The 127,606-nt window shown below is 39.0% G+C and overlaps 5 protein-coding genes across 10 annotated transcripts; 3 read left to right on the top strand and 2 right to left on the bottom strand.

The window, feature by feature from the left end:
• The first annotated feature begins 16,136 nt into the window (after positions 1 to 16,136).
• notch1a (notch receptor 1a) lies at positions 16,137 to 41,748 on the top strand. 2 transcript variants are annotated; one of them, XM_044143983.1, is made up of 34 exons: positions 16,137 to 16,367; positions 17,417 to 17,498; positions 24,787 to 25,049; positions 25,130 to 25,468; positions 27,184 to 27,306; positions 27,415 to 27,648; positions 27,739 to 27,894; positions 27,992 to 28,177; positions 28,485 to 28,598; positions 29,181 to 29,294; positions 30,025 to 30,258; positions 30,351 to 30,461; positions 31,793 to 31,985; positions 32,075 to 32,220; positions 32,326 to 32,439; positions 33,019 to 33,138; positions 33,241 to 33,393; positions 33,481 to 33,709; positions 33,804 to 34,005; positions 34,318 to 34,471; positions 34,581 to 34,765; positions 34,882 to 35,014; positions 35,105 to 35,362; positions 35,457 to 35,569; positions 35,675 to 36,246; positions 36,333 to 36,773; positions 36,865 to 37,010; positions 37,121 to 37,334; positions 37,415 to 37,499; positions 37,613 to 37,775; positions 37,887 to 38,185; positions 38,290 to 38,437; positions 38,543 to 38,640; positions 39,258 to 41,748. In XM_044143983.1, exons 1-34 carry the CDS (start codon positions 16,310 to 16,312, stop codon positions 40,512 to 40,514), a joined length of 7,437 nt encoding a protein of 2,478 aa, XP_043999918.1. In that variant the 5' UTR covers positions 16,137 to 16,309; the 3' UTR covers positions 40,515 to 41,748. The 2 variants fall into 2 exon arrangements, with proteins under 2 accessions (XP_043999918.1, XP_043999919.1); XM_044143984.1 differs by lacking the exon at positions 32,326 to 32,439.
• A 1,722-nt stretch (positions 41,749 to 43,470) lies between these two features.
• On the top strand, positions 43,471 to 61,494 carry camsap1a (calmodulin regulated spectrin-associated protein 1a). 5 transcript variants are annotated; one of them, XM_044143978.1, is made up of 21 exons: positions 43,471 to 43,822; positions 44,020 to 44,121; positions 44,262 to 44,479; positions 49,975 to 50,237; positions 51,046 to 51,207; positions 51,300 to 51,380; positions 52,030 to 52,062; positions 53,024 to 53,165; positions 53,635 to 53,774; positions 54,397 to 54,493; positions 54,675 to 54,801; positions 55,201 to 55,283; positions 55,735 to 55,819; positions 55,964 to 58,133; positions 58,788 to 58,924; positions 59,038 to 59,246; positions 59,386 to 59,448; positions 59,711 to 59,798; positions 59,893 to 60,014; positions 60,584 to 60,702; positions 60,832 to 61,494. In XM_044143978.1, the coding sequence occupies exons 3-21, from the start codon at positions 44,263 to 44,265 to the stop codon at positions 61,120 to 61,122; spliced, it is 4,629 nt and encodes a 1,542-aa protein (XP_043999913.1). In that variant the 5' UTR covers positions 43,471 to 43,822; positions 44,020 to 44,121; position 44,262; the 3' UTR covers positions 61,123 to 61,494. The 5 variants fall into 5 exon arrangements, with proteins under 5 accessions (XP_043999913.1, XP_043999914.1, XP_043999915.1 ...); XM_044143979.1 differs by lacking the exon at positions 44,020 to 44,121; XM_044143980.1 differs by lacking the exon at positions 52,030 to 52,062.
• A 1,774-nt stretch (positions 61,495 to 63,268) lies between these two features.
• kcnt1a (potassium sodium-activated channel subfamily T member 1a) lies at positions 63,269 to 96,337 on the bottom strand. The gene is made up of 31 exons (XM_044143977.1): positions 95,955 to 96,337; positions 93,618 to 93,785; positions 86,520 to 86,599; positions 86,219 to 86,366; positions 85,583 to 85,630; positions 84,462 to 84,510; positions 84,291 to 84,350; positions 83,884 to 83,958; positions 83,113 to 83,196; positions 82,766 to 82,860; positions 80,943 to 81,123; positions 80,692 to 80,856; positions 80,478 to 80,614; positions 78,625 to 78,688; positions 78,394 to 78,502; positions 77,191 to 77,299; positions 76,109 to 76,258; positions 75,408 to 75,637; positions 75,089 to 75,305; positions 73,513 to 73,618; positions 73,207 to 73,379; positions 71,051 to 71,122; positions 70,774 to 70,908; positions 70,470 to 70,581; positions 70,284 to 70,385; positions 69,937 to 70,020; positions 68,972 to 69,100; positions 68,587 to 68,881; positions 68,197 to 68,259; positions 68,034 to 68,118; positions 63,269 to 65,122 (listed from the first exon to the last, which is right to left on the bottom strand). The coding sequence occupies exons 1-31, from the start codon at positions 96,116 to 96,118 to the stop codon at positions 65,005 to 65,007; spliced, it is 3,807 nt and encodes a 1,268-aa protein (XP_043999912.1). The 5' UTR covers positions 96,119 to 96,337; the 3' UTR covers positions 63,269 to 65,004.
• Positions 96,338 to 97,937: 1,600 nt separating this feature from the next.
• On the bottom strand, positions 97,938 to 102,397 carry psmd5 (proteasome 26S subunit, non-ATPase 5). The gene is made up of 10 exons (XM_044143976.1): positions 102,167 to 102,397; positions 101,248 to 101,392; positions 101,059 to 101,172; positions 100,833 to 100,961; positions 100,515 to 100,624; positions 100,256 to 100,398; positions 99,879 to 100,070; positions 99,340 to 99,449; positions 99,082 to 99,222; positions 97,938 to 98,952 (listed from the first exon to the last, which is right to left on the bottom strand). The coding sequence occupies exons 1-10, from the start codon at positions 102,337 to 102,339 to the stop codon at positions 98,695 to 98,697; spliced, it is 1,515 nt and encodes a 504-aa protein (XP_043999911.1). The 5' UTR covers positions 102,340 to 102,397; the 3' UTR covers positions 97,938 to 98,694.
• Positions 102,398 to 104,105: 1,708 nt separating this feature from the next.
• On the top strand, positions 104,106 to 105,334 carry LOC122846799 (beta-1,3-galactosyltransferase 9). The gene is made up of 2 exons (XM_044143975.1): positions 104,106 to 104,141; positions 104,240 to 105,334. The coding sequence occupies exons 1-2, from the start codon at positions 104,106 to 104,108 to the stop codon at positions 105,332 to 105,334; spliced, it is 1,131 nt and encodes a 376-aa protein (XP_043999910.1).
• The last annotated feature ends 22,272 nt before the right edge of the window (positions 105,335 to 127,606 follow it).

Below are 127,606 nucleotides of genomic sequence, written 5' to 3'. Positions count from 1 at the left end.
TGTTTGGTTAACCACTGTCTAAACTCACAATATGAGCCCAAGCAATGCGGTTTGCTAATGGCACAGAGTCTTGAGATAATGGAGAGAAAGAGTTCAACCATTCAGAGGCACATATGTTTGTTGTATAAGCTTTCCTGTTTGGCAGGTGTGTGATGACTGAGATAGAAACCCAGAAGAGAAAATAGTTTTCAATGATCAAAGAAGAGTAAAACATGTATTTACAGCAGAGAAATTGATTTTTGTCTTTATCTTCAAGTCTGTTTCATATTTAAAGATAAATATAATCCTCAACTATCTTTCCTGCCCTCAATCATTATGATGGGCAAAGATGAACCCAAAGTCGATCCATAACCGTGAAACTGAACTCTGAATCCAAACAGCCCATTGGAAGTGAATCTCAAACTGCTCCACCTTAAGATAACAATGTAAGCACGCACACATACTTACAAGCTGTAAGTAATAGAGCGATTGTAAGATTGCTTGGGCAGGTGTGTGCATGGTTTCACAATACAGGAGGCTTAGATTGGGATCATAGTAGAGCACTTACTATCAGGCAATCGCTCACTTCCCCTCATAATAAACCATTAGGACCTGCTTATGAGACCCCTCAAGTTGTTTTAAAACTGTCCAGCATGCTACCCAGTTATTGACATTATGCTATGGGCAAAATAATTCCTTCATTTATTGCAATCACCTAATCTCAAACAGAAATATTTACCACATATCCAATCGTGAGAGGGAGACAGAAGGGTAAAGGGATGAGGATAGAAGCCCTTACTTAAAAAGATTTATTTTTAACAATAGCCTAAATAAATAAATCACTGGTACAGCTATAAACACCCCAGAAGATAACTTATTTAATTCATACTTAAATTTTGCCACCCTCAAAACACATGTAAATCAATGGGTCCTTGAGGACACCAGTGTCTGGTGGATATCTTACAACTTTGTAATTGTTGATCCAGGATTTCCTGTTTCTTGGAAGTACACAGTGCATATGATGTGATACAGAGGCCCATTTGTCACACAATCTTCAAAATAGGAAATTCAAATCTGTTTCAATTTAAATGATTGATATAGCACAAATGAACAAGAAATATGCTTTCACAGTATTTCACAAAAACATGAATTCGGTCTTTCATTTTTTCTTTTGTCTTGGTATAGAAAAACATTCAGTCTGTACCAATGTTTCTCCATTCTGTTCCTAAGAAATCACTGCCCTACATATTTTAGGTGTGTCTGTTGCAGAACACCTGATTCAAATGATTGCATGACCTGTAAACCCACCAAGTGCTGCAGAAGCCTGTTAGTCAACCATTTGTTCAAGTCAGGTGCCAGACAGAAGGGAAACACCTAAAACATGTAGTGATCCCTGTGGCCCAGAGTTGAGAAACACTGGACTATTGTCAGCAAAAACTGAAAGAAAAAGAGAAATTTAGGGGTTTTTAAAATTTTGTTTTGTTTTGCCATGTTTAATAAATGGTTACATACAAGTCTCTTTGCTAGTAAAAGGTGCTGAATGGTTTGATAAAAAAGTCAAACAGTATGGTTTGTTTTAGGCAAACACTTTCTGTTGCTTCTAACATATTTTATGTTAAGAACTTGGGTCTTGGAACAACTTATAACAAAATTCGACCTTGTTCTGGTTCAAAACCCAAAAAAGCTGTGGGTTTTGCTAATTTAAATGCTCAATGAACGGACTAACTATCAATAACAATACAAGTTAGCAACAATCTTCTACATTTAACAAGTTCCATAAATCTATCAGCATGTTAATTAAAGCAGTTTGCATAATGCTGTATTTGAAACTGACTTAATACAAATTTTCAGAAATTATGATACTTTTAACTTCAACTATCACTAAGTTACTTATGTAAGGCAAATCTGTTGGATAAAATGTTAAAAGCAATTTTTCTAGCCTTGAAATCTGAGTTTACAAGACATTTCTGTAAAGTTTTATGTTTTTTTTAAAACACAGAAAAACATGCTGAAAAGTTCAACTCTTGGTTGCTCGATTGCATCTGGTACTTATATTTGTACTTCTCAATGTGGTGCTTGTTATAAAGAACTTGATAACCATTGGTGTTAAGTGTGTGATGGAAAAGAGGAGAAGACACAATGCATCAGCAAAAATACCTCACTGTGGGCCACCTGGAAACACCAGCAGATGGGGAATTTTTTTTTTGCTCTGGCCGGTGAGCATATGGCATAAGGTGAAGAAGGTTGAATGCCCAAGAACAAAGTTTATAAAGTCAAAGAGAAACTCAAAGTCAAGATTTAACCTAGATTTAAAATTCTCAAAGACTGAAATCTGACTCTGCAAAACATTGTACTTCAACTATTCCCGTTTGAGCATTTTTGAACAACCACGTCAAGCAAAAATGACAGCTTGCAGAGCACTTATTTGATTACAATAACGGTCCTGTATCAAGTTTAGCAATCAGCTAAGATTGGATGCAATTTTCGCAGCACACAATTAGGGATAATCTTGTTTTAGTGTGCATTAAAGTGAGAGTGATGTGAAAGAACAATTGGAGGGGAGAGCAATGTTTTTACAAGTGGAAGATAGATTATTTTACAAGCAACAGAGGGAGAGACTGAGAGTGGGGCAGAGCAGGATAGTGCAGACGTCACATCTGTTCCTGACAATCCCCAGGGGGTTTGGGAGCATGGGAACCTGCACCAGCTCCAATGGTTGCAACAGGCTTTAAAATGAATCTCTTCACTTCTCAATTTAAAAGGAAAATAAACCTAAATAGGGGGTTTTGCTGTTAGACTATAAAATTTTACCACAGTAGCTTAACCGAGGAGCCAGAATTGATATAAAAGAACTACCAGATGGTAGTTTTGGATGTGACAGGAAAAATAAAGACATCTGTATTTCATGCATGTTCTGGGATCTGTGTCTGTTATGCATCCAATAGAAATGTCTCCTGAATCTGGGCTTCCTGTCTGTGGCTTGTGGCCTACACCATGCTCAGTTTGCGTATAACGGTTTTGAGTTTCCCTTACTGTCATGTCTTGCACCGACCCCCCAGAATGGTGACCACCACACTTTAATAATCTATTTCACATGGGTCAATTCCCCTTTCTCCACGGCGTCAGCTGGGTCGCTCCATTTACCCTCTTCTCCCCTTCCTCGCCCAGGCTCCCCTGTTGGCATGTGTTCGGTCCAGCGTTGTTTACTGGACTGAGCATTTAGCGGGGTTAGCGTTTCACCATGGCAGCTGTTGGCACCATGTGCCTCCCTCTCGAGCGGCTGGCCGACAGCACGCAGGCCACAGCTTCACACACCCTCTGGCATCCCCCAGAGGACGCGGGCCTCTCTCCTGCTTGGCCTTGGTTGAAACCAGTAGCCTTGACCGGGTATCAGATGCCGGTTTAACAGGGGAGACCCAGTTTTAGCTTTAATTGATTGCTCCCTGATGGTACTCACAGTTTACAGACAAAGTATTTTGAACTTGGAAAGCAAATTCCATATGCCGCCTTTAAATATACTGAATTGGACATGTACAGACTGTTGTCTGTTTAAAAGCTAGTGTTATGTTTTTCATTGGGAGGATTAAGGCATCGTGTCAATGATTTGCCCAGAGAAATCAACGAAGGCAAAAGTCATATTTCACTTTATCAGCCTCTGTTTACTGTATCTTACAATTTAATGATTATATCTGCAGAGATACATTATGACTCACAAATAACTCAGTGTGACATATAATGTCTGACCAATTTGTCTGTACCTACTTTCATTTTTTGGCCAATAACTATTGGGGATTGGGCAGTTAGAGTTGTTTTGGTAGTTAGATAGATGAGAAATTATGTATATTATCATTAAAAGGCTACAATCCCACGCATCATTTAATTGGATCAATCTGAAATAACACTGAATGACCTCCTCCTTTAAGGTTTTTTTGGAGTCTTCTAAAATGTTTTTCTAACCAAGCCCAACAAGATGTCTTTATTAAAATGTTGTCAACATAGCAAGATATCACAAGAACTACTTTCTTTCAAGTGTCAAAATAAAAGTCTCAAACATAGAGACTTTTATGTTTGATATTCTGACACAAAAAAAATTGCTTACAATTACTTCATCAGAAAAAGAAGAGCGGTGGTTTTATTTTTTCATCAACTGAATTGTTAATGAAAAAATAATACCACCACTCTTCAATGTTTTTATTTTTGGTCATTTTCTTACTATAGGATGTTTCATGATCACATTTGTCAATTCCTACACACCAAGTGGACATTTTATACCCACTTTGACAACTTATAAATTAAACTATTTACCTATTCATTCTACTCATTGTTTATTATAGTGAAATGTGTTTATGACAGTAAATAATATTTACATGCTAGAATGAATTAAATTAATTTAATCAAGAATCACAATCTTTCCTAATTCAAGTATCGGCCAACCCAAAATAAATTTAAATACTGTATAATACAAAGATTTAGATAATAATTTACGAAAATATATATTCAAAAAATAAACACATTTACATACGGTATGAGAAATTTTGCAACAAATTAATTTTATAATTAATAAAAGTGCAGAAGCATAAATATAGTCTTATGCAATGCATACACGCAGATTTTTTTTCTGTGGGTATAAAAGGAGAGTAGGAAATAGCATGATTGGCATGCAAAGAGTAAATTGGCCCAGAGCTAACAACATCATGTTTATAGCAAATAGTGATTTGCTAGAAAGACTTTACTAAAATAAGAGTTATTGTGGTGTTCTGATATGTGGTAGCAGATCTCATGATTTTAAAATATTATGTAAAACATATTATGTATTTGAATCTGTAAAATGACACACACTTAAATGCAGACAAGCTGTGTTTTCAGGTCATCAGTACAGAGACAATCTCTCACTAAACAGTCTTGTCAAAACACCTAATATTATTTAGGAACCAGAAAGAAGATGGCAAAGATTAATGAAGAGAACAAGACATACCTTAAGACATAAATTAAGAAGGCATGTGACCTATCTCTCTGACATGTAGTAGCCAATCAGAATTAGAAAACCAATAGGCTAGTTAGTCAGGAGGAAATTTCAGCCCGACTTTGCCCTTTCAGCTTTAATTCAAGGTGATGTGCAATAGAGCCACCCTCTCATACAAATAAACACAGCACACTTAAGAATCATCTTACATATAAAACAGTTTGAGGAAAGATGCTGAAATCCTAAAATGCCAGTGAAGTCAGGCTATCAGCTACCTCGTCATCACTTCATATCTATGCCTGGCAGATGGCCGAACTTTCTAGACAGACAGCAGAGATTGTGAATGTTGGTAATCTCGTCACACCCTGCCTCAAAGTCCAGGGTCGCTCTGAAAGTGGCGTAGAGAAGCAAGGTCAGGGTGACAGTTGTCCGACATACATCCATACCGTTTGGATGGAAAGTGATACCGCAGACAGCTGAGGCTGCTTCTGACACTCTCAGGGTTAATTTGGAACGTCTTAACATTCACTTTGCAAAGACGGATTTATACGGTAATGAACGTGGAATTGGTGGGGGGCAAGTGGAAATCCCAGCATCTGAGTCCCCTTGTGTCTCCCCTGTTTGGCGTACACATGCACACTGATAACTATCTTAAGGCCACAGAACAAATTCCTGAGGTTGTCTGGTAACCACAATCATGCGGTGCCCATAACTCTTTCAATCATAATCACCGAGGCATGTCCTCTCATTTTGCTGCATACACCCATCCTCCCCACTCTCCCCTTGGGTATGGATCATAACCAGATCCCCAAGGTAAATATTTCTGTCTTTCACTACAGTCAAGTGGTGTATGAGGTGTAGTCCAAAAATAGAGGAACTGGTCATCTACAAATGATTTTACATATTATGATTGTCTCAGCGAACACATTGGCACAAGGGGCACTGTGCTAATTGGCAGTAAATGGTTAAAGTCAGCCTCTCAGGAAGATCTTCATCTTGGATTTTATTGTGGGTTTTTCTGTATGGAGTGTATGTGTTCTGTGTGAGCTTAGATGGTTTTTCCTCACTGACTCTTTGAAGAACAAAGCAGGCTTGTAAATTAGAAAGATTATAAATATTACTGTTGGGTCTGGTAATTCATTTATTGCTGCTTTAAGAAGTGTTTAAAGGTTTCTGTAATATTTTAACAAGTGGTTGAACTTCTGTGAGTATAATGGAAGCACTGAAAACTTTACATGTCCATTTCTTCCTCAATGACATCCTCTGACATTTCATAAAACTTGGATAGACGTTAAGGTGAGAACTCCCTGAAAATCAATAACAACTGTGTTGCAGTGATGAAAATAAATAAGAATAGTATTGGTAAGACTTAAAAATTAAATGTTAATCTTGCATCCATCTTTACATAAAGCTAGCTGATTTGAAATAAAATCTAAAGCAATTTAGTTTTAGTTCTATCAGTACTGACAGATCATTAATGTAAACATGATATGAGAGTAAATGACTCAATATATATCCATCTATTTTCTGTACACCCTTATCCCTAATGGGGTCAAGAGGGGTGCTGGTGCCTATGTTTCGGGTGAGACCTGGACAAGTTGCCAATTGACCTAACAGTCATGCTTTTAGAAGCCAGTGTACACGGAGAAAACCCACACATGCACAGGGAGACAAACTCCATGCAGAAAGACCCTGGGCTGGGAATCAAACCAAGGACCTTTTTGCTGCAAGGCAACAGTGCTACCTACTGCGCCACTGTTCAGCCCGCAATATATATATATGTTTTCTAATTAGTGTGATGGAGGGCTATTTAAATTGCAACTCCATGTAAATCAATTTCATGAACTTGGATCAAACCTCTAAACAATCAACAGGACATATATACTGTACACCACCAATGCCTGCTGATGCATTTGTTACACATATCAAGGATCACATTAGTAGCTCTTCACTGCCATCTAGTGGTTGCATTGATGAATAATTCAGATACTTTGCACACTCAACACCTAAATTCCTATTTTGCTTATGGTATTTACAAATTATAGATCTCTACATAGATCAGAATATTTGACAGCAAATTCACAACTTATCGTTTATGTACTGTAACGAATATTGGCAGTAAAGATTTAAGACTCAGGACTCAGGACTTGCATGTCTTATATATACGTGTATATATACCAATGGTTTTGACTTGGACTTCTTACTTTGTGAATTACAAAACAAAAACACGAGACGTCTTAACATTCACTTTGCAAAGACGGTTTTGTAATGAATGTGTAATTAGTCAAGACTTTGCTGTCTTGACCAATTAGACAGCATTGCTTTTTTTTAACATTAAGTAAAAAAAAAAAAATCATTTTTCTACTTAATGTTACAAGGTAAAACCAGATAGGCATAGGAATCTTTGCCCGTTCCTCTTTCAAATGAGTATTTGTATTTGATTATTACTGGATGAATTTTGGTAAGCAAAGCTTCTTGCAAAAATACTTTTCACCCTGATAAAACTAAAGTAAATTGAAGACCTGATTTTTCTTATATGTCTAATATTTTATAATCCTTTTGCAATACATTAGCTTATCCAGAGATATATAGAGTATTTATCAGGAATGAGAATGGATTGGATGGTACAATAAGTAACTGGTGTGAAGACCAGTCAACTTGATTTACTTCTTGTATATCCACAGGCTTTGTTTGTATCTTCCTGATTGTGCCACATATGTCTTTCTGTTTTCTCTCACATTAATCAGACAATCTATATCTCTTCTAAGCTAATCTTATAAGAAAATCATAAGATTAAAAGTGCCTGCAGCTCCATGTGCGAGAGTTCAATACTTCGTAGCCTACTGTCCCAGTCACCATTTGAATATCACTTTTTCTAGTGTTTATATTTAATTTCCACAAATTAAACAAAGCTCTCACCTCCAACTCTAGAACTAAATCTCATCTGAAAACCTCCCCACTGAACAAATACCTTGTTGAAATGTATTGATTGATGGCAGAGAAAATTAGACTGGGGGATATCTCTTTGTCAGTGATTCAGCGCATTGTTCCTAGAAGACGCACCCTAACAGAGTCACTAAGAGAGCATCGCAGTATAATTGGGAGATATGTTGGAGAGGCAGACGGATGATTATAAATATGAGATGTTCTGCCTTTTCTGGAAACCCCTCAGCCGAGTTTAGACTTCAAACTGTGCGACCTCAGTCTGTTTGGGCGGCAATTAAGCTTTGGATCAGTGGGCCTGTAAAGACCGACTGCCTGGCCTGCTGCATTGCTCCAGGCTTCTGCCAAAGCAATGCCCCTTATTAACAGTTATAAATGTCTGCTTAGTGGAGCAGTAAATCTAATGCACTTTTAGTTTGGGGATTTGTTGATACAGGTGATTTCTTTATTTAGGCTCATGCCACGCTGTGAGGAGCTGTTTAAGGTCAGAGCCTGGTGAAGATTGTTTGCCACTTCAGAAAAAAATAAGTTGCTTTAAAAGCTTTAATGTTTGATTTATTTTTAGTTTAACTGATTTTAAGTGATAGTTGTCATTTTGGTCACCCAGCTGTGAATTAGAGTCCCCTTCCTGCACTGTTCTCACTTTGGACTGTAAAGGACTGTAAAGGAGGGGTGAAGGACCCCAAAACAACAAAACAAGACCCACCTATGTATGTATGTATGTATGCCTTATCCGCATGGAGCCACCACACCGGCACCTTCCTGCCATTCATTTCCTTCAAGAGTTATGTAAATACAGTACCTTGCTAAAGTGTGAACTACTTCCCAATGAGTCACATGACATGACTGTGGCAATGAGTCATGCCACAGAGTGTATTTCACCAAAGTGAAATACACTAAAGTGCCGCAGTGAAATACTAAAGTGTATTTCACACTGGTTTTAGGGGCTAGGCCAACACAAAGCAATGTATAACTAGGAAGTGAAGGGAAGCTTGTGTTTTTACAAACAAAAATCTAGAAATAAAGACATGGATTTGTATTCAGTTCCACTGAGTGACAACTTTCTTCAAACATCTTAAGCTTCAATGACAGCAGAAGATGTTAAACACATATTTATGAGTGAGAGAGACTCGTTGTAGCTCTGCTTGTATTTTTAGGGTCGTTATCCTGCTGGAAGCTGGAGCTCCAAAAGGGGAGGGGGAGGGGGGTTACAAAAGTCTACCCCCCCTGCAGATTTTGTTCTCCAGAATTGCTGTGTGTTTAGATCCATCCATTGTCACCAAATTTTCTGGTGACAATGGATGAATAAGTGCATCCCTTCAGCATGATGCTGCCACCACTATGGTTCACAGTAGGGTTCATGTGTTGAGTGTGATGTGCAGTGTTTGTTTTCCCAAATACACCGACTTTTACATATAAAAAAAATCAAAAAAGTAAAATTTTGGTCTTATCTGGTATGAGCTCCTATTTTTGCACATGTGCAGTAAACATAGGATGACAGGTTTTCCTCTTAATAATTACTTTCTTTTTTCCTTTTACCTTTACATAGCAGATTTGTGGAGTGGGAAAGTTGTGCTATTAACACATTCTCCCACCTGAGCAATAGTTTACTGCAGCTCCTCTGACTTATGGACGACATATTGGATGACATGTTGAGCAATGCTCTACAACTCAGACAAACACATATGACTATGGAACTGCTGTATTTATACAGAAACGAATTTACACACAGGTGTTCTCTATTTCCGTTGGGTCCTAAATAGATATCTTCCTGGACCCGTTCACTCCAGCTCTGTAGCTGAATACTGAAGGCAATTATTTGCACTGCTTTCAAAGTAAAGTTGGTTGAAAACGAGTGCACTAAACAATGTTCTGATTCTGTTTTTCCCCAATAAGTTGGAAACTGTTTCATTTCCGCTTCAGTTTATATTCATGCAACACTTTTTGTTGCGCTACCGCCTAAAAACACAATGAAACACATTAATATTGTAAATTTGTTACAATTTCAATATTGTAACAAATGTGACCACATCTAGGAGGCATGAATACTTTTGCAAAACACTTGTAAATACAGATTCATCCTGCCATACAGTTTGGAAAACCGTGTGGCAGTTTTCAAAAATATTGTTAAACAATATTCATGTGAATATTTCAGATCTGGTAACGATGTGACAAGTGTATACACAATTAATTAGTATATTTTACAAGTGATAAGTGGGATCCAAATTTATTGTTCTAATGTGAACTGAATGATTCACGCATTTTCTCACCAAGCTGCCTCTGGGAGTCAGACATGTGCTTGATTTGTGCCTCTGCTCTCAGCTGTAAGAGTCTGGACATGTTTTACATTAGCACGGGTATCTACATATGAGGGGCTCGTCTGGAAACTGCTGTGAAGGTTGTTTTATGAAGGTGATAATTGAGACACCCGAGATCACACCAGAGTTTGGGAAAACAAAGAAACAAGAAGAGGCTCCGTAGCATGGGGCGCGTGTGTGTGTGTGTGTGTGTGTGTGTGTGTGTGTGGGTGTGTGTGTGTGTGTGTGTGTGTGTGTGGTATTACCAACATGTTTTTCTCAAAACAACAGACGTGTGCCTTCTGTAAATATTTGAATCAAACAGGGTTAGACACAAATTTCAGATGGCATAGAGTTTCTAAAAGCTGCAATTTTAGATAAAAGAAAAGTTTATTAAACTCTTAAATTAACCGTTCTAAAGAGAGAAAACGTACTTATAGGTCACCTAACTTTAAGAGTTACATGAAATAACATTTCAGTTTTAACCCCCTACTAATTGTAAAATAAATTATTTAAGCATTGCAGTTAAGAGATAATATCCAATAACTGTTTGTGTGTTTTTAACCAGATCTCAGCTAATTGCTGTGGACTTTCAATGAAACAATAATATTGTGCTACTTATTGTGTTAAAGTCGCTTGAATCATGCAAGCAACATAAAAAAATAAAAAAAAAGTCCTGGAGCTTTGGTAGTCTTGATTTAATAGCAGTCCTTATTTTTTGTGTAGTAAATGTTTAGTTACTGTTTTGTTCATATTTATTTACGGTAAAGGATCCGTTGTGGAAGTTAAACAGGAATACCTCAATAACTCCAAAACACAAGACAACAGTTTCAACATCCAAAATTGATGTCGAAGCAGCTTTTGTACCTAGTAAATTAAATTAATTCATTGCTCTATGAAATTGGATCAGAGTAGTGCAATTTTAAATTCCCATAACATTTATCCTTTTTTTTCTGTCCTGTATTTGTCAAGCTCAACTGCCCGACATTTGACACAGTCTGTTCTGAGAAATTGTTTAATCCAAGTTTGTGGGTGCATAGGGTGGGTGCCTAACTCCAACACTGAATGGAAGAGAGGCGGGTACAGCCCGAAAGGATTGCCCGGGCAACAGAGACACACAACCACACACACAAATCCACACCTAAGGGCACATTAACTCATAATGCTAATTTTTAAACAGTGGGAACTCTACCTGAAAAAATAAACCACATGCCTGCAGGGACAATATGCAACATTACTGGATTTGAACCTCCAACCTTCTTGCCTTAAGTCATATTCACACTGTGATACACTCAAACGCCACTTTTTAGGTAAACCTGCTCTGTTGCTTTTTTCTTTTCTTTTCTTTTCTTTTTTTTTTTTTACCAGATCAACAAATAGGTTTATCACATAGCAGAAAAATCTATGCATTCAGGCTTGCAGAGATGGTAATGCAGACTTCCCAACGTGCAAACAGAACATGAAACAATAAGAGAAATGTGAACTTAGCATGGTGGTGTCAGAGGTGTGGGTTTGAGTATTTTAAAAACTGTTGATCTGTTTGGATTACTTAGAGGATAGAAAGACAAAAGTAGTATAACCACCAAACTATTCACCATCTCCCAACATGTTGAACCTTACAGCGTTGGGCTACAGCAGCAGAAAACCACAATGGTTGCCACTCTGGTTAGCTAAGAACAAGTAACTGCAGCTACAATAGTCACAAGCTCCTTAAATTTGGAGACTAACAAATTAAAACCTGGTCCTAGAAATCTCGATTTTAGCCACAAGATTGTAGGGTCCAGATTTCATCCTATAAACTGATTTCTTGAACATGCAAGTTCCCTGCAATCCAAAGGCCATCAAAGTCACCAAATCCCAGTTAAGCAAAGCAGCTGTAGTATTTCCATTGAGGATGTGAAGCTGCATGATGCTATCATGTCAATGTGGATCAAAATTGCTGAGTAATGTGACTTAAACCTTATTGAATATAGATTCAGTTTTCATTCAGCTACAGAATGAAAGCTGATCTGAAGGCAAGAGGTAATCAAACTACTACTGTGCCTAATAAAAAGTCCAGAAGGTTTATTTTTAAGTAGGTACTGTATCAAATTCTGGGCCAAAGTGATAAACTGTAATATTATTAATTGGATTGAAAATTGACCATCATCAGTTGCTTCTGATTTCTATCTAATTCCCAAGAACGGTTTAAAAAAAGCTAGGCTTTTGGGTGAGACATTATCAGCAGAAATTTTTAGAATAATTCAAAGCTGTCATGCCTGAGTAAACTATCACTGTGCTTATTTGAGACAATGCCACAACTGTTTTGGTGGGAAGCAGGAATTCCACCACCCGGTCTGATATCAGAATGACATCATGTTGGGTTTGTCAAAGAAAGCAACTTTCTTCATCGTGACCTCTGGCCTCGCACCGTCCCAGCATCCAAAGAAGGAAGGAAGAGATTCTGAAGCGAAGGAACAACATTGTGCTCCAGGTCAGAAACTACAGTTCTGACCAGGCAGAGTTCAGGCTGCTGAGGTCAGATCCATTCAATTTAAAGCTCTAATAAATAACAGTTTATTTGCACCCTATGTCAACCTCTTAAACGGGTTTCTAAATTAAGCTTTGATAGAGTTTTAATTTTTTTATTTTTTTATCTTTGGCTATTCCCCTCTCCAACTGTGCAAATCAATTTTTAAGGGTTTTTTAAAACATATATTATATCATATGTTATATGTTATACAAAAGCCTCTCAAGCCAGACGAGGGCAAAATGAAGCAAAAAACAGAAGCTCAGACTTCACAGCAGATAAGAAAGTGTTCTGTTTTTCAAAAATCCACACTTTCTGACTCCGAGGACTGAACCACACCTTTGGATGTAGAGAGAAGGTGCAGCAGGGCAAGTGTTAACAGTTTGCCCTGAGCTGAGCTGAGCGTGTGCCTGTTAGATCTGACATTTCCCACGGTGGGTCAGGTGCTTTCCAGCATGCCCGTGCACATCTTTTTTTTTTTTTTTTTTCCATCCCCTTCAGCAAATTCCCTCAATAGTAGAATTTACTTTGCAGTTGTGCAATAGGCACGTTGTTAAGTGGGCTCTCTTTTTTTTCTTTTCCACGGTTTCCCACACCTTGTGCACCTCAAGAGTTTCGTCTGATTTGGTGCCGGTCCATGCGGCAGACACACCAACAGAGGGACAGACATATGCATGGACTTCAACAAAAAAATAATCTCTGCCTCGGGGTGGTGAAACTTGCAGTTTCTCCAAATGACAGTTTCACTTGCCCTCAGGGAAGGGAAAAAAAGAAGGAATAATAACAATCTCGCTCAGGCATGTATTCCTAACTGTCAGGAAAGTAATATATATTGCCGTGAGAACACTGAAACTACACTGAAACAGCATGCTGCGCAGAAAGACATATGCCCTAGAAGCCATATAAGTGATTGAATGCTTAGTTTAAAAAAATTGATAAAAAGATGTGTGTACACAATTATGTTGAAACTGAAACTCTGAAGCTGGAATGTGTAATTTCTTTTTTAATGCAAAGACATTTTCATGGTTTTGGACTTCAGGCTTTTACAAGCAAAAGACAAACAGAAGAAGAAATGCATATAAACTCTCCTTCAGAAAGCAACCTTCACTTTGTAGAAAAATAAAATAACTTATTGTAGAAGTTGTCAGAATTGTTCTATTTATTATTGCAATTTTGGATCAACTCTAGAAAGAACTCAAAAATAATCAGTGCATTCACCATATGTGGCAAAACTGTAGATATTTGCAAAGAAAAATAGGCAAAAATGAGTTAATGTGCAAAGCTGGTAAAGCTATAACAGAAACAAAGCAGGTGTAGTTACAGAAAAATATGCATTTAGAAAGTATTGACTCAAGAGACTGAATACAAATGTCTGACTTCTCATTAAAGCTTTTTGAAAACCTGTTGTATCCTTTTTCTTCCTCATCAAAGCCTTATACTGTATGTCGACATAAAGTCTCAATGGAGTTCATTGAAGATTGTGGTTATAATGAAAAAGTTTAATAAATCCTTTTTCAAGGTGATTTGTGACTTGAGAAGTGACTTGGTACTCAGTTCCTAAATAGGATTTTCACAATATAAGTTTCTAAATCATTGCAAGTTTTGAGGGTCTGTACATTATTTTGACCTGTCACAAATATTTTAGTCTTAAAGATGCTCATTCTCACTCAAAACACCATGATTTGACCATTTTCTGTATATTTTCTACTTTAACTTGTAAAGGATTAGATATGAGAAAAACACACCACATAGATAGTGCTACATATAGAAATATACAGTAAGAGTGAGGATTTAAAGCATATATAGCTCTGGTGACCAATACGTCACATGTACACTGTCTTAGGTCACAAAAGATGTTGCCACCGACAACGCATGAGAACACAGACATTTTTTTTTTTTATGATTTTTTATTTTATTTAAGAATGCAATTAAATTTATGAGTTAAATTTACTGTCCATTGAATGAATGAAAGCTGATGTTTGTCATTATGCAAGCAAACCAAATGCAAGACTGATTTGCTTGCTCCTATTAGGTGGATGCAGACATTGTTAACTCTAATGTGAAGTAATTAAGAACCACAAACATAATGTATTTAGCTTAATAAGCTAAAATAGATCTTCTATGTGTTGCATTTCTTGCTGTTTCACTTCCAGTTGGGAATTTTTTATCCTATAATCAATGGTACCAGGATGTTTTGATCTTCAAATGCATCAGATATTACAGCATCAAATCAGAAACAGGGGTAGTGGGGAAAGTCACTTCCTGTTTTTATCTTCTGCATTATGAAGCAGAGAAATGAAACCAGTCTGAGTCAGTGTGGGAATTTATAAACTGACGTAATGCATTTGATCTTTGCTTGAACTCTGACAACACTGATCTGAGTCAACTAAAGTTATTTTCTAGAGCAGTTACCTCCGCTGGTGATAAAAGCATGAGAAAATACATTTGAAATCTTGTTTTGCAGTTTTTGTTGCATATTATAGAATATATTTCATTTCCTGCCTTCATGTCTGAAAGTCTGATAAACACTATGGTTATCTGACTTTACCAAACAGCAGACTTGCCTTCAAGATGATCTGTATCATTTGTTAAAGAAAGCTGTTAAAAAGGTACATACGGCCAATTTTAACCAAACAAAGTCATTCAATTTCAAAATATACAAATTACTTAAGCAAAAGCAAGAATATTGTGAGAATGGATGTGGATATATTTTAGTTTGTTATGTAAAATGCACCGTTTACTTTTTCTGATTATAACATCCATAACAGTTTAAAATTTTGTCACTTTACAAACAGAAAACATCCATGCACTTTGCAGTCTGTTCTAAACCTTTTGTGCATCTAATGAGAGAAATTTGCCTATTCTTTGCAAATTAACTCTTGCTCGCAACACATTCCAAATGCCACCTTGCATCTTAGTTTGGACTTTGACTGGGCCATTTATAAAATGCTTTAAACTAAACATTGCATTGTGGCTCTGTTTGATTGCTTAGCACAAAAGCACGCTTCACTTTCTCAAATTGATTTTGCAAACAATTTTGAGAAAGACAATTGTATGTTTTTTTTCTTCCACATCCACAATTGCCTGAAAGTGGAAAAACAACTTTGTGCCCCTTGATTTGACCTTGTCTCAACAAATCCCAATAATGCAAATCGGGGTTGCAATATGATAGACAGTGTAATATATGACCAGATAAATATAAAGTCCTCTATGGAGGCCTCTAAGTGCTTCATAAACATAAAGTTATCTTTTTACACAACTTTCTATTATTAACAGTTTGTGTACACCGAGGGACGTTTCCTGGAGCATGTGGAGGGGAGGGGGCAACTCTGATTTGGCCACAGGACGACGAGTAGGAGGAGAATTTAGAAGGGGTGGAGGAGGAGGAGTAAGAGGAACTTGTGAAGTTGCTCGTAGATTTCATTGAGAACTCGGAGTGCAGCCGGTTAACACCTATGATCTGAGCTGTGGTGAAGACTTTCACTCTACCTGTTGGGATTAACCTTTCCGTGTCAAACTAAGGATATTCATTTTGAATCAACATCTGGAGCCCCATACTGCGGATCTATGCGAACCCAACGCGGGACTCCTGCACGTTTGTGAAGCTGAAGAGGAGGAATGTATCGTTTCTTAGTGAAACTGACATTTCTTATTCCAGCAGTCGTCTTTTCACAAGGTAAGTTTTTAAAATAAAAGTGGTATCCTGTTTAGATTCAGCAGAGAGACTCTGAGGAAGTTACAAAAATAATTAGTAACTTGGACTTTGTTACAAGTTGCCAAATATGGCTTTTCTGTTTATTATATTCAGGAAATGAGACTGTTAGATTATTGCTTGTCGAATAATGAGAATTATTACCTTGCTATAATAATTTTATTAAGCGTGGGAAGCGGTTCTGTGCAAGCTGCTGCAGACTGCGCGGCGGTCGCTGCTGACTTTCCCCGACTTCTTCAATGAATCTGAGCAATTAAGTTTGTGTGCACCGTAGAGATTGGTGCAGAATTAGTTTTATGATGTTTAATTCAGCCACATCATAACTTTTTTAAATATTTTAATTCGACTGTTCCAATAAAACTTAACACCTGCTTGACTTGGTTATAAACCACAAGAGAGAAGATAGAAGTTGGTGCGTGTGCTGGAGTTGGGGGCCAGGGGGGGCTGGGATAGACGCTAAAGGAGCTACGAGGCTGAGGGGGGCAGAAGGGGTGCACCTTTTGTCTGCAAGTGTGGGAGAGTGTTGTGAGTGCCGGGTGGTGGGGGTTGCTGAGAGAGAGTGGTGGGGGGGGGGGGGGGGCACTGTTATCCCGCCTGCTGGTAAACAATGCCGGGGGAGAGTGTTTTATGGCTCGTGCTGGACTCTGATTTCTTTTGTTGCGCATCTGAGCCCCGCAGCTGCCGCGCGCTCTTCCTCCTCCTCCCGCAAAAAAGCGTGCCCCCCCAAGTACCCCCAACCCCCCCTCACCCCAATCCTCCTCCTCGGCCCCTCCCAAAAGCCACGCACCACTCACCACGCGCTCCTCTGGCCTCACCGGTGTCCCCAGCAGGCTCCCCCGAAACATCCCCCAAGGACACTCTCGTGATAAATCAATTAATAGATAAGGGAACGCAAGTGTGACTTGGCATTTTAAGCAACTTTAGGTGTTTCTAAAGTTAAATTTTTATGGATTTTGTGCATTTAGAGTTTACTTTAAGTCTCAGATTTAATTTATTTTTTATGCAATTTACAGGTTTAAAATGCTCCCTGCCTACTGAGACGTGCCTAAATGGAGGAAGATGTGAAGCCACCTCAAATGGAGATGGAGAATGCAAGTAAGTGATGGGAAGACTCCTAGAGAGAGAGAGAGAGAAAAAAAGATGTTCCAGATGTTACACTCCAAAACATACCTACACGCAGCTATTATTGTTGAGTATGTATTTCTTTAAATTTGTGTGGTCTTTGAAAGGGCATTTCAGTTGGAAAGAAAAGGGGCCGCAGGTTCCCCCCTTTCCATTCCAGCCTTTGAGCGGATGCTGTGCCCAGCAACCGTAGAGGCCCTTCTTAGAAGTTTTGCTCTACTCCTGTATTCCTCATCCAGTTCTTTTTTTTTCTTTTTGCACTGCCCCTTACACACACTCATTCTCTCATAAAATGAGAAAAACTTTGGAAAAGTGAAGAAATCAAAAGAGCGTAGACCCACAATGTTCAGAATGAGAAGGACAAAAGCAGTCCACCACTCTCCTCCCCCCCTCCACAGCAGCCCATTAATGAATGCAAGACCCCCACAGCAGCAGAGTGAGAGGACGCGTCCAGCCCTAAATCTTGTTGTTCTGCTCTTTCACGGGCGACAGCTGGGGCTCGCCCGCCGCCCGTCACTCCATTGTCCCCACAGTCAGAATAATGCTGTGTGACTAATCTGAGTGGGGCTTCCCATCATGCCACAGCCACCCCAGACACCTCAACACACACCAAACTCCTGCTGCCCACTCCCCCAACCTTCCCAAAAAAGGCTTGCCTCCATCATTTTGCATCGAAAGCCCCCCCCCACCCCAGCTCACTGCTTGTGATCTCCATTTGAAAGCCAGATGGCTGTGAAATGTAATTGGATTGGATGTCAAGAGAGTGAGATTAATTGGAATAAAGTGCAGAAATTTAAGGGCAAACAAGTGGGAAGAGGAGCATAGTGGCAGATTGGGATCTGTTTGTTTACTGTGGACTGGTGTTATTAGTTTGCTGATGTGACACCTAACATGGCTACATTCTCCTTTTGCAGTCACTGAATCAGTCAAAGCTCAAAGTTTGAATCAGGGAGATTTTATGTGACAAACAAGTAAGGAAGTTTTTGTAGCCAGAACAGGTGCATTAAAAAAAAAAAAAAATTCCATTGTGATTCCCAGCAGTGGCATAGTTTGAAAAAAGCTCAGAGGTGGCCCTATTTGCCCTCTGGGCATGTGGTCACGGTGGGCACTTCTCTGCTCTGTGGGGACAACAGTGAGCTATTGAAGAGCCTGCACTGCTAGCCTGGGGCCACCAATTCACAACATCTAATCTGCACGCTCCACACACACACACATAGACCTCTGCACGTGTGCACTCCCTGGCACACCGAAACTCTCCCTCTATCCCTACAAAGCTCCTATTGTGGCCACCATCTCTGCTCGGTCTAATTAAAAACAGGCTGGATGAGGGCATCACTTCACCAACCAGCACTCTCTCTTTCCTGGCTGCTTTCAGTAATCATCCATCCCCAGGCAAAGCCGAGCAGCAATCAGTCCTGGGTTGCACTTAAAGAATCATGGGTGAGAACACGGACCAAAGGGGTTTCCAGTTGTCATTGTTTTCAAGTCACACTCTCAAACGCTGGTGCCTCATCAGCGATGGCAGATTCACCCAGGCACTGTGTGGAAGGCCTGGTTGGAAAGTCCACCTGTGGTTAGTGAAACTGAGATGTGTCCACACATTGAAATCAATCGTTACCGACAAAAGGGGTTAAATGGAGGAAAAAGTTTAAGAATGACTTTACACCTCATGCCACCTATTCCACCAGCAAAAGCACACGCACGCACACACACACATTGCACTTTGTGGTTTTTGCTGCTCCGTGTGAGCATTTGATGATACAGATTTGAGTGCTGAGATAGAGCTAAATCCTCCTTCAGCACAGTTCCCACGGTTGAAAGATTTGTGGTGGATAATAGAATGGAAATGGTCAGATATAATGTTTTTAAAATTGTTGAGCTAAATCTTTATTTAATCTTTCTCACATAATATTCACAAACTTCTTTGTATTCACTGAGGTTTTAAGTGATAGTCCAACAAAGATTATTTAATTTTACCTTTATTTTAACAGGTGTCCAATTGTAAAGGAGAAAGAAAAGAACACAAGGTTTCCAAACATATAGTGTGCATTTAAGTTTAGTCAGCTTAACATAAACTCCAGGTTGACTTAATTTTGTTACCCCTAAATAACATCTGGAGTAATTCATTTCCTTCAGAAGTTTCCTAACTCATAAATGGAGTGCCGCTGTGTGACTAGATCTAAATGGAGCTGTTCTGTGAATCCTTCTGAGAGCCACAAAAAACAAATGTTTTCCTCACATCCAAGTTGTAAAAATAGCATCTCTTTCTTTTTGTGGACATGTGTCATTCCTTAAACCAAACTGGGCTTAGTGCTTAGATGTATATTTATGTGTCTGATTCAGATCATGTTCAGCTTTTGTTTGTAAGTACTCTTGTTTCCTGCCTCTGTGCGACAAAAGATGCTGAAGTTTTCTAGGCATTTGGCAATGCCATAGTCACAAGTGGAAACCATAACGCTCTTTTGGCATGGCTGGGTCATATGATGCAAATAAACATGTGACTCAACCACAACAAATCATGAATTCCACCGCTGTCAGACTCTGCACTTTCTAACTGAAACTGGAAGTTCCTCCTATTTTTATTTTTTATGTTTTTGCAGAAATTATGATTGTCGCTAGACAAACAAGTTTATTGGGTTTTTAACTAAACAAAAACAAAATGTTCAGCTTTTGGTTAAAACCTAACAATGATTATCTATGTAGCTCAAAAACAAACAGCTTAGTGTGAGTTAACTGCGGTGATACAACTATAACATAAGCCTGTGAGGGGAAACACAAGGTTGTGACTCTGAGATTCAAGAGGTTATTTGAAGGCCTGGGGCTTCCTGTTTCTCATGGTGCTTGGTAGCTGACTGCCTCTGTAGGCTGTGTGAAAGCACAAGATGAAGGGCACAGCGTTCTGTGACTCAAATTTAGTTTCCATTTGTGGGACAGTAACAGTGGCATGGAGCGGCTGAAAGGGTTATGACCCCAAAACTCACCTTTGTGTAACTTATACTGCTTAGGAGGAAGAGACTGTTTTGGTGCTTTATACTCATTTGAACGCAGAAAATAACATCCAGACTGTGTGGGGTTAGTGTGATGAACTCAGGCAACTTTGGCTGGCACTGGGTATCAACGATAGCACATCTCACTTAAGAACACCTTGAATGAGTCCCTCACTGCTCAAGAAATTATATGCCCTTCCACCAGGAATGCTGCTCTTCATTTGTCCTCCTATAGGATTACCAAGCAGGTCTCTGTGAAGGCTCAGCTTTGGAGCATGGGAGTGCATGACGGGGTTAAATGTGGTGACTGATGTTGGGCTTTTATTGGGTTTAAGGCTTCAAGCCTGCCACTCCCTCAGTCAGTTCCATTCCCAGGATGTCAGGAACCTCTCGAATCCAGACCAAATGAAGGGTTTGGGGTACCCTGTGGAGAAAGAATCAGTCTCTGTTACGCTGAAATATTTAACACAAGAAATGTTTCTTATATATATTGTTTATGTGGCTTTTAAGTGGACTGCTCTGGATTTCCTCAGAGTAGGGCAATCAAAGCGGTGCTGTCAGAAGACATAGATAAGAAGCTATTTCATTCAAGTGGGCTCTGAAAGCTCACATTCGCCAGCTGAGGCTGTCAGAAGTAGAAATGACACCTCCAAAATACACTCAACCTTGAGCAAGTCCTTGGTTACTCCTTTATAGTTTTGCTTCAATTGAGTCAGAGATTATTTTACTTATTAATCAGTAGTTCTCTGTGTTTACTTGAAGATCTTTTAAAGATTTACTTTGAGTTGTCAATGACCCTTTTGAGATTAATATGTATTTGTTTAGTATTAATAGAAGTGTGCCTTCTTTAATTTAAGCTTATAAAGACTACTCACAAGTTGAAGCAGAGTTAAGTCAGCTTAGCAAAGAGACTTTTGTAAAAAGCTTTAAATTGCTTGTTCTCTACTGATTCTAGACATCCCACCTTATATATCTATTGTAAAAGGAGAACTCCTATGTAGATTGACCAAGAGTGAATTTCTTTGTTCCCCTTACATCAGAGCTGGGAAAATCTTATATGTAATTTGATTGGATCAGGGGACACCTTAAGTTAAACTTATTACCCAACACTACAGAATGAACAACTTTATTTTTAAATGATCCCTGCTTGATCACTTGCTCATTGTGCATTTAAATGTTATTATGTGCATTCACAGCTTATTTGTCAGGTGACATGCGATGCCTTACTGACTGACTTAGGTCATTAAGTAAGGGTTTTACTAAAGCAGTCATTTTTAAGTATTCTCATTTGAAATATGCTAATGAAATGTAGAATTTAATTTAAATAATCCAATGTTCAACTTGGATAAAACAAATTTTTTAAACTTGTTTTCAAGTACTCTAGCGGGCCCTCTGGTGGCCCGGCGGTCCTAAGCTGCAGCTTATCTTGTTTATGGCTGGGCCTGACTGTGCTGTACAGATATTTGATATATTAGCTAAAAGACGCAAAGTGATCATAAAGAAATGTTAAAACGGTTCTGCGCTGAGGATGTGGAGCCGACCTGTAATATACTTGCCTGATTGATCTTAATCAGAACAATGCTGTGTAGGTTAGAAGTCATCTGATAATAGTCAGGTGTTTTCACTGATTTCGCTGCGAGATCAGAGGTTGGTGACAGGGTACAGCCAAGTCCATAATGTGCTGTCAGAAAAACAAGGTTCACTGCACTTACACAACATTAGCTAAGTAACTAAATTGTGTAAGTATGTTTTTTTTATTTGCAGCGAAGAAATGCATTTTGAAAACAATCTGTTTGCCTACAACATATACGGTATCACTTCTCTAAATCAATGGGTCATTAAAAAAAAGGTAACTAAATAAAACAAGAAAATTGCTGTTGAAAGAAAGCCATAAAAATTTACCATTTGTAGTTTGCTGTCATTCCTGTAGCGGCTCTAAAAGCAAGCAGATAGCGTAGAGACACTCACTTTCTCAGCTCCTCTCACATGCACTTTAGTCTGTAATTTTGCAGCTGAAGCCCCATGCTAAGCTGCAATATGTCTGTACACTCTCGACCACAGCTGGGTAGAATGATATGAGCTGGCTGTTTGAGGATTTATGATGTCATTTTTGTCACATCTTTAATCTTAATGATGCAGCTTCCCATCCTTTGGTTTTAATATATTTGCAATAAATATTCCTGTTAAAAGAGTTCAAAGCTTTCCATAATCAGTTCATTTCTACATTTCTATAGCCAAACCACATTATGAATTTCTTGGTCTTATACAAATATGCACCCCAAGGGTCACATCTTGGCTAATGATTAGTTACGTAAATTTAAAAAAAAAGAAAACCCATCAGGGCCCCTTCAATACTAGAGAGAGGATATGAAGATATATTTTATAAGCAGCAGGAGAGAAAGTACAGGAAGTTCACACATGCACGCTTATTGTATGTTGCCCTCGACCTCCTCGTGCATTTTTTCCACAGCAGTGGCATTTTCCACTGCACAGTCAGGCTGGTTTTGTGTCGTATGATAAAGTCACCCCCAGAAGTGACAGATGGCAGATCAGGCCCAGTGGGACAAGAGCAGAGAGGGGAGAGAAGGCAAAGAGGCCGTCCCACACTCACAAAAGTGCTTAGGGTCAGAGGTCGGGGAAGCATCTGCTCCGGCCTGAGGAGACATTGCATCGCCGGGAGAGACCTGTTGCCGTGGTGTGTGCTGCTAGTCTGTTCAGCCTGTGGGTGGATCTTTATCTCTGAATGGGGTGACTTCACGACAAAGAGGATCTGTTACAGCTATTTGGTGTGTGCTGATGCAAAAACCGGAGTGCAAACATTCTGCTCTAAAGGAGGTCTGCTGCATTCTGCTGAGTGAGAATTCTTACACCAAAACAGTCAACTTCTCTCCTGAGTGTCCAGGATGTTTTGATAGTGAAACACAAAAAAAGAAGCAGGAAACCTCAAAGCAGCCTCAAATACCTTTACAGTGGTCTGACAATTGCAACTGTCTGGACTTTGTTTGTGCACGACGGACTGTTAAACCCTTTCGACTGGTCTCACCTCGCTAAGTCAACAATCAGAGTTTTAGCAGTCTTGTGTGACATAAGGAAAGGGTTGTAAAACCAAACTGCTGTGGCCTATAAAGGTATCTCTGCAGGAAAAAAGCAAAGATGCAAGTTGATGCTGAGGTAGTAACCAAACTAGAGGGAAAGAGGATGTTGGGTAAAATGAAAGGAGAACAGGTAGGCAAAAGAGGAATTAGGACTGGATTGCGTGGTTTAAGGGAGTTGAAGCGACAGAAGTTGCAACAGCTGACTTCACATGGGTTCTTTATGTCCCTGGGGGCGAGGTTGGCTTTTCAGTCCCCCCATCTGAGAGGAGGACAGAAGGAGGGGGGCATGGAGGGGGATAAGGGGACAGGAGGATGAGGAGGAGGAGAAAGGAAAATGGGAGGAGGAGGAACCCTGTCCAACAGCTGCCTTCATTAACATGCGCACCTGCTCCCTGTGGAGATACTCGGAGGCCAGCAGATGCCCTTTCTTACACATAAACACTCACGCTCGTGTGCACAACTGCACACTGTCGCACAAGCTCCAATTCAAACATAAACACGTTTTTTTTTCCGCTGACTTAAAATTTTCTTTCACGTGACAGTTGGGACCTTACGTTTACATAAGCAGCATGTAAAACATGTAAGGATTTTGTAAGTGTGAAATCAAAGTTAATAAATTGTTTGATGCCTCTTCATTTGTGGAATCCGTCTCTAGCAATCCGCTGAGAGGTGTGAATATTTTTCATTACTGGTGAGACCTCGGTGTCTTTATTTCAATGATCTCTTAGAGAGAGCCATGAGACTGATGGAGTAATTGTTCGTGACTAGATCGGATGGAAATATTAGAGAGCTTAGGGCCTGAATGCAGCGCTTCATGGGGGACATGCATAAGCGGCACAGTCGCCTTGATCTCTACAGTCATTCGAGATGAATTTGGACAGCGTGGGGGTAAAAGGTAGATGGGACCAAGCAGTTATGGCTAGACTATTTAGCAGTGTCTGTTGTACCAGTAGAATGTGTTTTCAAGGTTCTGAAAGGGCCTAATCCAGAGAGACACACTAGAACAACATGTCGTCCATGTTCAGTCTAGGTTGGGGAGAAAAAACTTTTAACTCCCCCCACTTCCACCCTTCTGAAAATCTCCTTTTGTTTGTTCTCCTGGATGTTTGTTCCTATGATTTTGTCAGAAAAAGATCCCAGTATTATAATCTTCACCGCCTCCTCCCCGTCTTCTCACAGGTGTCCCAGTGACTACGTAGGGGATCGGTGCCAATACCCAAGCCCCTGCAGCCCGTCCCCCTGCCGCAACGGCGGCGAATGCCATGCTGTCTCCCACGGCAACACGTTTGATTTCCACTGCGTATGCCGCCTGGGTTTCACCGATAGGCTGTGTCTGACTCCCAAGAACCATGCTTGCATGAGCTCCCCCTGTCGCAATGGAGGAACGTGTGACCTTATCAACCTCAGCAGCTTCCGCTGCCGCTGCCAACCAGGATGGTCAGGTATGTGGCTAACATCAGTTTCTATCCTATTTCACTTTAAACTCTCATGATTTACTCACCTCTTTTGTTTGTTCGACCAGGTAAAACCTGCCAGACTCCAAACCCGTGCGCTTCCAATCCATGTGCAAATGGCGGCCAGTGCTCTGCTTTAGATTCCAACTTCAAGTGCACCTGCCCTGCCAACTTCCAAGGTCAAACCTGCAAGCAGGACATTAACGAGTGTGCCATCAATCCATCGCCATGTCTCAATGGCGGCTTCTGTGTCAACGAAGTTGGCTCTTACCACTGCCGCTGTCCTCAGGAGTTTACTGGTCAACACTGTGAGACCCTTTACTCCCCTTGCAGCCCCTCACCATGCCAGAATGGAGGCACGTGTGTCCAGAAGGGAGAAACCACCTATGACTGTAGCTGTCTCCTAGGTAGGTATACTGAGGTCTCACAACATTAAAATGCCACATGTTTTTGTCAAAAGTGGAGGTTGTCTCATGAGCCATTATGCAGTTATTGCATGGATATAATTTCACTCAGAGTAAGTTAAAGCTACTCTTATGAGGAAGTAAGGAAGGAAATATTTCTTGGGTCATCTAATGATTGTGGTAACCAACATCTCTCTGTCAGAAAATCCATTAAAGAAGCCCCTATCACCTTTAAATCATGCAGCAGTTTGGATATAAAAAAATTGTTACTAGATGTAGATACACTGTGAAAATACCATGGCTAACCATTGTTGCTAATGAAAGAAGTGTCTCAGAATCTGTAGTTCTTAGACCCTGATACTCTCAGGCCATTTCTGATTCGAACAGTTTTTGTTTTCATGCCCCAACCCTTAACCTAATTGTAATTCTGACACCCAGCCTTATACACAAACTACTTAGTTGCTATATTATGTATATCTTAATATTCCATGTGTTGTTGGACAGGTTTAACCAACCATTGACAGTGCACTATCCAGAGATTCCCTAAAATTGGAGAATTATAAAGTATTTCTTTCTATTTGCAAAAACCATGAAATAAAATAACATTTCAATGTTTTTTTGACAGTAGCACCACCTTTGAATGGAATTGGGCAAGCTTAAAAACAAATGTACTAGTGAAACTTTCACTTATATATTCTGCAGTTATTATGGCTGCTATAAAATAAAGTTTAAAGTTCATGAAATGATTTCTCTGTTTGTGAAAACAAACAAATTCTGTTTAAATGTGATCTTATGGATGGCTTTGTTTCGTCCATTGTTCCACCATTAGCAGACATGTGTTTACAAGTGAGTCTATATGTCTTGTTAGAACTAATTGGGTTTGCATTTTAGTTTGAATGTTTGTTTTTCCTTTAAAAAAATATTTGACCTGAAAAGCAATGTGTTGTGATAAGATCTATTGGGAGGGGTGTGCAATCTTTGGGTTACCAGACTTTCTGCCAACCTCCACTGGCAGGATATAGTCATGCAGACGTTTCCTTCTGATAATGAGCAATGAGCCCACAAAGCAGTACATCTTACTACCTGTAGATATACACACCCCATTGATTAGGTCACATACGGAAAACAATGCCTTGTTTTTCACCCCATTCAAACCAATCTGTCTGCCATCTTTATTAGTTGGGTGCTCAAAGCTGTTACAACATTGTGGTTACGGTAGTTTTGTTACAGTTCGGTCCCTCTTTCTGCATTTACTTGATTTGTTCATTCCTTGAAACATTCAGCTATTTTTAATCTTCTTGTCTTCTGGTGATCAGCACAGGACACATTATTTAGATGACCAGATGAATGAGGGATATTGAGGGGTTGTTGTGTGTTAAAGTTTAATCTGTGCTGTGTGTGTCCCGTTGGGGGGCCTGCGCTGGAATGCGTTTAGATTGCGAAGCTGCACAAGCACCTGCAGAGCTGTGGGTTGATTGTTAATCAGACTGTAAAACACTCACTCGAGGCTTTGATGTTTGAAGAGGACACAGGCTGTATTGTCAACTCGAAGGCTTTAAAACAGTGTGCCACGAGGATATGGAGAGCTTATTGTTTTATGTTTGCTGTGATAAGGATAGGAAGGAAATGTGATTATTAACCACATCTAAATGGTCAAGTCTGTCTTCACCTTACTCCACTTTGTTTAAGCGCTTTTGGTCGTGTCTCTATCTTTTCAGGCTTTACAGGCCAGCACTGTGAGCACAACATTGATGACTGCCCGGGACACAGCTGTCAGAATGGTGGTGTGTGTGTGGATGGAGTCAACACCTACAACTGCCAGTGCCCACCTCATTACACAGGTTATCTCACTCTTTATATTATTTTTGAATGCCCACCTTTGTAGTTGAAATAGAATTCGCTACTGTAATATACAAAGTTCTTATACTCTGCTTTAATGACCCGATCAGGTCAGTATTGTACTGAAAACGTGGATGAGTGCGAACTGATGCCCAATGCATGCCAAAATGGAGGAACTTGCCACGACACGCACGGCAGCTACCACTGTGTGTGCGTCAACGGCTGGACGGGCGACGACTGCAGCGAGAACATTGATGACTGTGCCAGCGCAGCCTGCTACAACGGCGCCACCTGCCACGACCGCGTGGCCTCCTTCTTCTGCGAGTGTCCACATGGGCGCACAGGTAAGACTACTGCCAGTCCTGCTTTCAGCACTCACTCCGAAAACAAGCTTTAATAAAAAGAGATTAAATGTGGAGCTTTTGGTCATACAGGTTTGCTGTGCCACCTTGATGATGCCTGCATCAGCAATCCTTGTCAAAAGGGCTCTAATTGTGACACCAACCCGGTAAATGGCAAGGCGATATGCACCTGTCCTCCAGGTTACGCAGGATCAGCCTGCAACCTGGACATAGATGAATGCTCCCTTGGTAAGTTCTAAAGCTAGTTTCACAAATGTGAATTTTTCTCTGTTGTTGCATGGGGGTAGCACAGGGTAAATGAATTCCTGTGTGTTGCATGTTGTAGGTGCCAACCCTTGTGAGCATGGTGGTCGCTGCCTCAACACGTTAGGCTCTTTCCAGTGCAAGTGTCTTCAAGGATATGAGGGACCTCGATGTGAGATGGATATTAACGAGTGCATATCTAATCCCTGCCAAAACGATGCCACCTGTCTTGACCAGATTGGAGGTTTCCACTGCATCTGTATGCCAGGTGAGACAACATTTACAGTAGTTTTTTTTTTTTTCTTGTGTTGATCATTAAAATTGTTGAAAAGGGGACATAATTAAAATCAGGAAGGAGAATTCGACATACAAATGAAGCGTTTCAATAAGCGTCTAGAAAGTAGCACTTTCTGTTGTGGTTTGTTGATTATAATGTAAATGTTAAATCCAGTTTTATACTAGAAAGCAAAATTACTTATCCAAACTATATAATTGTCCTTTACATGTTTTTAGACATTGTCAAAGAATTAATACTTAATAATAAGGAAGTTTGATGGCTTATTTTATGTTTTCAGGATATGAGGGTGTGTTTTGCCACATTAACACGGATGAATGTGCCAGCCAGCCTTGTCTTAACAATGGAAAATGCCTAGACAAGATCAACTCATTCCACTGCGAGTGTCCCAAAGGTGAGATGACAGAAGAGAATCTGTGTAACATTGTCCAAAAAGGCTTTTAGAACTCTTGTGAAAACCGAACTGATTTAAACCCTTTAGAGAGAAAAATGAGTAATAAAAGACGGTATCATTAACCAATCTGTCAATGAGTACAGCACACATTGCTATACTGACTGAATGTCAATGATTTGCTTCTTCTAATGGTGCCTCTGAATACTTTGTGGGGAGACTGGACAATGTGGACCAAGCTGCATGAACATTAGCATATTTGGCGGGCAATGTTTAGCGCCAAAATTGGGGGGCAGGGATTGGTTTAGAGCTGGTGAGTTGGGGGCCATTGTACTGTGACTTAAACTAAAGATTTCCCTGCACAGTAAAAGCTGGGAAAAGGAGGGGGCAGAGTGGAGTTAGCATTGTGGAATGGCTTGTAAAGACTTTCAGCCTCCCGCAGTCCCACTTCAAATGCAAATTAACTTGTCTGTGAAACTTTTTTATTTTACATTTTTGCAAAATATATTTATCTTGATTTCACACACCTGTACTGAGTTTTGAAACCAAACACTGAATATTCTGTTTTTTTAAATACAATTACAGGATTTTCAGGAAATCTGTGTCAGGTGGATATTGACGAGTGTGCCAGCACACCCTGCAAGAATGGAGCCAAATGTACTGATGGACCCAATAAGTACACATGTGAATGTGCCGAAGGTACTTTCTTCAAACGCAAAATAGCACTTTGTGTCATGTTGTCATAAATGCAATACTTAATAATTACTTGGACAATTAATAAAATAACATCTCTACATGATGTTTGAAGTAAAAAATAATCCAATAAATAATTATTAATACAACATATTATTCCAAATTTTTGTGCTCTGTTGAAATAAATCAAGCACTTAAAATACTCCCCAAATTCTTATAATAGTCTGTACTTAAACTTGAAATAAACACATAAATTAATAGATAAATATGGTAAGCACTTGTTAAATTCTTTGAGTTTTATTTTAGAATTAAAATATTATGAAATATAATCTAAATGAATTAGATATAAGGCAAATTAAAATAAGTTGAAAATGTAATGTAATAAAAGGCAGACATAGACTATGTCACTGTTCAGCAGTTTTCTTTTATAGTAAATTCAGCATAAGTTTAATTATTTGTTACTTTTTTATAGTACATCATTTAGCATAGTCTCTGTGCAATTTGTAGTACAGTACTTCATGTGTTTTGTTGATAAATACATTTGTGTTCTTCAGAGGCAGCACTTGTTAAATAGTTAAATTCTTATGTTAGCATATTATTAAAAATATATATAATATAAAATAAAAATACAAAAAACATTTTATTTACAGAAATAAAAATATACAACATATTTTTAAATTATCATTTTTAACTTTTTTTTAAAAATTTGGTTAAATAATTCACTTTTCTCTTTCAGGTTACACAGGGCAGCACTGTGAGATCGACATCAACGAGTGCTACTCTGATCCCTGCCACTATGGCTCATGTGAAGATGGCCTGGCCTCCTTCACCTGCTATTGCCGCCCCGGCTACACTGGCCGCCTGTGCGAAACCAACATCAACGAGTGTCTCAGCCAGCCATGTAAGAATGGAGGCACTTGCCAGGACAGGGAAAACTCGTACTTCTGTTCCTGCCCCAAAGGCACTGCTGGTGAGAAAACCAGATTAATTTTCTCATATTATTTCAGAGAAAATTTCTGTAGGTTTTTCATATCTTTTCCAACTTGTTTCGTCACACCCCAGGGTCCAACTGCGAGGTGAACCTGGACGACTGCAAGAGTCAGCCCTGCGACTATGGGAGGTGCATTGACAAGATCAATGGCTACGAGTGTGCGTGTGAGCCGGGTTACACAGGTGAGTGGCTGGATGGAGTGTACAGGTGCAGGGGGCAGGGTCCCCTGAGCTTTGGGAGGAGCAGGTTCGACAGGTGGCTGCCGGGTCCGCTGCTGTGGAACAATGGTGTCAGGTTGCTTGTGTGGGACAGACAGCCAGAGAGAAAGGGAAGACTACCCCCCCGAACCTGATCCATACACACACAAAGCTCTAACTTTCTTTGCCCTCTGAAAAGACTGTGATGTTAAGCATGGAAAGAGTCTGTAAAGTGATCCCACAAAAACAAAAGAGACCGGCTTTAATCACATATCAGATGCTTTTAGTGTAAAAGTGCATTTCCAGTCATTTATCCATAAGGTTTCACCAAAGCAAGTAGGCGACTTGTCTTCATTCCTTTTGCTGCTCACCAGAGCTGGTTCTGGCTGGTAGCTGCTTTGTGATTATTTCACAAAAGAAGCAACAAGGAGGTAACAAGTGTGCGTGCGTGTGTATGTGTAGGCTGCTGTGCCTGCCTCCTCCCAATCCTCTCCACCATCTTTTGGTACTCACGGGGTGAGTGTGGAGGGAACAGCAGGACTGAGACGCAGAGGGACAGAGGTCTATTGTGACCAAATATCAGGCAGTTGGGCCCTCCCCTCCTGATTGATGAAGAGCAAAGGAGGAGGGGTGTGTAGGCCAGGAGTGGGAGATCAGAGGTGGTGGTGGGGAAGGGGGGTGGTTAATTGTTACTTGGCCATGTTTTAAATGGGTCTGGCCTTCTGTCCTCGTAAACAGTCCTGCTTGAGGTTATTTCTTCATGAAATGGGGGTGGGGGGCTTGGCGTGAGTGAGAATAGGGAGAGTGGCCTTGCCACATACACACACATGCATACTCCCACTCTCTTGGCAGCACCTCCCTCTTTCAGATCCAGCTTTTTTCTATTCAGCATGGCCCCATTTAATCAATGGGTAGAAGTAAAAAGGCCACGAGGTTGGGTACACACTGGAGCTGCTGTTGCTTCTGCTTTCTGAATGCCAAAAAGGAGACTTTATTTCACTGTCATCCTAAAGCTGTACTCACCACAGAGTATCATGGAGAGCATATTATGTAAGATTTAAAGGATACCACACCAGACAGCACCTGCTTGCCTTCTTTAATGATCCTTGAGAGTGCTTTGTTTGGGGATTTAGATATTTTGTCAAGTTACAACCAAAGATTTTGAACCTATTTTAGTTGGATTTTCGAGATGGATCCATACAAATTAGTGTATAATAATAAAGTGTTTTTTGAGAGAAAGTAAAAGGAAACATGTAAAACCCCACAAAAGCTAGACTTGTCATGCTATCTTCAAATCCTGCTGTATTGTTTTTCAGGCACAATGTGCAACATCAACATAGACGACTGTGCCATCAACCCCTGTCACAATGGTGGCACGTGCATCGATGGCGTCAACAGCTTCACATGCATCTGCCCTGAGGGCTACCATGACGCCACCTGTTTGTCAGAGGTGAATGAGTGCGCCAGTAACCCTTGCATCCACGGCCGATGTCAGGACCTCATTAATGGGTGAGTGGATGAGAAGTTTTAAGAAAAAAAATCAATAGCACCAAAGAGAAAGCAACAAATCCTTACTTTTCATTTAACGTCTTGTGAAGCTATAAATGTACCTGCGACTCGGGTTGGAGCGGCCACAACTGCAATATTAATAACAACGAGTGCGAGTCCAACCCCTGCATGAACGGAGGAATATGCAAGGACATGACCAGCGGGTACCACTGCACATGCAGAGTTGGCTTCACCGGTCAGTTTTAACCTTTCTTTCCACTGGCTTTTCGCTGTTGGCAAGGGCTTGCTAATCTGGTGAAAATCTAACCCAAATGTCTTTTTTATAATCCTGCCACTGTAGGACCTAACTGCCAAACTAACATCAATGAGTGTGCTTCCAATCCCTGCCTCAACCAGGGAACCTGCATTGATGATGTGGCTGGATACAAGTGCAACTGTTTACTGCCTTATACTGGTATGGCATAGAGGGGCTTATCTTTCACTCTGGGGTCAGACTATTTCCTGGATTCTTAACATCATGAATTGCTGTCTCAGCTTTGCATGCAGGTCTGAAAGCATAAAGATAGTCTTTCAGCTTCCTCACCGAGGTTTTGTTCTATCATATCCTGTGTTGTCTAAGAAAACACCAGCTAAAAAAAGGGAGGCCTGTTTTTTGGCGTCTGTGCGTGGAAAGATTGGCTTGTCTGTTTGGCAGGGATAACACAGAGAATGTGTTTTGGAAAAACAAAGCAGCTAGTTTCAGCAGCAGATGTGCACTTCAAGCTTTGGTCTCTCTTCTGCCACGTCCTGTTTCCTGTCTAAGATCAAACAATAGCAGGAAACAGGAAGGCCTTTCCTGTTTGGCTAAGTTGTCATGGAAATGGATAAGGAAGTGGAATGGAAAATGGTACTTAGAAACTAATGTTTTTAACTCTACAGATCATGGCAGATATGTAGAAAACATGGTATTTTTTACCATTTGGAAATAGACGGCGATGTATGGTTTCTGCATTTTGTTAACTATTGCTAATGGTGATGTTTGTTTTGTTTCCAGGTGAAAACTGTGAGACTCTGCAGGCCCCTTGTAGCCCCAGGCCATGTAAAAACGGAGGAATATGTAAGGAAGCTGAAGACTATCAGAGCTTTTCTTGCATGTGCCCTGAAGGATGGCAAGGTTTGCATCTCATAGAATTTGTGTGTATAGTATGTGGCTGTTAGTTTATCGTTTAGTTCATTGTTTTACTTATGCATACCCCACTGATGTCTCTAACAAAAGGTCAGACTTGTGAAATTGACATCAATGAATGCGTGAAGAGTCCTTGCCGCAACGGTGCTGTGTGCCTAAACACCATGGGTGGCTTTCAGTGCAAGTGCCAGCCAGGTTACACCGGTCAACGGTGTGAGACGGATATTGACGACTGCAAACCAAGTAAGCTACTGACCTGAAGCATAACAGGTTCTCTTCTATGATTTAAAATTCAAAACTTTGCCTAACATCCACTTTGCTGCGTTTCAGATCCATGCAGTAATGGAGGGCTTTGCCGCGATAGTGTCAACAGGTTTACTTGTACCTGCCTGCCCGGGTTTCGTGGCAGCCGGTGTGAGCACGACATAAACGAGTGCGAGAGCAACCCTTGTAAAAACGGGGCTAATTGCACTGACTGTGTTAACAGCTACACCTGCACCTGCCCACTGGGCTTCAGTGGCATCAATTGTGAGATCAACACGAATGACTGCACCGACAGGTAGTGTGCCTAATTTAGTAATTCTATCTAGCTTAATCTACTGAAATGTAGTTTTACTAATAATCTGATTGGGTTTTCCTCACTTGTTGTGCAGCTCTTGCTTCAATGGTGGAACTTGTGTGGATGGGATTAACACCTTCACCTGTCTGTGTCTAACTGGATTCACTGGAAGCTACTGCCAATATGACATCAATGAGTGTGACTCCAAACCATGCCTCAATGGAGGCACCTGTCTTGATGGTTATGGGACTTACAAGTGCACCTGTCCTCATGGCTACACAGGAGTCAATTGTCAGGTAGGATAAAATGGCACAAAGATGGTGTGATGCTTACTAGAAATGGCAAGTTGAGTCTTAGATCTGGACTCAAATTGCAAGTTAGCACAATGAACATTCAGCTCATAAGTTCTTTGTAAATTTAAATAAATCTTCTGATAATTACAACAATTATGTATTCAGGCATTAAATTAGGCTTAAGTATAAAATAATACACAATTGAAAAACGGAAGCATGTCAGTGTTATAGAAATTAACTTCTGAATATTCCTGATACTTGCAGTCTATATTTAAATAGTTTTTAAAGGCATTTCAAAAACATTTCATTTTTCAGAGTCTTGTGCGCTGGTGCGACTCCTCCCCTTGTAAAAATGGAGGTTCTTGCTGGCAGCAGGGAGCCTCATATACCTGCCAGTGTCAGACTGAATTTACTGGGCTCTACTGTGACATCCCAAGTGTGTCATGTGAAGTTGCTGCCAAACGGCAAGGTATGATAATTCATATCATGTGCCATTCTTTAATCTTCTACTTGATTAAGTATAAAGCCAGGAGTAATTGACAAGTTCCTTAAGTCATTTCTACTTTTCTTGGTTCCAGGTGTGGAGGTGTCTCAACTGTGTAGGAACTCGGGCCAGTGTCTGGATGCTGGAAACACACATTACTGCCGCTGCCAGGCTGGCTACACTGGGAGTTACTGCCAGGAACAGGTGGACGAATGTTCACCTAATCCTTGCCAGAATGGAGCAACCTGCAATGATTATCTTGGGGGTTACAGTTGTGAGGTAAAGGAAATACCTTTAAAGAATACAACAGTATAAACTGTTGGCAATCTTACAAGGGTTCATTGCGCTGTGCTTGATGATTTAAATAACCAAATGTACTCCTGTTTTTTGATCAGTGTGTCCCTGGTTACCATGGTGTGAACTGTTCAAAAGAAATCAATGAATGTCAGTCTCAACCCTGCCAGAATGGAGGGACCTGCATTGATCTCATTAACACCTACAAATGCTCCTGTCCTAGAGGGACACAAGGTACACATCGGCAATTAAAATCAAATGTTGTTCAGATATGCTTAACAGGTGCAATAGATATATTTTCTAAAACAATGGATCTATTTGCAGGTGTCCACTGTGAGATTAATTTGGATGACTGCAACCCTCTCAGTGACCCACTGACGAATGAGCCCAAATGCTTCAACAACGGAAAGTGCGTAGATCGCATTGGAGGCTACCAGTGCTTGTGTCCGCCAGGTTATGTAGGGGAACGCTGTGAGGGGGACGTTAATGAATGCCTGTCTAACCCTTGTGACCCCCGAGGGTCGTACAACTGCATCCAGCTTCCCAACAGCTACCGCTGTGAATGTAGAACCGGATATACAGGTACGGATGAGCATCGATTTTTGTGCCCTTGGAAACCGATTGTGTAGATGTCCAATAGAACAGCTGACAAACTTCTACTGTTTCTGCTTTACAGGACAACGTTGTGACAAGGTGTTTGATGGCTGCAAGGGAAAACCCTGCAGGAATGGAGGAACATGTGCTGTAGCCAGTAACACGCCTCATGGATTTATCTGTAAATGTCCCCCTGTAAGTGCTGCTAGAAATTCTAGTTACAGTTGCTTCTTATACAAATCCTTACCAGTGATAATGATACAAATGATGAACTCTTCATATTATAATATTTTCTTATAGGGCTTCACTGGATCTTCCTGCGAGTATGATTCTCGATCCTGTGGCAGTCTGAGTTGCAGGAATGGTGGTACATGTGTGTCCGGCCACCTGGGTCCACGTTGCTTGTGTCCCTCAACCTTCACCGGGCCTGAGTGTCTGACTCCCACTGACAGCCTCTGCATCTCAAATCCCTGCTACAATGGAGGCACCTGTCAGATCACCCCTGATGCTCCCTTTTTCCAGTGCAGTTGTCCCAGTAACTTCAATGGCCTACTTTGCCACATACTGGACTACTCCTTCGTCGGGGGGTTTGGCCGGGACATCACACCGCCTCCAGAAGTGGAGGTGAGCTGTGAGATTCCTCAGTGTGATGAGTGGGCTGGTAACCACATCTGTGACTCGCTGTGTAACAACCATGCCTGTGGCTGGGACGGAGGTGACTGCTCGCTCAATTTTGATGATCCCTGGCAAAACTGCTCGGCTGCTCTGCAGTGCTGGCGATACTTCAACAATGGCAAGTGTGATGGCCAATGTAACAGCCCAGGGTGTCTCTATGATGGCTTTGATTGTCAAGGACAGGAAGGGCAATGCAAGTAAGTCTGAAAATTAAAACTGTTTTTGAGAATGAGTCACAGAAAATGGCTGCAAAAAATCTAAAAAAATTTTCTGTGTTTTTCAGCCCTCTTTATGATCAGTATTGTAAGGATCACTATGCTGATGGTCATTGCGACCAAGGTTGCAACAATGCAGAATGTGAGTGGGATGGCCTGGACTGTGCTAACAACATGCCAGAGAAGCTAGCAGATGGACATTTAGTTCTGGTCGTCCAAATTCCCCCAGAGCTGCTTAAGAACCGTTCTTCATCCTTCCTCAGAGAGCTGAGCAACGTTCTCCACACTAATGTAGTGTTCCGCCGTGATGCAAAAGGAGAACCAATGGTCTTTCCTTACTATGGCAATGAACAAGACCTGGTGAAACACAATGTGCTAAAACGCTCTGCAGAAGGCTGGCCTGAGTGGACTTCAGTGCCATCCAATGTTTTGGGTCAGGTGAAAGAAAGTGTGTCCTCCATGGTCAATCAGCGGAAACGGAGAGAGTTGGATCCAGTGCAAGTCAAAGGGTAGGAAGACAACTGTTTTAACAAAAACTAGAATGATTTAGGATTTTGAAAAGTAGTCAGTGCTAATTTTCCAATCCACTTCTGCTCACAGATCGATTGTATATCTGGAGATAGACAATCGTCAGTGCTACCAGCAGTCTACTGAATGCTTCCAGAGCGCAACAGATGTGGCTGCCTTTCTCGGCGCATTGGCCACCAGTGGGAACCTCAATGTTCCCTATATTGAAGCAGTAACAAGTATGTCTTAATATTTACAGATTCAAAATTTTTTCGGAATAATGTATGTAATTATATACAAAATTAGTACTAAATCAAAGTTCAACATGTTGAATTATTTCTCTCTCTAGGCGTGAAACCTACTCCTACCCCTACAGAGTTGTTCCCCATGTATTTGGTATTCATGGTGTTGGCTGTTTCGGGTTTCATATGCCTCGGTGTGATAGTGGTTCAGAAGCGGCGTCGAGAGCATGGCCAGCTCTGGATGCCGGAGGGATTTAAAGTGTCGGAGCCCAGCAAAAAGAAACGCAGGGAGCCGTTGGGAGAGGACTCTGTTGGACTGAAGTAAAAGGATTTCATATTTTGCTGCATCTCAACACAATATTGATTTACAGGTGATCTAATCTCTTTTTTTCATTTTGAAGACCTATGAAGAATTCAGACAGCAACCTTATAGATGACAATCAAACTGAATGGGGAGATGATGATCCAGACTGCAGGCACTTCAGGGTAAGATGAACAGTTAGTTTATGTTTGCAGTTTTCTGTTTATTTAACAAACTTTCTTCGTCTAATCACTTGCGGTACTGATATTAATACTACAATGATCTTTACATTTCTCAGTATGAGGAGCAGGCAATGTTGGATTTAAGTGATCATACAGACCAGAGGAAATGGACCCAGCAACACCTGGATGCAGCTGACCTCCGGATAACATCCATTGCACCCACACCTCCTCAGGGAGAAATTGAGAATGACTGCATGGATGTCAATGTTAGAGGACCAGGTATGTTTGCAAAAGGGAAAATACATAGTCTGATCAACTTGAGTAAATATACTACAATTTCAGGGTATTGCATCGTTTTATTCAAATGTCGAATCCTACATTCGTTTTCAGATGGCTTCACTCCTCTGATGATCGCCTCCTGCAGCGGTGGAGGACTGGACACCGGCAACAGTGAAGAAGAAGAGGATCCGTCAGCAGAAATAATCACAGACTTCATTTACCATGGTGCCAACCTCCATAACCAGACTGATCGCACGGGTGAGACTGCCCTCCACCTAGCCGCCCGTTATGCCCGCTCAGATGCCGCCAAGCGCCTCCTGGAATCCAGCGCAGACGCCAATGTACAAGACAACATGGGCCGCACCCCGCTGCACGCTGCCGTGGCTGCAGATGCGCAGGGAGTTTTTCAGGTAGCTTGCTCATTCGTTCAGAGCCCCACATAGCTTTGGGCTTTCACTTAATTGACAGTCTAGCAGCTGAAATTCCTTTACTAAAGAAATTTGTCTCTGCGCAGATTTTAATTCGAAATCGAGCCACCGATCTTGATGCCCGGATGCATGACGGAACAACACCTCTGATTCTGGCTGCGCGATTGGCTGTTGAGGGCATGGTCGAAGAACTTATCAACTGTCATGCTGATGCTAACGCCACTGATGATTCTGGTAGCTAAAGTTTTATCATCTTGTAATCTGCACAAATCTTTATACATGCCCCATTATGTTTTGGGAGTTATTATAATAAACTATTGTAATGTAAAATCTTTGCAGGAAAATCTGCTTTGCACTGGGCTGCCGCTGTAAACAACGTGGAGGCTGCTGTGGTGCTGCTGAAAAATGGTGCCAACAAAGACATGCAGGACAACAAGGTATGGGCAAACTAGGGAATCTATTTACATCCCTTTAACTTTAGTACAAGTAGCACATCATAGTGAAGTGGAAGGAAATTTGTATATGGTCTTCAAATTTTTTTCTCGCAGATAAAAACATGAAAAGGGTTACACTGATTTGTATTCAGCTCCCTTTACTCTGATTGCCTTAAATAAAATTAATGCAACTAACTCCCTTCATGTAACCAGATTTCACTTGTGCGCAAGAGTCTAAAAAAAGTGATAATTGAAAGAAGAGAAAAAAGGAAAGTGTCTGATTTGCAAGGGAAATGCTATGTGTAGCAGAAAACCTGTGCCACACAGCCTTTGCACACTAGTCCCTTGGTGTGAAATTTAGTGGCTGGTTTGTTCATCAGAGAAAGGAAAGGTCGTCATAGTTGATGGCAAGATGTTTGAAACTAAATACAGGGGCAATTACTTGGCAATTAGGCACTACTTATCCATCCCCTTAATATTCCAATAAAACACAAATTATTTTATTCGTACAGTACAACAAAATGTAAAAAAAAAGAATTTTAGGGGTATGCACACTGTACTATCTGTTTATATTATTAATTGCTTCTCACTGAAGTTTCTGGTGCTTTGGTTGTTTTCAGGAGGAGACGCCGCTGTTTCTCGCAGCCCGTGAAGGCAGTTATGAGACAACTAAAGTTCTTCTGGAGCACTTTGCCAACCGCGAAATCACTGACCATCTCGACCAACTGCCTCGAGATATCGCCCAAGAGCGCATGCATCACGACATAGTCCGCCTGCTAGATGAGTACAACGTGGTTCGGAGTCCTGGGCTGCACAGTGCCACCTTGAGTACCTCTACCCTCTCCCCTCCTCTCTGCTCCCCCAATGACTATCTCAGCAACCTGAAGCCAACCCCTTCTGGGAAAAAAGTTCGAAAGCCGAGCTCTGGTGGGAAAGGAGGGAAGGATGGAGGGAAGGACATAAGGTTGAAGAAGAAGAAGTCAATGGATGGGAAGAGTAACTTGTTAGACACAACAGCTGTTCTGTCTCCTGTTGAGTCACTTGAGTCACCCCATGGGTACCTGTCCGATGTGGCCTCTCCTCCTATGCCATCACCTTTCCAGCAGTCACCGCCTGTGTCCTTAAATCACCTACAAGGCAATGGGGACTCCCACACAGGCCAGATTAGCATAGGTAAGGATATGAGTTGCATGTCGTTTGATCCCCCCCGCCTCACCCACTTGCCTGTGTCCAGCCCCAGTAGCCAGGGCACAACATCTGTGGGTGTCAGCAGAGGAGGCCAGTGCGACTGGCTGACCAGGATGCACCCGGGTGTGAGCCAGCAGGGAAGCTTCACCCAGGGGCCGCCGATTACACACAACATGATGGGTGCACTGCATGGCGTCAGTACTGCCACTTTGTCCCAGATCATGGGTTACCAGAATTTGCCAACCAGCCACCTGGGCTCAACCGTGCACATGATGCAGCAGCCTCGCTCCAGGCAGCTGCAGCACCAGAACTCCAACTCCACCACTGTCAGTCAAAGCCTGAGCCAGAGCTTCCAGAACGTTGAGCTGAATGGTGCTGACATGCAGCCAAACGGTGGCTCGGGCCGCTCGATTCCCATCCACACTGTGTTGCCACAGGAAACGCAGATGCTCGGCACCCAGTTTCCAACTCCTCCCTCCCAACATAGCTATACAGGACGTATGGACAACACGCCTAACCACCAGCTACAGGTGCCTGACCACCCATTTCTAACCCCTTCCCCCGGATCCCCTGACCAGTGGTCCAGCTCGTCCCCACATTCCAACTTGTCCGACTGGTCAGAGGGCATCTCTAGCCCGCCAACAAGTATTCACTCACAAATGAACCTAATTCCAGATCAATTTAAATAGAGACTTTCATGCACAGCAAATAGAAAAAGAAACACAGATTCTGCCAGAAAGACAATGAGAAACATTTCACAAGACTGAAAACTCCTTTTTTTTCATCAGTTTTTGAACTAATAGGACAAGTTTTAGTTATTTTTGTATTTATTTATGTGCTTTTTGACTTAAAAGAAAAGATTTTATATTTATGTTTTTTTTTCTAAGTATGAGAAAATTAAAAACTGTCAGAAAGGAGTGTATATCAGAGAGAAAGCCTCCTTGATATGTACACTGGTTATTTATTTGTTTTATGTAGATATATTCACTGGATTTATTTTTATGCCTTTCAGCAGTTTTAAACAAACAAATTTTATTTGTGGGTAACGGTATGTTTTATGTTTGTACAGGCCTTTCTCCCCAATTTTTATAGAATTTTGTTAAATGTTCAGTGTTAATTATATGTATTTTAACCTTCTTTTGCCTTTTTTGGGTTACTTGTTTTGCTACTGAACTACATTTTGATAAGTCTTATCACTGAGTCTGTGTTAGACATCAATTTAATATATTTATATAAAGTGTCACCTTCCCTTAAAAGTTTGTTACACTGTCTTATCTGAAGTGGAAAGCAAGAAGCAGAGTAATAGACCTAAGAAGATTTTGAGATTTCTTTGGACCTTTTTAAGCAAAAAAGCTAATGCTTCTTAGTGGTTGAAAGACTCTTGAGCTTACTTTTTATTCAATATTGGTCTGGGCTGGTGCTGAGTTATTGATTTGTGATCATGTATGTTGCAAGGATTGCCCCTTTGTCTCATATTGCTTTATGAATCATTGATTATGGTTACCGTGTTTAACCTGTCAAGTGTTAAAATTGCAGACCTAATGTAGAATGTCAAAATGTTACATTTGCCACTATTTTAAAAAGTGCCAGTGTGATTTTTTTTATTCGTTTTTCTTACGAAAAGCAAAGTACTTTTTGAGATTTCTTGTAAAATTGTCTTTAAGGAGGAAAAAATTGTTTGTAAAACTAAATGGGACCTTTGTGTGTTTAATGACATCACCTGCTCTTTAGTAAGGAGTGTGTTTTATGGTGTCTACATGTCACGTTTTATAAACTAATCCAGAGGGAAAGATGTTTTTAAGATGAATAAGCGTAACTGAATCTTCATGCACAGTTGTAGTTTGATAAGAAGAAATATTGCCAGATCAAAAATGTTGTAAATTTGTCATGATTGAATAAAAAGATATGATTTAAACTAAAAAAGTATTGTTTTTTCTTTTTAATATGTGTGATATTGTATTAAAAGTAAGTAGACAGTTGCATGCCCAACATAGAACTACCTGGGTCACTTGTTTAGACCTTTTTTTCTGATTTACCGTTTAAAACCCCTTAGCACTCACCCCCTGGAAAATACAATAGAAAAAATGTGTCATTGCATGTTAATTACAAAAACAATTAGCTAAAATTCAGCAAACAGCAGTAATCAGATAAAAACAGCACATAACACCCAAAAGAATTGTAGATTACACAGTGAGAATATCCTGAGCTGTGAATATACAGTATATTACACCCCAGTTCAAAGCATCTGAAGTAAAGATAAAGAAAAAATAAAGAGTATGACAAAACTGAAAAGAAATGGCTGTCCTCTTACATGGGCATGGTGGGCACTTGTTCACTCTACAAATCTGGTCCTTATGTGAGAATGGCAAGAAAAACGTAAAATGTAAAAAGAGCCTTAGTCTGTTAATTACAGTCATGAAAATTAAATCCTGTGAAATTTGTTTTTACTCTTTTTTTGGATTACTTTCTAAATTATCATTCGAAGTTATAGCCCTCAGTCTCACTTCATGAGGAACATCACAGTTCACTATTTTTTTTTTTTAGAATTCCATCTAATTTTAATAAATAACATCACAGGTGTAAAAACCAGAATTACCAACTAAATTGTTGGAGACGTTTAATCCAGCTATGAAATCAAAACCCAGATTTATCTATAAATGCAGAAATGTCTCCCCCTTCTGGTTGTCTCTCTTAAACACAAAGATTTCACTTCAACATAACAATCATGTCTGTAACTCTTCCATTTCTTGCAAAAATAACTTTAGTTCCACACTAGCCATGCTGAAATTATCCAAACATATGCATCTTTTCCTCAAAACATAAATTTATAAAGGTAATGATTGTCTTTGATTCAAAGAAATATTTTTGCTTTATCGTTTATCTACAAGTTTCAAACTGGAATAATAAAAATTTCAAACTGGAATAAGCTTATAGCTTGTGTCACAATGTTGATGATTTAAAGCAGCCAAATATGTCTGCATTTGGCTCATGTAAAGTCTTAAACAAAGCAATAAGCCAAGTCAGTTTGATAGAAGAATATTCAAACTGATCCGACAGTAATTTCATAAATCTGTTATTGTACATTATTAAATTGTGAGTGCAAAATTGACAAAATTGACAATTGGCAAGTGTCTTTCTAAGACATGCCAAGTTGCAACGTGAACTTTGTGCAGTTCACGGTGCAACTGCACAAAGTTCTGTAAGAGGAAGGACAAAGGAATCATGGTTTTTCATTTTATTAGAAATGTAAAACATAAAACTATGTGCAATTAGTCCTTCTTTTGTCAGAAACCTCTCAATAAGAAAGATAACTTATTTGTTTACATTTTTTGTGTGAAAGCCTGCTGGAGTCTGAAAAAGACCTGAAAGATAAGAAGAGCACCTACATTAAGGACAACTGGGTGGTTTGGACGAAAGCGGAAGTATTTAATGGAATGGTTTAGTCAAAATCCGACCTAAATCCTGTTCATAATCTGGAACCAGTCTTTAAAGTAGCAGACGTGGTAGGGACATTTCCCAAACAACACCTGCAGTTAGTTGATTTGCCGCTAATTGAGGTGCGACTGACTTTATGAGCGGTCATTGTACGTAAGACAAGATCGCCCCCAGCTGGTGAGTCGGTATATTGCAGGCAGCCTGACGGTAACACCCGTCCCCATAGAGACAGGCTCCTACAAACAGGGCTGCCCGTGCACCGGTAGACCCGTTACTCCTCTGTCCGGAGCGATGACAGCTCCAAAATGAAGCCGCCAGTGTTTACGCTTTCAATTTTCCTCGAAGACGGACGCCCGAATGGTTCCCACTCAGATTTTTTATTATTGGATTAACGACCATCCACTGCCAGCGACAGGCCGGAGATTTGTATCGCTGAACAGGGAGGAGTCTCCCGTTATTTCACCGTTAAACTGGAGGAACCAGGCCCAGCATGACAACGTTTTAACATCACACCTGCCCGAAAAGCTGAGGCTGTGAACAGGACGCAAATGTGCTCGTAGAAGTGAGTCTTTCTTTATATAAATGCTGCTTAAAATGACTGTGATCGCAGGTTAGCCATCCGACACACTGTCAACTCGAGCTTATTATTGTTCGGATAGTCATCTGTTACTGTTTCTAGCGTTTAAACTGTTGTTTTTTCTAAGGCTGTATTTTTTCAAAAGTAATCGGTTATAAACGAAAACTGTCACTCATTTGTAGACGTTCCAACCAGACACATCACCATCCGATATTCATAGAAACCGCTTTAGAGTCGGAATTAAAAAGGCTCAGGGGAATAAAGTGACTTGACAGCGAGACAAGGTGAGGCAAGGTGAACCGGTGTGTTTTATTTTGTTCCATCGCCTAAAGCAGGTGAACCACGGGCCTGCTTGTTTTGTTCTTCGATGATGTAATGCTCTTTGCCTCCACTAGCAGGGATATCTTTGTGTCTCTTCCTGCAGGATGGATGTGAATGCTGGCAGGGACAGCACCTGGAGGAGAACAACAGCAGTAGTAGCAGCAGCGGCGGCTGATGATGATGAGGATGATGGAGGCGGAGGAGGAGAAGAAGTAGGAGAGAGCATGGAGGCTCAGGTTGTACAGCTCAAGCTCTATGACTGCGCCAGGGCCAAAATAGAAGCAAATCTCCGCTGGGTGTTTGCCAAAGCCTATGGCCACGGTAAGGTTCTCTCTTCTTCTCTCCTTACTGAGAGGTGCTTATTAAATCAGCCATATGTCTGTTTAAGAGAGTAGGTAATTTTTCGTTCAGAAATGTATGTAAAAAGTCTGGTTTTGCAGCCTGTGGGAATACTTTTTTCCACACATGGTTGGAGAGACTGGCTACAGATTGACAGGAAGATGGTTGGAGCTAAGTTCAGGGAAATAGTGGCTGCAAAATCTTAACCCTTCAGCAAAAGAATGACCCTTGACATGTATGTAGAACAACAAATGAATAGATTTGATCAAAGCATGTACAGTATGTATGCTTGAATTCCCAAGTTATAGTCAAGACTTAAATCCAATTGAAACTTTCAAAGTAATGTTTTCACAAGCTCCTTATTTGCTCTGATTGAAATTAAATGGGTTTTATTGTAAAAAAAAAAAAAAAAAAAAAAAGGGGCAAACATGTGAAAAACTGTTAAAGAAGTATCTCAAAAGATGTGCTGGTGTAAGTGCAGCAAGAAGTGGTTGTACTAATGCATGCCACACTTTTCAGATTGATATAAAAAAAGGGAAATCTTAATTTAACTTCAAATTTATAAAGTGCCTTTTGTACATTTATCAAACACAGATGTCCGATAAAGTACACTGTAATTTGTGGTTATAAGTTACGTGACAAAATATAAAAAGGTTTAAGTGAACTATTAAAAGAACAAAATAAACCTCTCCAGCAACTGATTGCTGTTGTTTGTAAGCCTGGCAAATAAAGTCCATCACATTTTTCATTGACTATTATTACGATACACTGCAGTTTGCTATCAACAAAAAATTATGCTTCAGGCTATTTGAAAACTTTGTTCAATCTATGCAGTAGTTTATTGTTTGTAGATACTTTAAAATGAAAAGAAACAACCATAAGGGATGAAAAATTAAATAAACATACTTAAACTAAAATTAAATACTAATACTTATACTAAAATTAAATACTTCCTCTGCTGTTACGCTTTTCTATAAAAACCTTTTTGCCATTTTGATGGGTTATTTATTGTTTTGGGTTTTTTTGACAAAAATCACAAACTTGACATTGTAGAAACTTCTTAAATCAAGGACAAGCTACAATACTAATTAGTAAATAAAAACAGGAAAAGAAATGATAGTTAAGCAGACTTTAAATCAGATCTTACCTAAGGATTTGTTTTATTAGCTAGTGGCTAACTTTAGCCACTACCTAAAGAGTATTACTCAACTCTAACTATGTGCTGTTTCTATGTGGAGATTTTTAAATCTTGAAAATATATTTTTGTTTTCCAACATATGAATCTGCTGGTGAGACTGGTACTGATTTTGCAGCGTCTGTACGCCCACTGTGTGCTCAGGTTTCCTGCCATGGCTAAATTGCCTCATAGGTTCATCTGTGAATCGATGTCTTCTCTTACTGTGAATGTAGACACTTGTCTCTCTGTGTTTTTGCCCCGTGAAGGACTGCTGACCTATCCGAACTGTACCCCTGTGTCAGCTGATTCCAGGCCCCCTTTTATTTTTAATGATAAAGGTCCTCAAAAACAGAAAGGGTCATGTTGCAATTTTTAAGGCTTCTAAGGCTTGCTTTTTAAATAAAGTAAAGTGTTAAAGTGTTAATGCATAAAGTAAAGTGTTACACCCACCCATAGCTGGTTATAATTTAATTTTGTTTTTGTTTTTCCATCAAATGAGGAGCCAGTTTTTCAAACAATAGACTTTAATATCAAGAATGCAGCTCCAATGGGGACTGAAAACTCAGACTGCATCTTTTCTGCAGAGATCATTAACATTGCTGGCTCAGATTAAGGTCTATTAAGACATTAAAAATGACCACATGGCCACACTGGTTAGTAAATGTCAGGAAATGACTCCTTCAATGTGGGTTTCTGTGCCACTCGCTGTCTGCTCTCTGTGGTGTTTGAGCATAAAGTGAGTGGTGCTGTTCACGGACCCCAGCAAGACAATGATGGATTTGGAAGCAGCTACTGGGGCAGACCTCAAGTTGCAGAATAGTTGTTGTTATGACATTGAGTTTGTGACTCAGCAATATTAGAAGAGGGGCTTTCCTCCTGGAGATCTGCCTTGCACAGCTCAGCAACTTGAAACAGAGAAGGAGACAAGCCCTAAATATACAGCTTGTTAGTGAGGACTGAAGCTTTATGTACTCATGTAGACTGTGAAAAGATAGAACTTTTTTTTTCTATTTTGCTGAAATTAAATCAGAATACAGGTTATCATTTTTAGTCCAGTTAGGTTTGTCAAAAACGTTTTATTTCCTTAAAAAAAAACAAAAAAACACAGAATAACGAGTGACATTTTTTAATTACTTTCTTTGCAGTCAAGTTTACATATGTTTCCTTGATAACTGGTAGAACTTCCTTCCTCCCACACACCCCTTCAGATCTGCTTGTAAACACTCCATAAGACTAAGATCAGCCTTTTGTGATGGCTACTCTATTTAGCATTTAGCACCTTTTAGCAACGTTTTAACTAATTTGGCAAGATGGATAGGGACGTTGTGTATTTTGAAAGCTATGGAACAACACGATACTGCCACGTTTTTACTTTGGTTTTCTTATTTATCACTGTCAAATACTTCAGCTGTTGTTGCGCCACACCATGGGTTGAGTCTCCAGGAGCTAATTACTTTGTTCCTGAATGCATTTGCAGTGTTTGCGGTGTTCTGGCTTTTTATGTGGTTTTTAGAATAATTTCTCACCAAGGGGGCATTCACAGATATAAGCTGTTTTCTGAATCTCATAACAGAGAAATATTTTTGTATTTCATAACTTATCTCTTCTTGGCTGGAAAAGTAACAGTGTAGTGCCAATTATATAACAAATATCAATAAAATAAACCACAGTGATTTTGATTAATTTGAACAGGACAGAAGACCAAAACCACTTTGATCAGCTTTAAACACAGTGGTGCTGGGAGGACTGTGTTGTCTTTAAGCTGGTGTGAAAGTCAGAGTCAGACAGTCACATGCTTAAGTGTTAAATAGGATTGGACCTGAAGGCTTGTGTTCTGCTCAACAAAGCCTTCTTGTTTAGACTCATAACGTACTAATTCCTGACCAATGGAGACTTATTTTACTAGATTTTGCCCAAGAATGTAAAATAAATTATTTTTTTTATTCTGATTTTGATTCTATTGTTTTTTTATTAATAGTTTTTGAATGAGACTTTTACTGTATGTCCAGCAGCCAGATCATGCTGATTTTAAGAAGGAGTACAATGACCGTGTTAAATTCAGATCCAGATTTATTTATTTTTAACAAAATAGAAGTAGAAAATCAGACACAGTGTACCAGAGCTACTAAATTAATACTTTTGGAAATCAAAAACACATTTGTCCTGAGCTACACTGAAAGCTTGATCCAAACTGAAAAAGCTGCCAGCCTGACTTTACACCTTCCACTGTTTTCTGTTAGGTAAGACTCCCAGGTGTATCCATGCGTGCATCGTAAAGATTTTGTTTTCTCAGCTTGTGCTCTTCAGGTAGTATCTCCATTATAGTGTTCTTACTGGAATCGAAGAGCTGCACCTTTCTGCTGCATTGCCCAGAGTCTGAAAACCCTGCATCGTCTGTCAGCAAGATCCCTGCATCCTGTCCGGCAGAGCACCTGAATAGGAACAAAGCCTTTCCCTGTATAAACCCACACACAGACAACCTTTCTTAATTCCCCTCACACTCTCACACAGGCTCACCAGGGTGGGCTGTGATACTTAGATCAGGTGGATAATATTGACGGAGTATTAGCAGCAAGGATTACAGAGGAGCTCCTCCCTCAACCCTTATAGTTCCTCTTGTCACACACACACACACACACCCCCACACACGCACACACACACACATATACCATAACATGATCAAATGAGCAGGAGATGGGACAGCATCCCAGCCCCCACAATTAGCCATGCTGGCATTTCCCGTCTCATCACCCATCACCACGGCAACCAGGAAAGACAAGGGGACATTCAAGGCAACTGAGGCCAAGGGAGAGTCAGGACAGAGAGGGTGCAGGTTTAGGAGGAGCGGGAGCAAAACTAGACAGATTTAATCCGACCTGATGTAGTGTGCAAAGAGCAGTTTCATACATGATCTCGGATGCTCACGCACACATAGTGACTTCAGCACTGAGTGAGAAAGAAATTGTGGTGTAGACCATGTCAAGCATGCAGCAGGCTGTGAAATGCACAGCTGAGTCTTCACAGAGTTCTGATGTTCAGATCCAATCTTGCTGTTTATTTACATTTTTAAAAAGGCTCTGCTCTCTTTTGGTTATTTAGTTTGTGTAGAGGCAGGTGTTGAGTATTACCAAATATTATCCATTTTCTTCATACAGAGCCGAAGGTTATATGCCATGCTTGTTCACAGTTAGGATTTTGGTTAAACAAAACAACAGGAATTTTACAAAAGGGTTTAAATAAAAAAAAAAGTAAATAAACATAATGCCAGTCAAAAGAAAAAAAAATAATTCATGTGCAACCACTGTGGCAAACCTACAAAGAAATTTGTACATATCAAATGCCTTAAAATAGAGTTTGTATGTCTTTCTAATTCTCAAAGTACACTTTTGTGCCAATATGCTACTAATATCAACTGGGAGCACTTGTCAAAGCTTCATGCAAAAACAACTAAAGATATCCAACAAAGACGGGACGAATCTCTGCAAAATGCTTTTATCTGGTGGATTTTATGGGAGCGATTGCATCACCATGTATTTAGTGCAATCATTGTGAATGTGTTGCACAAAATGAGAATTACATCACTTTGTGAACCCCCTTTCTACCCTGTTTTCCAGTGTTAGTAACAATTATTGTCCGCTTTAAGCTTTTTCATTTACTTTATTCATTGTTTTAATTTTTGAAATTACAGTTTTTTGCTAGTTTTCCATTAACAATTACTGAAACTTTAAATTTAACATTGAATGAGAGTCCTATTGGTCATCTCATTTGAACCACTGAGTAAATCAAATGTATCTTTAATAATAGTAGCGGGTTTGTTTCTATTTCTTTGCAATGTAAATAGACAAAAACAAAAACAACCCTGCTCTTGCCACCCCCTGTCTGCATCAGCACCAAATGTGCTGAAAGCTAAAAGTAGAGAGTCCTGCAGGCTTTAAATCTGGATTAATGAGTTGGAGGCATATAAAAATAACTGCCACCATGTCTGTGACCACAAGCAGGAAAACAGCAGCTTAAACATCACCTCTAAGTCCGTTAACTCATTGACTTAAAGCCTCTGGTTCACAGCATGCCTGGCTGACATGTTGTTCAGCGTCTGAGTTTGTCCTAGGGTTGTGTTTTTTTTTTCTTTCAGACAGTCTAATACCTCGATAGTCCGTGCACTGAAAGTGTTGTGGTTATGTAACATGAGCAACTAGTAAACACATGTCAAGAGATAAAATAGCTGCATGACTGATGGTGATAAGGGAGGCAATAAAAACATGAGAAATTCAAGTGCCATGTCATTGTGACTGCTTTCCAGATGACATCCCTTCAGATCTTCGAGATCCATTCTATACCGACCAGTATGAGCAGGAGCACATCAAGCCCCACATCATCCACCTGCTGCTGTCCGGAGAGCTCTACAACCGTGTGTGTGGACTCATCCTTCCCGCTGAACAGGCCGCCTACCTCCAAAGCCACCAGTCTGTCATCCAGGCCCTGTCCAGAAAAGGGATCTATGTCCTGGAGACCAACGGCACACCAGTGTCTGACATAGATCTCTGCTCGTCTCCCATTAAAATGGTCAGTGCCTCCTCCTGAAAGCTGCAATAACAAAACGCTGTGACATCTACAACAAGCCTAAGAAAATGCCCTGACGTGTCTGAATACAAAATGATTTGTTTGTGTGCGTGTGTGTGTGGGTGTGCGTGCGTGTGTGTGTGTGTGTGTAATGTTAGGCAACACTTGAACATATATTTTCTCACGAGGTTTTTTAGTACCTGGCCTAATGCGTGAATCATGTCTGGAAAGGTGAGGTTATGAAGCGTCGCTCGTTTCCACGCTGTGAAATGCTGAAAACCTTTAACCCACTTGAAGGTGGGTTTAAGTGGGCATGTTAGAATTCGTTTTATAAACTTAACTTGTCCAGACTTGTTTTAATCCATGACAGAGAGAAGCTCAGCACAAAAGTAGGAGGCCTGGAGAGAATCTGGATGTTAAAATTTCACATTTGGCTTTTAGCTGCTTTCATCATACAAATACAGGCTTGGAATGTTGCAGTAAATAATTTAATATCTGATATGATATTTGTTGGATTTAGAATCTGCACAAGAACAATGTGCAACATGTTTATTTAATGGGAATCCTTTCCATAGAGATGTTAGTTATATCCCCCACAGTTGTGAAAACACATAGTCATCTAAGCTGGTTGAGAAACAAACACAGAGAATAACGTCTGCTTAGTAAATGGATGTTTTTCTTCTCCAATAGTGGCGCTTAAGAGTCTGAGGCAGCAATTAGAAGTTGAAACAAATGAAATTCTTTGTCATTCTACTTCATATTCTGAATAATTATTAAGTAAAACAAAATCCAAATCTCTTTCTTTTCCCAGAGTGCCCACATCCACCTCATTGATGCTCTGATGATGGCCTACACAGTGGAAATGATCAGCATAGAGAAGGTGGTGTCGTGTGTCAAACGCTTTTCAAACATCAGTGCCTCCAAAGAGCTTCCTTGCAACCTGGAGGAGGCTATGATCCTTTGGATTAACAAGGTTTTAATCAGTCAGATTTGTTCTGTTTTTATTTTTGAATGCTTTGAATAATTTCAATTTACCGGTTTTATTTTATTTTTTTTTCACATTAGATTACCATAAAAATGAGGGAGCTAACAGATAAAGAGTGTAAAATGAAGCAGCACCTACTGGAGTCACCCAGCCACCACAAGGTACACGAATCTCTGTGCTTTCATCTCACTGAAGCGATTAAAAGGCTTGGTGTGTTAAATAGTATTTTTTCTTGGAAATGTAGTTAAGCTTGTTGAATATATTAGTCTTGTTGACCTTGTGAACTGTCAAGGCTGGTTTGTGGACACTTGTGTCAGTGTGTGATCCCCCTGTTGTGCCTTTATTCTCCGTTTTTCTTGTGTGTTCCTTTATGATAAAATCCCACATGCCACACTTAGCCATTTTCTATAAAATACTTTATAGAAAGCTTACAGCTTACAGGCAGGCACATACAAGTGAAGCTGAATTTGAGATTAGCTGCTGGTGATAATTGCCAGAAATAAACACTTGAAATCTGTCATGAACCTGAACTATTACAGAGTTTTGAATTACATAAATTAATTAAGTTATGCATTTTTTCTAGATTGTTGAGAATTTCTGCAATATTTGTTGTTAACTGTGCTTAAAATGACGTTGTTTGTGATATGTTTCAGTCTAACCCTTTTCCATATCCATTCCTATCAGACCTATCTCCTGTCTAACAGGAGGTAATTCTGATTCGGTGTCCCTGTATCTAACCCTTTACTTGTCTGCTGCTCTCCCTGTTTGTGTCCCATTAACCTTCCTCCCTGTGTGCCTCTTGGAAACTAGTCTCCCTCCAAATGGTACTGGAAGCTTGTACCTGTAAGTGTAAATGTTTGCTATCCTTGTGTTTGTATGTGTGTCTGAGTTGAATGCTGTTGTGTACGTATGTTTCACACCTGGAAAGTTACATTAAAATAAACTTTGAAGAGAGTCGAGAAGAAGAAAGCATAATGACTAAAACACCTTGTCATAGAAACACTTTAGTATCCACAGGGAAAAATTTCTAGTGCCACCTAGTGGCAAAACAAGAAACAACCAATGCATGAAACTGCTTTCACTGTTGGTTAGCTTTCGAAACTCTGTAGCTATTTCTTCGACAGTCACTTGCCCCCTGTTAAAATGTTCTCACAGAGAGGAACTTCAGTTCACTTCAAACACATCAATACTGTCAAGCACCATGCCTAAAGCACACTTTCAGATGGCTCCACATTTCCACTCACTGCATGTTTCATTCCATTGTTAACGTCCACCAAATCATTTCTGTCTTCCCTCGCCAGCCTGATTTATGGCATGCTCTGGCTCATTGTTTATTGGAGCCTGTGGAGTTCTCTCGTGTGGTAACGTACTCGTCACTGACCCCTATGTTTTTCACTTTAACCTTAAATGTCTCTCCCTTTTATCTCCGTTAACCCCTAAATGTTGTTTTCAGTAATTCGTCATTATAACTAAATACTGCTGACGTCATGCCAGCTCCTATAGGTGAAGGCAGACGCTAAAATAACAGACACACAGCGCGCCTACCAAAATGACAAATCTCCAGCTGATTTGATATAAATTAAATTATATGATAAATAAAAAACCTAAATTATATGAATTAAATTAAGTAGTAAGAATCACTTTTGGACATCTGCTGCACAGTATGCATGTTAAAGTGAGGCAGAGGAGTATTCACAAAGTGAGGTGTATTGTGTCTGTGTGTGACAAATGTGTATGTGGTTTTCTGTTTGATCATTTAAGCTTGTGTTCATTTTGTAAACTTGGATGCTGTCCTGCTCGGTAGGTGCGGTATCGCAGGGATCATCTTTCAGGTCGCACTCTTCAGCACTTCCCCTTGGTGGAAGACATATTGAAGGATGTGAGCGACGGCACAGCCCTGCTTGCTGTGATCCACTTCTATTGCCCAGAAGTTGTTAAACTTGAAGGTTAGAGGGGTTGTCTTATTTATTTATTTATTTTTAGCTTTTCTTTTCTTGATTAGAAATAAGATTTAACATCTTCCCTTTAGAATAAAGTAGACCCATCTATCAGAGATTTATAGCTGACGTTCTGATAGAGCTGATTACAGTTTCTCTTTTAAAACTGTAATATGATTTTTTTTTTTTATTTTAGTTCTTTTGCTGTGAGCAGAGATAAACTAATTTGTTCATTAACAGAGGCGTCATCACGCCATGTGAGATAAGATAAAACATGCCATCATTAATTTTAAATAAAAACAAAATGATTAAGACTTGATGGAAAATCAGACACAGAAGTGCAAAATTAGGGCTGAAACCCACAGAATATGATGTAAGAGCATCTTCCAAAATGCAAACGTCTGAAATAAAAAAATAGAAACGTTGTCCTAATAAATAGGCCACTTGATATTAACAATTATTGTTGTGTTGGGTGCAGATATCTGCTTAAAGGAAGTTCCCTCCATAGCAGACAGCATGTACAACATCCAGCTGCTGAAGGAGTTTTCTAATGAGTATCTGAACAAGTGCTTCTTCCTGAAGCCGGAGGATCTGCTGTACTCGCCACCTGTGTTGAAGGTAACCGGACAAACAGATGTTGGCACTGTTGAGTCCTAACTGAGTCTTCCAGTCTACAGTTTCTACATTTTCCATGTGCATGTGAGGACTCATTAGATTGACTGGCCACTTTACGTTAGCTTTAGGTTTGTGTATGTGCACATTGTTGTATGTGCTTTACATCTCTGTGTTGCACTTTGACAGGTTGACAAAAAAACAGGATTTTTCCCACTTTTAATTTCTTTTCTTCTGGAAATAGTCGCCTTCCTCTCTATGGTCAGATAGAAAATGGATGGATGCAGTCATTTTCAGCTGTGTAATGTAAAAAGTATGCGAATCGTAGCTGTAATTATATAAGTTTTCAGATATAAAATATGTCTTCTTAAGACTTTGCTGTTCTCCTTATAAGCCGTCTATCACCAGAGAACATGTTTTGCAGTTATTTCTTTGCTTATTACAATGTTTCACCTGCTTTTGGTTCACTGATCTGATATTGATGAAAATCTTAAGCAATGAGCACAAGATCATTTTGTCACTGTCTTCAACAAAATTTGATCAGCTTCATTTAAAGGTAGAGAGTCTGAGACTCCTAGCCATGTGTATCTCTTAACATTAATCACATTGTATGTTTTTTGTCATTCAGAACAATGTTATGGTTTTCATTGCTGAGCTTTTCTGGTGGTTTGAAAATGTGAAGCCTGACTTTGTATGTCCCAGAGACCTTCAGGATGTCAAAGATGGTAAGATATTCTTTTTACATAACTGATTTTTTTGGCTTATGTAACTAAATTTATTTATCTTAAAGCAAGATAAAACATTATCTTTTATTTTTGTTGTTAATCCTGACTCAAACAGGTGTTTTTTGTGTTTTGTTTGGGTGTGTGTTTGTTTGTTTCTTTCCCCTGTTGTGTTATTTTTTAGTGAGAGTGCAGCTGCAGCCCAAAAATTCTCGGTCCTATGTACCCGTCTCAAATGTCACTAAACGAAGCTTCATGCCTTCATCAAACTCTCTGGACATCTTGAACACAACCTCCACAAATGACCAAAGGTATTAAGCCAAAAATGTTTCAATAACAAATATTATTTAGTACCATTGTGTGGATTTTTTTTTGTATAGAAAATTCAACTAGAACTGGACCATTTGGATGTTTGCATGCTCATGTCTAAATTGTGACATCTTTAATTTATTGCTACAAATAGGCTTTCAAATTTATAGTGTATACATAATATACATATTCAGTAGTTGCTTTTTAGCCACACACTACATAACTAAGCAACTTTCCTGCTATTCAGGACAGTAATACACCAATAAAAACAATTGGACCAAAAGTCTGTTTGTAAACAGATGTTGCATTAGTAGGATTATGGCTACAGAAATTTGTTTAAGACAACTTGTATTTAAAATAATTTTTATCTAATACTGATTTTCCTTGTTTTTCTTTCTCAGCGCCACATCAACCTCTAGTCCATCTCATTCATTACTGCCACTGAGACAGGGACAACAAAATTTGGTTGAGAAGAGCACTTCAGGTAGTACAAATCATATTGGTGCACTTTCTGCTCCCCCATATTCTAATACTTTTAGACTCTTGGGGACAAGAACTGTATCTTTCTTTTCTACTTTGCAGTTGTTCGCTACTTAGCATTGATCCTTCTCATACAACCCTATTAAAGTATATAACATTTTTCAGTTGCACGGTGATAAACTCGGAAAAAAATTCTTGCGGTCATAATATTTCATGAAGGAACTGCATCTTGGTTTTGCTCCTGAGTGAGAACAAAAAGGGTCATTAGACCCCAATCGTCTTCAACGTATCTTTCTTCAGATCCTTTGTGTTTACTGCTAACTAGTTACTAGTTGTATGAATAGTGACGTGAGTTTGTTTGAAGATTCCAGACTTGAAATTTAAAATTATTCGCTATCAGTTTTTCAGATTTGTCAAATAGTTCCTTGAATATGATTAATATTTGCTCCTCACAGATTTGAGAAAAAGGTCAAACTCAATGGCGCGAACAGATGGACAATGCCAGGACTCAATAGTTGCGTGGCCAGAAAGAAGGACAAGGTCAGGCTATGATTACTTCTCTTTATATCTGATAAAAGCAGTTCTCAGTTTGTGGCAGCAGTAGAAGTGGGCGTACAAATGAAATTGCTCAACAATTGCCTTGTTTTAGTCTTTTAACCTCATGGTGTCCCTTTTCTCTATTAGACCTTTGTCCCAACCAGTGCCGTATGCTGTGCATTTTGCCAAGGAGGATGATGCAGACAGCAACGGCCTCGCTCGCACCATAAGCAAGGACAGCTTGGCCTCTAACATCATGAGCATAACCCCAAAACACATGCTGGGGTCCCGTCTGCCTCAGTACCGACTCAGTGGCCAAAGTCTGCTCAGTCACATGCGCATAGAAGATGAAGAGGAGGAAATCGAGGAGGAGGAACTGGTTTCTGTTATTCACCCCTCTGGTTTTTCTCGACACCGAATCGGCAGTGACATGGAGCAGGATGAGCTGGAAGCGCAGAAACTAACATTGTCCGCCAGGGCTTCTGATAGCTCTCGTGCTTTCTGTCTCGATGCAAGCCCCTTTGCTCTCGACAGTCAGACAGACTGCTACTATCTGGAGCCATTGATGCCAACTATCCCTAAGCCAGCCAAGGAGAAGGGTATATCACTGAACAAGCAGGAGGAAAGTGGGGAGAGTTGCAGCAGGGCAGTAGCTGTCAAAACAAGAACTGCAAATATCCCTTTCTCCTCAAAAAAGAAACTCTGCGCAGAGTCTCCAGGCTTTTTTCTTCACCTGGATGTCAAACCAGAGAAGACTCCACACACCAGAATGATAGAGGCAGGGCATGACTCTGATTCAGATATTGCAGACCTTGAGGAAGATGATGAGGATGATCAGAGAGAGCTGGAGAAGACGCTGAGGGGGAACCGTTTATCCGAGGCCTACATGGCAGAATTCGGAGACGGAGAAGTTGAGTCAGCAAAGCTTCGAGAAGACTTGAAGGTAAGTGAGCATGAGGATAAAGAAGATGCAAGCGGATGTTCAAGTCCTTGTCCCAGCACTGTGTCGTGGGCAAGCAGCTGTAGTGCTTCGGGCAGTGCGGGAATCAAGATGACCAGCTTTGCAGAGAGAAAGCTGCTTAAACTTGGCCTTCGTGATGGATACTCAAGTACGAGCAGCTCCCAAAAGACTACGCCGGATGGTTCTGAGATTCTCTCTCAGTGGCAGGCAAAGGAGCCTAGCACCATGCTGGGGAAGAATATAATGGCCGGTCCGGTTGTGCCTTCAGAGCTGCTACAACTTCACATGCAGCTGGAAGAGCAGAGGCGCGCAATAGAATATCAGAAGAAGAAGATGGAAGCCCTGAATGCTAAGCAGAGACTAAAGCTTGGGAAAGCTGCATTTTTAAACATTGTTAAAAAGGGTGGAGGGAGGAGCGACACACTTCCTTTACCTATGAAACACTCCCTTGAATCTCCTGCATCAACAGCTGCAGAGAGGAGGAAAGCAAAGACCCAAGCTTGTAAAGACGATTCCTGTCTCGATTCTCTGAAAAGTCTAACAGACAGGTGGACGACAAGAGACGACAGCTGGAACACCCTTACCCAGTATAATAGCTCTGTACCGGATTTCAACGAATGTTCAAACTCCATAGACCTGCTCAATCAAGCTATTAGCTCCATCCAGCAACAGATGCTGCAGCTTTCCCTTCAGCAAGATCTTCTAATGAAGCAGAGTGTTGTCTCACCACCAGACGAGGCACAAACAGAGAAAAGCACAGACTCTGGGATAGATCCCAACACACCCCAAACAGCCTCCTCTACCTCAGACTCACGATCCTTTGCAGTTCACTTTGTAGATATTGGCGGCAGCACTTCGATGCCTTTCCGCCGTCCCCCCAAACTCAGTTCCAGCCAGCGCAGCAAAGCGGCAGAACGCAAACAAAATAAAGCAAATAACAAGTCTGCCCTAACCAAATCCACCAAACCATTGCCAGGTAGTGACACTTCTTCAAGAGAATGCAATGATGGAGAACTGGAGACAGCTGGAGTTCAGAGGGTTCAGAGGAACTCTTCCTTCAGAGTCCATGAAAGCAACGGGGACGGAAATATGGACTCATCAGACAAACTGAATTCGCAAGACCCACCAGTTATTACCAAGACGTCTGGATCTGCATCACAGGATGCAGAGCAAGTGGAAGAACAAACCCCCAACTACAACAAACAGAATGTGGACGACGATGAGAGCGGCAGGATCAGGAGTCAGCTGATCGAGATCGACCTGTCACTCAAGGATCTAGTGGAGGATGGTGGTGTAGACATCTCAGACGGCACAGCAGACGGAGAGCAAAAAGGAGTGCTGGGCTTCTTCTTTAAGGTAAATCCAAAATGTTGTTGCTTTTGTTTGGCTGGTGCATTGACATGTAAAGAACCTCATCTTCACAGCCATTTACATCTCCCTTTTTACTATTTGTTAATTTGTAACTACAAACATGCATTGCATTAGGAGTTTTGTGATAAACCATCATGTAATGCATGTGATGTAGAAAGAAAGAATAGGAAATGAGGATTTCTAAAATAAACTTTGAGTGAGTTGTGTGCATTTAGACATGAAGCATGTGTGTACACTCTACACATCTAGAGAGAAGAGACTTAATTTTTCTTCTTTGCATTCTTAATTTAGGCCATGGCCTTTGACTAGGCCAAAAGACAGATGATTTTATGCTAAAAATAAGTTACACTAAGCAAATGCCTTATTAGCTCACATCTGCAGTCTGTTAGTTGCACTAAATTTTAAGCACAGTGGATGTATGGACAGAAGGGCATTGAATACAAATGCACATCACACTTTTACAATTTTTATACTTAAACAATTGCTAAAACTGTGTCATTTTCCTTCCACTTCCAGAGCTCTTTTGTATTGTTCTATTACATGAATCATTTGTCTTTGTAACATGATAAAATGGGGAAAGGTTCAAGGGAAAAAACAGATAATTTCTCAAGGCACGGTGATCTATTTACAATTTAACAGGACGATGAGAAGGCAGAGGATGAAATGGCAAAACGCCGTGCTGCCTTCCTCCTCAAACAGCAGCGCAAAGCTGAGGAGGCGAGACTCCGGAAACAGCAGCAAGAAGCAGAGAGCGAGATCAAACGTGACGAGGCACGGTACGTTCTGGCCAAGACTCCTGCACAAAAAATAACATAGCTTGTCCTTGGACTGCTGTCATGAAAAAAAAAATAAAAATAGGAAGCCTTAACTGTTATGATGTTTATTCAAGGCGTAAGGCGGAGGAGGAGCGTATTCGCAAGGAGGAGGAGAAGGCCCGGCGAGAGCTTATTAAACAGGAGTATCTGCGGCGGAAACAGGAAGCCCTTATGGAAGAGCAGGGTCTGGTCAAGCCCCGCACCAAGACCAAACCCCGCGGGAACAGACCCAAATCAATGCACCGGGGATATTCCAGCAGCCTTCCTAAAGGATCCACCACACGTAAGACCATCGTTGAGGTTTACACAGTGTTGTATGTTGTTTTGATTTGTTTACAAGTTTGTTTAATTGTGACTTGGTTGGCTTTAGTGTCCTGTGTGCTTGCTGTGACCTCTTGTAAACGTGCATGTGTGTCACACAGGTGATTCTCTGAAGGTGTCTATGTTAATGAAAAACCAGAGTTCAGGAGCAGCCAGCAGGGGAGGTGAATGTCTCTAACCTGCTCTGCATAATGTCAAACAAGCATGTGCAACTTATTAAGCAGAAATGAACAAAACAAAAAAACAAACTATATAAGCTATATATCCATATATGTATATATATGTATTTGTTCAATGAATATTTGGTGTAGCTTATCGATCAAAGTGACTACTTGTTCTAACTGTTCCGTAGTTCAGGATCAGAATGGGGGCAATCAAATGTGAACTGTAAAATACACTGATGCTACTTTCTCTCACTCTTTTTAGCTGATTTAAGCTTCAGCCATCGTGGATCAACACTTTCCCTAGCAATGGATGCAGACAGTGTTATCTCTGGCGGGGCAGACTCAAACAGGTAAGAACTTGTGCTTGAAAATTCACTAATCAGATTCCAAATCTTGCGTATCCTTGTGCTTATCCGATTGACTTGTGTTTAACGTGTCAACAAGGGCTCCATCTGTGTGCTCTGTGGATTCGCTCCCCATGTTGAGCAGAGCTTCCAGCAGGAACATGGATCGGGACTGGGAGAACGGCTCCATAGCCTCATCCATCACTTCAGTGGAGTACAATGGTGAGCAGAAATGCAGAAATTCAGAAGGATTATACCGATAAGTAAAAGAAAAGACGCATAAGATTCCTGGAACGTAATTATTCATTACCAGTGATTCTACTGGCGAGAGATGGTTGCTATGAGCACCATCCAATATCCCTCTTACATTTTGAGTTGACATTAGGTGGTACATAAGGTCACAGTGAATTGAAGATTTAAATGTACGCTCAGTGAAGCTTTTTGTCCCAATGATGAGTTGATGGAACAAAATGAGAAAGAAGAGGAATTTTCAGAAGACTTCTTGCTGTAGAGGTTATGTCACACTGCTGTTAGAGAGAAGTCACTGGAAAATTGGACTCATCTAATATTTTAAAACTACAAAAATAATTACACGTGTTGTAATTTGACTTCAGGATTTTTACTTAGCAATTTGCCCAAATAGCACAGCTAGCGTTACAAAAAGAACAGTCACTGTTTCTCAAAAACAAAAAATTTATATCAAATGTCTGATCCAAATTATTGAGGACATTTAGAAGTGCAAACTTAAAAAAAAACATAAAATAAATTAATAATATTTTGTTTCCTTAAAGGTCCTAAGCTCTTCAAGGAGCCTAGCTCAAAATCCAACAAGCCAATCATCATCAATGCCATCGCCCATTGCTGCCTGGCTGGAAAAGTTAATGAGGTCCAGAAAAATATCACCCTTGAGGTCAGTGAAATCTCCTGGAATCAATCCAAACTGTGCACATAAAACTTTTGTGACCTTCATGCATTTCATTACGTTCCCGACAATTTCTTGTTATACGCCCAGACTGAAACTCTTGTGTGTGTTTCTCAGGAGTTGGAAAAGTGTGACTCCAACCACCTGTTCATCCTCTTCCGCGACGGCGGGTGTCAGTTCCGCGCCATTTACATGTACTCACCAGACACCGAGGTGATCCTCAAGTACACGGGCATTGGGCCGCGTGCCATCACTCCAAAGATGATCGACAAACTGTACAAGTACAACTCAGACCGCAAGCAGTTCACCGTGATCCCTGCCAAGACTGTGTCCGTTAGCGTGGACGCTCTGACCATCCACAATCACCTGTGGCAGATCAAGAGACCAGGGAGCGCTCGCAGAAAATGAGCGGGACTTTCATACTTTACTGTCTGTGTTTAATAAGCTACAGTTGGGCAAGACCCAAACATCTTGGAGAAGACTGACGAGATTAGAGAGAGAGCTGGATGGTCTGTGGCAGTGTGAATACCAACTCACCAACTCACCGTACTCGCTGTTTTCATTTTATTACCTGGTTCTTATGCATGTCACACTTCGATAATTTAATTTCATCATAACCTGAAGTCACCAAGTCTTATCCCGCTGAATCTCCTCCCAGAAGCAAACTTGCCACCGACACAAAGTGCAGCTTACAGCAGGCTGTGATGAACCGAGGCAAGTCATCAAAGGTTGCTGGCTCAGCTTCGCATAAAAAAAGCAAAATAAAAAAATCTACGGAGATTCCGCGAGACTGTATCTGCTTTTATAATGAAGGAACTTTGAAGATACTTTGAGTGTATGTAGGAGATAAATGGTGGTAGTATTCGTCCAGTTTAGTGTGTTTGCAGGTCTGAATGATTGGTGGGATAGGGTTCATCGTTCTGATGATTATGCTTTAAATCTTAACTATTAATTTATTTCTTTTTATTTTTTCTTATAATTTTGGACCTGTTGTCAGATAAGAGAACAGAACCAGAAATATTGGTTCCACAGTAAGGGAAACATTCTACTATTCATCCTACACATATAGTATTTTTTGGACTACATTAAGCTATACCATTTGTGTGTGATAATTCATTAACTAAACAATCCATTAATCAAAACAACTAAGTTATGTCGCAAAGCTGTTTGCTGCTTATATTTGGTTATTACATGTTATTACATGGCACAGCTATTACCTGCTAATGACCAGTTGTCAGTATTGGTATACTGTTTGGAAAAAACCCTGCACTATACTTGATATATTTGTTTGCTGCACTTTGTACATTTTTTAACAGTATTTTCTGTACATTACATACAAGTTCTGTTTGCTAAAAAAAAAAAAAAAAAAAGTAGGCACTATTTTAAAGTTTATTATGTTAAAGAGATGTTATGTCTGATTTTAGTTATATATTTTGTGTTTATTTATTTTGAGGATATATAATAAAGTGCAACTAGGTACATTTTTCTTGCCAAAATGGGACCCGATTGTATCAGTTCCTTATAAAAACAGAAACATTATTTCTATTCTTCCGATACACATCTCTCAGTCTGAGTCTAATAACACCTATTCAATTTTAACTACATGTAATGGTAGAAATGGTTGTATTTATGAGGGATATATCGCTTCGATAACGTACAAGTGACACCATCAAAACAGCAGATAGAAGGGAGAAGTCAAATCAAGATAAAGAACAAACAAACTTTTGGTTGTTTTTAAAGTGCCTTGACAAACTGTTCATAACCCTTTAAATCTGTCCCTGTGTTGTCATAATACATCCATTATGTAAGACCAACATGCAGTAGTGCATAATATGAGGTGGAAGGAAAATTATTAATTTTTTTTTCTTTTACAAATAAAAATCAGAACAAATTGTTGAGCATTTTTATTTAGCCACACTGAGTCAATACCTTTTTCTGCAATGACCTTTCTGAGTCTTATGAGCCTTACATATCCATAGACTGAAATTGCTGATAATTTGATCAAAGCACCTTCTGCCACATGTTTGCTCTGTGGCTTGTATCAAACCATGGCAAACAACGCATCACATAGTTTTCTTCCAACAATTTATTTCTTGTTGCTGCCATTTCATAAAACCAGAATTTTAGAGCTCGTTTCCTCAAGTGCCCATTTTAGATAAAAGTTGAAGTGATGTTTAAGCAATTTCCATTAAATAAAGAGAATCCCTGAAGGGTAAAATAACTAGTCACTAAACTTAACTATAGTTCACAGTTTATCTATGCAAATCTCAAAAGTAAATAAGTACATGTGAACCTGAAATGTAAAGAATTCAAGAATTAAGGCAGATGTTACCTTTAAAAACAATGCTTGCATGCAGACATGTCTGTGTAATAACAATTGTAATTGTAGGAAATTTTACTTTTTATACTAAAGTAACCAAATACCCTTCACAAATCATTTATAATAGTGTTTGCACCTTGATTGGGTCCAAAATCTACGTAGAAAGAAAGGATCACACAACTCAAAGGGATTTTATGTATTTTTTAGCACTTTAATGTGCACATAAAACTGTGATCAAGTACAAATATTGTAAACACTGAAATTGGTACAAAGTCAGACCTAAATGCAAAAAGACAGAAGAGGTACACACTTTGCTCAACAGTCAAACAATTAATAAGCGATGCCTTCATAGAGCAACACGACGTTCTCTAATTCCTGATGTGGTACAAATAGGCATGGACCGGTATGAGATTCTCACTGTGTGCTAACCTGTGTCACTGATGTGACTAAAACAACATACCATGTAAGTTGTTTTATATTTTTATATTTTATATAAATTTTATATATGTACAAAGGTATCAGGAAAGTTTTGATAGAAACCCACTTAGGTTATGAAAGTTTTTAAATGCTAATGGTGCTGAATATTACACCTTTTTTTCCCCCCAGCTTTGCTCAACAATTTCAAATTAGGTGATTAATCAGTCAGCCAGCTGCTTAACCTGTTATTTGTAGGACTTCTAGGTGGATGTTTCTCTCTTGAAACGTGGGGGGGGAAGTAGGAAGCTTCATTCAGCTAGCTGACTGGCACTGCATTGTACAGAGATAGATGGACAACCTGAGCGTCTTGCCACAATCGTTAAACCATGCGTTCTGTTGTCTACCATCAACTCCAGAAGGATACAATTATTAGTTTCTGACTTTTTTAAAACAGTCAGAAACTATTTAAAACTAATTAAAATAATTCTGCAAAGAAGAGTGGGATGAAATTCCTCAACAGCGATGAAAAAAAACTCATTGTCAGTTGTCAAAAAGTTTGATATCACGTGTTGTTGCCAGTCATTAGGTTTACAGGGCAATTAGTTTTTTCACATAGGGCCAGATTGACTTGGACAGCTTTTTAAAATAAATTAAATCTAACCTTAAAATAATTTTCCAACACGGCACACTCCATACTTCTGAACAAATTTCTAGTCTTTCTGGCACTATAGGAACTGTAACTTTCTAAACTTTGGCATACTTCGACACCAACAACCAGTCCATACCTAAGCATAGCCAAAAAAATTTAACAAACCTGTATGGTAGGATGCTGAATGTTAACACAGCCAGTTTATAGAGCTGAATTGAGTCATTTTTGAGTTTTAAGTTTCTTTTAGTGAAAACTTAACAAATCAATTATTTGCTCTGGCAAACATATGAATAACCATCAATATTTGTATATTAACCACTGACTTAGGTCTTAGTGGCACTAATGAATACCTCAAAAATTTATCTATAAAATATCAGTCTGAAAGCTTTAATGCACACATTTAGCTTAAATCACTTGGGGCTTTTCAATTGTAGCTGCACAATTTTAGTAGAGTTGTAAATGTTCAGATGTGTTAAACCTGAAAATTAATCATCCGTCTGATGTACTCCTTGTTTCCAATAATGGAAAAGAGACTTAAAAAGTGGGATAAAGCCTCTAACTTCATTACCAAGTATATGACAATCAAATTTAAGTTGAATCAACTTAGAAGTGTTAGGTAAAGTGAAGATACAAACCTAAGAAGTTCATTTTAATTCTAACCAAACACAACAGCAAATAGGAAAAGCCTCCCTGAAATCCCTGCATATTCAACCAGCTGAAAAGAGGGTGACGCAGTATTCATATGTACAGCATTTGCAGCAAGATGATGAAAATTGCAACCATGATATCCAGTGTGATCAGACAGGCAGTAGGCACTCACATTATACATTTGTGGGCTTCAGCACTCGGAGAGCTAAATCCCAACTGAGAGGGGGGGCCGATCCAGTTAAAGGCCAGCGCTGCGTCAGAGTGGGGTGTCCTCTTTGGTGTCTATGCTGGACTCGTGTCTCTCTTTCAGGCTGCTGCTGTGGACAGGAGGGTCTTCAGGAACGTGAGCCAGAGGGTCAGAACGAATCAAATATCTGTGAGGGAACAAAAATATCCGTGCTACAAACGTTTCCCTAAGGTGCTTCAATCTCGTAATTGTTACTGAAAAAGCACAGAGAGCTGAAAATCTCTGTGGAAATCCATAAAATATTTACTTGAACTGCTGTTAAATCCAATGTTTTCTGGTATGATTAAATATGCTGTTCTGACAATGATGAGCTACAGCAAATATTACAAGGATGCTTACGAGGCACAAAAAAAGTTGGTAGCTGAGAGTGGATTTATTGTTACGACGTCTGTGAACTCGCTTGCATTCATATTTACAACATATAAAGAAACAAAACCTAATCTGTTAATCTATAAAACATTAATTCAAAGACATGCATAGGCTAAATGTTTCACAATATGCACAAGCTTTCTTCTATGTTGCTCTAATAATTACCACTGGCACGTTTCTTGCTTCTTTAGTTCCTACATGTGGTTTTATTTTTACACATTTTACACAAGACACTAGGAGGAGCCAAAGGAAAATTTTTTTACTGTATATTCACTACTCTACTGCGTATTTATACCAGGGCTTGCAAAAGTAATCATACCAGTTGAACCTTTTTCACATTCTGTCATGTTGCAACCACAAATCAGTGGATTTTCTTTGGATTTTGTGTGATAAATCAATACAATGTGGCGCATGATTGAGAAATGAAAAAAAGACAGGATTTTCACATAAATAAAATTCAAAAAAGGTAAAGTCATAATTTATGGGGGGATGGTAAGGTAAATATGGGCCAATCTCAGAAAAAAAATAAATAAAATGTTATTTGAGGCTGTAGAAAACTTAAGACTGAGGCTTAAGGTAAATCTTCCAGCAGGATAACGGGCCTAAACATACAGGAAGAGGCACAGAGGAATAGTTTAGATCAAAGCATGTTCACGTGTTAGAATTGCCCAGTCAAAGTACGGACCTCAACCAACTGAGAACCAGAGATTACAAACTGATGATAACTGATGCTCTCGAGAATAATACGCAACAATTTCCATCTACTGATGGGCAAAACTGGTAGAGAAATATCCTAAAAGATGCTCAGATGTAACTGCAGTAAAAGGTAAAAGAGCAAGATGGTATATAAAATCACTCACCAACATTTACAGATGTTTTCTTGCAAAGAAAATTAAAACCATGTATAACTAACTCCTTCACATCATGATGTGCTAATTTATGTTAGTTGGTCACATAAAATACCAATAGTATACATAACATTTTGTGGTTGCGATGTGATGAAATCGGAAAAAGTTCAATAAGGTTGAATACTTTTTTAACTTATTGTAGCGAGAACGAATCTGCATATTGGTCCCATCAAAAATTTGACATGTTGTTCATTAAACAAAGAAAATGGTCACGTGGATCATGAAGTCGTTTTACTTACACCAGGGGTTTTCAAAGTATGAAAGGGTGAGCCCCCGTCCAAGGAGCACAATGCCTGCTGCGCCCCCCCCCCCACCCCCGTGGAGGGGGGCGGAGTTGTAAAAACTCCACCTTCAGCCCCGCTCTGGCCAAAACCAGTGATGGCATAGTTACTTTGAAAAAGTAACTTTAATCGGACTACTGATTACTCCTTGAAAAAGTAACTTAGTTATATTACTGACTACTTGACTTGGAAAGTAACTAAGTTACACTAAAAGTAACTTTTTAGTTACTTTCAGCAGCTGCTAACAACAACGCTCTGCCTCCTGTGAAAATCACATTGATCTTTGCTAATACTTAATTGTAAGCTATTTTATAATGGTAACATCAACAATGTGTCTCCACTGATAAGGTTGAACTGAAGAGGAGATTGTACAAAAAACAGTACAAAAAATAAAAAACATGAGTAATTTGTGTGGTCCACTGTTGTCTGGAAAACTCTAAGAAGGATTTTAAAGCCCCCCTCCCCCCAGCCTCCAGATTCTGTGTTACGCCCCTGAGTTTGATGTCGCAGCGCACAGAGCTCCTCCTGCAGCTCCACAGCTCACATGGCTGCACAGATTTGTGACACTTACCATAATATTAATAATTATAACGATGCTAACTTGCCATTATAACTATTGCCAACTACGGACACGTTTATTCGTGGCTGTTTTAACGTTTATTGCGCTGTTCATATTGGTCTCGATGTTTGCAGTTTTCTGGAGCGCAACGCGAAGCTAATTAAGTTGACATTAACAAAGACACAGCGGGACGGATCATCCGGGAAATGATGAAGACGGAGAGACTGACTAAAACTACCTTAATGACGGACAAATTCTGGGATTTATTATGAGTCTCTGCTTATTTCCAAGCCCAAATGAGCAACTTCACGTTCAAAAACGAGCCCAAAAAGGCGCAACCCGCCACTCATTTAATTTGCAAGCGACTTTTCAAAGATGAAGCCCAAAGCCGCTTATAATAATCGGACTTGGCGACAGAAACTCAAAATAGTTCCAGTTTTTCCACCAACAAAATGCGCATCTCCCCCCATTTTTAACATTTCTGTTGCATAGAGACGTCGGTCACTCGACAAGACGAGTAGAGGAAATACGATTAAATAACAAAAGAAGATAGTAACGCAGTAACGCAAAAATGATTTTGATAAGTAACTGTAGTCTGACTACTGGATTTGAAATAGCAACGCGTTAGATTGGAAAAAAGTGGTCCGACGTCAGTAACGTTACTGACATCACTGGCCAAAACATCCTCTAAGGTGGGAAACATTTCCACTGATCCCCACTCCACACGCGCACCCCACAGTACCAACTTTTTCCTAAATCCACAGAGTTGATCATGTGCGTAAAAGACGTTTCTCTCACATCAGTAGACAGCAAGCAGATAGCTTTTCCGGTTTACTTTTTCCCTCGCACCGCGCCTCCCCTAAAGTGCTCTGGCGCCCCCCAGGGGAGGCGCGCCTCACACTTTGAAAACCGCCGACTTACACAATGTCGTTGATCTCCAGCCTGGTATCATGTGAAGGGTTAATGAGGACATAGGACAAAGTGTTCTGGTGATCATTCTGTTCATCTGAAACAAACAAACACAATCAGTTTAAAACCTGGCCGATGCGCTTAACTGTACCTAAAAAAGTTTAAAATGGTTTACCTTGTAAGTATCCCAAATTGACTCTGTTCATGACATCACTGGCTGTCAGATTCGTCAGATCATCTTTGTTTTAAGTAGGGAGGAGACATGATTCAAATTATAGTTATGCATTAAAGTTACAGCAGTGCCTCTCAATTCCAGTCCTCAGGCCCCCCTGCCCTGCACGTTTTCGGTGTTTCCATGCTGCCACACACCTGGATTGAATCTATGAGTGATTAACAGGCTTCTGCAGTACTTGATGCCTGCAAAACAGGTAATGCAATCATTTGGATCAGCCGTTCTGAAATAGGGACACATCTAAAACATGCGGAGCAGGGGGGCCTGAGCGCTGGAATTGAGAAGCACTGAGTTACAGCAACGTTGTCAGAGAGAGGGAATGTCCATAGTTACCGTATCCTGAGGTGGGGAGGCCCAGATGCCTCATGCGGTTCCGGACCAGCTCGGACAGCTCTTCCCTCTCGGAGCGTCTGTAGAGGTTGAGACGCTGCTGGGCAATGCGCTGGGCGTGGTCTTTACTCGAGTCCCGGCTTCCCCCCTGCCACCTCACGCTTTTCTTACTGAGACGCCGCGCCCACTGCATGCTCTTCTTCCTCAGCAGGGGGTGATCCGACTGCTCGTTACTGCGAGGCTCGTCCCCTCTGTCTTTTGTGTCTTCGCAGTTGTCAACACTCATGGACACCTGGGACTTAATTAGGACGGAAGTGTTTGTGTTTTACTTGTGATCCCGGACTGTGATTATATGTTAGTTTCAATGCATTAATGTTCACAATCTCACCTCTGAAGTGGTGAAAATGTGAGACTCTGTGCGATAGATGCCAATGGGAATTTCAGCACTGGAGGAGCAAAGTTTTTGGAACAGTCTCCCGTAGGTGCCGATCCATAGATCTTCCTCTTTTATCTTCATCTAAATAAGAGAAAAGGACATCGATCTGAAAAGTGGCTTGGTCAGTTTAAGCATTTTCTCTTCCACAAATGTTTCTTCAAAATTATTCTAACTCAGAGACCTTCCACTTTTAATGGAAGTTCAATGACCATGTCCCAATCACAAAATTCTGTATGTTAAAATTGTATATGTATAAATTATAAGATATTAATGCTAAACAAAGTGCTGCATATGTGTGAAATGGAAGAAAAAGGAACCGATGAATTAAATATTATCCTACTATAAATAATTTATGGAAGAGGTTCAAGAAGAAAGCCATTGAGGAAAGAAAACCAAAAGTCCCATTTGTAGTTTGCCACAAGCCTGTAAGGAACACAGCAAGGACGAACGCACCATACAGGGGAATTGTAAAAAAATAAAAATAAAAAAGACTTTCCAGAGAGAAAAGACTTGAAAACTGTACATCGCTTCACCTTTCAGCAGGATAAAGTTCATGTGTTCAAATCAGAAGCTGTAGTAATATTTCAAAATTGAGATCCACAAACACGCTCCACCCGATTGGATTTAGCTTGAACTATTCTGCAAAGAAAATCTGGCAACTTCTCTAGTCTCCTGACATGAAAATCTGAAAGAAAAAAATACCACACAAATCCTGTATGTGTAATAGCAGCAGAGGGTGACTCTCCAAGTATTAAGTAATGAGGACTAATTACAAATACAAGCCACCTTTCCAGACTTTTATCTTTGTAAAATAAAATTGTAAAAACAAACAAACAAAAAAGGCATGTGTCATTTTCCTTCCACTTCACAATTATGCCCAACTTTGTGCAGTACTTTTGGCAATGCATGTCACTCACAGCACAGAGGAATCCCGATCCAGGGGTGGTGTCCAGTCCCAAGAGCAGTCTGGCAATAAGAATCATGTAGTCCTTTACGAAAGACTGAAAAAGTAGCAAATGTAAAACACTTCAAATCACTTTACAACCTTGATTACATCTAACAAAATAAAAAGCTTACAACAAAGAAAAGAGAGAAAGAGAACGAGCGATGCTTTAGTAACTGAGCACAAGAGGGCAGCTCTGCCTTCTGAAGCCAGCGCTGTGGAAGAGGCAACTGTTTCTCTGCTGATGTGAGACACACTCACTTACCTGATGCTGAATAAAGTCACCTGAGGCTGCAAGGTTTGCTGTGGATGCCTACCAACCTGATAGAGGAGGGTGTCCAACATGCTGATGCTGAACACTCTGCCTGCAGCGAAGGGCAGGCGGAACATGAAGGGCAAGTTGGAGCCTTTGTCTCTCTCTTTCTGCGCAACATGAAATGGTCAGAAAATCATTTAACCATAGTTCAGCATGTGGTTCCCCACTCTGGTCCCCGGGTATAGACTGACCTTCTCCAGCTTGGACAGAGCCAGCGAATAGCAGTCCTTCGCTCTAAACTGCATGAACCTCATGTTGGATGGATGTGTGAGCTCGGTGATAATACTGAGACTTGGAAACAACCTGCGTTGTTTTTTGGAAAGCGGGGAAAATTGGAAATAAAAAAAAACAACAAAAAACAAGTTAAGTGGACAAGATCAATCGTCCAAACAGAGGATCACACACTCAATTAAAAAATCTTTTATTGATCCCAAAGGGAAATTAACCGTCATAAAGTTATTAATTTAACAGAGTCAACTAAAACGTTTAATTTACCTGAACATTGTTTGTACATTGACAATAGTTTTGGCATCCGCCATGTAGTCTTCCTCTGCGCTCATCGTACTCTCTTTATCCACCACAACTAAGTTATCAGCATAGATAATACCACACTGGAGCAGGCTGTCCAGACTGCAACACACACACAAAAAAATATCATTTGACAACAAAACCACCCAACATATGAAAAAATAAAAGTAGGCATGTTCTTTAAATAATTTAAAACGTAAAACAATTTGAATTAAAAAAAACAACGATTTTGCGATGGCCTTACTTGTCTATCGACCCACCCATGTAGTACACCATTGGGAAACAACAAATGGCCTCCAGGAAGTGATTATCAGGACTGCGGGGAGAAAATCCTAATGAAACTCAATGCCGTTTTGTTTGCTCTTTCACATTTTTCAAACAAAAGACTTGTATGCCAAACTTTGAGTTTGGTATACAATTAGTGAAACGTTCAGTATGTTAATAAGTCAGAAAAAGCCTCAGAGAAGACAATAAAGCAGTTTCTCACAAAAGGATTTGTTCTTTGTTTCCTCTGTTTGTCCCTGCTACTGTTCAGTGCAGTTTGTGTCTCCATCAGTCATTTGTTTTGTTTTCAGCTTTCAGAAAGAAAATCTTACCAAATCTGCTGCAGTAAAAAGCAAAACTCACATTTTTGTTGGCGATGTACTGTCTATTTTGTCCATTGACTAAAAAGCTCTTTGGCTAGGACTTTGTGTACGATTGTATTTTCAAAAGAACCTTTGAAAAAAGAGTTGTATACTTAAATAATATTTTAACCATCAAATCAAGTCAGTTTTTATTTTTATAGTGCCAAATTACATCAATCTGAAAAGAGGTTTGATATTTAATTTTAAGAAGCACTCATCAAATGCAGAGACAGTTATCAATTAATATTTTAACAATTTGTTAATGGATTTTATCAATACATTCATACGCAAGTGGCTCTTTGAGGACATTCATGATTTCGATGTGGCCCAAAATGAAAATGAGCTTGACATTTGTGGTTTAAGGGGTTTGCGTTTGTTCCCTGATGGAACCACAACCAAAATAGGCATTGAATTAAATAAATGCAATTTAAAGTTAGAGGTGAATACCCAACAGTGGCTAATACTTATAAATGCAGGTAAAACAACGGTGCAGTAATGAGCAACATTTTTCAGAAATCCTTTGGCATGATTAACTTAGATTTTTGCTAATTCCAGTGGACTAACTTGCCAAAGCAAGATATAGAAGCTTGTTTTTAGTAAATAACTGATTAATAATAATTTTTTTTAAAGTACTAGCTTGATTTGATGGGCACATTTTTAAACTAATTACAAGGGAAAAATATCTTGGTGTAAGTGAAAAAAACTGTCAAGGGAACTTATACTTTTTATGATCACTAATTAAGGAATTATTGACGTAAAACAAGCTGCTACATCTTGCTGAACAGTTACTGGCAAGTTAGTTTGGTCTTATTTCAAGTGTCCCAATATATTTGCACAAGAAACCAGGCAAAAATACTTCTTGCAATGCATTGAAGTTCATGTAATGTAATCTCATCAAATAAGAAATGTTTCATGAATAATTCTTCCAGGCACTATGCACTTAAAATACAGATTAATCAAACGTTTTGGGGGCTGATATGCACCAAATGAATCTATCCTTTCAAGGCTGCTTCAGAAATGAGTCTATTTCTATTTCCAGCAGCCTGCACCAGACTCTTGGGAACCTCTGTGTAGTAGTTATCTCATTGGTCAGAGTGTCTTCAGGCAGAGGGACGAGTCCATCTGGTACCGAGCGCACTCAGAGCGAGATTCAGACACTTTATTAGTGTCTGCCTTCCTCCACCTCCTTTGACATTGCATTACTTTTTACATGTTCCCAATCCCGCTGACACGAGACCCAAGGGTGTTGTAAGTGATTGAATTCCAAATGCGTGGGTGTTTGCATTTGTGTGTGCAACACTGATGGAGAGAGGGGGGTGGGGAGGGTGGCACCGAAACCAGCAGCACGCAGGGAGCATTTATTGTTATGTGTGTGCGCTTCTATGAGAGATCTTTCAGTCGGCATGTGGGGGCTGAAAAGGCGACACATCAGGGCTCTTGATGGAAGTTAGAGCTCTCAAAAGAAATCATTTTCTCCCCTTGTGGCAATATATATCACCCAAGTTCAAGGTAGAGCAAGTTTCCATGGTTACTGTCTGGAAGTACAGGGGATTTTTATTTTTTTTTTTACTTTGTCACTAAAAACACAGAGTAACACCGGTAATCTAACATCAGAATTAACAATGGAGCCCCACCTCCACAGCCTTGTCCTAAGTGCTTGCTGACGTGCGCCTTTCAGCGGTCATAATCTTTCCCAGCATGACACGGAGGAAGTCTGAGTGAAGGGAAAAGCGGAGGAACAATGTACTGCAGTACGCGTGTGTTAAGAACTCACGGGTTATCTAGCAGCAAGACAATGGGGTTCAGCTCTTTCCTGGGTCTGTAATAAGCTCTGAGAGGCACGATGAAGTTATAGAGACCATTCCCCGCAGTCTCAGCCGACACAATGATGAGCTTGTTCTTGAAGCCGTAAGCCTTTGCGTCCTCAAAGCTGTTGTGCATGCAGCCCTGCAAAAGGAGTGGAACACAGAGCGGCATTTTAAGTATGCTTTTATGATGTGAAGGACAGAGAGAGACGAGAGGGAATGATTGAGGCTGCCTGTAATTGAGTGACTAAGTTGAAGGAAAAGCGACTGCCCACCTGGTCTAATCGTAGGCAGCAAAATGGTGCTTTTTCAGCCAACAGATGGCATAAGGTGGGCGAGCTCCCAATGTACGGCGAGTTGGGAGGATAACCTTTAACATACCTGAAAACAGATCCAGAAGGAATGAATGATGCTCTTTGTCAAATAAAAAATCTACTGTAATGTACTTCATTTTCAAAAAAACTCAGCCTATGACTGCAGAAGACTAAGAAAAACATGTGTTATGTAAAAAAATGCATTTAGTTAAATTGCTATATTAGCTATAACATAATGCTAAAGATGCTAGCCCTTTTTCCTGTTCAAAAGGATCAGCATCCATTAGACTTGCATAGTCAGTAATCCTGAAATAATAAACAATAATAATATGAATCAAGTATCCCACCCTGTTTATATGTTTTATTTCATTGCAAAAAAAAAATCCAATGTACATTATTTCCTTTATAATTATACCCTTTAAAAGGAGAGATGGATGGTTTCAGGTTATAGCAAAAACAAAAAAATGCTAATTTCCACCAGCAGTTCCTGGACAAATTTATGTAATCAAGTATGCCAATATTACACCAATGTTCCCCCACCAATGCTACTAATAGTGCATGTAATGAAATAAAGTGTGAAAAATATTAAGTCAGAAAGAAGACACTGGCTTAATATAAGCCAGCTGATATAGGCTGCAGGAGACAGAGTAGGGCAGAGTTTCACCTGCTACCAGAACAACAACCCTACAGCCTAAGCAGCAATTAAACGTCTTAAATCAAAACCTTAGTCTCTGAGAATGACCCAGAAAAACTCCAGATCCAATCAATAATCTGTGTCAAGACTTGAAAATTGCAGTTCAAGCTCTTTCCATCCAGTCTGATTGAGCTATGTTAGAAAGACGAATCATTGACTGGATGTACAAAACTGGCAGAGGCACACCACAAATGACTTGTGGTTGTAACTATGGCAAAAGTGATGTGATAACTTACTGACAGGAAATCTGAAAAAAAAAAAAAATCCTGCCACACGTTACAGACTTTTATTTGTAAGAGGTTTTAAAACTTTATCACTTCACTTGAAAAAGAAGTATGTTACCTATTTTTGACCAGAAATGTACTTAAGCTGTCAGTAAAATGTAGCAAAAGCACAACAAAACAATTTCCTGCTGTCGCAGACAAATGACTGGAAGTTGCTTGCTTGCAACAATTTCTTGTCGCAGACAAACATCACATGGACCAAAGTGTCTTTCAGAATGTGAACTCTCTAAATTTCTGCTCTAAGTTGCTGTCTTATAATATAACTCTAAATGTTTCACAATAATTATCGTCTAAAGAAAATATTGCAAAGCAGAAAAAGTACTAATTACAATCTTAAACAAAAATGTAAAGTACACAATGTATCCTAGCGTAGCATATTTTTGGTCTGAACCCTTAAGTTCATCCAGTTCGCCCATTTGATAATAATAAAAAATAAATAAATAAACTTGAAGAGCTCTTTAACAATTTCTATATTCACTTCTACATCACTTTTTTGTAAAACTGATTTTGTTTATTATATGTAAGGTTCAGGAGTAACTGGGAAAAACGAAATCCTTACTCAGTAGACGAGCTTCTCTTTTCATCTGTAAAAACAGTGTCGTCTTCTGACTGATCACTCAGGAGGTCACACGGCAGGATTGCGGCAGAGTCGGCAATTTCTTGGACTGGTGCGATACTGGGTCGGCGGCTGCCTGTCCCATTCACAGTGGGCGGGACCAGTTTGCCCCCTGGAATGTTGGGTGGACTTGTATTCTGAAGATCTATGGCAACAGTTCCTGCAAACACAAGCATTGTGCCTCAGACCTCACTGCATGGATTAGCTTCACTTATCCAAATGTTTGCATTTTAATGACCTAAAACATGCAAGTATCACTCACCCATGCTTGCAATGATGCTGTGCACAGGAAGCTGTGAGGGCCCGTCATAGATTCCTGCAGCAGGACGGCCCTTCCGCTCCTCCTGGTTGAAGATGAAGGCGGAGTTCTCCTCTTTGGTGATGTTGATGTAGTAGCAGGTGTCTGTGACAGCCATGATGTGGTGTGGACCAGGGTTCAGCAGGATGCTCTTGTTCTCCTCCCTTTTTATCCCGATGAGACACACCCCGTACCTGAAGAATCCACCATTTGTGAAGAAGAGAATGCATTTATTACAATAACACCTGCAAAGCCTGAATATATAATGGCAACAAGCGAGCAGATATATGTGGAAAGTAGGAGGATGATCTAGACTGGTTGCAAAATCAGCCCGAAGGAAAGTGATGCTCGGGGTGCCTGCTTAGAAATCTTGATTCACATCACTCTGGTGAATAAAAGCTTGACTAGAGCCACCTACATAGATGCTGACAAGTTTTCATCCCTGCAATATTCCCTGATCTTCCTGCGGGCAGATTTAGATTTCCTATCATTCATTTAAAGAGAAAACTGTTCCTCATTTTCAGCCACTAAGTCTCAGTCTAATTGGTTGTCCCTGTCATGTTTCATGAGAGTAAAATAAAGAAACAATTAACCCAAACAAAATCTGCCAAACCTCAACCTGCCAGCCTGTTGAGGGAGACATTATAGCTTACACGTCAACTCACTTCTTGTGAGCATGAAACGAGGCATAAGTGAAGCTTTTGCCATTGTATTCTCCAAAGAACTTGCTGTCACACAGTCGGATGTGGTAGACCTCGTTGCCAGAGCAACATCCATACATCCTCTGCCACTGCTCCGGAGATTGCTGTCCTTCTCTGCAATTAATTCAGAGAAAATAGGGATGGATGCATAAGCCAAACGTCTTTTCCATCAAATACACTGACACAGAAGACATGGTTTAAACCCCTGCGATAAAAAGAAAAGATCAACAGCAAAAACACGTCTTTATTAAAGCAGTTTGGTTGATCTATCTTTGTCAGTCAGCACATTTGCCTTTCTTTTTTAACTCGACCACTACTAATAATGTAATGAGGTTAAAAGTGGTGGGTCAAGGTTAAGGTGACTTTTAAACTGAGTTTCCTTCCCTGACTTCATCCATCCTATTGTAGAAAGCAGAGTTACATACCTAACTAAGAATACTCGGATTGATCCAGCAGCCAATTATTTGAGCAGACTGTCATTTTTTTTTCTTTTAAATTGGCATCAGCCACACATGAGTGTGCACTGAAACATTCAAACTGAAAACTATCCACTAATGTAAAATTTCAATTAGAAAATGTTATCTATAGGGTTAGGATTAAGGTTAACTGTTTTTGCTGTGGAGGTGAGTATCTTGTTTCTGCTGTACATGCGTATGTCTGTAGAGACTCACTGTATCAGCCAGTGTAAGTCTACGTGCTGTGAAAAATCATTTGCCTCTGCATTTGAGAGAATGCAAAGATTTGCAATCTTTTGCAGGTTTTGAAACAGCCTTTCAAAGAACTCTAGGCAAAAAAAAAAAAAAAATTCAACAAAGAACTGAAAAGAAAAGAAACAGAGACATAGCGTGCTGCTGTTCTCTCTTGTGCTGAATTTTTTTTTCATGTCCTGCTGTGTTGCACAGTGCCAAAGGTTTTTCTTCTGTGCTCTGGTTTTTCCTTGGCTGCTTGGAGATTTTATCAAGCATCAGTGGACGTGAACATGCGAAGAAGTTGAACTTTTCAGTCATACGGGGGAGAAATAAAATGGCTTATCGGAGATAACCTACCGTCCGCGGGAGGTGTGAACTAGGAGCGTGACCAAGGTGGAAGTGGCAGGACACACACAGTTGAGAGCCAACATGGCGTACTTGAATTCCTCCTCACACACAACTTGATCTAGAATTGGACGACATGTTACAGGTGTGTAACAATAATAAACTAGTATGGCCGTGGAATGAAAAATATACAATGGTATGCAAAAAAATATTCATGCCCTTTCAACTTTTCCACACATTATGTCAATTTAATTATGATCAGAGTAATGTTCACTTTTGTGAGACAATAATTGACATAGTCTGACACATCAATTATGGGCAATTATTTCTGACTTTTAGAAATCAAAATTTTTTTTTTAACCAATAGTAGGTTCATGCACCACAAGCCTCTGGAGGATCCTCCACCTTGTGGTTCCAGAGGCACCAGCAGCTTCAAATAACTGTTTGCTGCTTTGTACAGGCATTTTTAACAGCTGCTCTCTTAATCCGATCAATTTGTCTAACAGAAACCTTCCTCATTATAATGAGGAAGGTTTATAGATAATAATCTATAACCTCATTATAATGAGGAAGGTTTCTGTTATCTTTACAAACCCATCTTTGTTCGGAATTAGCCACAAATCTCTTCACAGTACGATAACGCTTCAGTTTTCGTTAAAGTACTAATGTTTTCATACCTTGTCATACGGCACTACACACTATATGATGATTTTCGTCAGCAGAGAGATTCTTTCTCTTTCCCATATTGTTTGAAACCTGTGGCCTGCTTAATAATGTGGAACATCCTTCTTAAGTAGATTTTCTTTAATTGAGCTCACCAGACAAACTAATCAACCCCGTTCTCTGAAATTAATTATAGTGATTTAAAGAGCCCTGACACACAATACCATCTATAAATTTAATAGCACAACAAAAAATTTAATCTTTATGGCGCCTTAATCCAATTTGCATAATAATTTGGAACAGTTCTTAGCTGAACAGAACTGTATTTAGGATCATCAAAGTAATGGGGTTGAGTTCAAATACATGCCTGTCTTTTGAGATTTTTATTTGTTAGGTGTAATTTTTCTTTACTTCCACTTTGAGTTTACAAACTGAAAAAAGGGGCATAATAACCTTTTCAAGAGACTATACGTTAATTTGTACTTTTAAGAGTCTAATTTTTAGCTTTTTATACAAGTGATGGTCAGAAAGTTTTTTTAGAAAAAGTCTCACCTGCAAATTTAACATGAAACTTGTTTTCAGGTTTGAGTATCTGGACATAAAGAGGACAGTTCGGAGCAAAGTCTTTCACTGCCCAAGCTCTCAGGATGGTCTGGTGGTCCTAAAAGAAAATATTGCACTTTTTTTTTACTAGACTGTTTTCATAAAATATAACTTTTAAATGTAAAAAAAAAAAATAAAAAAAAAGTGAGAGCAGGGTACAATAACTACAATGTATCCTACCGCAGCCATGCGATCAACCTCGTTGCGACTGCTCAGAATGAAACAAGCCTCTGCGTCGTCCATTCTGCAGCATTTTGATAAAGACATGAAAAGGTCTTTATAGAAATAAGTCAGTCAGCAAAAAAAATAGTAAGACTTTTGCTACACAGTATTCACATAAAATTTTACTGATTCGATATTCCATTTTGCATTGGCTGTGTATAAGCAGACACACAAACAAGCTGACGGTTTGTATATTGAATGTCCAGCGGCTGCAGAACTGTTTTTGCATACGATTAACACAGCCAGAGGAGTGCAGAATGCAAAACAAGTGTGGGAGGATTTGAAAAACTGCCAGATGAGGGATGTAAGCACGACACACACCCAGTCCTTTGCTTCTAATTGCCCTGACAAATGTATACAGTGGAGCTATGTAATACACTCTAGTCAAAGCAGTCATTTTGAATGATGTACCTGGTGAAGTGCTGTAAATAACTCTGCTACGATAAATCTTGACAAACAAACGGTAACGTTACGGAGCCACATTAAGCCACATAAGTCTGTAGCTACCATTATCGCAGAAAAGACCCAAACTGAGTTTAATGGTCTGCAAAATCAGGTTGTTTATGGTCGGCTGAAGCTCTGCAAAGAAAATCCGAAAGCGGTTTGCAATCTTGTGCTTACTTGAACTGGATTCCACAGATGAAGTTTGATGCTGCAGAAAGAAATTTGGCTAGATGTGCTTTTATTCCTCTTTATTCATTCTTTTCTCCAAGTGTTATTTATTAAACCTCCAGGATAAAAATATGACAAAGATGACGTAAATCTTTTTGAGAAGGAGTCATTTTACCAGTCAAGTCATAAAGCTATAAAGAACAATTACAGTGTTGGCACTGTATTAAGCCACACAATCACTCTGAGAAGCTTTTATCTGAAAAATGGAATGATAGAATAAGCTAGGTGATACCTAAAATGATTTACCATGTAGTAAAACAATGGTTTTTATGTACTTTAGCCGTCCTTTTGAATATTTCAAGCTAATTTAATCTATAACCTATGAGATAAAACAACCTTTTCGATTTGTTTGAACAAAAACACTGCAGCAGACCAACAGGCTTAGTAATAGATGAACTTTGACCTCTCTCTCCTCCCCTTTGGTACGTGAGAAACTAAGACACATCAGACTCTATACCTGAGGCGAAGTGTGGAGAAGGCAAAACAGGCAGGAACCTGAACGAAAATAAAATGACAAACTAGTAAATAAGAGCAATGTTTAACCGTTTCAACTTTTGATAATCCCACAGACAGAGTACCAGCTCAGAGCAGAGATGTCCTGATCTTTTGATTCCTTGGATTGGATGGTGGTGCCACTTAGGATTTTTTTTCGGAACGATTGGTATCAGAGTCGCTGACAAAACTCAGTTTTTAATAGTTGTTGGTCCAATCTTTCCATATTTAAAACATTTTCATTTTCATGGCTAGCAAAACTATTAAGGGCCATAAACGTTATTTTATTGAACTCCACCTCCCTTTGCTTGCACTCGGGTTCTCCATTCAGATCATTTTTATCCCACATTTGATCAAAAAGGGTAGCAAATCCAAAATTTAGAAAATGTATAGATATAACTGGAAGGTTACCCAAATTCCAAAAATCAGCAACATATACGTGGTGCAAAAAAAAAAAAAAAGAGCTGGGAGTCGTAATATTTTAAAGTTAGCACAGCCAGGGAATTTATTGGCCAACCAAAATGTTCGCCCACCTACATAACATATCTTCTGATATTTGTTTGTGTCTTTTCTGTGTTTTCATGACAAAGCGTTATTACGTTGCAGCTGTTAGAATCCGTCCACACTTTTCAGAAGGTGCCACTTACTTCGCACGGAGCAGATCCTGGTCTTTGAGGACCGACCCTTGCAGGTAAATGACCCTCTGAGACCACAGGGGAATCTGCAACACTCTTCGCACCTGAAGGTCCATTTCACTCGGGCACAGGATCACCACATAGTAGTCCTTAAAGATTTTTGAAAGAATCGTGAGTTTGCCTGCATGGCAGCGCTTTAGGTACGTACATGGATGCTAGTGGGCACCTGCAGTCTGGGGTGTGCGTAGAATTCGTTGAGAAAGTCCATTAGCAGGTCGATTTTAAGCGTGCTGACACATAAAACTACATGCTTCTCTGTCTGAGCTCTGTGGCGGCTGTAGTTCCCTCCAGACTTCTGTCGCTCCATCCACAGGTAGATCAGCTCCTCAAACTGGCAAAACAACATGTAGATTTCTGTGTAAAAAAAAAATTTAAAACGCACTCCCATAAAGCATAAAAAGTTCAAAACCCGCTTACCTGGAGAGGAAGCACCACAAGAGCCACACAAATCATGATGACGACCAGCAGCTGAGAAGGCCAGATGCGTGGAGTCACGTCTCCAAAGCCGACGGTGGAGAAGGTGACAATGCAGAAGTAGAAGGAATTGAAGAGGGAGAGGTTCTGACCCGCTCGCTCCAGGTGCTGAATCCCACATGTGCTGTGACAAACAGGTGACAGCAGGTGAGAAAGTTAACTCAAATACTCAAGGAAGGATTTACAAAGTTGTATAGTGCACTCTGCACACGTTTTGCACTCACTACTCACAGATTCACAAGGAAAATTATATTATGACTGCAGAAAGATAAAATCTTACCAAGTATTTTTGGTTCAATTTCAAGAGCAAGTATCTACACTTCAAATAAGACTAAACTAACTTATAAGTAACCTTTCACCAAGATGCAAGAGCATGATTAAAAAGTATGAGTAATATTACAGATTATTTCACTTATAACATGGGAAATATCTGTTGTTTTAAGTAAAATAATCTGCCAGTGAGACTAGTACTTTCTCTATCAATTTACTTAAACCAAGCTCCCATATTTTACTGAAAAGTTACTTGTAAGTTAGTTTGGTCTTATTTCGAATAAAGATGCTTGCCCTTGAAACTAGACCAAAAATACTTGGTAAGTAAGACAAAAGTTAACATGGAGATTCAGAAGTTATTAAAAAAAACAGAGAAAAAAAGAATCTCTTCATAGAGATCTCCAGGTGCTGCTCTTACAAATATTCCTCAACAGAATCAGGAACATGTGATTTTATTTTAAATTAACAAATCAAGTGAATGTTTTCAATGCAACTGATTTTTAAAGAACATGAAGTGTTTTCACTCTGGTTCAATGAAAACACAGATACATCTGAGGTGAAAATACATTACAACAACCAAAAAGAAGAGATATTCATGTGTGCTAACCTCAAAGACAAGTTTTCATTCCAGAGTTATTTTTTTTAAATCTAGGTTGACTAACTTCTGTTTGTGAAACAATCACCTGAAAAGTTTCACAGTTATAAGCTTTAGTACAGCGAGTCACTTTATCCCTTTCTTCTGCTGCATTAAAATAACCACAAGCTTCACAATAAATTACTGTAAAAAAAGTTACTTTATCTAAATAATTTTTGCAGAAACTAATTAGCCTAAACAACAAATTCATTTAGTATTGGCTAAAAAGAAATGGTTGAGTGTTTTCCATAGAGTGTACTTCAGTGATCTTTGACCTTTACATGCAAAGTAATGCTTTTAGATCTCCTGTTTGACAAAGAAGTAGTTAGATAAAGTTAGACTTTGTAAGTGCAGCTCTTTACTGAAAGTAGTTTTCTCAGACTATACAGCTAACCACCAGCATGTTAGTGAATATAAGGGTTGTTGACAGCTTTATTTAATGTTTATAGAACATCACAGTAGCTCTCTAACTGCTCTACTCATTACACAGCTTCTTAATAGCGGCTTGAAAATTAATCACATCACGCTGCAAAGAGAAAACGCATTATGGGTTTAGTAGTGCTTTCCCGGGAAATCTGAAGGAAAAGAGCTGCACCACGTAAACATATTCAATTTGTTCGGTAATAATGTAACATTAGAATATTGCTTGAGAAAACTTTCTTTCTCCCCAACTGACCCACAGTCAGTCAGTAAAATCACACAAGCTCATAAACTTGAATTAAAAAGAGGCGCAGCAACTTTTTACCCAATTGTTTTTTTTCTCTCTCTCATTAGTTTCTTTGATGCATCATTCATTTTTGTTGTTTACTTCATTTTCTGGATCCTATTTCTATATTTCCAACAGCGCGCTAACAAGCGTTACCCAGTGAAGACGAGGCACAGCAGGGTGCAGATGAGAACGATGACCTGGTTGAACATGGCCGAGTTTGTCCTCTGGATCGCTCTGTGGACATCATTCTGCAACACAATGAACAACGTCCGATGAAGAACTGGTATTGTATCTGACTATTTTATGTACGTAATCCACGATACAGGGAAAAATCCCCGTGTGTCATTTCTGACTGTAGACACAAGTCAGGAGGAGTAAGAGAAAGGATCTGTTACTTGTGAATTAGCGTGAGCATGAAGTGAAAACATTGCAGTAAAACGGCAATCCTCTTAGCTAAACAGTCATTATCCAACACATTTAAGAATATGGATTCCACTCACAATCATGTTCTCTAATGCACACTTAGCCAGCCAGCAGTTGAGAAACACAGGAATGAAGATGTCCTTTATTGAAGGCCAGAAGATCTAAAAAGACAGTTTAACAGTTTAACAAGACCGATTTCTTGTGCAATAAAAACAACACATTTGAGAGAAATTCAGAATAATTTCCTATTTTTCTACTTTGATTACAACACTTTTCCTTTTCCACATTGCTCAGGCTAATATACGTACATAATTTTCTGACTGCAATTAGACTTCTACTTGAACAAAGAAGTATAAATTTTTGTTTTACATGCTTGTATAATTTATTATTGGTGATAAGTATTGAAAGTTGGAAGGACTCTTTGCCATCACCCTAATGTTTAATCGCTTCCTTAGGTTCTCCATCAGATTCAAGTCAAGACATTAATATTTCTCCTAGTCATAGAAAGATGTTGGCAAAATTTAAATATTACAGCTAAACTTTAATCTTTCAAGATAAGGTTGGGCTTAATTATGACCTATTTCCCTTACCAATGTTAAAATTAATGTCTTGTGTTCAAATTTAGGACATGCAAATATTTTTTTTATGTTGAATATTAGGGTGGAGTCATAAATGATTGTCTGTAGGCAAGACGCAGCAGGCCTTACTAATCCTACACATTTTTTCTTGTTCATTCATAGTGATAAATATCAATACGGACAATGACTCATTAAAGCAGACACCTAACAGCAGTGATACCCTCTGACAGGACAGATATTGAGTATTTTAGGAATAGCAAAACTTCTTACTGTAATAATGAAAGGAACTGTGTTGATCATCTCCAGAAGAAAGGAAACCTGAAATATCTGCTCCCAAATGTTCCCCTAGATAAAAGAAAAATAAATAAATAAAACATGCACACGCAATTTCAGTTTTTCATCTGCAACCACACAAAGGACTGTGAGTCACAGCACAGACTCAGAATTTTTTTTTTTCCTCATCACTGTCTGTCATCCTTATCAACCACTTACTTCCTCACCTCAACCAGATCCTGTAATTAGCACAAATCCTTAGTGTTGCTGTGACAAATGACTGGGGCTAATTGCACCACTTACGGATTGTCAGTCTTATGCTGTGAAAGCGATTAATTGTACAGAATGCCTTAATCATGCAGAACCGCAGAGTGTGTTTTTATTCAGTTGCGTCTCTAGCTCACCTTGTAGCTCAGATACATAAGCAGCATGGTCTCCAGGAAACTGATGATGGCCACGATCACCTAAACAAAGAATAAATATAACTGGTAAATTCATGACGACAGCGACAACATGTTAGATACAAGCACTGATCAGGTAGAACGCTCTTTGCTCTCGATTTTGTTGTGACTCACTTGAATGGCCCAGACTGGAGCTTTCCTCTCCACCCAGAAGATCAAGTCCCTAACAAAGAGAGAGAGTTCAACATCCTCCATGTTTACATTCAGAACTCTACATAACAAGATCTGAGTTGAATAAAAGATTAAACTTTTATTTTAAAAGTTTAAAATAGACATTTTATTGTTGAATAAAAGATTAAACTTTTATTCAACCCCCTACACTCTTTGGCATCCCTTTCCAAAGATGTGCGAAAACAGCTCCAATGTTTAGAATGTCCTCACATTTCAGCATCTCAGAAGATTCCCAATGACTTCGCAACCCTAAAGCATGACATGTCCTCCACCAAAGCTACCAATAGGAATGCTTTTCTACATATCAATTACACAAGAACTCACCTGTAGAGTCTATTGCTGAAAGGCTCAATCTGTGACACATCAAATCAAACCAACTGATTTCAGTAAATGTAGTATATAGCAAAACCTGTTTATGACAGCAGAACAGAAACTTTTTTTTTTTTTTTTTGCAATGCCTCCCAAACTTCATTGCCATGTAGATATACTCGAATGGTTGTTATGGAGACTTGCTGACCACAAGATCCCACTTATTGCTGTAATATTCTAGCAGAAAACTTTGAAGTTATTTTTCTTTTTTACTTCCATACCCTGCTGCTATGTGTGCTTGGTGGCAAAATAATCAGGGTTCTCATCCGATCTCTTTTGCTACAGTTCTAGTTGTGTTAAACTAGGATTTTTCTAATGGGGGCAAGTTTAGGTCATTAGTTATTTCTCTCTGGTTATTTCTAGACATGTGAATATTGTCACACGTAATTTGCATGAATGTTCCTTATTCCTTCCAGTTTTAAAGAGTGGTTATGAAAAACAGTGTCATATTATATGAAGTGAAAGGAAACAGAAAAGTAAAATGGGTGAAGTACTGCTTCCTATGTTACAAAATATAGTTTTCTTAATGTGGGATTTGTTTTGTACTTCAAAATAAGTGCTCTATCCGTTTTTACAGACCTTTGGCAGAGCTGCCAAAAAGGATAGCTGACACTTATCAGAAATTAAAAAAAAACATTGTACCAAATTAACCAGTAAAACGACTGCTAAAAATTAGTTAGTAGATGCAATCTCACCAATTAATTTCTCTGTCCTGCACGGATCCATTCCACTGGCAGTCGACGCTGCAACGCAACAACGACGGTCATGAAGAGAAATTAAAACAAAATGGAAACAGAAGCTGAGAAGGGTATGTAAGATCTGTACTTTGGTACTTCAGTGAGGCAAATGGACCAGTTTCATAAATGTCACCTAAAGTAAAATTCTTCAACATTCTTTAGTTAAAATGTCATTTTTGTAGCAATTCTGCGTACAGGATTTCAACGACTTTCAAAATTGTTTGAATAGCTCCTTGCTTATATTTTTGAAAGAGGCTTGCCTCTGCATGTGCTTCCTCCAGGTGAAATAATTACTATTATTGAAAACATCAATGAATTTAGCAAAGGTAACTTAAGTTCCAGTATCACCAAAACAATGCTAGTTTACAGGCTTCCCTGTGACATGAAAGCAAATCATTATTTAACAATAATGTGACCTTTCATTCATTTTATTGACCACTTAGTTCAGTCACATCTTTGCACTTCATTATCATCTAAATCACATTATTCTCCTTTTGCTGGCTCTCAATTTCATAAAGTGTGCAAATAGAGAGAAATGTGTGTGTTATTACTGCGTTTAACCCAACTAAGACCCATCTCTTGGTGTGAACTAACCATTTGTTGTTGCCATTTGGAGCGTTTTGTTGCACTGAGCTGTGGCTGCCGCCTGTGCCCTGACCGGGTCTGTCCGTCATCACTCTGATGATGTACAGCAGACATGTTAGCAGCTTCAGGCAGAAGTTGAACACACGAATCCTGAGGCCTGAAGACGAGAGAGAAATCAGAGCAGTTTCTCCTCACTGCGGCTTCTACAAATACTCGGAGTTGAACAGTTCTAGCCCAAGATGGTCCATTTTAACGCACTAAGAAACATTTCAGGCACATTAAAAGACGCCCCGCTGTACGGACCACTTACTTGATCTTTGGTTTTTGATGAAAAAAAGCTTCAGACGCTCCTTGAAGGTGTTTTCGTTCACATAAAACTCCACCTGCACCCTAACAGGAAACAACAGACAACTGTCAGATGAGAATCGACTAAAAACGAGGAAAAAAATGCATGGCACACAGATGATTTTACAAAACAGAGATGGGAAAACAGCTTGAATATTCATCCTGCTGCTTTTCTAATCATCTTGCCTAAGGAGAGTTAAGTTATTATCCGTGTCTTGTTTTCTTCCCAATTAAAAGGCGAGGTAACTGCAGATCATGCAATTTGAATTAAGCCATCAAAGAGCAGCTGTTGCAGCTCAGAGGAAGGATTTAGCCTGAAGGAAATAAAAAAAAAAAAAAGACTAATTGTTTTATTATGCAACCACTTAATTTGTCAAGATTTCTTGTGTCAAGAGAACATTATTCGTTTTGCTTAAATCAGAAACTATGACCCGTTTTGCTTAGATAGTTATTCAAAACAAAATAAACATCTACACATGTAAGAAAATTGAAATTTCTTTACACCGGTATTTAATTATATACTTACAATATATAGTTGGCAAAAACAGTGCTTTTTAGAAGTATTGGGATTTTATGTGAAAGGCAAATAAAAATAATGTGCTTATATGGACAAGAAGGAAATTACAGGTTGCAGCTATTGGCTCACAGTGGTAATGAAGTACAATACAATAAGGTACAAATATTCATTTGCCCCCATCTTCACTAATAATCTCACCTGATAAGCCCAAGTAGAGATGGAATTAGTTTAAATTTGCATTATTATTATGAATGCTATTTTTGTACATTTCACTTATATTTTTACATTTCTTTGCATTTGTTATTTTCCGGCTGTAAAACAAAATTACCCCTGTGAACGACAAAGTTTATTTTTATCTTTAAAGCATGTATGGTTTTGAAGCTATTTTGAAAATAAATGTCTGCAAATTGTAGCAAGCATTTACATGGTGGATCCCTCTACCCACATCCAGTGGCTGCAATTGCACCTGCAATTTTTTGTGCATATTTTTTTTTCCAAATTTTTCTTTGCAATATGGAGACAGTTACTGAAAATAAATGTTAAAGTTCTGCCACAAATTTTGAATTGAACAGAGGTCTGAACTAGGACGACTAAGCTATTAAAAAAATTAGATGATTTAATATAGACCATTCCATTGTATATACGACTGTACACTTATGGTCTAAATCTAATGCTAAATTTCCTAAAAAGTGAGATGTCAAATCCCTAAAAATGTACTTTTTTGCCAACGACATAAAGACTAAATTAATGTATGCTTCTGTGTCATTATGCCTTCCTTTTCGCAATTATGTGCCACTCTGCGTTGCCATGTCATATGTCGTAAGAGCCACACGGCCATGCATTCAGAAACAAAAGATTAATTCTAACAGAATTAATAAATAATCTTCAAAACTTTTCTCTTAGGAGAGAATTTGTGTGAGGGGAAAAGGCAAAGTGCAAACCTAAGAGATTAGAAGTGATTTAGAAGTGTGTGTGTGGGCGTGGGTGGGTGTGTGCATGTGTGTCTATGCAGATTCTGCTACTAATCTAAAGTTTGAGCTTAAAATGACTGTCATGGAGAGGGAGAATAGAGCTGCGGTATTGACTTGAAGGTTAAACTCTACTTAAGAGTGCAGAAAAAGTGCAACAAAGAGTGAAGGAGCGGATGAACGTGTGAAAAGAGCAAAACCATCTCGACTGAAATGAGCAGAAACCCAGGGAGACAGAGAGCTGCTGAGAGTCCTACAGACTGATCTCTGTCTGTCTCATTACTCTGCCCACACATGTGCACATGTACGGAATGCCCCTTTATTAGCTCCCATTCCAATTACGAAGCTGAAGTAGCCCTGACATCAATCACACTGTGGAATCACTTTGGTGTTTCAGGGGAAAAGCACTAAAACAAACAAGCTTGCACAGAGATATGCATTAATGAACCAAGATGTACTTCATGTTTAGCTTGTCAATTAACCAGCCAGTCTAACGAAACAAAACAAATGAATAATATTAAATGATTATTTTTCCTTTTTTTTTAAAAAGGCCGGATATCAAAAGAAATACAAGGACAGCTTGAATAAAAGTATTCTGGGATCATCCAGGAAACTGAAAATGAACAAATAAGTGAATAATAATGGGAACATGTGACCAGAACAGTAAATATGGATTAATTAAAAATCTGCCTTTTTTCCTTTTTACATAGCCAGTAGAGAATCCAGACCTGTTTATTAAAGTTTATTAAACTTGTGAAGTAAGTTGAAGTAACTCTGGAAAAGGTCAGTGATCCATCTTGCAGTTTTTTTCCAACCTTGTAAAATGTTACAGGAAAAGTAACATTTTAAATGTTGTGCAGAATATTGACAGCAGGGGCATCAATAGTAATGCTATTAGTGAAAAGATGGTTTCTCAACATGAAGTTTCCCTCCTCTCAATAAAAATCTTCTAATTACGGCTGGATTTTTCTTAAATTGTCAAGGTGGGGATGTTGGTTCGCAATAAAAGATTAATTTATTTTGAGCATTTTTATAGCTCAGAGTTGCCAATACACTAAATATGGCTGGCACGGTGTATTTCAGTTTATGGGATAGAGTTGATATAATTATCCTGCAGCAACAATTACACCAGTACCGAGCTGCAGCACTAATTGCACTGGGCATGTTAACGAACAAGAAAAATAGATTCACTTGAGGCTATGATTCATAACAACACATAAGCATCTGGAAAGTTAAACTCATCCTAATGGATTTTGAGCATAAACTTGTTAATCACACTCTTTTGTTTTCATCATTCCTTAACGACCAAACCCATAAGCAGCTGTGGGTTATGGGTTTGGTCTATCTATCTCACCTGAGCAGTGAAAAGCAACATGGACACCCCACGGTGTCAGTCCACAGAGCTCACCTCCACTATTTTTTATGACATCAAACATCCTACCTCTGGCCAGCGTCACTACCAAAAACATCCGACCTCCAAATTCCCACAGAAGGACTGATCCAGGTGTGGACGACGGTTTCTGAGTCCATCGCGTAGGGACACCTGCTGCTGCGTCGTGCAGAAAGTCTGAACTCCTGCACTAAGCCTTGTTGACTAATGCACTCCCATGCAGATCTGTAGTAACATAGCTCCTCTCTGCTGGAAAATGATCACTGTTGAGCTTTTTGAGGAAAAAACAGCAAACACACACACACACACACACACACACACGAACCGATTAAAGCTACAGGGAGAGAATTTCATCTGTGCTGCGTTTGATCATTTTTATTTTGCGGAATGGGAATATTTTTAGAGTTGTATACAGTCTTTTCCCGCCCAGCTTGTGTGCGAACCTGTTGCCACAGCAACACTGCCACGATAGGAATAACCGTATGTGATGGTGCTGCAGCATGGACCTCTCCAACGACACTGCAGCACCTGGAGAAACTGTAAACATTAGCAGTGAAACACTGAAGGATAAAGAGAGACGCTTGTGCATGCTTGATCGGATTGTGTGCAAACTGTGATGGCATGTTGATTATTCCAACTTGGCCAATAAAATTCAGAAACACATTTTTTATCATTTCATTTTATGTGTTTTTTATTATTTATCTTGCTAATGATACTAAAATGAAAGTCAATATCATCCTTATTATTATTATTATATATGTTGTTGTAAATCTATATTTCCTCATTTCCTTTCTTTTTGGGTATTTGTTCTGCCAATAACAAGGAACCAAAGTGCTTGGCTGAGCTGTTGATTTGGGGCTCTTCAAGCTCTAATGATGTGAATGGTTTGGTGAGAAATGACACCTGCAGACCCTGAAAAAGATCAAAGAATCAACGAACAAGACGGCTTCTGTCTAATTTCTCCCCGTATTTTTCTTTCCGTCTCCACCAAATAGGGGAAGGTGGGAAGTCTGAAGCGCTAATTTATAGATGACCTCCTGCATGAGTCAGTGCTTTTGAAAACACCGGATGAGGCCACTCCACTCGAACCTCCTCTCGCCCACACAGGTACAGCCATTTAACGTGGCTTTTCAAGTTACATGTGGGCACTTCGCGCCTTCCTGTGACTTGTGCCGGCAAAATATGTGACATTTTCCGTCGCTATATTTAGATCCGAGAGGCTTCCCCTTAGTAACAGGATAATGAAAGCACTTAAGATGGGGGAAAAAAACTGCGGCTCTGCAATTAAGAATGGCGTTTTAATGTTTATCTTTGTATTGGTTTGACGTGTTTTTCTGTAGCACGCCTTCACCTTTAAGAAAGGAACATTTAAATGATAGACGATCCCTGTTAAGATGTGACCAGTGACATTTGTTTACTGATGACCATTGCAAATATAACCTGAAGCCTCATTCAGCTCTTACAACATTATCGACTGGGGGCGGGAGACAGGTTCCTTGTAAGGGCCAGAGCTGAAAAACGATAATGAGACCTTGCAATGTGGTCTTCTTTAAAAAGAAAAAAGAAAACAATTATTCCTGAAAGAACAGCCAGGTTAAAGGTCACCTGGGACTAAAAGCTCATCTCAGAGGTGGTTTTCACTTAACACTGACAGCAATTTACTCTGAAGGGTTTTTTTTTTTTGTTTGTTTTTTAATCACCACATGTAAAATCACATTTAGTTGTTGCTATACCCCTAAAAATGTGTGTCACAAAAGGAAAAAAGATTTTCATTTTCAAAATACTGGACTTTGGCTTCACTGGAAAAGCTATTCTCAAAAATATTTTGACTGTCAGAGAAAAAAGGGAATAATATACCAGGAGCAGAAGTATAAAACCTGATGAAAAGAAAGGAATCCCTGATCTTAGATGATAATAAGTCAGGGTTTTTTGTTATTTTATTTTTCTGAACCCATAACAATAGTAGAAAAAAACTATTTCTTAGCAGCTGAATATTCAAGCTTTCTAAAGACACCTCAGACAGGTATAGCATTTTCACCGCTGCACTCTTCACCTTTTTCAGATGTAAAATATGTAACAAAGCCAGAACTGAAAGGAGCGTTTTATTCATCTCTTTTTCTGTTTTTATGGCTTGGGTTATTTGCTGAAGCCTATCTAAAACATTTAGCATCTCAGGCAGTTCAGCCAGCTGGATGGTGTCATGGGAGATAGCTACCAGTGAACCATCAACAATAAAAAGAAAGTAAAATACACTCATCAGTGGGACTGAGAGCTCATCTGCTGTATTGATTCAACAATCATCCATTCATTTAGCCAGTGACTCATGTTAAGCAGATTCATAACCAGGTGACTGATGATGGAGCTTTGTCATTGTCTCTATCATAAATATCTGGAAAAAATACAGCCTTAGTCTTTTTGTTGAGCTGAAATCAATTTTCATCCCCAACAATTACTTCATCATCACCAAACCTGCTTTCAGTTGATAGTATTGCAAAAAGGTTTTTTCCAAATATCAAGTGATTCTTTATTGCAGAGCATATGAACATTGACCCGCTCTGCTCCTTTTCCTGACATCCAGCCCGATGTCATTATCAATGAGGATAAACAGTGGGTTTGTTTGACCCTGAATGCTTTTCCTCAAGCCCCTTATATTGTGTTTTGGTATTAGCAATGGTTTACTAATAGTTTTTTAGTAAAAAAATATTAGTAAGTAGTAAACTATTAGGAAGTTTCTATCTTAACTCCACTAGAAGTGGAGTTAAGATAGAAACATTGACTCCTGTTTCTGCTATTTTGTAAATATCCTTTCTTGTGTATTTTTTATTTTAAACTTAACTTGTTTTACATTTCAAATCTGATGCTATCATTGGTCATCCAACATTATTTTCTTCCACAATGTTCCTAATTTAGTCAGTTAACTTAAAAAAAAATCCACATTCTTGAATGAAACTTTGTAACCCTCACTATTGCAACAACTCTCTTGTTGGTGCCCAGATATCCTGTCAGTCAATAAAATGTCATAATTCTTACTTTTTTTTTTAGAAGTTCAAGTGACAAAGTGACGCTATAACTTTTCTCTAAAGATTAATGACGTGTTATTCCTCCATTTTAGCAGGAAAAAGCGATCTGTCACTGATTATTACAATGCCAATTATTTTTTCCATAAAATAACAGAATTAAAATACAAAGTTTTGATTCTATCATTTTTGAAAGGATTATAGATTGCCTGATCAGAAACAACAAGGCAGATATGTGGGGAAAAATATGACAAAAAGACAACTACATATAATGTATTTGCAATATGAAATGCCATCGCTTCTAGCTTTAAATACAAGAAAAAGGAAAAAACCTTCAGTCAAATACAGGAGTTTAGGTACATCAATCTCATTGTAATCTGTTGATGACAATGACAAATAAATCTTATCTTATCTCTTATCTCTTATCTTATTCTTCAATTTCAGCACCATGGTCAGCACATGAAGCATCGCCCAAAGCTCAGTTCTACATCCAAATTACCTCAAATATGGATTGAATGAAATACACAACTGTTTAAGACTGCAAGAAATAGACCGGTCGAAAGAGCACAACTAAAGTAAAGAAGTTAATGTGCAGTCTTAAATGTCACCACCATGGACATCAGAGGCACCACCCAAAATGTAAGGCACTAACACGTGAATGCAGTACAATTCAAAATCTACTTTTGATTGCTAAACGACTGAGAAGTGCTCCAACTAAAATAAACACAATCACCGTAGTAAACTGTATGTAAATCTCACAATTTACGATGAGATTTCAGCATGATGGAGAACACAATCACCAGCAGGATCCAGTGGGTTTGAAGGCCAACTAGTGGTTGAACAAAATAAATAAGATCAACAACCACAAAAACTGACGCTGTAAGTGAATTTAAAAGTATTGGTTTCAAACCCTACTTTGAAAATACCTAAAGGAAATACTGCTGCTTCTGCTGCATTGTACACTCTGGTAAACTATTTAATCAGGAGTTTAAGTTTAATTAATGTAAAAAAATGGATTATTTTCAATTTATAAACAAAAGTGTGAGATTTTCTAGCTATTTGCTTCAAAAAACAGATTTTTCCAAAAACACTCCCAGCTGACATCGCCAGCTGTGACAGTTGCATTAGTAATATTTGGTCAGACTGCTCTGGAGTCTCTGTCTCTGCCTACCTGTCGTCGTTCTGGAAGTTCTGGTCCCCCAGCAGCAGGTCTCTAAAGCGGAAGCGGGGCGGCAGCGGAGGCACTTCGCTCTCCAACTGCTCCATCTTCAGCGAGGAGATGTCTAGGATAACTCCACTGCTGCGGCTGGTGTTAGTCGGAAGTGGAGCAGGGGAAGAGCTACAGGAGCGAGAGGAGACAAGTAAAGAGGCAGAAGGGAAATAAAGTGCAGGGAGGAAAAAAGGGCTTTGAACAAATGGAGGGAGCTGGAATGGATGGAGAGGGGATGATGAAAGAAGCGCAGAAACAAGAAGAGAAAGCACAGAAAGGGAGTGGACAAGTGGAAAAAGGTAAAGTTTTACAGGAATGCACACAAGTATGATTTACAGAAGATCAGAAAACAAGCAATTAACAAATGTCTCTTCAAGCTATTATGCATACAAACTACTTGACACAAATGGGGCACATGCAACTTAACACGGATCATTTAGCATAAGAAGCAGAATATGAATGTGTTCTGGGAGTCCCAAACAAGGTTTTCTGCTTGATTTTAACAGATGTAAAAACAATATTTCAGACAAGTACAACATCTCTATCAATGAGCTGTTAGACACAGTGTACAGCATTTTAGTTGATTGATTCCTAACAGGCTTTAGGACTGAACTCTGACTATAACATTAAACTACAAGGTAGCACTTTATTTGACGGTGAATAAGACTGTCATGACACCGTCATAAACATGACATAACACCTGTCATGAACATGAGTAAGTCTTTATGAATATTTATGACTGTTGTCATAAATATTTGACATTAACCAAGAAATCATGATCTTACATAAATTTGTTGTAAAAACATTGCCTATTAAACTTTAGCTTTTATAACATAAAGCTACATACTTTTTAAAGTTTAATCAGTAATACTTTAATAACAAATGTGTCAGATCATGATTTCTTGGTTAATGTCCAGTTATCATAATGACAACATTTTGAATAATGTCAACTTTGTATTAAAAGTGTCATGATTTACCGAATGAAACTTTATGACAGCAGTCAGAAATATTCATGAAGACTCACTCATGTTCATGACAGGTGTTATGTGATGTTTATGACGGTGTCATGACAGTCATATTCACAACCCGTCAAATAAAGTGTTACCAAATACATATATGCGTTTTGATCTAAACCATTGTGGCCCTTTGTGGTTAGAGGTGTTGTCCTGCTGGAAAAGATTTAGAAATAAAAAATGATGTCTATTAATTCAAGAAGCAGATTAAAGTGGATTTTTTTTTTTATTTATTTGCCTTTGCCAGCACAAATGGGAGTCTCTTACAGATGAATGGGTTACTCTTCATACTTGTTAAATAGCCAGCGGCTGCAAAAAAAAAAATAATAATAATAATAATTTTTTTTAAATTGGCCTAACGAGAGAAGTGCTGATGGTCGGTGTGAAAATTGGTGCTGCATTCAGTCTCCTAGAAACGCAGACTGCATCATTCACAAAACAGACTGGATAGAGATTTCTCTCTATCCAGTCTGATAGAGACTGGATAGTCTCTATCTGATGTGTTTTTCTCTCACATCAGAGAGAGAGAAAAACACCTTGAAACTCACATCGTGTCTCCATCGAGGGCTGTAATTCTGTATTTAGCTTGTCAGAGGTGTTTCATAATTGATGAGTGGTTTGTGTTTTCGCTGCGGTTTGTTAAAATACACTTTGCTAAACAAATCATCAGGAAACACTCTGGTCTCTCAAAGCACACTAGTTGATTCAAGCATCAAAGTGAGGACTGAATTGTATTTATATGTGTGTAAGAATCAGAATAAGAATACTTTATTAATCTCAGAAAATAACCAGTATTGGCTAAATAGTTTAGAATACAGAAAATATAGAATTAAAAAAGAGAAAGAAAAGAAAAAAGCAATTTGTGAAAAAAATAAGTTAAAAGTTCTCCAAGCATATTAACAATAACACCATGTTAAACAAATGTTTCTGATGTATTTTCTCTGAATTTATTGCTGAAATATAACAAATATTATAAACAGATACATCATGATGACGCTCTTCAGTTTTAAACGTACAATTGTTGGAGCAGTAATGTAAAGTGTAATAGCTGTAGGCTGATGCATTGAGCAGCTGAACAAACAACAGCGGGGACAGGTGAGTGCATGTGTGTGGATGGATGAACAAACAAACAGCGCACATATCACATAGTCACTTTTCATATTCTTAAAAATAAATCTTCTAAAAATCACACAGCTTTTTAATCTGAGTGTAACTTTTAATTGTTAATTGAAAAAAAAAAAAAAAAGTCACAGGAAGCCTGAACTTCTGTTAGTGTCTCCCTTACCGTTGCTTGTGGGCGCTCACGGTCCCATCGTCGTTCACAAATGACTGATTCACGTAGCACTCGCTGCACATTTTGGCCGGAGATCCGGCGCTTCTGTCCGACTGGAGGGCTGCGGTGGTCGGCGTGGGGTCATGCACAAACTCGTCTTCCTGGGTTAATTGCATCGGAGGGCGACTTGCCAGGTAGGAGCGTACCCACGGACTAAAAATAAATAAATAAATAAAAGACGCTCTTGTACAACAAAAGTTATCCCTCCTTGTACTTGCGCCTCTCACCTATGCAGGTGCATTTTGGAGGAGAGTGTTTTGCTTTCTCCACCTACGCACCTAAGAGGCTGCAAGCCAAAGTGAGGTCTGTGTAATGAGGTTATAAAACTGACAAACTGAAGGATGTAGGTGGGACTATTGAACGGGAGGCAGAAACCGAGGCTGGCAGCGTCACGGGGGACTGGGGGGAGGGGGGGAACAGGTCTGCAGCGGCGAACATGACAGGGTCCTCCTGCTTCAGCACAGGTGAAAGGGAGAGCAGCACCATCTGGTGGACTTTATGTATATTATTGCATAAAACATTCAGGTAAAATACAATAATTCTGAATGAATAATTGCAAATTTTTTCACGTATAAAAACTTAGATTATTATTGATTTTTAATCTTGAATTTGCGTCACATACCTCCACGTGTCTAGTTAGTAAAATGTGTTTTGATTTAAGTCTGGGTTACCTACCGTGTCATTGAATCCCCACCTAAACTTACAGAGAAATTAGAGCAAATTACACATGGTAACTTTGGAAGAGCTGCAGAGATCCACTACTCAGGTGATTTGCCCAGATTTAGGTGAAAGCATATTCATTAGCCAGAAGGGCACAGACAAAATTCAGAACAAATCATAATGAGATTATGTGGCAAAATGTGAAAATGTATATTATGTAGACAATTTTCATCCAATCAGACTGAAGTTCAGCTAACTTGTGCTTTGCATAAATTGATGTAACAAAAAAAAGCTGAATTGATCAAGTACAAAAGCACAATTCCCTTTTTAGGTTTTTTACTAATAACTTTTTTCTCTTCACAATTATACACTGCTTTTTGCTGGTTCATCACATTGAATTATAATAAAATATATAGAATACGTGCCAAAATTTTGCAAGGCATTTATCTATAGCCAAAAAATTGATCTGTTCTGCAAGTGCTCCGAAACAGACGCCACTGAAATAGACTGTAGTGATGGGTACTTTGCTCAGCTGTATTACTGCAAAGTGGTTTTGAAATCACATTAAACCAAGCCCTTACGAAATGTGTGGAAATGGGTTTAGGCATTAGACAGCAATAAAGTCTACAAAATGATGGTCCAAGAGCCTAATAAGAGCTGAAAAATGCCGACATTACAGCAACACAAACCTGTTGTTGAACCCATGTGATTGACACAACCTAATTGATGATGGAGGGCTGATTCACCATTGAAGCAATTTCACATTTCCTCCTACTTTCTGGATCTTGTCAATCTCAGATCCTCCAACCTTAAGAAAATCTGAAGCCAGTATAAGAACTGTCCATCGTAAAAAGTCAACTGGTAGAAACAGTTGACTTTCTGTCAACTGTGATGCTGAGTCTTGTTAATCTCAGCATCACAGAGTTTAACGACACACTCTAAAGTAAGAAAAATTCCTAAGGTTTTGCTTTTACATTATGAGAACAGATTTAATGACAGGGAGGACACTGTGACCTTGGTGAAAAAGCACAAAGAAAAGCATCCTGCACGGTTTGTTCTTTATCCTTTCGTCCCTGTTCTGCCTTTTTATGAAGCGAATGTCAGAAATCAAATATCAAGTAAAAAGACTGACGGGATATTTCTTCCGATGATCTGATGGCACACGGAGGAGAAGACGTGGGTGAACTGATGAGTCACAGGGGACACGGTGACGTGAGGGTGCTCATGAGTTTCAAGCTTATTATGGATGCTTGAGGTTGAGTCAGAGCTCACAGGAGAAAAGTGTTTTTGTTGTTGTTTTAATGCTGTGGCAATGGAAGGATGCGATACTCCACCTGCAGGCCCGTTTTAATGCGACCAGTGGATGTTGAAGCCATTTTGCACTTAGAATGACTCAATAGAATACACTAATTGCATTTTAAAATGATCTAGAATGTGAAACACTTAGAAATATTATCTGTGACAGAAAAGACTACATTAAAGTACTTGGAAGGTTTAGATATTTAGATATACAGCTCTGGAAAAAAATAAGAGACCACTTTAAATGATCAGTTTCTCTGATTTTACTTTCCTTAGGTGCATTTTTTGAGTAAAATTAATTTGTTCTTGGTTTGTTTTTTATTTACAGGAAAGGTAAAGATATTTATATTTTTAAACATTTATTTAAAAAAAAAAGATAAAAGCACTGACACAAAAAGAAACACAACTTTGGAAAGCCGTGTTGTCATAAGTTCAAAGTTTAAAGCGTAGAAAAAAACTGAAGAATGTGTCTGGATGAAAAACTTGTAATATCTGACATATTATAGAGTTTATTGCTTAACTATGTGGTTAAAAACATGAAAACTTGCCTTTTGCTTCCCTGCTATTACCATTTTAAATTTATAAAGTCATTCAAGTACTTTTACCCCAATTATTTGTCTAAAAGTATCTAAACAGCTTCAATGGCTAATGGTCTTTTATTTGTAATATGTTATGTTTTCAGGATTCATGGTATGTCTGCCAATTTATGTGTGTATGTATATATGCCGAGGAATTAGTCTGCTCCTTCTGTGCTGACAGAGGCCACAGCTGATATGTAGTAGGGTCCTTCACTCAGATACGTCTTCAGGCGGATGTAGTTTTGACTGCCCAGTATTTCTGATGCTGTAGATGAGCCCAGAAGAGATCCCACCAGTTCAAATTTGGCATCTTTCGCCTCCTTTGATTGGCCAGTTGAGCGATCCAAAATGAACTCCATGAAACCAGGAGTGTTAACCATCATCTTCTGACCCCACAGCTGGCTTGCAATGGCCTAAGAAATACACACACCAACATGGTTTTTATTATCACTTGTCACCATCTGCTCTTGTGAAATAATGGTGTAATTCTTCAGTTTTTAAGGCAATGAGTGCATCAACAAGTAATGACGGTGGCTATTTACAGAGAAGATTCTCAAAGCCCCGCAGTGCAGCTCTGGAAAAGGCTGAGTGCTGATGTTGCGAATCATATCCATTGGCTGGTTAGACAGAAGGTGGAACCAGGACTCTGTCAGGGACAAAAGGTCTTCTGTTTGATGCTCCAGCTGTACAAGAAGAAAAAAAAAAGGTAGAAACTCATAAAAATGTCAAAGTTGAGTTGATTACTTTTGTGTATTCAACAGTATCACAGTAACGTTTGACCAGATTGTTTGTTTAAATACCTGAAGGGTGAGCAGCTGTGATATGGCGTCCAAGCTTCGAACTCTGAGCTCAGTAGCTCCAGAACTAGCAAGTTGGCTGATTTTCAACAACACAAACTTGAAGTTTTCTCCTGATTACAAAAAAAACCCCAGTAGTAATAATTAAGAACTTTCTAGATGACATAAGATGGTTATGACTCCTCAGCTTGACTAAATAATTGACTTAGATGTGATCTCAGACGACCAGAAAACCTCCCAAAAAAATCACTAGGAATAAATAACAGAAAATTATAAAAATCTATGTAAACATTACAGTAACTGGTCCTTTTATTTCAGGCTTCACAGTTCTTTTAACACCAGACATTTATTGTAAAGCCCTTTTTTTTCTCTGCAGGTTGGTGTATTTACATTTTGTTTTGTCCTGCTAATAAGAGTTATTATTCAAACAAAAATTTACTGAATCCCCTTGGTCCACTCCCAGGAGTGATTTTGGAACACATTTGTTCATTGAAATTATGGAGAAAGACACAAAAATCCAGACCTACAGAAATCACACCTACCCGTCTTCTGGAGAACCTGTTTCCCCTCGACTGTAGAACCAAGTAATCCCAAAGTGTCCAGGGCCACTCCAACCATGACGGGGTCCGAATCCATGACCATGTCAAACACCTTGTTTAGGAAGATCGGGTAGGATTCACAAACCTGCTGGGGGCTGTCCGTAATGGCCAGGTTCCCAAAGAATTTCACCAAACCTAAATCAGCAGCATATATATATAGTAAGGGTCACAGTTCTGATTAACATTTCCTGAAAATTAAAAATAACTTTCAAAGTGCCCATTAAGTTTTTTCAAATAAGAACAACAATGACAAAAAAAAGGCAAAATCATCATTTAATTGCTGGTACTGAATTGTGAAATAGTTTTGAAAGCGTATTCACCTGGAAGGTAGAAGGAAGAAAACGGGTCCATATCGGCTCCTCTGATCATGTTGGAAATCTTATCCATTATACCCTGCTGGGCCAAATACTGGCGACCATGCTGACTGTGAGCCAGAGTGGTCACCATCTCAATTGATGTGGCCCTGATGGGAATGACATGAATAAAAATAGTCTCTACGAAAGGCATGGGAACCCTGTCAGAAAGGAGATACACAAACATGATATGCATTTGCTTTTACTGATACAAAGCTGTCGCCACCTGATTAGGACATCGTCTCCAGTCAGCTCGCTGAGCAGCTGGGAAATGAGGCCGCTGTTGGCACAGCAACCAAGAGAAATTGGAGAAAAAGATGAGATTTCAACCACCAGCTGCAAGCAGAAAGAAGAACGAGAGGAACTGGTCTTATGACAGGTTTTTGAAAAAAGTGGAGAACACTTATTTTGCAGCAATCATGTTACTTTACTTGGTAAGCAAACTATTTTCATGCGAACAAGTAAAAGTAGATGTCAATGAAAAATGAAACATTCATACATTCATCTAGTATTTTCAGGAAAAAAATCGGGGAATTTAAATCACCTCATATATTCTGTATCTGATTATGTCGTTTTTGCCCATCACTTCCTTCATGACTTCAAGCAGATCACTCTGAAATAACTTGTCTAATCCAGGCTTAGAGTGACTTATTTTAGAAAGGGACTGAATTGCCTGGAAGAAGAAGAAGAGAAAACACGACAACATTTATTGCACACCATCTAGGTTGGACGAACTGGAACAAAATCTTTTCAATGTCTAAAGTTTTCACCTGTTTTGCCACAGCAATTTTCTCCTCACCAATGCAAAGGAACACCGCCCGTAAAATGTCATGACTGTTGAGGATTTGTGTGACGGCCTCTGGGTGCTCCACCACCCTGCCAATCTGAAAGGAAAACAAAGGCTAATGTAACATTGGTTTTACTGGCTGCTATCTACTGTACGTGTCCAAACTCCCTACCTGTGTCAAGGCCAATATCTTCACTGTGTCGTTAGGATGGCTCAAACCCTCTTGCAGCTTTTCTCTGTAGTTATGCACCAAATGCAAAGGACTGAGGGCTAGTAGGATGCGTTCAAGAATGTCCACACACAGATCAACCTGCTCCCTGTGAACACAGAACATATTAGTAACTCAAAACCTCTGTAACAAATGGTTTACATCAGCAACTAACAGTTTGTTAGTTGCTGATCCACTTTATCTTTTCAAAGTCATCATAACGCATTGGTGTATCCATTATATTTCTTAATGGATGCTTCAATTGTGATGCAAATGTTAAGTGCTCCTTCAACTCTGGATATTTCTTCCAACAAACATTTAGTTCGTATAATAAATGACTTGCAGTAAGTCTGAAGTTGCACCCCCACCTCACTACTATATCTGATCTTTAGCATCTTGCCCATGATATTATTCTAATTTAACTCTAACTGGAAAGTTAGACCAAACTATTAAAGTTTAATTTTAATAGAAAAATTATTTGCAGTTGCTCAATTTAAGGTACAGCTGGAAAATGTTGGAATATAAATTCAAATGAATCTGTAAAAACAAATTCTTATGCATATTACTTAAAAATATGTCTATGAGTAAAACAGGGCTGGTACTGCTAAAAAAAAACTACATTTTAGTTTCAGAGAACATGACTGAAAATAAACTGAAGAAGTGTAGCAATGTGGCTACTTAGCACGCTGACAACAAGCCTTAGTTGCATGCTAGGATACAGGAGAGGTTAGCTAGCCTCTCCTGTCGTTATCCTTACGGCTATTCTAATCCATTAGTTGTTCAAGCAGCTGCAGAGCAGAGTAACACGCTCTCTGACTCAGCAATAAATGGGCAATCGTTGAGTTCAACAGAGTGTAAACAAGACTGAGACACAAAAGCCAACCTTTCATTAGTGTTCAGCAGAGAGAAAATCACATCGAAACGCTGTCCGCTCAGGACGTCTCTCAGGGCGCTGACTGGAACAGACAATAAGGCAGTTTTTAAGCTCTGCAACTCTTCAATTGGGTCTTCAACTCCGGATATTTCTTCCAGCAAACTTTGAATGGTGGCTGCCATGACTGTGTCTATTTGGAATCCACGACTTCCGCTTCTTCTTCATGTCACATTAGCCTCACACAACCAAGAGCGCATTACCACCACCTAGTGGACTAAGTGGGAATAAAACACCCTTGATTACTTTATTTGCCTTGCTCGACTGCCTTCCCTTCTAACTTATTTACTCGCTTTTGAAAGACATTATTGCGCCATATAACACCAGCCACAATTCTATGCTTTTAAGATTTTCTTTGGCTTTGTTTAAACAAAATAACTCAAATAAAGCAAACAAAGTTACTGAAAATAAAATTTTCACTCACTCCTGCATTAATCACATTTGGGGTTTTTTGGGTTTTTTTTGTTTCTTACTTCAAAACTTTACTCCCAAACATAAATAGGGATTAAAAAGTACATATAAACTTATACTTTCTGCACAATCCATTTATCCTATTGAGAGCTTGTACAGCTTTTACCATTAAAGAGAGTAAGAGACTATCATGGTCACAGATTTTGTAATTTAAAAGTCCCTGGGATCAATGTTTTTCCACAGTGGAGGAAGTCATGTATTTGGAAAAGCTGTTGCAAGTAAACACTCAACTCTAAGATTTAGTTAGGGGATGTTCCATGAATCAACAGTGCTACCCACCACATCAACACAGTTGACTTTTAAAACTACACTCTTAAAATTCTAAAGACATCATGGCCTGTGGAAGTATTGCTGTATCAGCAATAGATTGAGTGCAGAATTTGCACTGGTTACAACCTTCATATGGATTCTCAATAAATGGCCATAAAGACCCATCAGCTGTGTTTTGCGTTGGGCCAGAAAAAACATTCGACTAGAACTTGATTATGTCCCACTGTACCTGTAAAACCTGTCATCTCTTCACATCCCTCCAAAGTTTCAATAATAAAGTTTTATAAGTCACAGCTTTTCTAATAATTGAATTCTTTTCCAGGGAAGGATATTTTAACATCTGCAACATATTGCTTGCAAAACTAATAAGAGTCCAGAAAGGGAATATTATTAAAATAATGTTACCTACAAATGATCTAATATGTCAAGCTGGTTGATAAAATTTTAAGAAAGGTTCACCTTTTGGAGCTACTGTTTAAACATATCAGTAAATTAGATACACTCTTCTAAATGAGGACGTGACCACTGGGTGTAGAGTTACACAATTCTTAAAACATTCCTACAGCCTGTTTTGTAGGCCAAAATGTTCGATTTTGGTCTCATTTGATCAGTGTATCTTCTTTTATAAGTTTTTCTTATGCCTGTGTATGCAGCAGCTCCTCCAGGTACAATAGCTCTTTTGGCTGCTTCTTTGATTACTGATGCCTTTGCATTGTGTCAGTCCTGTTGAGTTTTTAGTTGTGCCTTACACATTTCATCTTCAATGCTTTTGATATATTTTAAACTCCCATGGTCACATGAATTAAAATCCAACTTGGTAGAGACACAAACATATCTAGGGCATGGTTATGGAAATTTTAAGAATGATAGTAAATTTTATGAATGTCATTTATTTGCTTCAGTAATTTGTGGTGAATGGTGAATCTTCAACAATCTTTTGGCTTTATTCACCCTCTCTTTCTACATTTCACAGAATTAGTATGTATAATGTAAGATGGACTCCTTGAAATCAAGATCTCAGTTGGGAACAGGGTGCACAGTTACATGCGCCTTGGGTTTCATGAAAGTGGAAACCCCGTGTGATCAGCTGTTATTGTTGTAGAGCCTTCTGCCGTGGCGGGTCCAATCATCACTTACAGCTAATAAACAGATGAGCAAAGAGGCTTTTGCAGCAGCTGTCATGCAGGTACAAACTACGTTTTTTGAACTCATAATTTTTTTATTTTATTTTTTAAGTTTCATATACTGCATTTAGAATGATTCATTCTTTTTTTGACACTGCAGTGCTATTTGTGTAAGCTGCGTACCCATCAGTGGTGTTTCCTCCTGTTCAACGTCTTGCTCTTCCATGCATTGCTGTTCGGGGCAGATTTTGTTGAGGAGTACCTCCTGCAGCCGTCCCCTGTGGTTTACACTGATGGTATGGTTGCAGATGTGAGGGAGAGAGCAAGAAAACTGGACTTGAGCACCATAAGGCAGAATGTATCCAGAGATTATATAATTTCTAATCCCGATGCCTGCAAAAAACCTGACCTCTTCCTCCTCGCTCTGGTCTTCAGCTCTCCGGCAAATATCACCCAAAGAAATGCAGTGAGGAGAACGTGGGCAGACCAAACACAAATTCAAGAATCTTCCATTAAGGTACTCTTCTTCACAGCATCGACTGAATCTTCCACCACCCAACAGGATCTCATTAAAGAGTCTGAACTTCAAGGTGATTTGATCCAAAGCCGTGTCGTAGATGTGTCATCCCTCTATGGAGCAAAGGAGAACACACTGCTGGCTCTTCGTTGGGTAATCACGTTCTGTCCTCGAGCACGTTTGGTTCTGTTGACTGAGGACTCTGTATTCATAAACCTACCTGCCATTGGAAGCTACCTGCGAGGGCTTCACAGGAATTCAGAAGACCTGTATCTAGGCAGAGTGATCCAGAAAGAGTCCCCTGACAGGAACCCCAACAGTCCACGCTACCTGTCCCGCATTCTCTACCCTGACAAGTATCTACCAGAATACTGTGAAGGAACTGCTTACATTTTGTCACAGGATGTGGTCCGTAAAGTCTACGTTGCATCATCGACTGTCCTTACACCCATCCCGGTTGACGTTTTTGTAGGTTTCTGTGCTCAAAAAGCTGGTGTCACACCAACTCACAGTGCTAGGTTCTCAGGAGAGAGACACATCCACTACAATGCCTGCTGCTATCAACATCTGTTCAGCTCAGCAGGAATGGGAAGCCAAGAGCTAGAAAGAGTGTGGCAAGACCTTGAACAGAAACATGGAAAATGTTCCCTGCTTAAGACATACGCTGGGCTTGTGGCCTGCAAAGTTCGTACATATTTGGATAAAATGTTATTACAAAACTCAAGAGAGCCGACTTGATTGTATAAGTTAAAATGTCATAACACTATGTTCAGAGTATTTCTGTTAGTTTCCTTTTGTCCACTCTGAAGTGTTACAACAAAAATCTAAGTAAGCTGAAGTGTAGACTTGACATCTGAAGAGATTAGCCTCCGAGTATTCAATGGATGGATTAGATGGAAACCGATTATTTTAAATCTTTCCTCTTGATTACTTTGTGTTTTGTGAGAACCTAGTTTGGCCCAGTGAACTTCATACCATTTCTGGTTTTCATCTATTACTAATTGTTAGGTTAACTTGGCTGAAACCTCCGCTAAATAAATGGAAAACTTTAAACATAATATGTCTTAAAGCTGATGGTGCTATTTGTGGTATGGTTGATCGTTCAAATACAGTAGATGTCTACAAAATTAAAGAAAAAACATCCCAACAACATTCTGCTCATAGACGATCTGGTTTTCTTTCTCTTGGAAGTACATTTATTGTAAAATATAATATATCCAATCTGGAAAGTATTTAGCCATACGTAATGGATTGTTAAATCCCAGCAACAAGCTTTATTTCATAAACATGCAATGTGACAAAGCAGGATGAAGCTGTGCACAATTGTAAAGTGGAAAGAAAATGTAGCATGGTTTTTATATTCTTTTTTAATAAAAATCTGAAAAGTTTGTAGGACAAAATTGAGCAGCATTTACATCTATAAATCTTTGCTTGTGTATCTTTACCACTTATGTTATAGACTCTGGAGACTAAAAATGTTGCCTATTGATCAACGCATTTTAATTTAAGCTCAGTCAGTGGAACAGTTGAACAGAGACTGCAAGCGTGAATATGGCTTCATCTGGTTCTGGTCAACTAGCTCCATCCATCCCCACTGACGCTGTCACCATAGTTCATGGTGGAGATGTGGTGCTCAGGATGATGTACAACATTTGGCCCCTAAAAAAAGCATGTTACTTTCAGGCTAAAATGTTCAATTTTGATCTCATTTGATTTATAGATGAACCTCTTCCACATGCTTGCTTGTTGGATTCCAGTCAGGACTTCTGGCTATCTGCTCAGACTTCAGATTTATGGAGTACTAGTTGTCCTATTGGCAGATTCTCCTTTGTGAGCTACAAATCCCTGCAGGTTCTCCAGAATTACATTAATTTTTCTCTGATCAATGCCCTCAATACCATGCATGTCAGTTTGAATGGAGGTCTTGATTGTTCTACATTGTAAAATTATTTTCAAATGTTAAAATAAGGTTAAAATCTAAGCATATTTTTACATTTTGATGATGCATTCTGCACTGTTCTGTAAGATGTTCAGAACTTGGGATAGTTTTCCTAGGCTTAATTTTATTTTAAACTTCTTCATAACTTTATCCCTTCCAGTTAAAGAAAGCATTGCCACAGCATGATGCTGCCACCACCATGCTGGTTGTTCAGTAGCGTTCTCTGAGTTCTTCACAGAACACTTGTATTCATATCGAAAATAAAATACAAACAGGTGGGCTGTCTTTAAAGGTAGTTGGTTGTATTGTTTGTTTTTCTACATAGTGTGAAGAATGGAAATATATAGAAAATAATGTACATTTTTTTTCCTCTTACAAATATGTGCTCCGTGTTGATCTATCATCTTACAATTGTGTGCTATTCTGTGTTGATCTAAAGTACAAACTCTATATAAAATGCTCTGAAGTTATATTGTTGCAAAATGTGATAAACGTCAAGGTGTATAAAAACCTTTTCAAGGCATCGCGCAGTTTTTCAGCTTTGATGGTTTTCCTCTACCTCTGCCAGAGGACACAGATTTTTTTGTGTTAATGAGGACATCTGGTGGTTAGTTTGAGTCATAGCCAAATAACGGTGGAGTTGCTGGGTATATTATGTCCTTTATTCTGACAGAAAAACGGACAGAACAGTTTTTACAATCTGAGTGGGAGTTTTATTTGATCTGAAATAACATTCGAGTCAGCTTAGACATTACATTTGTAGCCTATCACATGTTCTCCTGTCTTTCTTTTTAAAAACAGCCTGAATTACATTTTCACCATCAGTCAGTTTATAACCAGCTAAACATGTAAATCAAGAAGAACAAATTGGTGTCCCGTAAATGTTGTTTTTAAACTTCATCTTAAATTCCACCACGGAAACGTCTGGCTCCAGTGCTGGTACCATGAACTACCCAAACAAAATGCCTGGCTGCACTGCCAGCAGTTCACACTGCAACACTCCATTCCTCTTTGGCACAGTTCCACTGTGTCTGCTAAGCTTTCTGTCTCAAAGCCAAAACACTTCAAAGAATAACACCTCAGCATGTCAGAAGTAGCTCTGGCAGATGATTAGTCATGTCAACGGTTGGATTTGGACGGGATCATAGTGGAATGATGGACAAATTGCTCCAGATGTAATTCACCTCTGCAGGTCACTATCCAAGCAGTTCTTTTTACTTTTATGCAGTACATAAAAATTACCTTTATTTATTTATTTATGCTGTTTTCAGTTCAAAAATCACTTCCAAAAGTAAAATAAAATGTTATATTTCCAGGGCTTTTTCAGACCAAAAATGAGCTGACAAAAACCTTCTAAAGACAAACTACATTAGGTGGTATTTCTCGTTTAAGACACCCACAAATAAGGATGTCAACCAACTTTATGAGCCATATTGCTGCAAGCAGACATTTGTATATTGTGCATTTTACATACATAAATTCAAGCATAACTACCTTCACTTTCTGATCCTTTGACTATCAATAAGTGTCATTGTGACATAAAAATTTAACGTTAGCTACCAGTTACCTTTATACAGATGAACATTTGGTAGTTGCCGTGGATCACAGTTTCAGTCAATTGGACATGAGGTCGACTGCAGGCCTTGATGAATTTCTTACATTATTCCACTCTCCTTTTGGGTTTTGGAAATGTAATAAATTGTATTCTGCCCAAAAAAATAGAGCTCTAGTGACCCAGATGGTCAAGAGAAATTTGTTTACAAAAGAGAGACTGTCAAAGATCCATCACTCTACTCCAAGTTCATGACATTGTTGTACGGAGAATTACTAGGACTCCAATTAGCCTGGCCGATTGTTTTATATGCAAAAAACGTAAAAATGTAAATCATGAAACTACTTAAATATTTGGTCATTATGGTATTCAAGACATTGCCAAATGTGAGTTGTTCTATAGTCAAAGTCAGTAATACAAACTACTAACTCCGGACATTGTTAAGGTTTGGTCGAATTTTCCAAGAGAAAGTGGAAACAGGGAAAGGGAAATGGAGGAAAAAAAACACCTCTTCAAACCATATGGAGACCTGATTGTAGACATGAACATACAGTTACACACATCCACTCATGAGACAGCCTGCAAAGATTGTTCATGTGAGGTTGAAGGAAATGGCACACTGCATGTGGGTGGTGTGCTCTAATGAATAGCTCTCCTCAGAGAGAACATTCTCTGATGGGAGGGACTCATCAAACCAGAAAAGACTGTTTTATTTAGAGTGTTTACACTGAAGAAAGACGTCTGAGACTCCATAGCATGGCCAACTATTTGAGGGAATGGTCAGAGGGAATGAAGGCAAAAGCTGAAGAAAGAAATATTTGTCAACTTTATGCATGTGTTCTATTCAAGAGAACATGCAATGTGCAGCTTTATTTTCTGCGTACAAACCTGATTGTGAGATTTATGTTGGGAGCTGAGGGTCAGTGTTCGTGTGGCCCTCCAGCCCATTTACGCAGAAGCTGTAACCTCAAGGATAAACCCTCGTTTTGACGACATCTGTGGTTTCTGGTGCTTTCCCTTTTTACAAACTCCATAATCCATGCTTTGAGGTTTTGGTAGCTTTCCCATGCCAGAAGCTGGTGCCTTTCTGTGCAGCTGCTTTTGACTTCTTGAGTTTTAATTATGGATTCTATAGGTTTTGACTTGCTTTCTCCTCAAAAACCGCTCCATCTGGAGAAAATTGTATGCATTAATCATAAAAGGCTACTCTGTGCTTCTGTATATAACAGCTCAACAAGTGAGTATAAACAAAGCTGAAAACGTTTGCATTATATAACAATGCTTTGCTGCAAACTATCTTGCTTCTCACTTTGTCACATGAAATGTAGTGCATCTCATTAATTTCTGTGCATTGTGTCCCATTAAAATGAAAGGGTGTGTCAACTTTGAAAAGGTGTAGAAGGAACCACACCTTCCAAAATTTAATGGTTTGTCATTTTCCATCAACAAAATGTTTTGACAAATATTTTTTAGGAATTTTGAAGATGCTTCTTTTTTCTTTTTCTTTTTTTCCCAAATGTGAGATATGGCTTTGAATTTCAGTCTGTGAGTTGTTGTTTTTTTTATCCTGGACCTCTTTCAGGAATGCCATTTTGTCCAAACTCTTTCTTGGTGCTGGATTGTGAACAGTGACATTATTGTGGACAAGTGAGGCCTGCAGTTCTCTATGGATGAATCACTGATGTGTTTTTGGAGTATCTTTTGGCCGGCCACTTGTAGTAAGGTCTACCACTGCTCCACGTTTTCTTCTTTTATTGGCTCTCACCCTTTTCCGCTGGAGTCCCAAAGCCTCTGAAGTGACTTTGCAACCTTTGCCAGTGCGACAAATGTCAGGGACTTTGTCTCTTTCCTCTTCTTGAACCTCTTTAGATCAGGATTGGTGTTTGATTCCTTTTAGAATACTTCATGCTACATAGAAATGTAACATAAAGTATCCTTTACATAGGGGCTATTCTATGTAAAGGATTTCTTGAATTGACCGGTCTGGTAAATAGGTCTGGCTTGTGTTTAACTACGGAAAGCAATATATTGATGGCTCTTTTTCTTTACTGATTTTTAATTAGTATAAGTAGAAAACGTCATCTTTGTCATATATCAAACAATCTAATCCAAAGCATTTTTATGTAAGATAACGGAAAAAACTGAAACTATTCTCAATACCGCATAAGACAAGCTCCCGTTCGTGATTGAAGTATATCAGTTCGAACACATGACTGGTTTACTGGCTACAAATGGGAAGACCTGTCAAAGCATTGAGGCACTGGAGGATTCATCAAAGAGCTCCTCACTCACGTCTGTCAGAGGCAGCACTGGGTGGAGACTCAGTCTGTAATGGAACATATCAGATCACATATTATTACAGGCCTTTTTGAATTTGTTGATGGTTTCTGGATTGCAATGCAGAATCAGTCTTCCCAACTTTGCTTCAACTACAAAGTACTTTTACCTAATGTCAACGTCATTATATCAGCAGCACAGACTGGCACTCCATGCCCTTAATATGTATTTATGGTTAAGTAAAAGAGCCCAAGGCTGTGGGCTTTTTATATTGCTGCATTGGAATCATGTGTAGGGTGTGGCATGAAAAGTCTTTGTTGTGAATCAGTTGGATGGTTTGTGCTTTTTTTTTTTTTCTTTTAAGATCTATTTTTCTAAATGCATAAAGTCTTTCTTTTATTGCATTGTAGAAAAAAAATCTATGTTTGCGATGATTTAAAGGCAATAAGTAAACCTAGGTTTGGGCAGCAAAAGGTGAAATTTTTGAACACTCGTAGTACATAAATTAGAACAAGTTACTTAGAATGACATATAACCATCCTATTTTTGCTCCACCTGGTTGCTGTTTTCACAAGAATAAAAATTTATTTTATTGTCATTGTGCAAGAAAGAAAGCACAACCAAATTTAAAAGACTGAGGTCTTGCAATGGTTGAAAAAAAATTTAAGCTGAGAATTTCAGCTGTGTTTTTCTCCTTTTTTTCTCTAATATATTGATCCCTATAAACCTTTATCTTAGTGTTTGGGGTTCTGGTTGTGTTATATAAGAAAGTATTCCAGATTAGTCAGTCATGGTCTTTTTTTTTTCTTTTTTTTTTTACTGTACTGGGTTTTGTGTGACATGTCTAATGGGACGTCCTCCCAGCTTCCTCCTTGTAGTGTGTTGACCACAGTAAAGGAGCTGAGGTTTAGTGGTCAAGCTGGACAGGAAATAATGATGGTGTTTTAAAGAGAGACCTGATTTCTAATAATAGTCATTACAAACAGTGGCTTTCCAAGAAATGCAACTCAACTCATTACAGCATCTGCCTGAAAAGCTTATAGTAACTGACTATGAGTTATGAGACTGTAAGTATTTGTGTATTTCATGTATCCAAGTAAACCAAACTATTGTGGTTGAGGTTTAGGAATCCAGCACAACAATGACCACAAATTTAAAACCTTTTTTTTTCTGCTCAGAGTTAAACATGTCCATTTTATTTCCCTCAGGACATCCTGTTCATCTTGCAGCAAGTTACAAATCACTGTCAGGCTCAGTCTCAGACTTTAAAAAAGAAGTTATCACCTTAAATTACTGGTCTGCTGGTAACACTTAATTCACTTTTTTTTATATAGTTCAATTCACAACAAATGTTTTCTGTGGGACTTTTTTTTAAGAAAACTTCTTTCCTGTCCAAGTGGAAAGTTACCACCACGCTTAAAAATACATATTTTCCTCCAGCTTGCTTTGGTACATTTCCAACCATGTTCTGGTCTGGTATCACCCATGTTGTTTCTGCTCTGAAGTTATTTGAGTCTGCTTAACCAAATTTGAAAAGTCAAATAATTAATAGATTTTGGAGAACATTTGTAACCGAAGTTATAATCTTTATAAGCTGTATGAAGCCCCAATGTAAGGAACAGAAAGATTACAGTCACTGTTTTTCCACTGTGCTGCAGCTAACATTTTATCTCTCTTTTAAACACAAGTTATAGTAATCAAATTTCATTTAGAGAGCACTTTTCATACAGTCATTTGTACAACAGTGATTTTTAGAAATTAAAAACAGAGTTTCACCATCCAGGATTATTTAGGTTTTGGTTTTCTTCTGTCTGAATTTTGACCATTTTTAATTTGTTTCTTTGGTTCCCTTGAAGTGTTGCACTATTCTGTTCAGTTCCCTGAATGCAGAATTGTTTAAAAGGTTTTCTCCACACATTTTAATTTCTTTCAGCTTAGTTTCTTAGTTTATTCTTGTGTTTTGTTCTTTGTGATTTTGGCTTTAAAGTGAGAGAAAAATAATTGCAACACAACCTCACTCCCCAAAACACAGAATACAGAGACCCGTTTCTATTATGAATTTAACAAAAGTTTAAGTAAAAAAACAAAAAACAAATACCTAATATTTTAACTATCAGGTATTTGTTAAAATACCTGATAGTTAAAGGTATTTGTTAAAATACCTGATAGTATTTTAACAAATACCTAATAGCATCTAAAAAATGCAAGTTTTTAGATAGTTACTCGCTGAAATCTTTTTATGTGCATGCCTTTCTTCCACTTCCCGGTGATACTTTGTGTTGGTCTATCACATATAAAGCTTGATTTTGTTTATTTATTTTTCATTAGCTTTAGCTTTAAGATAATACAGAGACCTCCATTTTCTTAGATGGGAAATTTCTGCTTTAATCCAATGTAAAAAGTTTTTATAAAAATCTATAGGGCTCCAGATTAACTCGTACCCCCAAAGTATTATTAAAGTGATCGAATGATAGTTCATTTACCTTGTAAACGTAACAGTTGGTGGTAGGCGGGCTATCTGATGGTAAAGACAACATTGCAGACTTCTCTATTACCATTAAACTCGAATCAGAGGTCCCATTGTGCTCCTTCAGAAAGTGATCTTAATCTGAACTGAATAGGGTTTTGTTTTACAGCGACTTTCTGCCAGTCATACACAAGACGCAGTGCAGTAAGCAGCTTTCGGCGTGAAGGAGAGATTTTATTGCAGTATTTGTAGGTTCAGATCCTCAGCAGGTTGAGTTTTAAGGTGCAGCCTGCTTCTGCAACATAGCACAATAAATTTCATGGCACATATAAAGTGTGTAAAGAACTCAATGATCTAGATTTCATCATCTTCCCAAAGGATGGGGTGGAAAACTCAGCTCAGACATCTTCATTGTGGGAAAGATGAAATGGTAACGGATTCACTTTACCAGCTTAGGAGAATGAACCATTGGTTCATTGGTTGGTCCCGACAGGATAATCACTTGTCTTAAAAGAATCCATTCAATCCCAGAAAAATTTAAAGCTCCCTGACAATTTTCTGCAAACTGTTTGGAAACGTACCAATGCTTTATGTTCCGTCATAAAGTTCATTCAAACCCAAAAGGCCCAGAGTCTTAACGAGCCAACGTTGAAAGCCATCAGGATGCTACTAAACTCCATAAAGACGTCAGGTCAGCGAAGACAAAACTTTTGCAATGTAACAGGAAAAGTTCCCACATCCAAAGCAGACATTCATTACACCTGTGAAGTGTGTAAAACAAACATCTGTCAATGGTAAAGCTGCTGTCTTCCCAGACTTCTGACTCTTCAATGCCATTCAATTTTCATAATGATAATTGAATTGCAATTCAATTATCTATACCTCTTCAATTCTAGACCTTTGCTACAGTGCCCTTAGTCCCATAGTCCATCATTACCACAATAATAGCCAATAAAATCATAGAATAAAAGAGGAAAAACAGTGGCACATCTGTTGTCTGTTTAGACCATGATCACCGGTGCATCTTTTCCAGAACATTCATTCACTGAAGACTTAGTGCATGGCTCATGGCCCTCATGTTCCCCTCTCTTGTTTTGTCTCTGACTTAAAACTGTCTCTTTTTTTTTTTGCAGTGTATGCGTTTATAATCAGTACTGTGCGTCTTTTGTCTCAGCACTGCACTTTCCTTTCATGTGCTACATGTTTGCAATGTGTGTTATACAGAACATAATTCTTTGAACACACCCAGAGCCACTCCTTGAAATCCTGTGGCAGCCTCAATGTCGTCTTTTAACTAGTGGGAGGGGCACATCGCTTCATGAAGATGTTACAAGCTACGCTTGCTTTACTGCATGTCATGGAGTAAATTTGTAACAGTAACTTGATGAATGAGCAAAACATACAAATTTTTTCTCCTATCCAATGCTCTTGATCTAGCAAAATTGTTGGGTGGAGCAGGGTTTTTTTTAAATACACTAGTTATTGCTGTTGTTTAAAAGTTTATGGTCTTTATTTGACGGCAATCCTGTCCAGAAAAAAGAAAATTAAAAATAGATTGGTTAAATCCTAAATAGCAGACATGACTTATAGCTGATGGCAGTTGTGACATCTCTGCAACATCATAATTATTAATTATTAATTACAGAATGTAGACCTTGCAAAAGATTGTAGTTAGAGCAGACTGCATTAAAGGAATTATATACATCTACAATTATTGACAATATGTGGATGCCGCAAACAAAGTAATAGTGAGCAGGGCTGGCCCAAGTCATAAGCAAACTAAGCAGCCCTCAGTGGAGCTGATTATTATTATTATTATTTTTTTAAATAATTTATGTGTCATTATAATATCAAAAACACACAATTTCACCATGAACTGATTTGTTTTTACAATAATATATATTTGCTAATGTATGGAGAAATGACTATTTTATTGATCAAAAGAAAACAAACAATTGTTCTTGGGGGCCCCTGGTGGCCGCGGTAGGTATCGCATGCTTTGCGACGGCATGATGCACATGAGCTGCCGTGCAGCGTGCAGAGCGCATCCAAATGTCCAAAGCTCCAGTCAGAAGTTAAGTAAGCAAAACAATGTCTCCAAAGAGGACTTATCCTTCAGGGAGGGAAAAAAGAAAGAGGAAGAATAGAAAAAAAGCCAAGATATAGGCTAGGTTTGTTTTAATGTTTCTTGGTAATGTAATGTAATGTAAAAGATTTGTAAAGCTGCTGATAGAAAATTAGCTTGAACGGTCCAGTTCAACAGCCAAACATTTATACTAGCATCTTTGTGTTTGTGTGAAAGTGAGTTTAAATTTTAAATGAGTTGATTCTCTGTATATTTCTGAGATATTTTTGGCTTCAAAACGCCATGTTTGATAACGTTTGATAACAATAATTAAAACTTCTCAATGTTTGACATTGTCTAGCAAAACGTTTTTATGTCAGGCTACATAGCTGCTACATCGATGAGCTGCTCTGTGCTGCAGTTGGGGATTTGTTGTTTACTGCTGAGCATAATCATTTTCTGGGTAAAACAAACATTGTTATTACATCAACTTCTAAGTTATGTGAAACTTCGGTTAAAATCATTTGAAGGCCACATTCTCAGGGGAGAAATACTCACCTGGTATAAATTAAATTTTTACCTATTGGAGTAATGCTTAAGAGAAATTAATTTAATTAAATAATGTCATGAATATGTGTGTAGGCTGCACCAACTGAAGTTTTCTGGCCGATCCCGGGTTACCGATCTTTAAAAAGCCTGACCTGCTGATTTTGATTTTAGTTGATATGATTTATTTTTGGCTGAAATGTCGCTAAATATAGCAAAAACGTCGGTGAGTTGGCAACAGTGGGATGAATATTGTTAACTGCAAACGTGCAGACCTGACCTGGCGGGCCGGTCTGTCAGTCATACTGTCCCCAGAAGAGGACAGAGGCTGATTTTTAACCCTTTGCTGACAAAGATCAGATTAGGGGGTAAGATGGACTTCACATGTAAGTATCAGCAGATCACGATCCCCCAAAATTAAGGAAATTGGCACCCAGAAATTGCTAAATCAGTTGGCCAATAAATGTATCCTGTATTATACATGTATGTAATGTAAACAGCACTGCCAGAGATGCAATAAGTTTATAGCAGGTGAGTGAATAATCTAATGATCGAACTGCTGATTGCAGCTGGTCTACATTGTTAGCAGAACCAAAGGGCCCCAAAACCAAATTTCGGCTTGGACCGGCCCTGATAGTGAGATACACTGATACAATTTTGCTTATCTCTAAGCAAAAATGTTTATCTGTAGCTCAATGAGTAAATTAAAGCAAATTTTAGGTCTTAACTGACTGTGGTGTGTGTGAAGGTGTCTCTTGTGCGATAAAAACAATTATGAAGATTTCTCACCACTAAATATTGCACAACCAAGTCTCATTGTTATCATACTGAAGTGGCTGTGATTGGCATTGCAACTCAGTGACTTAGTGAGAGCCCACGTAAAATCACAGCGCACGGTCAGCACATACTGAGGTGCATACCATGCGCTGTGCACCAAACTTCATGTGGCCTTCAAATTAACTCAACCACAGTGTGAGGAGAGTATGGTTTTCCATCTGTATTTAAGCCTCACTTTACCCTGTGCAATGCAAAGCTTGGATATAGCAGTGTAAGGTACTCTGCCACTGGTCTGCAGAGCTGTGGACATACTCTGTGGAGTGATGAATCATCTCTCTCTTTCTGCCAGTGATGAGTCTGTCTTGGCATTTGCCTAACTGAACTGTGTCAACTGTGGAGTTGCTGCAGAGTGAATTATGGTGTACTGAAGTCTTGGATGGGTGAGTTTGATGTAGAAAAAACTTGACTGATCTGCACAGAGCTTGGACCAGAACCAGAGAGAACACTGTTGGGAGAAATCAGAGTCAAGAAGACAAACCAGACAGCTTTGTCTAACCTAGTCAAAAATTAACATCTAGAACAACAGTCAGGGATTCTACAACTATTTGGAAAGCCTTTCCAGAAGCATTAAACTATTATAGCTGCACAGGGGGATTCAACATCATATTAATATTAAAATATTCAAGTTTAATTTTGTGCCGAAGCAATATTTCTGGCAACATGGTGCATCTATGTCACTATTCTTATGCGGGGTGGTGCAAAACCAAAGGATTTAGGTCTAGAATGATTGTAGTGTTATTTTTGTATTGTAGAAAATATGGCAACTTGCAGACTAACACTAATGAAGGAAGGAGCCTCAGAGGTGTTTTCCTCTGAGAACATAAACAGATGACAGGCCAGGCTTCAGGTAGAGGAAGGAGTTAAAAGGCTCACCTTTCAGATCTAGTTAAATGAAGCCCTTTGATGGATGATTTCTGTGAAATGAGTCACAGTGATGCCTTAGTGAGCGCCCTTCATAGAGCAAGGCACTGGCTCTGCACAGGAGGCAAACATGAGAAATTCTCAAGTCAATCTGCCTCCTTCTTCTCCTCATACCCTGTTTGGATTTCTGCAGGAAGTTCAGCAAGCCAATATAGGTGTGACTGCTATGATATTAATGAGTTTTGTTGAAGGACTCCATTCAAAGTAGAAAGAAAGATGAAAAAACAGAGCTTCCCAGTGATTTCATTTGAACTGCAATCTTGTGTGCTTCTGCAATAAAAACAAGGAAGGAAAGAATTCAAATTGTATCAGTTTCACGTTTGTCTTTTACTCCAGTTGCAGGAGGCAGCAGAGATGCAAGACTGTACTGGTACCTTTTCTTTTTTCAATTCAAAGCTGAAATAACATTTTCTTTCATAGTCAGAAGCAAAAACCACACATATAAAAGAAAAGTACACTTAAACTCAAAACACTAGATATAGGAAATAGACAGAGACAAATGGAAGTACCCAGAGACATTTTTACAGTCTCCAAGTTTAGACAATCCTGTCATTAAGGTTTGGTTTACTGAGACAAGTGTGGTGGTTTAAAGCCAGTAGGCTTCATATGAGACGAGACGGCATAAGACTGAATCCTTGTTGGGAAATGACAGTGGCCTCAGCCTGGTCGCTGGCACCAAAAATACACAGCTGGGGATGGCTAAGGACCGGGTCTGGGAACATATATATAAAGTTAATTATTGTATATGCTCAAAGAAAAATATAGTTGGCTGGAGCTAGCTACTAATTTTCTTTCTCTCTCTTGACTATTAGATTTTAAGTAACAAGCCCTCTCCTTGTAAAGTCAGATTATGGGATTGAATTTGTTTAGTCAGTCCTTGTTGCAGATATGTTGCCAACTTTTCCTTGTTCTTTCTTGTGTCTCTTTTACAATACACAATATGCCATGAAAATACACTAATATAACCTGAAAGACTGCAACATTTTAAATTGTTCCCAATATTGAGTAAGTCATTAGCCACTGAAAGAGTCCAGTTCCAGTAGACCTGCAGGTCTGCTATGATGCACATAACAACCAGAAGCTGATCTTTTGGCTCTTTTAAGGAGCCATGTGGGACATCCATTGGATTAGATCTATTCATACAGCGCAGTATTATCAAATATGAACCATATTTACATATGATTTCAAGTAAAAAAAAGAATAAAATCCTTGTTTTGTGTGTTCCTTACTCATCTTACTATGCAAGTTGGCATTTCTAAAACTTGCCATTAAACATCAATTAAGAAATACAATTTGTGCTGCATATATTGCGTCTCTAAATTGCAATAATCCAGCTGAGAAATTTTCCAACATGTCCAAAAGCATTACAATAAAAAATAAAAAAATGTCTGTAAAAAAAACAAAAAAGAAATGTGTCATACATTTTTGCTTAGACTTTCTGAGCCAATACTGTGTGGAACTAACTTTTACTGAAGTTCTAGTGGGTGTGTCTCCACCAGCTTTACATGTAGAGACTGGAGTTACTCTTAATCTGCTTGAGCTCATCCAGAGTGAATAAAAAGTGTATGTGGAGTTAATTTTCAAGTCTTGCCACAGATTCACTATTTGACTTAGGTCTCAGGGGTTTAACACATCAAAGTGCCTTAGTTTAAGCCAATGGTGCCTAAATTCATTATTGTTATTCTGCATATTTCAGTTCTTTCTCTGGTCCAACACACCTGAATCAAATGACAGTTCATTAGCAGAAGTTTGAGACACTTCATCCTGTATAGCAAGTGGTGAAAGGAATTAACTTAAATTTGATCATTTTTACTGTTTAATTATTTTTTTTATTGATTTTCCAGCATTTATACTACCCATATTTAAATTATGTCCATGGATAATTAAGGTCTATCAATTTTATTAAACTGATCCTGTCCAATTTTTCAAATTCAGAGACCAAGATGGACCAACAGGACTATTTTCTGCAGCATGCATTATGCGCAAACAACCACCAGAGGTAGCATTGCTCCCAGATCACTCTGTGCCTTCATATTAACACCTAGTGATTTAAACTTGAAAAGCATTTGCTTTTATGTATTAAAGCAAAGACTGGGGTAATTTTCTATTTCATATTCCCAATATCTTAATTAATTTTTATTTATTTTTTTTTCGCAGTTGAGTCACATGTCTGAAACAAAATTGTTGAAACTTATTTGCTTCTGGCTGAGTTTGAGCATTTGTGTCAAGTTGAGCCAGTGGCTATAATCACCTCACGCCCTCTCAAGAACATTCATTTACCTTAATCCTAGAAGCACTGAAGTCACAATAGTGAAAGGGTAGCGCAACGTTTTAAATGAAGATGGAAAAAAGAGGAGTGCAGAAGTTCAAGTAGAATCACGTTGAATTACAGACACCATGAATATAAAATGAAAGAAAAGGTGAGTAATTAGAGAGAGTAGGAGATTACAGGAAAGTAGCTAATGGTAAGGTTAAGTAAGAAGATAAAAATGTAGATTTGAGGAAGAGGACAAAAGAGTTAGCATCTCCTTGACGCATGATGAATACGTCTTTTGTGATGCAACAGTGTGTTGACCCTTGGAGGGGCCTTTGACCAAAAGCAAGTGTTTGCTTGTACACACAAGGAGCTGCGAGCCTTTCAAAGCCTGCTTAGCTCCGAGAGGACAAGCGTTTGTTGACTGCTGCTGGAAATGCCACTGGAATGGCCTGTCCCTCTCCTCAGCTCCCTCCCATTGGAATAACAGAGGCACATAGAGCCGTTATTCAATATAAGTACAAGTCACTCCCGCTATACTCGCTCACGTGTGGTTGAGCAGCAGATTAGCATGCCTCTGTATACAGAGGGGGTCCAGTTCAGCACAAAGTGAGTTGTGAGTGTTGACCGATTGTTTGTTTGAGAGAAAATTAGTCATCTGTCATCGTGGCAAAATGGCAACGATACAGGAAAATGAGGCTTGGTTAATTTTGGAGTTTTTAATATCAAATTAGAGGAAAGGGAGTGGACATGGATTCGGATTGCTGCAGGCTAACAGAGGGCTACTGCTCCTACGGTGTATATATTAATATTTGTAGAGGAGATACGTCTAGATATGTCTTCTTACATAAGGCATATTTTACTGCTAAACTGCAGATAGTGTTGTATCACCGCATAGACGTTTCAAGCAAGAACTGGCAAGCTCAAACTTCTGCAATGTCTTTTGAAATATTCCAGAAGTTAGACGAACTTTCCAGAGGTCAGATGATTAAACATCCCCACAGATAACCCAAATGCATGAGTCACAAAATGTAGAAATAAAATGTCAAATTTTTTGATATTACATAAACCATTTCATTTCAGTTCTTTAGTTTTTTTTTCTTTTTTTAACTATTTGCATTTTAAAAGGTTAGTTTTGTAGTGTTTGTAGGATGGTGATATCTGGAATGAGAGAACTCAATAGAATCTTGATGGATAGACTTTGAAAAAAAAAATCACAATGTTCTGATATGCAACTATGATGATGACTTCAGACCTATACACCGCTTTCAAAGCAATGATATATTTTGAGGAAAGAACGCAGAGGTGATTTGTTGATTCTTCTGGATTATAATCCAAATCCCACGTAGAAGCCTAAAGCTAAAGTTTTTGTCATTAGTTGCACAAAGAAAGGCCAAGAGTCTCAGAACCTGGCACCTGGAACCTTGCTGCTGAAAGAATGGGCAAAAGCTTCCCTAAAAACAAATAAAGAATTCCCTGAACAGCCAGGAAAAAAATAATTTACAAGTTATTTTTTGCCAATGGGAATGTTGCAGAAACTGACCGTACCGTGTCCAACTATTTTATAACAAAAAATAATGAATACCCGTTCCATATAAAGCTTTTTTTGGAGTTGTAGATTTTGACTGCATGCCCGTTTACGTCATTCCTCACTCTAAAAAGACACAGTATAGAAATAAAATCAAATCTGAATAATTCATAATGTGCTACATACCGCATGTTACAAATAAAATTATGATTGTTTTTAAGGGATAGTATTATGTGTTTTCCAGCCATATATTGCCATTTTATGGCATAATCAAGTAACTATGTTACCTTCATTTGTTAAACAAATGCTATGGCTTGAAAGAAATTTTACTTCCTGACTTAATAACTTGAAATTGGGCCTCTGTCTCTATAAAAGCTCCTGCTTTGTCTGAAACCCTGCCTTCAGGAAGTCATCAAAACATCGTTCTTCTATTAGCGCTTTAACAACGTTGTTGCCCGAAATTCAGTGAGAAGCAGCTCCTATAATGAGCTCAGCAGATGCACAATTTCACCCGATGTTTGCTCATTTCTGCTGACTAGTCTGAAGGAACTGAGCAGGGAAGCTGTTTGGGAGGGGTGATCTGTGAGGCAGAAGCTCGGAAGTCTGGAAACTGCAGCAAACAAACATTCTGCACAGCTAGGTAGGTGCCACAGGAGATTAAAAGATTTCTCTTCCATCCATGGTAAAACTACAGATATGCTTTTGATGAGGGAATAAGATTTTGACATGATATAAAGCTCCAAAAAGTCAATTTTACGCGACACTCCCCCTTTAACAGTTTGCACTGAAAATTGACTCGTGAGTTACAACAGATAGAAGTTATCGGCTTAATGATGGTTAATCTGGTTGAGATCTGAATTCATGGTTTTGTGCATCAGCTTTTATAATTATCTTTCCATTTTACTGTTTTTTGTATTTAAATGCATTTCTGTTGTTTTAAATGTAAACCAAGGGGAGGTATTTTTTTTTTTTTTTACATATTGAACATCTGATTAAGGATTCAAAAATACATATCTGGTAAAGCAATTTTTAAATAGGCAGTATTATGTAAAATTAACATTTTTGAGCTTTACATCATGTTATAATGTTATTCCCTCACATCAAAAACATACCTAGAGTGTTAATTTTTAGAAATCCTTTAATCTCCCACGGCAACCATTCTGGTGTGTAAAGGAGGTGTTATCAAGAAAAAGTATGAGTAACTATATCTTCTGCTGAAAGTTAAGAAACTTCTGGGTTTTCTCACACAAGAAGGTGACTCACTTTGAGGATGTGTCTGACATTAGGCTCTTCTTTTCTTTTTCTGATCCCTCAAGTTATCCACTCCTCTGGCATGCCCTAAGTTGAAGTTCATAACACGCTTAACACAATAAAAACTTTTTGTTTTCTTAACAAGATGGACGACTTTAGAATTTGTGAATATAAATGATTTTGTTTAAATAATGAATGTGGCTGTTACCATTCCGAAAACTAGAAATGTAACACCATAAAACTAACGACACCAATGACTTGTTACAAAACACAAACTAGTGAACTTGCTCTGAGGCACATTATCTCTGATCGACATTTATTCATTGTCACTGAATCATTTTCTACGCAGAATAGTGAAACAGAGGACTTTGCAACCATTAATTTCGAAGTGATTTTTTTTTACAGCTAAAATACAAATAGGAGCAATGTATTTGTTTCACAAGGCTATGTCAGAAACAACAATATGGAGTCATAATCTCAAATGTAAAATCTCAAATAAACTTGCCCTATAATAGTGGGGAGCTATTATACAAGGATACCATGTGATTGTACACATTTTAAATCATAAGAGGCATTGGCAGCATTGCATAGTGGTTCAACTTTTACCCTACAAGAATTTTTTGAATAAATATTCAGGTTTTTAAAGAAATGTGCAAAGCTGAGAAGACTTGGTTTCACACTGTTGGCATTGTGAAATAAAATTTGGGTTTCTCTCATTCTAAGCAATTTATTTTTTTGCACTGCTAACTAATAGCCAAGTAAGTTTGTTGAATTAAAAGGTGGAGACACTAAGCTGAATCTCGCTTCTCCAACCTACCACCAAGAACTGCCTTAAAACTGTAATTCTTTTCCAAGAATAGGCACGACACTGCAGCGTCATTCAAGCTCACATAAGGACATTTTTCAGGGTTTGGGAGAAAGCCAGCTCATCTCCTCTAGGATACTATTACAGGAAAACCTGCTCCCAGTCAGCAGGCTTCACTTCTTGCCCCCTTTCTGCATTTTAATGCTGTTTGTCTCTTTGACAAAGGATTTTATATGTTCCTATGACATTACTGTAGTTCAACATATGGGAAAGAGATGATTATTTAAAACCTGGAGACTTTTATTATTGACTCCAACTTTTTCCAGAGTCGTATTGAAATACAAGTAAGGAAATTCATAAATCTTGGATTGGTGGGTTGAAGGTGTGTATCCACTACCGGTGTGAACTTACCAATGAACAGACTGAGGTTTCTAATCTTAAAGCTATACCGGCTTCGTGACTGAAACCTAGTGTGTAAACCAAAACACAAGGCTTTAGACATGGAGGCGACTTAAGTCAGCAATCAAACCCTGAACGTGGATTAGAAAGCAAGCGCAAAGAATTTTGATTAGAATGAACAAAGGGGTGTGAACAGGAACGGGTGCCCATTTCTCCAGAAAAATCAACATACAGTCAGATTATCCCATTTTCCTCCTTTAATCCTGCAACTGTTCAGCGGACTGGATGACAATTTAAGAGCGACATGGAAGATTAGTGTGTACATGAATAGAGTACATCCTCCTGCAGAAGACATTCTTTAGCCGTACTTATTTTTGGCTCCAATATGTTAGCATAAGCTCGATGCAACAATCTGTTAGAGTAATTGGCAGTCTGGCACTGAGAGAGGCTCTGTGCTTGTCTAGCCAGAGAAAAAAAAACCCGTCAATTAATGACCTGCTTTGTTAAAGCGTTATTGATGTTAAAAGGTTTATGCCTCTAGCGAGCCTATGAGTATTGCATGCTTTGATTTGATTTCCTGTGTCCTTAAAGTATAAATATGAAATGACAGAGAAGCCAATTTTTTAAGACTTTCTCAAATTGGAAAAGACAAAAAAAAAAAAAAAAAAAAAAAAAAAAAAAAACATGCTGATATAAAAGTCAAAAGTGTGTTGATTTTCAAACATCAAGAACCAACTACATGGTGAGGAGCTATTTAATTAAGGCATTTCTACGCCCAAAATTTAAAAGGACTGAAACAGGACAGACGATTCTGGAAAGGTTTATCTTTTCTCTATGCACAACAAGCTTCATCAGGACCATTAGACTTCTACATCCCAATCAGTTGGTTGAAAGGCATGCCATCACATCTGCTTTGTTGCATTGTTTTTCTAAACACATCTGTTTGAACTGACTGCGCATTTATTCATAAAATAAAAACATGTCCCAAAGCACGAGTGTTGGTCTGGATTTAGACAGATATATTACTTATTTCCTCCATAGTTACTCTTTGTTGACTCCTTCTTTGAATAAAACATTCTTTCTTTGCATGATCTATTCACAATAAAGCATTTATATCCTTTTTTGCAATATGAATCAAATCCTCATTAATAGATTTAGGCTTTAAGGTCCAAGAATGACTCTTACCTCCCCCCCAAAAAAGTGAATGACAAGGATTTTGTGTTGGCCATTTCTGCATTTTTACATCATGTAAGCCTACCCAGAGGAAATACTTGCCAGAGGAAATGAAATGTTTATTGTGTAACCCTGGGGCTTTAGCAGAGATAATTTTGGTTGCCTTAAAGAAAGGACAGGTTCTCCACTCCTCGGCTCTAAATTTGGCTTCCTCCTGCGGAACCTAAGAGACGTGAGGTAGAGGCCGGGTCACAGAAATTATAATGAAAGAGCAGCAAGACAGGATGAAAATTGGGGCATGAATAGAATGCTGATCCTAAATTCACTCAGTGGAAATTTAGATTCCCAAAACTCGTTGATGAATCAAGGCAACGATAACAATTACATAAAAGTAATGAATTAGAGTTTTGCTATAATACATTTCCTAAATGTGAACCTTTGTTCTAGATCTTCTCTACATATCTACAATATGTAGAACAGAAAATGTACCTGAAATAAAACAATTATAAAAAATATCATATTAGGGCACAGAAGCATCCAATTCTAAAGTAAATTTTTTTAAAGTCATGTAACCACTGAAGGTAACATACAGTAATTTCCGGACTATAAGCCGCGGCTTTTGTCTCATGCTTTCGACCCTGCGGCTTATACAACGATGCGGCTTATTTATGAATTTTTTCTAACGGCCAGTAGGGGCGCTGGAGCAGAAAAGGTAAGCGTGAGACAGCTGGAATACATCTGTAGAGGAAGACTAATGTAACATCGTGCTTTGTGCATGAATAAAATTAGCTTGAACAGACCCCCATCATGGAGAATACAAGAAGAAATGCATATGATGCAGTTTTCAAGTTAAAAGCAGTCGAGCTGGCTGATAAAGAAGGAAACAGACACTGAGGAAGAAGACTTCCATGGTTTCAGTGCACAGGAGGAAGAGGATGACGGCTCTCCGTGACTTTTAACCGTATGTTATTTAAACCAGCCCTGTTAGTGCTGTTTTGCTATATTGTTGCTGTTCAGAAAGAAAAGCTACAACATATTATTATCCGTTTTATTTAAACCAACCCTGTTAGTGTTGTTTTGCTATATTGCTGCTGTTCAGAAAGAAAAGCTACGTCATATTACTAAAACTTTAAAAACACTTTCTGTGTACCGCCTTTCTTTGTAAATATCTCATGTTTCAATGTAGGCACATGCGGCTTATACACCGGTGCGGCTTATGCATGTACAAAATGTGTTTCTTTTAAAAAATGTAGGGGGTGCAGCTTATAATCAGATGCGCTCTATAGTCCGGAAATTACGGTAGTTGTTTTATTGTGCTATAAAATGGGACTGTGTGCCTAAGAAAATATGTAATATTGCCCTTTTTAACTGTAGTTTTCTTAAACCATGTTTTCTGACTTCAGTCTAATAGTACACAGGTAAGGGCTGGAAGGGATGTAAAAACACTTAAATACAAATAAACTACTACAACTAACTATTAAATTATATTGTAGAAGGTTAGAGGTTATGAAGTTAAGCAATGCTGCAGGTTTAAGGGGATGTTTAGTACTGGCAGAGAACATGTTACATGTAAACTCTCTTGAGAAACATTGCATTTTCTTGCCCCAAAAATTGTCGGCCTTCCCCACAACCACCATCTCCCTTAGCATCACTTTGGTGGTTCAATTGCTGAGTACACTCGAGCTATCTGTCAACGTTGTGGCATGGACTCTGTTGTGGGCTCGTCCTTCTGTTTAGACTTGTTTTTCTTCTCTTAGACGAGCAATTTCAGTCCTGTCATAATCTAAACTGTGAATGGAATTAGTCACAAACAGGTTGAATGTTAAGTGTTGGGCACCAATCCATTTGGCATATTTCCATTAGAAAGGCTGTTTTGGGAAAGAAAAGGTTTAGTGGCTGTAGGTACCCATGGTCTTCTTTAAAATACGCTACATGTTCATCCATGTATGGTGGTGCGCTTTTTTGTTTTAGAGAGGCTGGGCTACAAAGAAGAAAAAGGTATAATTTTCTAACTCAGCAGAATTCTTTGTCATGAGAAGACTTGTTGTGTGGATGCAGAAGTAGTTCTTGGCTTTTAAACAAACAGTTTGCTGTTGTTCTTCATAGTATTACCGCCCTGACCACTACCGGGTCATTTTTATTTATGGTGTTTACTGTGATTTGAGCTTAACTCCACATCAGTCATGCTTGGGTAGCACTCATCCGATAGCAATGCTGTAGTGGATTAGAGCACAGCAGTAGATCAGTCGTGTTCATGCCCCAAATTTCACCTTTTCAAACAATATAAGCTAAAACTGTCACTCTACCCTTAAAAAAATTCCTTTTAGGAGCATTATGGCTGGCATACATGATTAGGTATATAGAGAGTTTTACAGATTATTTATAAAACTCTACATCTTTTTCCAGTTACACAACCCAATGCAGTTGTGTAAGAAGTCTTATCTTAAGAAGGAAAATGTGTCTTTTACAAATCATCCTATCAAAGGATGATTAACACAGAACTGAACTGTTCTTCATTATGGTCTGCTGATTTTTAAAATACCCTTGTTTCACACAATGCTGCACGTCTTGCAGAATCTATTTTGATCTATTGCTCTTCACAATTTTAAAATTATGTTCGTTAGAGTCTGATTTTGTCTATGTCACAGCTGCATTTGATCACCAACATTCCAAATTTTAGGTCAGCCTTTGCAGTGCCTTACATGGTGAAATGCATGTTGCATTGTCAGTCTTTTGCAAAAGCACTGGTGGAGGTGGACGGCATGAAAGTGTTCAAAACAAGCTCTTAGACCAAGCCAGTTGATACACCTTGGATAACTTTTCTGCAAATAAAACTTAACCATCTCTTTGCCCGGAGGCTTTCATTCAGATGGATAAATTCTAAACATGTTCAAAATTTTATTATAATAATATGAGATTTTGTAAGCCCTGCCCTTCAGAGCTAAGTGAGCCTCAGTAAGCCACATTTTGCTGAGTAAGAATGTAAGGCTCCAAGA

Source organism: Gambusia affinis, linkage group LG17 (genome assembly GCF_019740435.1).
Source record: "Gambusia affinis linkage group LG17, SWU_Gaff_1.0, whole genome shotgun sequence".
Classification (NCBI taxonomy): domain Eukaryota; kingdom Metazoa; phylum Chordata; class Actinopteri; order Cyprinodontiformes; family Poeciliidae; genus Gambusia; species Gambusia affinis.
The sequence above is the reverse complement of the archived record's forward strand: the minus strand, read 5'-3'. Positions and strand labels throughout refer to the sequence as shown.

What these genes read in the sequence shown, in the direction of transcription:
- notch1a (XM_044143983.1), top strand. Translation starts at nt 16,310, where the DNA reads ATGTATCGTTTCTTAGTGAAACTGACATTTCTTATTCCAGCAGTCGTC. An exon ending in TATTGACGACTGCAAACCAA is followed by an intron (nt 33,394 to 33,480) that starts GTAAGCTACTGA and finishes GCTGCGTTTCAG; the next exon opens with ATCCATGCAGTAATGGAGGG. An exon ending in ATGTAGAACCGGATATACAG is followed by an intron (nt 35,363 to 35,456) that starts GTACGGATGAGC and finishes TCTGCTTTACAG; the next exon opens with GACAACGTTGTGACAAGGTG.
- camsap1a (XM_044143979.1), top strand. Translation starts at nt 44,263, where the DNA reads ATGGATGTGAATGCTGGCAGGGACAGCACCTGGAGGAGAACAACAGCA. An exon ending in TGCCAAAGCCTATGGCCACG is followed by an intron (nt 44,480 to 49,974) that starts GTAAGGTTCTCT and finishes ACTGCTTTCCAG; the next exon opens with ATGACATCCCTTCAGATCTT. An exon ending in GCTCGTCTCCCATTAAAATG is followed by an intron (nt 50,238 to 51,045) that starts GTCAGTGCCTCC and finishes TTCTTTTCCCAG; the next exon opens with AGTGCCCACATCCACCTCAT.
- kcnt1a (XM_044143977.1), bottom strand. Translation starts at nt 96,118, where the DNA reads ATGCAATTAACCCAGGAAGACGAGTTTGTGCATGACCCCACGCCGACC. An exon ending in CAGGATCTGCTCCGTGCGAA is followed by an intron (nt 78,689 to 80,477) that starts GTAAGTGGCACC and finishes AAAATGCTGCAG; the next exon opens with AATGGACGACGCAGAGGCTT. An exon ending in AAGAGAAGCTCGTCTACTGA is followed by an intron (nt 73,619 to 75,088) that starts GTAAGGATTTCG and finishes ATCTGTTTTCAG; the next exon opens with GTATGTTAAAGGTTATCCTC.
- psmd5 (XM_044143976.1), bottom strand. Translation starts at nt 102,339, where the DNA reads ATGGCAGCCACCATTCAAAGTTTGCTGGAAGAAATATCCGGAGTTGAA. An exon ending in CTGCTGAACACTAATGAAAG is followed by an intron (nt 101,393 to 102,166) that starts GTTGGCTTTTGT and finishes CTGTGTTCACAG; the next exon opens with GGAGCAGGTTGATCTGTGTG. An exon ending in GGAGACGATGTCCTAATCAG is followed by an intron (nt 100,399 to 100,514) that starts GTGGCGACAGCT and finishes CATTCCCATCAG; the next exon opens with GGCCACATCAATTGAGATGG.
- LOC122846799 (XM_044143975.1), top strand. Translation starts at nt 104,106, where the DNA reads ATGAGCAAAGAGGCTTTTGCAGCAGCTGTCATGCAG. An exon ending in TTGCAGCAGCTGTCATGCAG is followed by an intron (nt 104,142 to 104,239) that starts GTACAAACTACG and finishes TTGACACTGCAG; the next exon opens with TGCTATTTGTGTAAGCTGCG.